We start from the raw sequence: 144,179 nt of genomic DNA, 5'->3' as shown, positions 1-144,179 counted from the left end.
GAGTTTCATAAATCATTCTATGAGTTAAATACATTATTTTATTTAAAATTTAAGGTTATAGGGTTTTCAGTTGTTCTTAAATGGCTTAGATCATATCTGTCAGATAGACGGCAATGTGTTCAGATTGATGACTGGGGGATTGTATCTTGTGGTGTGCCTCAGGGGTCAATCCTTGGGCCTCTGCTATCACCCATCACCTATCACGTTGGCACAGTTATTAAAGACGTGAATTTAAAGTTAAGTGTATAAAAGAACGTATCATGCAGCAGCACACTTCGTAAGTAGCTCAATTGAACTAATATCTTTTATAACTGAACTAATTATAATTATAGAATAGTCCAGCCACAAAAACTATAAGTGTGTCTATAGTCCAAAGCATTTTACTCTTTTAGATTCCCTCTAGGGTCCAATTTCATCAAATAATTTCACTGAACACAAAGCGTTTTCTCCAAGCCGCTCAAAGTTCTAATAACACATTACAGTGGTATTTTACTTCTCATCGAAAGCCGATAACTCGTGTTTACAGTAGTGTGTAACAACGGTTGTAAGCTGTTGGCAGAGTGTGTTATTATTGAAGCGTTGTGGTTTACAGCGGTCAGCTGATCACCATAATCACGTGATCAGACTATCAGCTGACCAGCAGCCCTGATTGTATCAGCTGATTCACAGTGGCAGCATTGTCCGAACACTGAAGGATAATTTTCACGCGTAGACAATTGGTAATAAATCTTACTTATGTTGGCTACAACATGTTTTGTTGTAGGTTTAGTGAAACATTTAAATTATGATCAATTGTATTAAAGTATGTTGATTAATAAATCACTGAAATATATCCAAGGAAGACAAGTATGCTTTACGGTCAATGCCGTTTCATTTAATGATTACATTGGATGTCAATGATTTAATTTGACTTTCTTCAGGAACAAGATCTACCAATGTTATATAAATATAGTCCTAATCGACGTCATCTTATTCAAACCACAAAATAATATCGTATTGTTTTGTGTTTTATTGTAAGTTATTTTTTTAGTTTTGCACCGTATGGTATCAAATTATATTTATACACAGTAGTTATTTCAATAGACATATAAAAATTTTTATGCGGCTTACTCTATTACGCACTGGAGAAGTGAATTTCATGTTAAAACAGTCACATTCTTCTACACCTATATAACTATTTTATCACACCAGATTTACTTTTAAATCTGAAAAAGTACCAAACAAGTTTACCATACATGATTGGGGGTCTTGCAAAAAAAATAATTGACTAAGGATATTGACATTAATGTAATATTTTTCCGTACTTTAATTAATATTTATTGATAGTTTTCTCAGCAGAACAAAGCAACTATATCTTTCCGTCAACATTTATCTTCACCCTTAAGAGTTTTAAACCCCATTTTTCATTACTTCATTTATACTTTTAACGTCCTACCTTAATAGAGTGATAGATGAAAGCCGATACCTGTAACGTGTTGTGCTGTGCCTATCTGGTATATAAACTGTATCTAACGCCGACAACGGTTATCTACTTATCTGCGTACATGGCCTCCCAGATATCTTGGCTAATTACCCTATCTGTAGGAGAAATGCCTTCATTATAGCAGCTAACCTAAGGTGATTAAGATTATCGCGAAATATTAGACCAATACTTAACTGCGTTGGTAAACGTACTTACTATTATCTGATTAAGCGAAGTTGTGTGGCAACAACAAACAAACTGTGTGTCAGAGATATTATTTTAATAAACCAAAAACGCTCTACAAGGAAAAGCTGTCTAAACTCTTTTTTACAAGCCCAAGATTAAACCTGTCATTCTAAGAAAAAAACTTGGGATGTCACCCACTATGCTAGCAATACGCCAGAAAGCTCTTAAGAATATTTGTTATTGGATGGATTAGAGGATGGAAATCAAATTAAAAATTTGTATGTAAACGTACTTAAATCAACAATATAAAGTATCAATAACTCACGCTATTTGTCTCTGTATAAACACAATATTATCTTAAAAATTTGTCCTCCTGATCAACATATTTCCCATTTCTAAAAATTAATGTTATAAATTCATATCGTTTGTAATTGAGCTATCAGTAATATGTTCTAATACAGCAACAAGACCAAAGTTATATAGCCTACAAAAAAGTAAAAAAACCAATCACGAAGAAACACGAATACAAAGTAAATTGTGCACAGCTCATGATTATGTCGTGCAAATTCAAACGCTACCAGTAAACGAAATTTCTCGTATGAAGAATGAAGCTCAAAAGTTTACCAACAATTTTGTGTACATGGAGTAATTTTTCCATGAACACTAATTTTTATGTTAAATGAGTTAATTTATGCGTAAGTGTGCAAAACCAAAGCATATATTAAAACAAAACTGATTGACCAATCTTAAAAGTAGTTTTAGAAACACAAAAATTAGATTCCTATCAGTTTTCTGGATGAAGTACTAAAACCCACCATGCGCATTTAACTTGAACTTTTGAACTTATTTTAAATTCCTGGATAAGTCATTCATTGAGCAGGATTTACTACTTAATGAATGTGTTGATGACATTACTATTTTTACAATAGCTTAATGGTGTTTAAAACTTTAAAACACTTTGTAAGTTTTGTAGTTGCACGAGGCTTAACAAATTTTCGTGTTAATTTGCGTATATCGTATCAGTAAGATAGTGATGCAGCATTAACAATAGATTCATCCTAATAAGGCATTTAAACATGTTTGTTTTCATTTCAGTTTTGTATCTTTATTTCAAATTCAATGTTTAAACTTAGACTTTAATTCCAAAGAAATCTATCCAATTTGCACAAATCTGGTTGTTATCGAATTAGGCACAAAATGTAATTCAAATAGTTAAAGCGATACTGTTATAACAATCAAATTTAGCACGGGGTATAGTTGACCGAGGGCTCTAATCTTGCCACACATCATAAACAAGTCATCGCAACCGATAATCGCAATATGTTACGACATGTTTCAACACCCATTTCTCAGGTTTCCAGCGAATTCGTTTCCTATTTAGGCTGTCCCATTATTTACTGGCTGGTGCCGAATCATTGTAAGGTGTTAAGGACCACTAGACCTAGATTTAACTTGACAGATTAACAACTATAGGATAAACGTTCTCCTTATAGAATCATCGTCCTCATCGATAAGCTGGAGTGTCTGTTAAATATATGTAAAGTGTTTATTTAACAACGTGTTCTAGTTACTTTTGTCTGGTGTTCAGTTTGGCTCCCAAGAAAGGCCGGTTGACCATGGAGGCCGTGTTAATGTTTATCCAAGATACTTAATGAATATATAAGATATGGATGCTATGGAGTTGAAACAGAGTGTCTGCTCAAAGTGTTTTGATCTCTCAAGGGGTTTTCGACACGGTGTTACATCAATTGTTGTTTAGTAAATTAAGATTTTTAGGTGTTAGGAATAACGCAATTGCATTTATGGAATCATATCTATGTGGTAGAAGTCAGGCAGTGTTCTTTGACGGTGTGTTGTCAGATTTGGTAGAGACTCGACTTGGTGCTCTACAGGGTTTGATCTTGGCACCTTTGCTTTTTATAACTTATTTTAACGATCTGCCTTATAATATACAGAATGAATTTTTGTCTCGATTTATGTACGCTGATGATGTTTGTCTCAAAGTTAAAAAAAATTACTTTTAAGGACTTGCAGAATTAAATCACTGATGGCTCTGTTAGTTAAATTGTAGATTGGTGTAATGCTAATAAATTATCTCTGAATCCAAACAAAACACAAGCTCTGGCAATATCTTATGTCAAAACAGAATATTGTCATCAAACTGTTAAATCGTTAGGTGTCTTAATTCAGATTAACTTAAAATGGGAATCACATATTGACCTTGTGGCTGTTAAAATATCCAAAGGTATGTTTATATTAGGAAAACTCAAAAATATTGTCTCAATGGAAGTTCTACTTACTGTTTACTATAATAGGTACATACCCTACACTGTCATCTTACTTACGGTACCATTCTTTGTGCTAATTGCGGATATGTAATGCTTATTTATGTTTTAGAAGAGAGCACTTAGATTAATTGCTGGTGTCCCACCAAAAACTCATTGTAAACCCAAATAAGACAGAAAGATTAGTAAAGATATAACTAATTGTTACTGCATGTTAACGCACCTTGATTAGTTGGGTGGGACATAAAACAATTGGCAATTCAAACTAAAAAACAAACAATACATTTTTAATTTATTAAGTTATATACATTACTTAATGTAAAAAGTAAATATTTTAAGCTATTTGCCTTCTTAAATACGTAAATTAAACATAAAAACACAAACATAAATTTAATTAACTAATTACATTTATTTACATTTAATTCACGGCCATTTTTTTGTCTTTCAACAAAACATTGTCTTTTTGTAGATACTTACCTTGATTAATTGGTTGAAGTATAAAACCATAATTGTCAATTTGAACATAAATACTTATAATCAGTTAAGATAACAGCAAGTTCTTGATCAACTGGTTTTACAGGATGCTTTAACAAGGGATGGACATAGAGGCACTGTGTACACCATGAAGTTTACTGGCAATAAATATTTGCGGAGCTGTTAGTGATGAGAGTCGCCAATTGGCCACTTTTCGTATCATAAAGCTAACGTGTATTACCAGTCATTTGTCTACATTTCTGATCGTTAACTAAGGCCGCACTGATAGCTGTTATTTACCAACATTAATCCTGTATAATGCATTACATGTCGTCTAATGAAACATTATATCAAATCAATACAGATTGAATTGTGAGCATTATAAATTGCGTCTTTTGGTTTCCTTAGATGTTTTAGTATGCTAATCAAATCCTTTTAGCGAATTTCCCTATAGGGAAGTAGCTATTACCGTAGGTCTCATGGTAAGACTTAGGCCCAGGACCGATTTACTTTTTCAATTTGATGTCCCCAGAGGCCAAAAACACCATTCGTTCAAATTTTTATTTATGTATATATATATATATATATATATATATATATATATATATATATATATATATATATATATATATATATATATAGATTTATATATATATATGTGTCCGTGAACACGATAACTTGAGTAATTTTCATCCGATTTTGATGAAATTTGGTTTGAAGGTGTAAGGCGGGATAAACTTGAATGAGTTCGCGATCCAGCATGATCGGACCATGGGAACAGGGTTTTATGGGGTAAAAATTGGTTTTTCTCACTTTTGACCCTCAAAACACAAAATTTCCCAATTTTTCTCTAAACCTTCTTAAAGAGCTTAAAAAAACAAACAATTCAGTATATCAAAGTGTTTTTGTACGGTTATTGGTTACGGAGAAAACTAAAAAAATGGTAAATTTAAAATTCCCATGTTATTCTTATGGAGAATGTTGTAAAATGTTGTAGTTTGCTTGTTTATGGATATATTTTGATCAAACTTGGCAAATATATTCATTTTCTACTAAGCAATAATTATTTTACTTAAAACACACACTATTAGTTTCCTTGTAGCAGCAAACCTAGGTACTCGTTGAACCTAATGTTATTTAAATAGATCGATTGAAAATCAATTCAGCCAAATGGAAATTCGCTTAGACGGCAGGTTTGCTGCGGCGGGGGTATTATTATTCAAAAATTAAAATTAGATTTTTTTCGATGCTACTTGAAGAAATTTAAATAACGAAATAGTTGCATTTCGATGTAATATAATGTGCAAATTCATTAATCAACCCCAACAAATGATAAATTTCCTACACTCGTTAAAGAATTGTAAACACCAATTCTTTCCCTTTTTGATATGATAAAAGTACAAATAAATCAATTTTTAAGAGTGCCTTAGAGTCTTAATGAAATTTCTTGATTATAATAAATTACAGCTATAACATATAAAGAATGAGTAACAAATCGTGTTAATCCATTATGTGCTATTAGGCCTACCAGTCATTAATTATACATTTATAAAAATTATAGGGAACAGAGAAAATAATATACCATACGTGTTTATTGGCACTTTAAGTATTCCCCTTCGTCAAAATTATAATCATAACCCACTCAAGAAATGAAAACAATGAGATGGAAGGTTGACACATGTCGCATGGCTGGAGGGAGTTCTACAATGGAATACAGATCAAGTTGTCCTCACCTGGGAGACCTGGCCTAGTTACTTGAACCTAAAACTTGGTCAACAATGACCGTCATAGTACATTTTCGCATATTTAAATATTTGTCAATATTTCTTTCTAACGAGAGTTTAAATATATCGAAGAGGCTATGAGACGTTGTGTTAATTCGTTTGTGACTTTTACCTCATCAGTTTCGACACCTAGAGGTATCATTCATTCCATTCGTTAATGTATTTGGAAAGTAGTGCAAACTCGTAAACAGCCCAGAGAGATATTTAAAGTAAATTTTAGAGGTTCATGCACACACAAATTAACGTATGCTAATTAGTGGTTCACGAAAGATGTTCAAATCAGTAAGGCTCTGTAAAAGGATACGCTATCGTATGTACCGTACCGTGAGTTGACCGATGACCGGTATCGCAATACCCGGTGATTAAAGACGACTAGAAGCGGGTCAGACACTTGCAGCAAGCAGTTAGAGTGAAAATTCCCATCAGCGGATAAATTAATCGCACAAACCGGTGTGTGTTGTCCGAGCGTGGGAAGACGCGGTGTCGTCTTCGTCACCGCGAGCCTCGGGCACCGATAAATCTACCGAGGTCGAGAGGTCGAACACTACAATCGATACTGCGCATTCAATTACTCTACTTGTCTTGGAGTAGGAAAGTAGTCGGTTAAATATGTATGACTATCGATGGGTCACCTTGTATGAATCGACTGTTATTTTCGTCGAATTGATTGTTATTTTTAAGAAAGCGGAGTGTGGTACAAGGGCCTGTTCTGGTTAAAGATGCAGGGAAAGTTCTTAAAGCATAAATCCGTTAGTATTTAGGTAATGGAATTAGTCATATCATATGATTACTTTTTAAATTATTTGTTTTGAAAAGATACTATGGAATGAATTCAGTTATGATTAAGTAAAAAGGCTAAATCAAATTGAGAATCAATGCAGAGGGATTTTAATTATAATTATTTTGTTTATTTGATGGTTACAGCATTTTTTGGTTGTGGCAAAGATAAGCTGTCCATCCCATTGACTATCCAGTATAAAGAGTTCTCATTGAATTTTTGTCCTCCTTGTCCGTTTATGTTATGACACCCTCTAAATACTCACACTCAGGTACTCAGTCTGGTGGTTGAATATAGATTTAAAACCGTCTGCTCTTACACTGCAATATTAGCCGGTCCTTCATTATTGTTTTACTGCAAATCAATGTATTTAATAAAAATTGTACAGGTTGAAGATAAATAGTTCTCAAGAATGAAGCAGACCGTATGTTCCTAAATTTCCTACTCCTTTGAATCTATAATTTCTAATGGTTGTTTGACATTTAATCAAGAGAGTTGAATATATTAACCATAATCTCCAAATATATTTCAGTCATATATTGTTTTAATGAAAACTTGAACTATAACTTGAAATTTGTTCCAAACATGTCCTTTGCTTAAAAATTGTGCTTAAATGTCACACAGATTGACACATATCAAACTTATTTAGATTAGTGAAAGCGTGAATTACGAATAAGTTGAAGCACAAATTACAAGATAGCTTCTTTATTGGCAAGCTAATTTTGTTATATTTCATATCGTAAGCTTCTATAACGATATGTCTGTGAAAGAGACATACAAATGTATGTTCCTAAAGTATCACAGAAGCAGGAAATTATTGTATTAGAGTTAACCTAGGGGAAAGTAATTTAAAACAAGCAAGACATACAGAGTCCCATATATTTATTACTAGAACCACCTCAATTGAGTTGGTCGTTTTGCACCAAAGCCCAGACAAGCCTATGTAGTTGTGTCCATGTAGCTGTTCACCATTGTAGACATGTAGCCGCACCTTGGTTCAACAACTCACAGATAAGGTGGACAAGGGAAAAACCAAGGAACACATCTGACATTGGTGGAACAGTACTTAAAACAAAACAATACGTCATGCCATTGGGTAAGTGAACTTTTCATGCATGTGTAATCATCATATCATGTCACGAATCAAGTCATCACATCATATCTTGTGATCTGAAATTTAGAGACCACAAAGACTGGTCTATGGTAGAACTGCTAAATGGAATACTGTATACGCATGAATGGATGTATTAAACTCCAACGATACTTTAACGTCCAACTTAGGTTGAGAGCTAAATAAACTTGTACTACAACATTATGAACATATGTATTAACATTTTTGTTTACTCAATTCATTTTGTGTATTTCAGATACTCAGCACAACGATCAGTTTCCGTAAAATCACTTTGGTGAAACTCAATCTGATGTGTTGCAAAGTAAAATTTACAACTTAACATGCATTCTTACTAATACATATTCAATTCCCAAAGCTCCGTCCAAAAGCATAGGGCAACGTCAAAAGTGAAAGTGAAAAATATTAAACTGGGATTAACATAAAATAATAGTGGGTACGTCGTTTATTATTGTCGATAAAAACATTTAGCTAATTGTAATTGGCCAAGATAGCCGAAAATTAATTTTGTGCAGGGGAATGTCAAACGGATACCGAGGAACTTTTGAATATGGATATACTGCATCTCAAAATCCTCAACAAAATTCCTACTCCCAATTCCTGCTTTGACACGGTCCAGTGGTTTTCCTACAAACCCACCCTACTTGTAGACCTACTAGCACTAGTTTCCCAGAAGGTCTGCAGTCCTGGTGCAGTCGCTCCGGACACTTCAGGATGAATTACGACTGTACCGTTTTACTCGCTTATCAGATCTACGGGTTATAATTAAAACTAGCGTGTAAATTATTCAGGAGCTAATGGTGCGCGGGGCTTTCAGCGATTTTGTGCCGATACCAAGTATTATTATTAAATCTCTTAAAAGACAAGTTAATTACATTCCAATGTCTGACTGAGGGAATGTTGCTCTGCGACTGGTCTAGAAGTTCCTTCATCGGTGACTGAGGTTCATTCATTATTGTTGGCAATGATGATGATAGTCTGTGACATCGTTTGATGACTGAATGTCGTCTGTGATCCTATCCAAACAGTTTGATCGGATGCGTATGTTATACTCGTGAATTAAACATAATATGAAGTATTTTTAATTGAAAGCACATATTTCGTTTTTCTTTTTCATAGAGAAACGTATTCTGAGTGCGATCAGATATTTTCCTTACAATATGGACTAGAAAAATCTGCTTCTTAATAATTCCTTCTGGCTAAAATCTTGTGCGCGCAGGAAATGCCTATTATAGGATAGGAAGGCATAAGTAATTTCTCCTTTTTGTCTAAAAAAGCAGGAAAATAAGAAAAAGATATAAAACTGTTAAACCATGAATTAGACACAAAATAATATAAACTATTCCAATATGTTTAACCAAGTGTTTTTATACCAAAAGGGGTTACTGAAGTCTAAGCAGATATATACAGGGCGTATATTTAAACAATCGATTCAAATAACCGTAATATTGCAGAGTGAAAGGGAGTATCTACTTCAGTAAATGTCTACTGCAGACTGTAGCATTAGTGAACTGGCCACATTTACATTGGAGCACTGATTGTGTCGACCCATTTAAACTTAAATCACTGACCTTTGAGTGCTTGTAAATGAAGAAATAAAATGCCTTTATAAATTCAGTGTTCTCAGTATATGGGCAGAACAACTTTGCCCTTTCACAAAAAGGAAGGAAATTAATAGAAAAACAACTGATAGTAAAACAATTGTTAAGACCTGCCAATATTCTGAACAACCAAAATAAAACCATAGCCAAACAACTACCTAAGTATCGAGTTATTTTCCAACTTTCTCCAAGTAAATACTTTATCTGAAATACGAGAACCTCCTCCTCGCCTCCAAACCTCCGAATGAACCAAGAAAGTGCGACAGGAGACTCCCAAGGCGGGTTCCGTGTTGCCAGAGGCAGACCCGAGAGACAAATCTGAGTTCGAACCAACATTATAACTAAGCGCCTTGTTACTATCGATTTAGGGAGACACTCGGTCCGAATCTGGACCAATCGAGCTCGCCATTATATATATTTCAATTACTCGGCTCGGTCGCGATATCGTCAGCCGCGGGGTGTCGTGCCCGCCGTCCCGATATTATCACACGAGCCACCAATAAATAACCGCTGAACTAGAAATAAGACACAAATTAGGTGCTACACAAATCATTCAAACGCTAACATTACGCTGTGATTTTCGCCCGGTTCTCATTTGAATTTAGACCGGCAATTTCTTTAAGCGTGCCTCCGAGCCGTATATTAGTCCGCCATTGTCAGTGTCGATGCCGTCCTCCTAGAGACACCAGATCGTAATCGCTACGATTTGAGTTTTTTGGTCCGGAAGGTTTCGATTTATGAGCAGTGGTTCGTTTGATTCGAGTTTAGAGTAGGCGCTTAAACTAAACGTTAAGTTTCCAATGTGGTTTCTGGTTATTTATTAAAGTGTGTGGTTATTAAAAGAGAAGTTTGCACAATATATACTTTTAGTCGAGTTTTCGACAATGGGCAAATTCTAGTTGTCTCGTAAACTAATCAAGAAATTTATTGTCTTGGCTATTTTTGTGCGTGATTGACAGTGTCTTGAGGATTTACGATTGGACCAGGACCACTGTGTTGAAACTATGAGTTTGTTTTATATTTCAATCAGGGATCGGCAGACGGTGTGGTGTTCCATAAAGTACTAACATAAATGCAAAAATGTGTTATGTACAATAAAATACGAATTTCGTCCTAAATTTTGCAAAATCAGAACTAATGGACTCCATCTTAACAAGGAAATACAACTGTTTGTTTTATATGAAATATTGTTATAAGTCATCTTAGTTTCAATCTTTCACACTTCCCCAAGTATTTTGCTGTCCAATTTCTTCCAACATATACTTCTTTCCACTCAAACGCAACACAAGACTTGCTGAAATTTTGAAATTAACGTTTCTCCTAGAACCGACCTGTTTCGCAAGTAGCAAGCGACGAATGCTGAGCTCCGCACATAACAATATAGATGTCAGAAAATGTTTATAGACAACAGTGTAAAGTCCAGGCCCACACACAGTCGATGACGCAGTACCAACCACAACACTATGACAACTCAATGAAACCCTTTCCCTTCCGGTGATTGGTCAAGGCTCGATGGATGGCTTCGTTCAGCTTTACGATGACAACTGGAAATATCTCTTTGCTAATGTCTCATTTCAATCTTGACCGTTTTCTGACATGCAAATCTCAAACAAAGACTCAGTTGGGACAATGAACTCGGAAGTTCCCACGGTAAATTGTTCAGCCGCAGATGGATTTTAGCTAAGTATAGAAATAATGCTAAGTAAAGAAATTTGTTTCTACTTACATATATATTCATAAAAACCTTTACAATCGGTATGGTTAGGGAATAGTATTTAGGCTTTTGTTCAGAATGGTATATATTGAATAGTTGATATTCTATGAGATATTATTACTTACATACTAAAAATGTATAAAAGAGTCAATCTAAATCATTCTTTCATTATCTAAAGTACCTGGGGACCGAGCCTTGCTCGGGTAAAATCATTAGTTTACTATGAAAGCAGTCTTAGTATTGCAGATCATTTATCCATTCCTAAACTCCACACTGCTCGCCTTTACTACTTCCTTTACCACTTCCTACATCGTGGGCCTGTTTCCATCCCTTCCCATAGCATATTAAGATTGTAGATACCTCAATTTAATCGTCATAAACAGTTCCCGCACTAAGGACTGCTCGCATTTACTACTTCCTTCACCACTTCCTACATCGTGGGCCTGTTTCCTTCCCTCCCCATAGCATTTTCAGATTGTAGATACCTTAATTTAATCGTCGTAACAGTTCCCACACTCTGGACTACTCGCCTTGACTACGTCCTTCACCACTTCATACGTCGCGGACCTGTTTCCCACCCTTCCCATAACATTTTAAGATTGTAGATACCTTAATCTATTCGTCATAAACAGTTCCCACACTCCGGACTACTCGCCTTTACTACTTCCTTCACCACTTCATACGTCGCGGAATTGTTTCCCTCCCTTCCCATAGCATTTCAAGATTGCAGATACCTTAATTTAATCGTTATATACAGTTCCCACACTCCGGACTACTCGCCTTTACTACTTCCTTCACTACTTCCTACATCGTGGGCCTGTTTCCTTCCCTTCCCATAGCTTTTTAAGATTGTAGATACCTAAATTTAATCGTCATAAACAGTTCCCACACTCCGGACTACTCGCCTTGACTACTTCCTTCGCCACTTTCAACGTCGCAGACCTGTTTCCCTCCCTTCCCATAGCATTTTAAGATTGCAGATACCTTAATCTAATCTTCAAAAACAGTTCCTACACCCCAGACTACTCGCCTTGACTACTTCCTTCACCACTTCCTACGTCACGGACCTGTTTCCCTCCCTTCCCTTGGCATTTTAAGATTGCAGATACCTTAATTTAATCGTTATAAACAGTTCCCACACTCCGGACTACTCGCCTTTACTACTTCCTTCACTACTTCCTACATCGTGGGCCTGTTTCCTTCCCTTCCCATAGCTTTTTAAGATTGTAGATACCTTAATTTAATCGTCATAAACAGTTCCCACACTCCGGACTACTCGCCTTGACTACTTCCTTCGCCACTTTCAACGTCGCAGACCTGTTTCCCTCCCTTCCCATAGCATTTTAAGATTGCAGATACCTTAATCTAATCTTCAAAAACAGTTCCTACACCCCAGACTACTCGCCTTGACTACTTCCTTCACCACTTCCTACGTCACGGACCTGTTTCCCTCCCTTCCCTTGGCATTTTAAGATTGTAGATACCTTAATTTAATCGTCATAAATAGTTCCCACACTCCGGACAGCTTGCCTTGACTATTTCTTTGCCACTTCCTACGTCGCGGACCTGTTTCCCTCCCTTCCCATAGCATTTACGGATTGCAGATTCCGTCATCTAATCGTCATTAACAGATCCCACACTCCATACTGCTACCCTTGACTACAATGTATCAGTAATCTTCAGTATTATCTTTGCTCAATAGTAACAACTGATGTTTTTCCTTTTGTACTGTATTTTGTTTTGCTAGTACTGTATACTGTGGATAGACAACTTACAAGTCTTTTGTTTACTTTGTACTTGTTATTTAATTCACTCAAGATGGTTACTTAGCAACCCATAAGACTAATGTTAAAAAAATGTGACTTTCAGTTTCATTTTTCTAGGTAATTAGATTTTTGTTGGCAGTTCTAACTGCAGTAAACTCGTTTTTAGGCCAGAAATAAACTATTTACAAGATTTAAAGAAAATCGTCGGAGCCGTTTTCGAGATCTTTCTGCAAGCAAGCAAGCATACATACATACAAGCAAACATTGCTCGTATTAGAGTATAGGATTTGGATAATTATTATTTACATCAGATATTTAGTAGTGGGGTAATCATGTCATTTTTATTCAAAGATAACTAGTCAGTTCAGGGATACACTTATAGGAATACACTAACTTTAGATGGACATGGCTACCCATCATGAAACTAACTTTAGGAAAACACTTACTACACTCATAAAAGGGTGAGTAAATGGTAAATATTATTATGTAAAGAATGTTGAACCTTTATTTGAATAGGTCCTAAAAGTGTTGTTAGATCTTTTAAAAACGTATACAAAACACGAATCGTAAGTTTGGACTTTCATCTATTGATAGATTATTATGGTAAAATAACTTCGCTTAGCAATCAGATGATCCTCGATTCCAGATCTCAGGAAATGTTGATAGATTTTTTATAGGTCGACACCTTGATCGTCGGGGCTTGTAATCCTAAACAAGAAGCTAATCATATTCAGTAACTAAATACACAAGGCATTTAACCCTCCACACACTCATATATCATTATCATTTAAGTTGGTACGCCCAGTTGCGTGTTCATCTTAAATTGTGATATAGTGATACACGAATGGAGTTTCTGAACCAAACACATTTTATATCTGTGCTTCTAGCCAGTTCGAAATGACCACACTCCTGGCTGCAGCGTAAGCAATTGCAAAATTATATTACTTCTTACTAATCCGCATGTCAAGTCAAGTAGGAAAACAAAATACCTGTCTCGAAGTATGAATAGTTGATAGCGCCCTCGTAGCATTAGCTGTGCAGTTTTGCATCGCAATTGCCTTCTGACTCCGTGACCGCTGCATGGTGTAACCCGAGGGCAAACAGAGCCGTGATATGCAGGACATCATAGCTGCATAGTAGACGATGGACCTGCGGCCCCGCGAGATTACTGGTGCAGTCCAGGCAAACGTGAGGGTCCTTCAGGGATCCTTCGATGCTGAAAACATTAGCTTCCAAAGTGTCTCATATGGATATTTAATGTTTTCTGTCCATCCATCACTCTCACATTAGTCCGAGGGAGGCGTCAACAGTTCAACACAAGGAACAGTTCAAAGAATAGTTCAGACCAGTGTGGGAGTCGCCAAGAGCGGGGTCGCGGCCCTGTCAGCTAGTAAGTGGTGAACGATGAGTCCAACCCTCACTCTCACATTAGTCCGAGGGAGACGTCAACAGTTCAACACAAGGAACAGTTCAAAGAATAGTTCAGACCAGTGTGGGAGTCGCCAGGAGCGGGGTCGCGGCCCTGTCAGCTAGTGAGTGGTGAACGATGAGTCCATCCCTCACTCTCACATTAGTCCGAGGGAGACGTCAACAGTTCATCACAAGGAACAGTTCAAAGAATAGTTCAGACCAGTGTGGGAGTCGCCAGGAGCGGGGTCGCGGCCCTGTCAGCTAGTGAGTGGTGAACGATGAGTCCATCCCTCACTCTCACATTAGTCCGAGGGAGACGTCAACAGTTCAACACAAGGAACAGTTCAAAGAATAGTTCAGACCAGTGTGGGAGTCGCCAGGAGCGGGGTCGCGGCCCTGTCAGCTAGTGAGTGGTGAACGATGAGTCCAACCCTCACTCTCACATTAGTCCGAGGGAGGCGTCAACAGTTCAACACAAGGATCAGTTCAAAGAATAGTTCAGACCAGTGTGGGAGTCGCCAGGAGCGGGGTCGCGGCCCTGTCAGCTAGTGAGTGGTGAACGATGAGTCCAACCCTCACTCTCACATTAGTCCGAGGGAGGCGTCAACAGTTCAACACAAGGATCAGTTCAAAGAATAGTTCAGACCAGTGTGGGAGTCGCCAGGAGCGGGGTCGCGGCCCTGTCAGCTAGTGAGTGGTGAACGATGAGTCCATCCCTCACTCTCACATTAGTCCGAGGGAGGCGTCAACAGTCGTTCATCATCGGCTCGCGTTGTGTTCTCACAATCATCTCTTGTTGTGGAAAGTCTGATTTATGAGCCACGGCCTGTTAAACGGTCAAAACATTTGTAAATGCCTGATGGATGTAAATATCTGACAGTCTTTTGCAACAAAGATTATCTTTCGGTTCTTCTTTATATGAGTATCTCTCTAGTTTCTCTTAATAGTGGCATTTAGTATTTGTTATACTAAATTTTATTTAATTATTGTTGTTTGATTATTGTTATACATTGCACTTAGTAGCCATGAAACTGTGCAAACAATGTTTTATTTCTCGAGTTGTTTCTCACAGGCCATAAATTATTAAATACACTTTTTTGTGAAAATAATAATCGCTCATATATGAAAATAAATTACTCTTTAATGAGCACATTGCTCTGGTTTCAGGTAAGTATATGAAATATACTTGCACTATGTGATGACACAGTTACTTGTTGGTTGAAACTCGTTGAGAAAGTTCAAACATACGTAACTCATTATATTATAGTGTATATTTGTTAGCTAATGATTACTGAGCAACTGTACACCCTCGTCTATGAAAAGGCATGTCCATTTTAATTCAAGTAAGCCATGGATACATTTTTGTTAAATAGTAATAACCTTATCAATTAACTATCAATATGAATCATTTTGTGAAGGAGTGTTTTGTAACTTCCATTCAGTTACGAAATTGCGCTAAGGTTCATCGCAAAGAATATCCTATTATGATTTGACAGATTTCAGTCTTCGTATTTTAGGTCACTAACTCTCGTGGACGTGTGAGGTTAATACTGTACAACCAATAACAACCGTTTGTAACAAACAAAATAGCAGTTACTAAAGTATATTTAAAAAATTATATATATCTTTGAAAGTTTAATAAAAAAACTATAAAGTTTCCTCTGATTGAATGGGAATTCGTAATCCAGGTAGATGGGAATTAATCCATTGAAAATTATTTCAGTTATTGGAGTAGTTTGATGGAGGAACTTTAAAATAATTTGCCGGAATAAATACCCGAACAGGGTATGGATAGAGAGGGAAGAACTGAAAAGAATACCTGAGGAATTGAATACAATATAAGTGAAATTATTGAGTTGAAGGAATCACAGTTTTAGCTTACCTAAGGCAAGCTTTCAAAAAGGGGGAGAGGTTTTTGTAAATATCAATTCGAAATCAGACTGCAATAATAGGCCGCACTGCTACATTAAAAAATCATAACACTGAAACACACTCTTTAAAATCGTGTATATCCTTGCCTCCTGGTTCCTTTTTGGGAGTGGTTATATGAACACAAATTGAAATTGGAATTAGCAGTACATTGAGATAAATAATATATTGGAAACTGAAAGTAATCGGCTTCAGTTCAACCGGCCGTCAAAGTCTCCAGACTTACACTTTCCACGAGCCAAACTCACGTTTACAAACCGCAGTTCACACCGCTAATATCTTAGACTCAAACCATCTTAAGTCAATTGAGCAATCAACCAAGCAGCAGGCCCGGACGTATAATTGTCGCTGCTTAAGCAAACAGCGGCGTCAAGCAGCGGCCGTATCATTTGGCCGTAATAGCTAAACCGCTGCCCATTAACACGTTTAATCCGTGCGTGTCTCATTACTGAATGCTATTATCATCCCGGTCTAAGTCGCTGTCAGTGGGACTATTATCCCGGCAACGCCTCCCAGAGGGTTGAATGAGTCTGGGATGATTCGATAACACTCGGAGTAATGAGCGGTTGTGGCGGCAACTCGGTTGTCAGCTGATAATTAGCGCGGGAATATCTCCATCAGCTGATGTGATTGTCAGGTGATTGAATCCTCGTCACGCTGATCGCTCGACCGTGCAGTTCATGGTAGTTGAGGTGATTATCGGTCTACAGGTCGTTGCTTTTCCCCGTGTTATAAATCCAGTGAGTAAGTGAGTACGATGTGATCTATCTTAAACAAAACATTACACGCTAAGAAGAGTTTCCTGCAAATATAAATTATTAATTCAAATGTCTCTGTTTGGTCTTTTTAATTAGAATTACCCGTACATTCGTACATTCACAACTCCTATCCTCAAGATGTGACAAATTTAATTATATATTACAATAAAATGTTCTTTTGGGGTTCCCTTAGTTGGAGTTCAAATTTCAGGTTTAGTGTAGCTGAGTTACTTATCTTACAAAATAGTTTACGTGCGTTCAATAGTATAAAAATATGGTTGAACATTTCAATGAAATAAATAAATAAGATACACTGAACGTGAGGTGATTTACCAATAGTAGATTTACTGTTACCTTTTTTAAATTCTGACCAATACATTTTCTTCAACATTCTTCAAACAGTTGTAGAATCAGGTATTTCTTGTTCCTATAACACATAAAATTGCTTGTTATTTATCATACGAATTCCCTTAGTACACAATTTTCAACAAAAAGTTCAAATACATGTTTATAAATTTCACTTTTTTCATTGCAATCAGCAGTGTCACCAACACGTCTGTAATGAAGTTTCCAGATAACTTAAATGCACGATTCATTTAATATCAAAGAACGTAAGTGTCCACCTCAATTCATCTGAGTGTCCAGACCCTGATAACACGAGTCCATTACTCACTACCCAGCAGCATTACCCACCCATTACTCAGCACTGTAGGTGGAACAGACATTACAAGGTGTTCCATGTTCTGGTAAGTGGAAGCGAGACCTCCATTTGTAAATGACATCAACTTCCGATGGCAACTGACTCGAATTTTTCACAATGAAAGATTGTCCGAACCGAAATATTTAAGTAAAACCAAATCTAGTTAATGGTTCAGCATTTTATCGGGATGAATGTAGCTAGCATTATATTTTTGACGTTTAAGAAGCAGTGGTGTTAATAATAATTATACCTCGTGTCAATACATTTTCGAAAAATAAACTATCTTGCATGCAAAATCAACTATACATTTGTTATTACGAATAGTTTATTTCGTGCATATTCAATTATTGATTTATTTAACTGGCAAGAAGCCAATTTACAAAAAGACAACTTATTTGTATAGAATGGCAAGTTCGTTAACACAAGAGTTTAAAAACATAAATATTGTATATATTTTTGTGGGCATTATAAATTAAAATCTAGAGGTTACAGCTTGCAAACATAATTCTTCACTTAAGTTAAGTAAAAAGAAAAAAAGCTACGAGAATAACTGGAAGAAATTTATCTACGAAAGTCTGTATTTTTGTTTACTGAAAAGTAAAAATATTTACCATTATTGTCAAAAGTGGTAAAATAAAATTTAAACAAACTTAAATTAACTTTTAGAACTTAATAATCTTCATCTTGATAAATTTAGGGTTAATTTAACTGTCACTAAACTTAAATATATGAACTAAAATATATTCTATAAGTTACCATTTTATCTAATATGGCCATTATCAAAACGAGTTCCTTTCCCCTAACAAATTTTCCCTGGGCCAACTTCAGTCACAAACCTACCGAAGATGAAATATCTGCCCATTAGATTGGTATGTATCCCGGGACCAGGGATGCTGGATGCTGGTCCCGATGTATTTACATACTTGCACTGTGGCTTGTAGCGAGCCGTGTACTACAAGTGATCAATAAAGTGACCGCCAGGACCGAGCATTCCCCCTCTCCCCCCCCCTTAACTGTTAACACGGTACTTGCCCAATATTTCAACGATTTGTTGGTTGATTTCTACAGTTTTGTTTACAGTAATAAAAAAGGAGTATGTGTAATGCATTGTATTAGGTTCGTTATTCCTGTAGTTGTTATACCTATCAATACTATTGAGACAGCAACACACCTAAAGGTTTGTTGTCCCACCTACACATCTAGGACAAATTATAGTGGATTTATATCACTGTGATATGTGCAGCTTAGCTATGTCCTGTGTTCAGTTGTGATACCATTTAAGTGTACCTCCAAATAGGACCAACTTATTTCTCTAACATTTTATGTACATTGGGCGTAAATTTAGTGTGAATCTTCCCGGATCTTAATGTGAACTATGGTCGTGTTTAAATAAAAATTGTATTCATCGACTGGAAATTTACTTATATTTTTTGTTTACTGTGACTAGGGTAGTTACGTTTAAATTGTGAGGCCTAGATACATCTGTGTTTAATTTAAGTAAAAAAATATTCTTAAGATATTATAAGTTTATACAGTAATTAAATGTTGACTTAAGAAGAACATTGTTATAAATCATGACACTTTCACCACCCATATAGCACACCAAGTTTCAGAGATGTATCAAACACATATCAATGAGATCCGTTTGATAAACATCACGAGTTACATACATGAGAGCTCTCAGAGACGTTAAACATAAAGCTAATTGAGAGCTCCTACCCCAGATTAGCTTTAGTTATAATAGATTAGCTTTACATATAACTATTATTTTCGTTGAGAGATTTTTTTTACTTGTTAAAACATATTCACACCATTTTTTGGAAATGCCTTTTTTTAAACTTGTCCTAGAGCAATTATTTAAAATACCCAAACCACCAACATAGTTAATTCAACTTATTGACAAATTATGAATATTTTTTCCGTCGAATTCGAGTGGAGGCTAGCGGCATCGATTACTCTTTTGCCGACCCTTGGTCGCTGGTCAGCAGCGCATTAGTTCTCGATTTAAGAGAAAGGAAACCGGCAATATTAGTTATTGTGTCATAATGACTCGCTGCTTGCCCAACTAGAAGTCATCCGGAAATTCTACCACTGACAAATGACCGACGGCCGACTCAACGAGACAGGCGACACTGGCTATCAGCAGCTGATGAATGGGGACCTGTTATCAGCACCACGCTGATCTGGGTCAGGAAATTGGTCGTTGGGAAATACCTGCTTATCGTATCTGCAGAGTTTGGCCAACGGGTCCCACTAATGTACCACAGCCTGGCCTTGATATGGAGCATGGAAAATACAATATGTCTCAATCACTTAAATTTTATTTTAAGTCTTTAAGTCCTTAAAATGGCGATGGATGATTTAGATTTGATTAAAATTTAAGTATAAACTTCTTCAAGATTGCCAGATTATTTTGCAATCTCGTATTACATACTTTTCAATCTTACCTAAATGTTTTGGTTTTGTATATTTTCTCCTCACATAAATCATACCAAACGATGGTCATGATAGGTGTAAAAAATGTATCATCAACCGGAATTGGGAAGTAACTAAGCGTATTTTGACCCAGATATAAGTAAGGAATGAGTTTAGAATAAAGCGAGAGGCCTTGCGTTGTCTTATTTATTTAGGATGACTATTTACTAAAAGCTCAACAACAAATTAAAGCTGTGTACGATTTTGAACCACCAAACAAGTTGGTTATTCGAAGGATGAAACTGACGATTTTAACATTATTCACTTACTTTCACTTACCTTAAATTAATACAAATTAATGTTTATTACCAATTGTTTAAAAGTGTTCACTGTAAGCTATGGTGGTGTTAGCGACAAAGATGAGTTTATTATGTTCATATTTAGGTCACTTAGCGATTGACCTTTATAAAAGTTAACTAATCTAATAGCATTTTTGTTCGCACGCCGGCACACCCTACGTCTGTAACAATTGTGGGTTTCCTTCAGGATTTTTTTTATTTCACTATCACCCAGTTCTTAGCGGGTTTTGTTTTTCTTTTTTTAATTCCCAGCTTTTACTGGAGTTTTGTCTCTTTTTAGGTTTGGATCAGATCCACATCGTGAAACATGTGTTTTTTTATTCGTTACGGAAATATCCTCAATAATCCATCTAGAACATTATCTAGTCTTGACATAAAAATCAATTATTACTATTATTATTGTAGTATTTATGCAAATCAGCGACTAAAAACACTTAAACCCATATCAAATCAGATGGAAAATAAAACCAATTAAAGTTGAAACAAGAAATCTATCTCTGAAAGCAGATTTAATGGCAGCCTCGTCCAGCAGTTGGTGACAAATGGGTCCAGTCGTTCCGCTGACATACGCTTTATTACCCTCCATTTGGGCTACAACTGTTCCACTGTTCCGGTGTCAACAAGATAACATCCGCGGTGGCTTGTCCGAGTCCACCGTTCCTCCCGTTTAGGTAGTGCGGACACTGTGTCTTGTAACGAAACACGGTTTACATTGTGTGACTGTTAGTGATGACCAATAGTTATAGCTACAACCTAGAGCTGTAGAATTAGAATGCAACAATGTTCATGTAAAAGATTTTCAAAATTAAGAAGCATTGAGTCAAACAACAATTAGACACTAAACATAGGCTAGCCTACCTAAGTAGTTCCATAAGGTTATGTTCGATTTTGAGGAATTATATTCAAACCGTGTTTTTTAAAAGTCAAAGACAACTCTTCGGTGATTATTTATGTAGATCGTATCACAGTTATTAAAGTTAATGTTATATCGTTAACATACCTTCTTGCGGCAACCCTGTAGGTTTATTTAACCTTTGGCACAGTTTCAAGAGTTTGAACGTCGATGCAATGTGCTAATCATGCGTTATTCACTCAAAATAAATGCAAACTCACCTGTAACACATAAGACCTGACAATACCAGAATCGTATGATTATAGGCAGGTTTCATGCTTAAAAATAATATAGATTATATCGCTAATCATGCATCATCAGCACAAAGTACGTACATCAAAGTTGCTAATTGATGATGGACGAATCTCTATTAACACATTATGTGCCATTACAGGCCACGGGGAGGTCTGCTCGTATTCGCCATTATCGGGCTTGTGTCGTAATGTCGTAATGATAATGCCTTCCCTGGCCCCACACAGCCACCCTGCTGGATGATAAAGTCATCAAGGGGCCCGGGGCATCCGCAACGGGTTTTGGGTTAGTTAGGCCGAAAATCAAATCCATTAGCAAAATGAACTCGCTAGTTGCGCGAATTACTTGTTTAAAATCTAAATTTGAAAGGTGATTAATAACATGTGAAAATTTGTAAACGGGTTGGAGTGAATTTTTTGTATTCTGTTTAATACAAGTTTAATTGACTTAAGAACGGCTGTCGTGAAATAGAACAACCATAGCAATTTCAATGTTAAAGCTGTGACAAGTTTTATAATTAAAACCTTGTAATGGAGTCACCGAAAATGTAGGTGCTGTGAAAAAAACGTATTATTTCTTTTACAACAAAGTTTAGTCTGGCGAAGAGACGACTATCAAAAGTGGGATATTTATTTTCAACAAGCTACCATAGCAAAGTCTAAGAGACATAATATATATTCAACATCAGCACACTTATGAGTGCAACATCAAAGTTGCACAAAGTGATGTTTGACAAAAGGCTGTATTAACTGCATCTGCCCCATATAGAGGATATGCTTTTATGTAACAAAGCCATAAGGAACCTGAATTCTTGATAATTTCGTTAATTTTGGTTACGATACTTTTATGTTGCTTAAAGTATTTTTCGGTTTTCATTACCTTTCGGGATCTGTAATCTGCCTCTGTCTTTACGTATGAAGGTCCTACACAAACCGTGTTTCACCGGCTAGCAAACTAACTGCACAACAATTCTTTATCGAAATAAACAAAACATACGAGTACTTAAAATTATTATACCTAAATTTCAAAATACATTATGAACTGAAGTAACTACAAGAAAACATAATGGACAGAACAAACCCACAAGTACTTTACGTCAAAAGAATTTTTGAATCATATAATTAATAGTTTTCGGCGCGTGGACAGTCAGTTTCAATCCATCAGACAACCTTCCTGATAAAACTTCGCCATCAATCCTGTAGAAGGCGCGCGTGCGCTGCACATTAGTCCCTTGTAGAGTTAAGTGGAAGATGGACACTTCATTTGTTGTGGATAGTGGAGAATCCGAATAAAGGAGGAGACTAATGCAGTCGGTTGTTGGAAATTCGGCAGAGTTCCTCACTTTTAGATTGGCGAGCTTCGCTTATTTAACCAACAAATACGTAATGGAACAAAAACATCTAATATCCAGATTGTCTCGAGATATTTCTCAGAGAACTTTGTCAATAGTCGGTCAGTTTTAGCGAATTTCCCTATAGGGAAGTAGCTATTACCGTAGGTGGCATGGTAAGACCTAGGCCCGGGACCGATTTACTTTTTCATTTTGATGCCCCCAGAGGCCAAAAACACCATTCGTTCAAATTTTTATATATGTATATATATATATATATATATATATATATATATATATGTGTGTGTGTGTCCGTGAACGCGATAACTTGAGTAAATTTTGTCCGATTTTGATGAAATTTGGTTTAAAGGTGTAAAGCGGGATAAACTTGATTGAGTTCGCAAACCAGCATGATCGGACCATGGGAACGCGGTTTTACGGGGGGTTTTATGGGGTAAAAATTGGTTTTTCTCCCTTTTGACCCTCAAAACACAAAATTTCCCAATTTCTCTTTAGACCTTTTTAAAGAGCTAAAAAAAACAAATAATTTAGTATATCAAAGTATTTTTGTTCGGTTATTGGTAACGGAGAAATTTTAAAAATTGTAAATTTAAAATTCCCATGTTAATCTTATGGAGAATATATTGTAAAATGTTGTAGTTTGCTTGTTTATGGGTATATTTTGATTAAACTTGGCAAATTAATTTATTTTACACTAATCTATTAATATTTGACTAAAAAACACACTTTATTAGTTTCCTTGTAGCAGCAAACCTAGGTACTCGTTAAACCTTATGTTATTTAAATATATTTAATGATATCTATTCAGACAAATGGAAATTCGCTTAGTCGGCAGGTTTGCTGCGGCGGGGGTATTTTAGGACTACTGCCTACATTTATTTTGATGACTACCGGTACAGCACGTATGGGTGATGAACACTTACGATTTTAGCGTCATGTAATCTATTTTGTTCCAACTGCAATCTTCGAATCAATTTTTCTCTTGCCCTAAATATTCTTAATTGTTGTCCGCGGTATGAGGTAGCGCTCAGAAATGGTTCTTCAAGCGTATGTGCACTGTTGGCTGATGTGTCTTAGGGTGGACAATTTTCATTCATGAACTCTATAATATTTTCATCAGGTGATCACGGCTGTATAAAACAGTCAGCTAGACACATGATCACTTAGGACATCCAACTACACTCCATTCACATAATTAAGGTGTTTTAGGGGAAGAAATCTATTCCCTTCACTTGATCCTATCTTTAAAACGATAGGTCAACAGCTGAAGTTTGCCAAAACGTAAATCAGCTGCAACTAAGCAAAAATAAGTGATGGTGGAACTTCCCCTCACTAAATTTTATGAACGCAGTAGAGTTGTACCTATTAAAATCAAGAATCAGCTGATGATGTAACAGCTTTATCAATTGTATACAAATATATTACAAAAAAAAAAAGATTTGTGCAACAATTTTACTTCCCAACCGCATCCGAAACCACTAGTGAGGAAATTACCTCAGAATCTGCGGAGAAGAATGGTCTGACAAACTTGACATGAACCTAGAAGCACTTATGTATGTAACATAGATTTACATATATTTATCTACTCATAATTTCCAACTATTTTTCAGACACGAATTTCCTTTGACTCCAGTCAACGCAAAAACTGTACAATACTTGTTGTGATCACCAGTCACCACTCTATAAAGCAGTCAGCTATAACATTATGACTTAATCAATCACTCCAGTCATCCGACTAGAACCACTAACCAGTTATTGCTACAACCAGTGGCCAACAGAAGCAAGAGGGTAGATAATTATCCAATATGGCGGACAGGCGCTGACGTCGCTGTCAGCTGATAATTACCTCGGTTATCCGGATTGTGACACTTCCCCCGGTTATCCGTCCTGTGGGAACCGGAGCTAGGACTAATCGTAGGCTAATATTGCCGGTATGTCGGAAAAAGTGTGGACTAGTTTATGTGATATTACTGTAATTATCTATAAGTGCTGCGATTACTACAGTGTCTATTAATAAGATAATATTGACACAGTGGTACGCCGTGCGTTTAAGATAAACTGTAATTTCAAGAGGTTAGTATACATAATTCGGTATTTAAGTAAAATTGATCTGTTTTGGTTAAATGTGCTTAAATGGTTGAACTCTGGTTAGGTTTCAGTTGCGACGGTAATTCTCATTTAAGAGTAGCCAGTTGAGCAGGTTTTAATAAGTTTAAATGGTAAGATTTGTCCTAATAGTTGCAGTGTAGACTGTCGTAGACTGATTACTGGCTAAACCGAGGAAAAACTCCTCAATATTTCGTTAATTGAGTAGCGACATCACCATGGATGTTGGAATATCTCAGTAAACAATACAAACTGTAAATGCAGCATTGCATTTTTCCATACAGGCAATCGAACTTGAATAACAGAATGAATGCAAGAATAGTCTTTTGGTGGATGACACGTCACTGAATTGGCGAAAATACTCCGAAAATACACTGGCCAACAGAAATCCATTCAACAGTACTAGGTTAAACTATATATTGTATCGAAAATGGATCGCTGCTGCTTTTAATCCGAAATGTTGTTAATTATTTGTTCAACAAAGTGTCGGTCATATCCACAAAGCGACATGACATCCCATGAAGAATAAGAATTTCGTGTACATTCCATATTATTTACAGATTAATACTTATTTAAATGACAACAACCAAACACTATTGTAGAACCGGTATATAAGACTTTACGGTAAGAAGGAGGGAAAAGCTACAATGCAGGGACCATAAATCAACTCGATTTAAAAATCGTCCGGCATATCGTACTATATGCAAAATCAATGACCGCACGTAATAAATAAGCATTAACTGAGCACCGGCCATACATCAAGCAGCAGATACTGATGGACGATAGTTGGATGTATGGGTTTTCTATACCATTTACATAACAAAACTGCGATATTACCCTGTAGTGGGGGGGAGGGGAGTTCTGGGAAGGGTGGCGATGTGTTAACGAGAGCCTCTGATTGGCTGTGATTGGTGGACTCTGTACACGACATGGCCGCAAGTACGTCACAAGCGGGTCCTGGGGTCCACTCTCTACTTCGGTCTCTTGGACTGGTTTACAAGTTATGTAATTGACTAAATAAAAAAATATATAATGGTTTATAGTACAGGGATTTCTCTAGTATAGAGAAAGTTCTCACCCGAGAGACCGTACGAAGGTGGGTCTACTTGGGTAGGACTACAATTGCGGGACTACATCGATGGACCTCGAATCAAGGAGTCATGAAGCTATTGCACTGTTCAAATCATTGTTGATTGGCGGAATTGAATTCCTGTTCTATGGACAGTAGTCCCACACTACTACACCACCTGAAATAACATTTTCAAAATTTAGCTTAAAATTACATTTTAATATTATGAATTGGAATTTAAAAATGCTGTAATCACAAGAGAGATGTGAAAAAGAAGTGTTCGTTAATTACCTATTTTATTTGTCAATTTACACAAAAACATTTGTTGAATCCACCAATAAGTTTAAAAAAGGTAAAATAATTTTCAGTTTGTTTAACTTCATGGGTTTAGGTCCATTAATAATGGACGTTAAAACCTAAACCCATGAAGTTAACGAGTATTACATTTCAAAAACTAAATTACTCTGCAATTTATCATTTAACTTTTATCAGGTTAGAAAATTATTTATATAAGCTATTAAAATGTACAGGAAATTATAAGAACATCCCCGTGTTATGTTTCTTGAAAGAATATTTGCATAATTAAAAGGCTATATGACGTACGTATTTCACATTATAATTTATACATTTAAAAATGGCAATAGTCACCAAACATTTTTTCTTTTTTCTTTTTCTTTTTCTTTTTTTTTTTTTCCTTACTGACTGATCCTCAGTTAAAAGAAAAAGAGTGAAAGGGTTGCAATTATACACATCAATTTCTAACAAGGTGCTCTGAATAACTAACATTAAATATATTTAAATAAACAAAATTTAAAAGATCATTGGCATTTTTCATGTATATCTGTGGTACTATTTAGAGTTGTTACTCGCTTCAACTTGTCCATGCAGTCATATAACATTTGCTAGTTTTGAGATATTGAGGCATGTAAGTTCAGTGAGTTACAATGATTAAAATATAAGTCAGCATCGGATAATCAAATCGTCAAAGCATGTCAGTGACAGTAGAGAACTGAACTAACTTGTAATATAAAAATACATTACCATTAAAAATGTTAAATAGTGCAAAATATAACATCGCAGGCATTTTCATTGTTAAGATTCAGTTATTATAAGTTCCATCGTAGCATTGAAAATATTCCCGCGCTGATTCTTTTTCAATTAAAACTCTAACCGGTTGATTTGGAAAACAAACCACCCAACAATTACTACTTGTCACCGTTCACCAAATTTATCGAAGTTAATTAAACCGATTTTCAACAAGGAGCTGTTAATTTAATTTAACGACAGAATTTTACAGCCAGCACCCGAGAATTCGACTAATTCTCCGTACAAGCGATAATGAACAATTTATTTCCTCTCTCATTAAGCCGCGTGTCCGGTAGCGTTCGTTACACCTGTATAAATATTCAGAAGCCCTCCATCACAGTTGTGGTAACAGGTACCAGTGCAGTAACAGTTACAGTAACAGGTATCAAGTAGCAGGTCCCTTGGCGCCGCGCTCTCCCCACCGCGGGCGGTTTCGTAACCTATTGATTTCGATGTTCCTATTTGCATACACGCCTTGCCATCATCCATTCTCCATACTTTGTCAGCTCTGCTTCGATGCGAGCTTACGAAACGTGAATAACAGGTGAAATGTGGAAAAGTTGGCGAATTACGACGCTCCAAGACCAGGGTAAAGGGCACTTACTTGAAGTTTTGCTGGTATTTATTCCGCAAGTCATGTTTTTTTAGTCTAGAACTCCTCAAAGTGTTTCATCAATTAGGGATAAATAATTGTAATTAATTGAGATTAACATAAAATTGATTTCACTTTGATAAATTTGCTTTTGATCTGACATACTAACAGTGAACTTTTAACAAAATTGCTGACTTTCTTCGATACATCCTTGCCATTACAAATCTCGTATTTAAGTTCAAACCTGGTCTTAGAGACAATGATAATGAATTTACAGATTAGCATTCCACCAAAGAACGACACCTTTAACTTTGATACTGTAAGAAAGCTTGATTTCAGTGTAAAACCTTAAGTTTTCTCGGCTGCATGTTTGATCTCCAGTAAGCATAGGAAGCTTTGGTGGCGATTGACTATAATAATTTCTAGCCGAACAAAAATCCTTACCTAAAAAAGTACTGTTTAGCGTAGGCTCAAATAACATCTCCTCCTCGAAAACTCCCAATCACGTAATGCGCCCGCTCTGGCTGACAGTGGAAGCCATCAAAAAACTACACACTGAGACTGAATTCTACATTACCTCAATTCCGTATCGTGAAGACTGCAATGAAAGATTTATTGAAGAGACAAACAAGGCATTAGCCTTCATGTGCACCAACTTAAAGGTAGAATTTGTGGACAACAGAGATATATTGGGAAAACAACATCTAAACTGGGATGGTATTCATCTGAATTCAGAAGGCACCAGCATAGTGACAAAACGGATCCTGGAGGCATTGAAACTCAATGAAGACATCTGTGAGAATAGTTCAGCCCCCCTCCTAATCACTACTGCCCCCCAAACTCCAACACAGCCTCTCCCCCCAAGAAAACATAGCAACACCATCAGACTCCCCGAAACACCCCAGCACAGCCCCCCAGACAACAATTAAACCCGGACAAGACAAAAACTTATTAATACTTCACCTCAACACCCAACGTGGCCTTCAAAACAAAGTTGACCGTCTCCTTATTGAAATCAACAAATACAACCCAGACATTTTAATCCTATCGGAACATGGCCATAAAGAAGATGAACTACAACTCATAAATATTGAAGGATTTAGCCTGGTGTCATATTTCTGCCGAACCACCCGTATGTGGGGAGGCATTGCAATTTTTATTAAAAACAGCATAACCCTAAGCGTTGAAGAGATAAAATTGGAAGAAGATCAGGAACCAGCAGAAATGAGCTTTGAAACAACAGTCCTAAGGATACCATTCTCAACATTTATAACAGAATTTGGACCTCCAACATAAACCTACTCCATCTGTAGTACTATGAGTTTGTTTGTCTGTTGAAAAACATAAGACCTGCAATTTTATACTTATTGGAACATACCGTACCCCTGACCATCAAACAGAATCCGAATTCTTAAATAAACTAGAGACATGCCTGCAAAGATTCTCGTCAAATTCGACTAAAATACTAATACTTGGTGATGCAAACTTTAACATTTTAAAACCTGAAGAACAGAGTACCATAAATTTACATAACACTCTCAGAAAACATGGCTGCCACGCTTATTTTATCCCAATAACAAGACAAACCCCAACTAGCACTACAAGCATAGATGGATGTTACACCAACTTCCTGGATGAAGAATTAGAAGTTACCGCACACAAAAACACAATCTCAGATCACCATCTTCTTTTATGCACAATATTCATCAGGACTAAAGACCAAAAGGCAACCTATAAATATCTTAGAAATTTTTCCAAATCAAATTTAGACCAACTAAAGTCCCAACTTCACCATGCCGACTGGACATCAGTTTACGAGCCTCTGGACATCGATGACAAATACAACAATTTCTTGAGTATAATGAAACTAAACATTGAACAGGCTATGCCCAGAGTATCAACTAGAATAATAAACACCAAAACTCCAATTTTCTGGGACAACACAACACTTTCGCTAAAGGCTTCGCTCAATGAAGCACAAAACAAATATTACCTAACGAACTCTGAAGATGACAAAAATAACTATCTGAGAATCAAACAAACTTACGACCAAGATGTCAAGAATAAAAGAAAATTTCACACCACAGCTAAAATTCAGCAAGCTGACAATAAAAATAAAGAGCTCTGGAATACAGTCAATAGAGAAAGAAATAAAAAAGCAAGAAAACAAAGCAACATTAGCCTAATTCACAACAATGAACCAGTCACAGATGCCTATCATGTTAGCAATATTTTCAACAAATTTTTTGCAACACCCATTGGAACCCCCCCCCCCCCCCCCACCCCAAAACCACACTGCGGATTCTGACCTACAAAATTCATACGCCAATAAAACATCACTCAATATCTTCAACCCTATCACTGTGGATGATCTCAAAAAGCTTTTTAGCAACATAAAAAACAATAACTCATCAGGATTTGACGAAATAACTGGAAAAATTATTAAACACTGCAAAGAACAAGTAATACCCCCTCTTCATCATCTTATCAACACATCTTTAGAGCAGTCCAAAATTCACAAAAACCTAAACATTTCAAAAATCCACCCAGTACATAAGAAAGGAAGCAAACAAGATCCAAGTAACTATAGACCAATCTCCAACCTACCAACAATATCAAAACTCCTGGAACGAACTGTCTACAACCAGTTAATAAACCACCTAGAAACAAATAAACTTCTTTCTACTAGTCAACATGGCTTCAGAAAGGGGCTCAGTACAAATACGGCCATAGCTAAACTATGTGAACACATAACAACACTCTGGGAAAGTAAAAACCATGTTTCAGGAGTGTTTTTGGACTTACAGAAAGCTTTCGATAATCTAAATTGGGAAATCCTCTTCAAAAAATTAAAAACCATTGGAATTAAAGACAAAGTTCTAGAATGGATACACAGCTACTTTACAGACAGATACCAATATGTTGAAATAGATCACCAACGCTTCAGTTCGATAGTTTGTGTACAATCTTCCCTCAGAAGAAGTACAATAGGCATCCCACAGGGCTCGATACTCGGTCCACTATTCTTCATAATATATATCAACAGTTTTCCAGACTCCTTAAACCCTTAACAGAAATGTATTCTATTCGCCGATGACACTACCATACTCACCTCCATCCAACCCAAAACTGACAATAGTAACACAATAAATTCAACCTTGGACAAAGCCACCGAAATCTGTGACACATTGAGCCTAACCATCAACAAAACAAAGACAGTACATATAACCTTCATGCCCAGCAATAGACATGGCACAGGAATTGATACAGATCCAGTCTCGGCCATAACAAACTCGAACTCGACAAAATTCCTCGGTGTATTCATTGATAAAAACCTAAACTGGAGTGACCACATTGATTATCTCTGTAAAAAACTGTCGTCTGCGCAGTTTGTAATTAGGCGAATCAGAAATATTACAAATGAAGAAACAGCGTGGTGGCCTATCACTCCCTGTTCTCATCACACCTGAGATATGGAATAGCGGCGTGGGGATCAGCACCTATTAACAAGATTGACAAAGTCCTTATCCTTCAAAAGGAAACCATCAGAACTATACTGCGGCTGGATTATCAGGAACACTGCAAACCCTTCTTTGTCCAAAATAAAATCCTCACCGTTATTTCACTTCATATTCTGGAAACCATCATCCTGGCCATAAATTCCTCGCCCAGTCTCAGACAGGATAAACACAACTACAACACACGAAATAGGGCAAACATTGATCTTCCACAACACACACTCACAAAATTCAGCAACACCCCACTGTACACTGGTTCATATTTCTATAATTTACTGCCGGACTCTATAAAAGCCATTGACAAACACAACACATTTATTTACAAGCTTATAGGCCCTACTACACCACAGCAGAGTATATCGAGGAACACACTTTTCAACACCTTAGATAACGGGGCTCACTTCGAGAACCAAACAGATGAATCTTGACGATTCCCCAATCACCCGATTGCGGAGAAGACTTCAGAAAAAAAAGAAAAAAAAGAAAAAAAATTATTTAAAGGCAAACTTTACATTTTTTTCTCTTAACAATGTACCAGATGAATAGTGTTTATTTACAAATGTATATACAACTGTAGTAAATCAATGTTAAATAGTAAAAACTAGCAGAGTACCCGTCCTTCGTACGGGGTTGGCATATAAGTATCAAATGCTTATAGCAGTTATGAGTGAGGACATGGTTTAAGAAATTTCGGTTCTTTTTGAAGTTCGTTCGCTACGCTCACTCACCTTTAGGTTGGAGCGCGTTCGCTGCGCTCACTTTCCTTCAGGTTAGCTCGTTCGCTACGCTCACTTGCCTTCAGGTTAGCTCGTTCGCTACGCTCACTCGCCTCCAGGTTGAAGTTCGTTCGCTACGCTCACTCACCTTTTGCTGTTGTCATAAATGTAAAAGAAATAATAGTGCTAGTGCTGCACCCTGTTGGTAATCCTTGTAACTTTAATGCTATTCAACATCACAGAACAGAACCAACTTGTTTAATTGAAACAGCTGTTAAGATTCAATAATTTCATTTCTCATAAGGTTAACATGGGAAACTCCAGAGCCACTGGGGCGGAGCCCGAAAGGATTTTTGGGATAAAAATATGCCTATATGTTAATCGGGAATGTGAGCTATCATCATGCCAAATTTCAGCCCGATCCGTCCAGTAGTTTTCGCATTTACTTTTCCCATACACACACACAGACACCACCTCTTTTTTATAATAGTATAGATAGATAGATCACAAATCCTTTCATCTTCAGTTTTTTCACTCACAATAAATCATTAGCAAAACTAAGTCAGCTGTTATAAACTTTAGAAATATTGCTGTGCCTTATCAATATAGTCTTTTGAAATATTAAAGAAAATATATCTATAGGTACTATAAAAAAATTCAAACAAATAATTTAGCATTAAAGACAGCAGACAAAACTAATATGATTATCAAAGCATCAAGGACTAAAAAATTTAATAGCAAATACAGTATATGTTTCATTGCATCTCTAAATCTACTATACAAAAATATCAACAAACAACTTAATATACAAACCAGTTCTTTTAATCAGTTCCATCGTCCATTGCCTTTGCATTTTCACACTTACCATTGAGTAAACATAGTAACAGATATTTCATTGATTTTAGAAACAAAAGAACACTGTGTACTGCGGTACTGCTTAGTTTTATGATATTTTCCTTGGTTTAATTTAATCAGTGTTGTGGCAAAACACAAATAATAAATGTTTCAAATAAAGTAAATGTGATCTGAAAGCTATTACCATTTGATAACTAAATATATTTGCGCATATACAATATATTTTAGAAAACAAAAATCAACGACAATTTAGTTAATTGAAGATATTCTTTAGTTTAATTTAAACATAGGTTTAGCAAAACACAATAACTTAATTTACCTAAATATACATATAAAAAACAATGTGATGTGCAAGTTATGTTAAGTTAATCAAACACATGTGAAGCAGTTAGAATTTATCTAAAGTAGCCTCCAAATTCATACAAAATATCTATACATTGTAATTTTCATACTGTTTCCATGAAAACATATCAATAACATTATTTTCACTTAAGATTATTAACTTAAGACGCTTTAAAAAATCCAAAGCAGAGCCGGAGTTGATACAGCAACGGTTATAAAATATTTTTTTCTATAATCATTGACATAGTTTTAGAATAAATAATCCATGATAAAAGGTTAGATTAAAATAAACCTACCTCATGTTTATGGAAAATATTACATTTAATTTCTTTGTATCAGCTGTCTGAAATTGTGAAATATGCAGTTTAGCAGTTCTTTTTGTTTATTTTTAAATGTCAAAGCAAATGTAAACAAACATTGTTAGTGTTCGCATCACAGCCATGGAGACCAATCAATATTTACTTTTAAAATGTTTACCTCAGAACTTTTAAAGCCAAAGGGGCAAAGCCTACGGTCAGTATCGAAATGTGAATAGTCCTATAATGGTCCTTGGTATGGTAGTTATATTTTTGTAAAATTTAACCCCAGTTGGTTAAGTAGTTTTTGCACCTATTAGTAATACACATACAGACAGACACCATTAGATTTTTATATAATAGTATAGATATAGATAATGAAAAAGCAAACTCTGTGCGTATTGGAGCTGAATATACAACAGAGTTTCCCTCACCTGGTCCATAAGGATGGGAAATCTACGAGGGAGTTTGTTTGTTTAATCTTTGACTACATGTAGAACTGGACAATTCATAGCAATGTAAAAGTTGCAGCCAGTTTTTGAAATTAAAAAAGTATAAAAATAAACATAGAGGGATTCCGCCACCGGCAGTCTCGGGTATGTCATATACCAGTCAAAAACAGAATGACAAAATGCCACACCTAATTAGGGTTCAGCAAATAAAATATTACTTTGCGAGTAAGGAACAAAGTTGTACGAAGATAACAAGAGCATAAATAACAAGAGGACACTATGGTGTACAATCTCCTTAGAAGTTGAGTGTATGTGCTAGTTGAGTCTTTAGTAGTCAAAACTACATCCATACAAGGTACCTGGGTTAGTCTCATAACGTTTACAAGGAAACTTGTAATATTATCTGCATCAGCAGACTTTAAGCTATAGCATATTTTATGCCACATTAACCGACACAGTAATGAAATCCAAGTAGAATGGTGGAATTTAACATTTTAGCACATTCTGTGAGTGGCTTATTCAACTACTCTCTTTAATTCAAAAATTGGCTTCAAATGGTCCATTTAGATGGGATGTTTGCTTCAGTATTCAAAGTCAATGGTTTAATCTATGGTGATACTTCGTCCTCGACCTAGAGAAGCAACTCGTCCCAGTGACCCGACCTTCCCGCGGGCGCGACTCAACCTGGCTCAACTCGTGTGAAAAAACCGCGCGGTGGCTCGGAGCTGCGCAATTTGTCAAAACAAAGCCGCGAATGCGAGAATAGCGATCGTGGGAAACATCGGATGTCCTGGGGCGCTAACTGCATCTACACTTCGATAACTGCATCGCAACTTCGATAACTGCATCGCATCATGAGCCGATCTTTCATCAGGGAAATGCGGCGGTAATCTGCGAGGAAGGTGTGAACTCCACCGAGGGTCAGAGCGTGCTCTCCCGCGGCTGCGGTCCCCACGGAGTCTAGGTCAGGGATCTGGAGTAGAGTTGGGGTTGAGGAAGTTGGCCTATCTCTGGTATGAAGTAGTGCTAAGTTAGAGGGATTTCAACAAGTACACCTACCAAAATTAAACAGGTTATCTTATGTTACCGATTGCCATCACCAAGAGAAAATGCAAAGCGATAACAAGATGGCAACTTCGGGTAAAGTGAGGGAAAGATGGGGCTGAAACTTGAGTCAATGGAGTTCTTGTGTCTCTTTGTTACTATGATTGAGATAAACTCTTTCTTTAGTCAGGTCCATTTATTAAAATCCCAACGACCAAGGACAGCTGGTAACAGTTTGGACCCTTATAAAGTTTTTAAATTACTCAGGATCGGATCGGCAACTTGTAATCGTCGGGCGAGCATTATAAACTCGTAGCGATCATGGAGGTTCCCTTAACATTTCTCTAATTTATTGTTTCAAAATGGATATTGTATTGGTTCGTTTCAATGTTGATTTTTTATTTCTCAGGAATAAATAATTTATTAGTAATTCTTCTGATAGCATCTACTGTGTTAGTGTGAATATGAAGATTATCCATACCTCACACATCAACTTTGAAATTATAGTTTTATAAGTAACAATTCATTGATTATTTATTTTTCTATTGGTATATTTATGATCGAACAAATTATTTCCTAAAACCATAAAAAGTGTGTGAAGAACTAAATGAAAATGTGAATAATTTAAACGTGTTACGATTCTACCAACAAAAGAAATAACATACTTTAGCAAAGTTCTCTAGGGCTTAACAATATTATTCACCCTCTATCATATTCACTTGAAAGACAAAAATGTTAAAAATTGAATAACGATTAGGTTATACAACCAACTATTAGGGATATAATAAATAAGAACCTTTAAACGTTCTTTTCTAGGTGAATTAAATAAAACAATGCAGGTAATACACATTCAAGAGGATAAAAGCGCTCCTGTTCTCATGATCAAATGGGGTCTTGATCAAAACTGGTGGTTATGATCAAAACTTTACCGTTCTTAACACACAAAAATACAGAATATTTTTGAAAATTTATAATTTGCTATCAAGCACGTCCTTGGAGTGAGTAAAAAGGAATATCGTAGACGCAATGGATATCTTTACACAGAATGGCAACACTGCTCCAGCTGATCGTTGACTATACCACCTGCACGAGGATCAGCTGTTAGCGTATTGTTGTGGGCCAAGGCGACGCACCGCTCAAGGCTGTTGTCACGATTATAATTGGCGCCATCACTGTATTATTTATAAATGATATTTGTTGTATGCGATTAAATGTCAAGCTCTCGTCCACTAAATGTCAGCCCTCGGAACATAACATTACATACATTACTCTCACGATTCCACATGTGTAAATTACAATCTAATTGGTGGTTTGTATTAAGGATGAGTTTGAAGGAATGTGTTTTGACGTGTTGACGGCCAGATTTTGTGTCCAGTTTTTTAGTTTGATAAAGATTGTTAAATTGCCACAATGTATTTATGGTAAAGGTTAGGCGACAAAAGTACGTGCAAGTTTAGAATTCATATTTATTTTAAATCGTCTATTCTTTTGTTCTGGAACCCCTCGTAATTTTATGTAATCAATTTAAGTTATTTGAGTGTATTGCAGTATAGTTTGACATACATCTTTCCCCACTACTGTATATTCGTTGCGAAGTCTTACATAAATTTGCTGAGAAACGTTGTATCAAACTCAATAACTTTCACTAAATTCAAAAAGAATTCTGTCATAGAAAATTCAGACGTGCATATGTCGTGTCTTTATTACAATTGTTTTATACAAATGTTTTGCTTGTATTATAGAACACTAGTTTTAATTAATTGATGATTTCAATGTTTTATGCGTGCATTCGTGTGTAGGCTACGTCTTTAAATCTTCTTCTATTTCATGTATCTTTATTACAAATTAATTAAAGAATGATTGTTATACTGCAATAGTTAACACATAATTAATTACCTAGTAATATATTAAGTTAGTTTCGTCCTGAAGATTTCAGCAATTTCTAGATATTATTATTCAAAATGTGATGGCTTATATAATTACCTATAAATAATAGATTAGGTAGCTTACTTCTTTTGAGGTTGATTAATTTACTTGTCATTGAGTTAAAAACATTGGATAATACAATAATTGGCTTTGTTAAATTTACTAAACAACTTACAAAAATTATAATTTATATTGTTGAAATTTACGCATAAATTTGAATACCTCTTCACTAGCCGTCAAACAAATTTAAGAAATGTATAAGTGTAAAAATGTTTTAAAAAATTTACATGGTTAACCTCACACATTACAATTATTTAACTATTTATTTAACCTCGAATTATAAACAAAAATTAGATGTTCAGCAACCAACCCACTAGCTCAACAAACCAACACGCAATTCTACTTCCGATCACTACAAAAGCGTATAGCCTCATTATCCCACTCGGTCGCGTCGAGGTGAGATAGAACGCGTTAGGTAATGACATCTGACTATAAATAGAGTGATCACTGACGGGGTGATGTGGTGACGTTATGTGGCTATGTGGCTGTGTAGCTATGCGGCTGTGTGGAGCAATGTGGCAGGCAATTCCCACGTTGTGACCCGCATGTTAACTTCGGCGGGAATGGTAACAATACCCGCCATAATTGCTTCGCAGAACCGGCGGGAAACGTTCTTGTTCTGCCTTTTTATCGGCTCTCTACTCAGATTTATTTGCTGATCCACTAATCTGCCTTGAATAGCGCTTATTCAATTAGGTTAGCAAGTTCAAGTGGCGGTTGTGGGTTGGGAATTGCGAGTTCTGTTGTTTCTAGGGAATTTGTAGTTGTGGCAATCTCGAGAGGATACTCGACATAGCGTGTTTGTAAGTTAAAAGTCATTTTTATATGTGGCTATAGAAATAGTAGTAAAGTAGAAAGTGTAAATTAAAATAAACACGAACTAATTAATTAATAAGCACATGTTTTACATTAGACTTACTCGTACATTCAAAACTAGAATTTGTGCGTCTGATTTACAACATTTGATAACATACCCAAACAACAACTAGCAGAACGGTGATAGCAGTTCACAGTATATGAATCTAAAAAAATGCTTGCAATTTAAAAAAGTTTGGATTTTTCTTTTATCCATAAAGATAAAAAATATAGCTTGAGCCCCAGTATCTTATAAGGTAACTTTGAAAGCCCGCGGGTAGAGCTAGAACGGGTTCTAAGAACGGAAACCAAAGTAGAATCGTCACCTTGCATCTATATGGAACGATTTCCTGGAGTATCGGCGATCGGATGGACTCGCATCATTCTGTCAGGTCTGTGATTTTAGTTGCATGCGCTTTTGCATATTTTTCCAACCACGTTACGTAAATTGGGTGGTTCAATTTCATTCTTATTGTTAAATTCCCTCTGTCGTCGTATCATACAGATTGCAGATAAGGTAACCACAGACAATCCGTTATGCAGTTGTAGTGCGGACCACAGACTATGAATAGCAAAGTCAATCAATGGCTTCCTTTTAAAGGCTCCTATAGTGGATTACCCAGTCATGTCATGAGCGAGGCTAGAATTCATTTGTATTAAGCTTTGTGAAATAGAGATATTTATTTTTTGAGCGGAGCGAGCGAAGCGAGCGAAGCTCTTTGGGATCAACTTCAATGCAAACAATATAACACCATCACTCAATAACGGCTGAACACATTTCAGCCAAACTTAACAAGACTACTTAGACTAATAATGAGATGGTTTGTAAACAAACAAATTTCAATTAGATAATGCTAATGCAATTTAAAACGAACTTAAAATTTAAAATTTTTAACATTGGGCTTATGGGACTAAAGTAGCTATGACAGTTTTTTTTGTTTACAAGAAAAATGTAAACAAGAGAATCATAAGGTATTTCTGAACTTTCTATACTTTTCTTTTAAACGATTTTAAACCATTCCTATGATTTTAATAAACAAGAAAATGCCGTTAAAACATTTTTTAAGGCACGGAATTCACTGAAAATCGAGAAAATATACTGAACTACTTTCTCAATGCGCGGAGCATAAACAAGGAGCGGAGGGATACGGACCGGTGACTACTTTCTTGGGAACCTATTTGTGTTGCCAGCTGATTAGAAACAGCCAATGTTAGAAATCAGGATTTAATAAGCGATATATCGAACCGCATCGAAATCGGTATTTAATCCGATAATACCTCATAGGTTATATTATGTTTAATTACATCGACGGTACAGTAAGTTATTACACTTATTGATAAAACGCAGATTGAACACTGATTTAGGCATGTGGGGAGGTAGGTCGGGGTTTATGAGTATTCGTGACTACATTAAGTGTTTTGAAGTAAGGTTAGATTAGGAAGGTATAGTGTAGGTTATAGGTAGGCGATCGGGTTGTTTATTTGTGTTGCACCATATAATTTTATAACTTTTGGAATGGAATAGTTGGTTAAGGTTAAACGGGGAAACGATTTCAAAAATGCTTGCATATGGTCTTAACTTAACAAACCATCTACAGTATTCTAGCTTTGACTTTATATAAAGTCAATGATTCTAGCAAATTATTACATACTGACCAAAAGAAAAGAGAACATTTGGATTTGTACCTTTGACCATAGCAAAACTAACATATAATTATGGAATGTGAAAAGTTGTATATCATTATATACTATTCTGTAATATTAATAATTGTTCGGCAAATCCTCATTTTAATGGCTCGGCTGAAAATGGAATCTGCATTTTGTGAAACAGTAATTTGGTAACAATTCAGTTATTTCAAATGTTGATAACAGTAGCCCATCCTATACAAATACTGTTATTTGACTGCCAAGCCACGGACTATACATACGTCCAGTTACAACCGTTGATAAGTAAACCTGGGCTTATAGAAGTACACTTTTAACCACGGTATGGATAATTGTCTAGGCCTGTCCAGAAGTAGGCTACTAATTTCTAATTATATTATCTACATTGTATATTTAAGGCATGTCTTCCCTACTTATTATATTATTCTGTTTTCACTTAAATCAGCTGAATGCGATGTTTACTTATTACTTATGTTTAGGCCTACATTTCAGCCATTTTATGTTGCACGGTTGAATTTAAATGTCAAATTTCCCCTCCTGTTGTTATACTTTAATACTCGTTTTTTTATAGTTACTGTTTTTTTTATACTTAAATACTTTAACCGATTGTAAGGGTGAAAAATGTAGCCCAATGTTTTTTTGTTGTAGGCTACAGTTGCATTTGAATGTTAAATTACCTTTCTCATTTTTATACTTTACTTTTTGGATGTTAATATCAGATTCCAACTACTGTAATATTTTCCTGATCAAAACTACCATAATGCACTTCTCGAAGAGGTAAATTTGAGTTATTATAATTTTAATCTTTAAAACCAGCATTAGTAAATAAACCTATTGACCTTTTTACATTTAGTTACTTATACAAATATCAAATCACGTTTGTTCCGCTCAACTGGCTTTCACCTCTCTGAAAGCAACCCTAGTTATTAGTTACTAGCTGTGTGCCCGTTCTACGCACGGGGATCTTATAGTAGTCAGTTGAATGTGACAAAAATCACACAATTTTGGGTTTTTGGACATTTGTAACTTTATTTCTTAAGTCGGTAGGCCATGTATTCCATAGAAAATTACCGGTATCAAGGATTGTCATCGAAAAGGTTGTTATGAATAAATAAATAGGTAGGCTTACGTACCCGGCCTTAGTCACTAACAAGACTACAAGATCGCGCCACTCCACACTCATCTCCATTCATACTTGGCTTAAAATACCTACTTTGTATGGTCACCTTTCATAGAACAGTATTAACAGTAAGATATGGACTATGGGCCTATTGGCTGTATGGTCCAGCGATTGCATCACACTGTGAGTAGAATCAGAAAGTGACACATTGGAAAAGCGAGTTTAGCATAATCCGTCTACCTCTATTACAATCACCCACTGCAGTTGTGATTTTTTTGCTGCACTTTACACCATCGCCATTGAAGCGCCGTCAATGAGTGGAAACCTTGTTTGTAAGCTATTGGCGACGACCGTTAAGTGTTCCAGCCCTATACAACACTGATTCAAGGTCTTCTTTCTGGTTATTAAAACGAACAATATTATACACAAAGAATCTCTGGTTCCTGACCTGGATGATGCCTCTAGTTATTTAATTTCATTTACAGTTACACTATAATATTGCACTTGTGATTAATTAAATCCGTTATGTAAAAAAAACGTTTTTAATCTCACTTTGTTTGGGATTTGCTTTCAAGACGTGATCAGAAATCATTGCGGTATTTGTGAACAACATTTGTAAACATGTCAGTGACAGATAGAAAAAATAATCTTGATCCGAACAGCTGTTCGTTATTTCATAGATGATTATGTGATAAAAATTGGACGAAAACTTGACAAACATCGGATAAAACTGCATTTTTGAACGTCCGTAATTTTATTTACAAAGTAGTGAGGCCATGTTTTAATGGCTAAAGACACTCTCGCCAATCCAGTGAATACATTAAAATGACTTGGATCTTGATAGGTAATCTCGTTTTCATTGAGAAGATTGCGTAAAATGCCATCTTGAGTGTTACAGACAGACAGAAAGACAGACAGACAGAAAGACAGACAGACAGAAATAGAGATAAGACTTGTTTCTGCTTCTTTAATGTATAAAACGTAAAAATAACCTAAAAATATATATTACTGAGCAATGTACAGACAAAACTCTAATTTTATTATTTATATAGATATATTTTACGAAACATCGCCGCAATTACAATTTACTGGACTTCTCATTCCCAAGTTATCGCCTTAGCAGCTAAAAAAGATATTACGTTGTTATTTAAGCCACTATGTGATGATTTGAATGGTAATTCCTGATTTCTTACGAACACAGCAACTTTCTTACGAGTACGACCGTTGTGAACTGTATCTTTTATATCACACCAATTATCAAAATTGTAATAGCAGTAATCATCTAATACTCACAAAATAGCTCTAGCTAGTCCATACAGAAAGGATAGGCACTTCCAAACAAAATTCAATATTAAAGGATTTTTAACAATTTCCTTAATTAACTTCCTCTGGCTGATCATTTTACCTGGGATGTTGACCATTCTCGACCCCACATGAAGTTGATTGGTTGAATTTCAAAATGATCGACTTTGCCACCCGACCGAGCCATGAGGCCACACGCGCTTTATTTACGATGGATTGAGCCATCTATGTCAAAAAACTATTTACTGTATGTAATAACCGTAAAGCATTATATTTATATCTGCAGCACGACGCTATAACCGCCGGACAGTGTCCCCGTGATATTTCATAGACCTTAGATAGACCTGGATGCCTCCGGCGACTGTACAACGGCGACTAGAGATAAAACTGCAACCCCGAGTGGATTTCACAATAGATATCAGACAGACAGATCTTGCAACTGTCAAATGAAACTATATCTGGAACAAGAGGAGAATAATTGTGTGCATATTATTAATTGTTTAAAAACTTGAAAACAGTCTTTATAAACTGAACTGAAACAAACATAAACGATTTTCTTTAGCCGATTCGTAGGAACAACTAAAATTAGGCTACAACCTAAAATTAGGGTTAGAAAGTAAAATTAGATTATTTTGTAGTGGATATACGTGATTGTGGTAGCACGGCCTATTTACTGTCGCCTTCAACTTACACTTATTGTTTGCCCGTGCTTCGCAATAGGGTGAGAATAAAAAGGGTGACAGGGTGGCAGAAGTGAAAAATGTACAAATATGGTTCTTTAAATATACTTTAAAGCAGTTATACACTTGCCATGGATTGTAGGGGCAAAGCTCAATCAGGTTCTGGTATGCACTACGTGTATTATCATAATGTAAACATAGACAATCTATAAGAATCAAACATTTTAACCCAAGAAACAAAAATAATAAACAGCTATAAATAACAAATTAAAAAACTAACAGGTCGGAGATGGCTTTTCAATATTTTGAATTTGATTAAAAACATTACTTTAATTGTGGTTCGAGCCTTTAGGGGAGAGTTAATCGAAAATTGATATCTTCCCGGGAAGTTTCACATCAAGACCTTTCATTTAAATAAGTACGTGGCCTACGGTTTCTCGGTCGTTTTCCTTATTAGCTTTGTACATAGAAAGATACTATACAGAAATATTAAATTTAACCGTACCAAACAAAATATTTCTCATATATCTTACCCCCACGTAACGACATAATTAACCTTTCGCAATTCACTCGCAACGTTTCGTCGTGACGAAGAGAAGGGGGCGTGTGCGTACAACGTATATCTGATATACGTATAGCGTATATCTGCTCTGATATACGCACCTGCTACTGCCGCTACCGCTGCCTCAGACCAAATTTGTTATAATTACCACTCGGCGAGTAGATTTACGGGCTTGTGAAACGTTCGGGAGCCGCCTCGCCCGTGATAAATACAGCCCAGGTGGAGTGGTCGGCAAGGTTTATTAAAATCCTCACTTTTCAACAAAACTTGTAATTTTTCTCTTTTCCAAAGGAATTTTAGGTATTCAGTTGATAAACCACTCAATAATTTAGTGTTGTTTTAGATTAATATCTGCATTATATTTTAGAACTTGAGTCCCTCTTAACAAACATTATTTAATGAAGGGTACCCGTGTAAAATATATATTAGTCTTACGATAATTCCTTATTGGGTTTAAACAGGTGATGTAAATGTGTACAAGAGTTTGTCAGAATAATTAGAAGCTTGTTTTAATTTTTGACTAGTCTCTCTCCCCGTGCATCGCCACAGGGTGAGAATGCAGAAAATAATAATTCGGTTTTTAAATCTACTATAAGAAACGTTACAGCAAATTACCAGGAAACGTATAGGCAAAGATCAATCGTCCTAATTTATTATTTAAATGAAGATTTCGGATTTCGGCCGGTTTCGGAGCTCGGGACTAACGCTATTCCTGGACTAAAATCCAGTTCAAACCAGTTTTTATTCTAGGACTAAAAAATCGGGTTTCGGAGCTCGAGGATTACGCTAGTCAACGACAAGTCTATTCCGAGAGTTAACTAGTCCCTGACTTACTCTCATGGGTTTCGGAGTCACGGGTTACTTAATCCTCGAATTAAATGTTATTCGATCGGGTTTCGGAGCCAAATATTTAATCCACAACTGGGCAACAAAGACTAACTCGAGGAATAAATATGGGCAATTTTTAGTCCAGGCGAAGGGCAGGATTAAGGGGCGGACTAACTTAACTTTTTGTGTAAATACTCAATTTGTGAAGTTGTATCTATATAAATGCCAAATTCTTAATCGGCATAAAATTTACTTGCAATTTCATACCTTTTGATATTTTTTCGTAAAATTGTATTTTTCTCTTAAGTATAAGCAACCCCATCTTTGAATGAAACCCGTTTATCTACAATTTATGCGTAAGACTATAATAGGCCAAACGGTCCCTAAAATTAATATTATAAGGTACTAAACGTAGAATTTAAAATAACAATATAACGATGAAAGAAAGAAAAACTTAACTGTATGAAAAAATTAATGTAGGGCCTATCAAATCTAAATACGTATTTAATACGCTTGGTACATAATGTTACATAGGGTAACATGCATTTAAATGGTCCATTTAACGAGTTTATGGGGACGTCGGTTTTACCGAAAAACCCATTATCCGGACTGGCCTCGGTCCAGAGGAGTCCGGATAGTCTACTGTAATGTAATATTTTACTAAAGAATACTTTAAACCAAAACTAACAGTATGCATAACAAAACAAGACTTATGTATTAGTATTATTTTCAATTGAAACTCATACCTAGTATAATAATTTGGAATTTGGGTAAAAAAAAAAAATATTTCAGCCGTGAGCTAACTTGGACAACCTGGATTCTCAGATAACCGGAGCTCAGATGATTGGAAGTTAACTGAAGTTGCTTGGACACCTACTTATTCTCTACTCACATTGTACTTCCAGAGGAATTGTTAAAATACAAAATAATCAGAGAACACAAATACATTCTAAGCAGATAAATTATAACTAGGCATACTCTTAAATTGTTGTAATAATAATAATTTTTTACGGTTGATTTTCATACAAAGAATAATAAAATATTTCCCTTTATTTGTTATCATCCTACAGTATTCATTTTAAAATAATTGTAAGATCTTAAATAGACAATTATTGGGGTTTGCATTAGGATTACAAAAGTCACAACCAATCTCTAATATCTCAAATGCCTACAGTTTTTAGATTCTCATAAAAAATAACTTGGACAAAGTAAAGGCATATACTATAGGTCGGCCGCTTAGAAAACGACCTCCTCCAGCATTGGTTTAGCATTAGCGCGCAGGTCGTTTTCTAAGCGGCCGAACTATAATACATTTGACACCTTTTTTTATCAAACTTAACAGCAATAAATAAACCTTCAGTTTTTTATTTATTTTTTTTATGATGGTTCCCATAACAGGGTTTTTATTTCGGCATTCGTTTTTGAACACAATCTCTTCTTTTAGTTACCATCTTCAGTGAAACTCAAGGAGTCATTATCCCAACTGATAAGTGATTAGAACCAGACTAGACAGTAGACGCTAGTGTCGGTATGAGCGCTGTCCGTGAACAACTTTGGCAGGTATCGTCTCAAATTCTTCTGTCCGCTGCCACTACCAATAATCAAAAACTAAAATTCCCCGTGATTCCTACCTTAGTCCTAGAATAAGTAGTCCAGAAGTTGACGAATAAAGTTAGTCTACGAATAGACTAGTCCGCGGACTAGGGAGTTAGTTCGCGAGCTCTGAAACCCGATTTTTTATTCGATGACTAACCTTATTCACTGATTAAGTAACTCCAGGATTACGTATTCCCGAGCTCGGAAACCCGCCCTTAATGTATTACCAGCATTCGTGTTATCGGTGTTATTGGTGTTATCAAACATGGTTTCGTGATCGGTCCAGCGGTGTCTGAGTTTATCACTGCCAAATATGTATGCACATAAATATATAAACCAACATCCTCTTTTATACTTAAAGATACTTTTATCATGTGAATTATAGCATATATAATACTCATTCAAAATCTTAGAAAAAATAGATACAACAAAATTGATAAATCATTGGCACTTCAAGCAGTTTTCTTACTCTGTTATGAAAAAAATACTGTAAATACATGTACTACGCTAATTAGGAAGCTATTTTTTATAACAATTCAAAGCCTGATTTGTATACGATTATTACTCGATTAATAAATGTTCAATTGAATGCTTTTATATTTCAAGGTAAATTTGACAGAATTGTCATACCCGGTCTTGCGTTATTTATTAATTTGCTTTGGATAAATTAGGTTGAGTCGGATTATTAAAATTCTTAAAACCTAAAACTTGACTTAATTTTCCTGCCTCCATTTGCTATAAATAGCTTCACACAACGGTTCTGCATGACTGGGCGGTCTATTTACGACCGTCGGTTTTGTCGCGTCACCAAACCACTAGACTAATCTGTGTTTAAGTGGCACCACACCACTCCATTACAGTTACTGGCTATTTAATAAATCTGGTGATAAATCAGGTATGGGTAATTAGAAGGCTCACTGCCGGACCCTCATTATCTTCGCGCCGAACCCATCATGCCACTCTCTAGTCTAGTCCGGTCGGGTTTTTTCACTTGCTACACAACTTTTGACCATATCTTGGTCTTTGGATGTATAATATAAACCGACGTGCTTCATCCGGTTTTGGTTTAGGGTATGTTTATTGCAATTTGATGTTAATTTTGTTAAACTGTTGGGGATTAAATTCGTATTTAATAACATCGAAATCCAGAGGTTGGAAGATAAATATTGCTATACCAAATAATGAAAAATTACTTCGCTCTGTAAATATATGGCTGGTATATCATGTTTGCAGTGAAAGCTGACATGTGAAAATAATTGATCGATGGTCATAACATTTTATCCCATATCTTAGTACAAATTAAAATAACTTCAAAACAAATTTAGTTTGTTCAATCGTCTTTGAACTTCTTTAGACAAAAGAAAAGTAAGTAAAACACCCCTAAAATTATGTATAGGAACTATGGTTTTACAGTACTTGTTTTAGTGTGTACATTGTTCTATGTTGTATGAAAATGAATAATTTTACAATACTTTTTTATCTACTACAGTTAGCGGTAGAACAAAATAGCGGTAGTTGTATTACTAATGAACACTATGGGATAAATATAATCCTTCCACTCCACTGTTGAAGTCTCCTAGATATCAACGAGTCTTTATAAAATCTGATTAACATTTTACGTGTTGGCTCCGAGCTTTCGATTGGGTCTAATGAATACCAGTGTGTTTAGTCGTTAATAATCGTCATTGTAACATTTTTGTGTTTATACTCTCTGCGTTGTTTACAGTACTTGTCCACGATCTTTACAGTATAATGGTGGATAAATTGAATGTTGTTGGAAAACGTATTTTATCATATATTTGTAACCACAAAATAGTGAAATGCTTCGTTGTTTTTGTTAAAGTACCTTACTCTTATTTACTCATCATAAATTACTGGCTATATCACAAGCAAAAAATTCCCCTTGTCATTGTTCATTGGACAGATTATTGTAAGAAACAACTTAATCTCATTTAGGCTGTAGGCTTATGAAGTGGGAACATTCCAAAATAGTTTTCTACCTTGATACACGATTCTCTTCAACCACATACAGTTCGTCATATATCAAGCGGATTTACAAGACACATATACATATTTTACACACTCCACACCATCAACCACTCCCATCCACCACTCACCGCGAAGCTGACCTATCCACTCCGTACGTGTCGGCGTCCCCAGCGGCAATTACGGTTTCGGAGAAGTATTTTACGATCCTAGTGACTTCGGTAGCTCGGGTCCAAATCAATGATTTGTCGTCGTAAACCGATAATCGTTCTGTGAACTGCGGTGTTCGTTACGACGCTGCGATTACGATTACGATGAGTTACGACGGACGGACGTGCGGCTTCACCAATTATCCTATGAGTTGCTGTTTCGCCGCTCTCGAACGACGCTCTTTGCGTGTTAGCGGCGACCGCTCAGATAACCGCTGCTAATTATCCAGGCGAAAGCTAATGAGTTGTACGCGTTATGTTTAAGTGTTTAAAGAAACGTTGTATTCTAAATAATCTGAATGTGTGGTATTATGTCGATATGTTTAATGGTTTCTTGGGTTGATTTATATTTTGGTAATTGGGACAATTTGTAGTTCAAGTTGTTGTTTTTCAAGTTTATTTATTGTTTTCATCACTATACATTTTGATTATCCATATGATTCTTTGTGTTTGAATTTTTTCAGCTTTGACTGAAGTGGGTTCTAGTATTCTTATGCTTTAGGTCTTAGGTACTGTACTTTCTCGACTGAAAACAAGATGAGATATCTCGATCCCGAAAAGGTACGAGATATTGTTTTAACGATATTGTTACATATAAGGTAATATTATATGTAAATTTTCTCATTTTGCAACTAAGGCCATTCGAACCTTTCATGCATTTCCTCACAGATAATAAAACCCTACTAGTAGGGGTTGTATTATCTGTGATTTCGTGCACTACCATGGGAGCCACTTCATGTCGACGATGTTTCACAAATAACATAGCCATAGACAATTGTGTCAAACAAACTATTTCGCAACATAATTTCCAACACTTGGTAATATGTTTACACATCTTGCATTATCGGTTATACACACATAACGTATTTAAATAATGAATAAAAATTTACCATTTATATTTTAGTACGGTAATATTATGTGCATAAATTTGGTTTAAAGTGGGATGTTAAAACTCGTACAACTGAAAATATATTGACTCTCGTTAACAGTTTCATCTTTAGATGTTATATTGTCCTTAAATAAATATTATTGCAAACCTAAATAAGAAGTGTACCTTGATAACAAGTCTTAATTGATAATCCCCGACAGAGACTGGTGTTCAAGGTTTCACTGTGTATCTATGTGTATTAAAGCTTATGATATTGTGTGAATAATTAATCATTTCCAAATTCTTCAAGATGTTTAAAATTAGAAAGACTACTACCATAACACATTTTATAAAACATATGAAACTGAAAACCACTCACCGTGTGGTTTCTGAACCACCGGACTACTGTGCGTGTATCTTGCCACTATGTTATACCTATAGTAGTAAATATAATGAGTGAGTATACCAGTCACTGGCATCACTGGTCCCCTGCCCCTCAAAATGTAACCATCTGAGTAACTACAACCACACAACACTTACAAACTGCCATATACTTCGTTAGTTATGAAAATATGTTTGCGTTACATTTTGGAACTGTAAGAACACTTTTTAATCGTTTTGTAAAACCTTAAGCCTGTTTCAATATTTATCTTGTCTAGTTCCTATTGTAAGTATTCGCATCGTTGTTTTTAAGTCTGGTAATCTTAGAAAAATGTTTCTTTAATATTATAAAATGAATTGTTATATCCCCAACAGCAATAGCAATGTTCACATAGATATACTTACAATATAATGTCAGGAGTTCCAACCCTGGCTGTCAGGGAGTTGGGGTTTTAGATGAAATGGAATTTAAAACACCTCATTATGAATGTAAAATGTGCTTAAGTTGCTTGGGTAATGAGTTACATATTCAACATATAAACTTAACACACAACAATGTAACAACAATTTAATACTGTGTAACGTATCAGAAAACATTTCAGCATCCTGAGCAGGGACATACACATACATATTGAAGCGTGTGCCTAATTCTTTATTCACAATGTCAGAGAATAAACAGTTATTGACAAACATCGTTATATTCCGATGTGGTTTAGTACTGAATTTGGTAAAATAAAGAAACATAAACTGTGAATATCGAAACCCACTCAACATACAGTACAGAAATATACATTATTTGTCATCAGATGAATGACAGATCGTCGCCAAAACGAGTGCATTTAATCTATGCCTCAGAACCACACTAACGTGTTACCAAAAAATTAATCACACCCGTTTGATCGCTTTCAAACAAGTGCAATTACATCATGTAATTCACAAATGTTCAAGCTTTAATTTCGCGAAGTTTGTCCACTTTTCACCACAAACTGTCACTGATCTCTCGAACCTCATTATAAAACTTGTTTACGGTTTTATTGCTTCCACCAATTAAATAAGCTGGTCGGGAATGCATTAAAAACTGGTTACCGTGACATTTCGCTCATAACTTCAACAAGTTAAAATGCTGTTTGTTTTTATACCGGTGTATAATTACTTAGTTGGTAGTCCGAGGAGGTGCGTCGCAAATTATGGGTAAGTGAGATGTTTTGTAAAATACTTAACTTACCTCCTGAAAATCCGTTTGAAAGGTTCCGTTTGCTGCACTTATCATCATGTTCACGTGCGACCAAATCTTTATTGTATGGATCTAATTAAAGTTTTTTTACTGCAGTAGATTGTGTAGACATTAGATATTTTAATATTTATCAAGTGAACATAGACGATTCAACCTGGCAAGCATAAAGTCTATGTTTAAATGATTTTAATTTAATTTTGCAAATTAGCTTTGATCACTTAAGTTTTATAGTTATGTGTATTTATACTACTACGGGCTGTAATAAAAACATGTCTTTCATATTTATTTTTTCGTTTTCATTTTGACTACTAAATTTAATATTCATGTTTTTATATCAAGTTAAGTGTAAACTAAGACTGTCTCTCTAATGCACTTATTATTTAGGAACAGGAATGGGGGATTTAGATTAGATAGATAAACCCCATAATTACTTAAATAAGGAGGAAATGGACTTCCCGTAAATATTGTTTATAGTAATAGTAGGCCAAGCATTTATTTGGTTCTTGAAAAAGATTTTGAAGTAACTAACCAAAATTACGTATGCATTGTAGATTTAATTTGCTGATAAACTTAGCCAACCACGTACAGCGGCATTTTCATAGCGACGCGGTTTAGTCCTACTTCAGCTAATAGGCTAGGCGTGTACTTGATAAGGACCAAACTTTTATCCATCACAAATAAGCACTGAAACGAAGACTGACGCATCTGTAAAATTCGAAATACGTGAATGTATATTGGAGCAATTCTTATTGAGTTATTATTTTCCATTTGTAAAACACATTTCGTCCAACCCCGAATTTATCCACATTCCGTATTTTGAAAACACCAGTTATTTCGCAGTAAGTATTAATAATATAGCCGCTGCGAATACTTAGGCAACTCTAGCGAGGAGGTTTTTGTCATAATTCTCATTCCGAAACCGGAATGTTTAGTAGATTTGTTCGTAAATGTCATCGCCTCCCAGAAGCTGTGGCTAATGACTAGATCAATCACCTACTATGACTCGAGCTGATCCTTAACCGGGCAAAAACTTCTGAGTGCTTCTGCTGTGACACCTTTCACTACATGTTTGCAAGCGAGCGCCATGTTGCAAGCTTGCAATGCTTGTTGACATTAATTTTCTTTTTATCACACCATTTCATGTTTATGAAGGTCACGTATTAACAAAGGGTGGTCCAATGGTCAACTGAAGAATACAAATGAATTTTATCTGACTGTCTTAGTCTGTTAGCTATTTGTTTTTCTCCTAAATAGTAGATTTTTGAAAGCAGGAGTGGATTGATTGGTCCGGATATTCTTTAGGCTAAAAAGTAAAAAATTGTAATAATCTAGTTTGCATTTCGGTGATGTATCCGTCTTCATTTTAGGCAAATGCAAAATACACCACAATTAGAGCACGTATTCTAAACTTGGCAGATTGAAAAAAAAACATAAAACAAAAAATTTAAAATATTATAATTGTATATATATATTATATTAAATATTATAAATAGTACATATTATAATTGTTAGAAAATTTGAATAAACTGCATTAAGGTGGAATTAAATAATAAGTAAGGTTTGTAGAACACCTGGAAACATCATAAAACCAATTTTTTATATGCTAATATTCATTAATGAGCCAGTTATTATATATCATTATAATAAAATCATCATTATAATCATCATCATATTAGCGAATTTCCCATATAGGGAATAAGCTATTACCGTAGGTCTCATGGTAAGACCTAGACCCGGGACCGAATTACTTTTTCGTTTTGAGGTCCCCAGAGGCCAAAAACACCATCCGTTCAAATTCATATATATATATATATATATATTTATATATGTGTCCGTTAGCGCGATAACTCGAGCAAAATTGATCCGATTTTGATGAAATTTGGTACAAACGTGTAAACCTACATTTATTCGAACGAGTTCGCGAACCAGCATAATCGAACCATAGGATCAGGGGTTTATGGGGGGTTTTATGGGGTAAAAATGGGGTTTTCTCATTTTGACCCTAAAAACTTTAAATTTCTAAATTTCTCTCTAAACCATTTTGAAGAGCTTAAAAAAACAAATAATTTAGTATATTGAAGTTTTTTTTAAATGTTCATTGACTACGGAGAAAATTAAAGAAATTGTAAATTTAAAATTTCCATGTTATTCTTATGGAGAATAAATAAACTGTTCTAGTTTGCTTGTTTATGGATATATTTCAATCAAATTTGGCAATTTGGCTTATTTCATACGAAGCTATCAATATTTCAATTAAAAAGACACGCCTCAACATCTTTACCGTAGCATGTTATTTAAATAGGAAATAAATCTGAAAATTTTTAGGGAATATTTTAGTAGAAATCGAGCCGGGTGAATGGAAATTCGTTTAGTATGCAGGTTTGCTGCGACGGGGGTATCATTGTAAATATTATATATCAGATCAAACAAAGGAACTGCATGATTTTTTCTGGGGTAAGTTGTAATGTAGGATGCTGATGTTTCAGATATGTAGCAGTCTTCAATCTTCGGGGCAACGACCAAATAATATAACTTTTTGAATATATTTGTCCACTTTTACTAACGATGATCTGTAAATCATCTGCCTTTTGAGAAAAAAAAACGAACCGCCAAAGTGGTATAATAAGTAATGTAATTGATTAAATGTACAATTGACATCTCCACTATAGTTTATTGCTTTATATATAGAATTTCATCCAGCATTTCCCTCTAACTCCTGATGCGATGAGACACCCTAATGGAATTGTGATTTCTATTTACTCGGCCTCACACTGAATGTATAAGTAAGAGCGATGATGGCTGAGATAAAACAATTATACCGGATTCTATTTGAACATCTCCATGACTGACGAGACACTGGACGAGGGATTATGAAATATTCATGTTTCTTCTTGTCCTTAGTCCTTCCGTCGCTTTGTCCTGGGTGAGTCAGCAGAAGGACAGCTACGCCCTCTGGAGGTGCCCAGGAAGGGTTCATAACTCGGGGCTTAGTTAGAACAAACTACGCAGCACGAGCAAGAGTATTGCATTGAATATGTCACCAGCACACGGATGTTAGCATAGGTAACCTACAGCAAGTTGGCAGAAACTGTCCAAATAGAGATTAAACTTGCCGTGAACATGATCATCTAATAACGGGCTACAAAATTGTTGATTCTGTAATCAATGTGTCCCCAGCACCTAAAATCTATAAAGCAAGAAAGGTACTGAAAAATATATGAAGATAGAGAACCCGTCTAGACATTTTTGTAAGTTACATATTTTTATGGATATGGACTCTTTGTAATGATCTAATGATATGGAAAATTGTGTAGTGATGGATAGAATAAGTCCAAAAAGAGAGTACATTTTAGATAAATCTAATATAATAGAGGACCCATGCTGCTTAAAAAATTTATTATTTTTGATGAAGTAATACAGTATTTTTAACTGAACGGATTTAACCGATCAATAACTCAAATTGAAGCCCATAATTTACTCATTATATTGAGTCTACAAAATATTTTTTTTAAACAATCCTGGAGCTATTGATTTTAATTGTAGAAAACCTTATAAAAATGATTATGTTGGTTGTTCACCTAGCGTTTGCTTGAAACTCGTCCGATTTGAATAACCAATAGCTTAAATGAGAGCCGGTATTTTACCGAAGGTTCATAGATAAAAGTCTATAGGATTATATCAGCAAATTATGATTTAATTTGAGCTATTGATCGTTTAAATAAGTTAATGTCAAGATAAGTTATTACTCGATCAAAAATCATAAATTTGGTTATTTCTTGGATATATTTATTTTAACGCTGCGGTGCAACATGGGTCCTCTAGTTCTAATGATTTAACTGTATAGCACTTTATCTAAGTGAGAGTGAGTGTTAAATAAATTTGATTTTTTTATGGATCTAACTAAATTTTCTGCAGCAAGGGTAGATAGTATGTACTGTATGGTGAATCCGTCAACAGTAACTAGATGTTAGCATAAGGCTATCCATCGCAAATTGGCAGGAACTGTACAAAAATAGAGTAAAATCCTAAATTTATAAAGATGGTCAAGAGTATAATAAAGCTTGTCCAAGTAGATAATGGTCAACAGGAATGCTTGACGTAAATTAATGAGATAACGGTTGTAAATGAATAGTGGGGTCAAAGAGGAATCAACCCCTGAAGGATTCTTGTAATTGATGACACTCAAAAAGGCTATGATCTTTGATCTAAATTAGCATATATCGCCAATGCTGCAATATTGCCTAATTGTGGTGGGTTGTGACTAGAATATTGGGCAGAGAGCATTATATAGGTTAAGACCTTATCTAGAAAAAATCACTAGTCCGTCAGGCTAGGAAAGTTTATGTTTCGAGTAAGGCACTGGACTAAAATTTATTCAACCAATTTTTTAATTGACGGTATTTAATAAACTAACCAACAATCTACCCAAGACACCATAGTCTCACCACACCCCCTCAGTTGACCTACAAACAGTCCAAAGCAAACCTGGCCACCAAGTCCTGCGCGTGACCGGTTTCGAGATTCCGCGCAATTCTTGAGAGCAGTTAGCGTATTCATCAGGTGCTAGTATGTGGAAACTCACAGTAAGTACCCGAGGCTCTGCCAAGTGTGAGAGGTCATTGGTTGTACCAGTGGCTAATTGTTTACTGCATGAATGGAGCGTTGGAAAGTTAAGTCGTAAGTCACATTACTGGTTGAAGTAAACACATGACGCTTCAAGGATTCAGGTAAACATTGCATAATTGTTACCTAAATCATTTGAATTTCCAATTACCTTGAATGTATGACTGCAGTCAGTTCATATGAAATTACTTGAAGGCATTATTAGTATACTGGGTTTAGGTTGTAGCTTCGTTTTGAAGCTTGGATGTTTAATGTAGATTTGTAATGGTCAGCAACCATTTTATTTTGTATATTTTATTTTAACCCTTGAAGATAGGGTGAACATATAAAAAGAGAATTCCTAAAGAGATTCAAGTACAAACAATTGAGGGTTTCTCAAAAACACTGATCGTGTAGTGATTTGTCTTACCAGTAGCAAAATCTGCTTACTTATATACATCAACCAAAAAATAAATAAATTGCATAAGTCGTGTATATTGCTGTATTTTAAATCATGTACTCGGATTGGGCAAACCATCCCTAGGCTGAGCAGCGACGGTCTCGCCTATCTGCTACAAACTCCAACACATTCTCTCTCCCATTCTCCTCCCTCATGAGGGTGATTACTGCAAACAAGTCCCATAATTATACAACCTAACTATGTTCGGTTGTCTTTCGGTCTTTCGGTCTTCGGTCTTTCGGTTGTCTAAAAGAGAGGTGATTTTGCCACCAGAAACAAATCTAAATGGCATTATCTGCGCTTTTCACCGTGTTTTTTTTCACCTTTTGCGTTCATTTTATTTAGACTTTTGACCACCTTATGTAATCTCCAAATCAAATACTCTTACCTTCGTATGGTTAAAATAAGTTAAAATTTTAGTTGAGAGGCAGTGCTTGTGAACCTTTTGCATGCCATCCACTCTATCTTGTTACAAATGCCCAGTAGGTGCTTGGGAACTGCCCTTTTCTCGTCCTTTGCTGACAATTAGGAAAGTTGTAATCCAACAATTAAACATAACTAGTGCCCTTGATGACATCTTCTACCCAGTCAGACAGTATTACAGTGAAGACCTTTGAGTGGTCAGTTTCCAAATCAATCCCCTCCCATCCCCCATCAACACCGGGAGTGCTAAGTGATTGTAGATGCTCGAGCTAGAATGACTAATACAGTGTTTGTAGAAGGAGGCATTGTCATTGAGATGACGTCGTGTGCGATGCGCGTGCGCTGAAGCACTTGTGTACACAGACGACACTATACACTACACACTCTGCACTATACATTCTACACTATACAACTGTGATGCTAATGTTGTCCAGTGGAATCCACTCTACAAACTCCGCGAGTCCACGTTTGTGCAACGGCAACACGACAACTCGAGAGGGAGTTGTGAAAATGCCGGGAGTTGGGACACTTTGGAATGCCGAAAGAGGAGGAGAAAAGTTAGGGATGAAAATAAAAGGAAGTCACAGTTAAACGGTGATATTTTGGTTTATTTTTTAGTTAACTGTTTTGATATTGATTTCGTTATAAATTTGTTGAGTTGCGTCTTTAACTTACTCTCCATGCTTTTGCCATCACCTATTAAGTTTTTAAAAGTTAGAATCCGAGATTTAATTTCATTACTGATGAGGTTCAAGCAAACATTAAGCAAATAGGCATACTCAAATGCCCCTTAGTATTGAATCAAATACTGTTTTTTTTTTTTTTTTTTATAAACACATGAAGAATGTGTAAAAGATTCAAAATTTTAATAAGCAGAATTACAGTAGACTATTGCAAGAATCATAAGAGTTGAATCATTGCATATATAACAATCCTTAACACGTGAACTAGCAACTCCTGTAAGGTAGCAAAATGATACAACAGAGACATTCACTAGGTCAAACATCCTGAGGAGTATTTGTCTCGACTTTCCCCAGTCCCAGGTTCACTATGATTATTGCAGAGCCTTTCCACCGCCGTCACCTCCAACCATGTCCACGTCTGCAACCGCTTATTAAATCCCACAAATTCTGTGATATTGAAAACACAACACTGCTTGCATTATTCATCAGTGGGAGTGGGAAGGGGGAGGGGGCGGCGCGGGTAAAAAATAATCCCCCTTGACCCCTGTAATTATCCCGTCAAATATTGATTTCCACACTATAAAACGCGGACCGAGCAATAATTTTATTGTAAACTCGCGTATTAATTCATGAGGACATTAATTTACATGATCGGCGGCACATAAGTCACGCACGAGTCGCCGTTTAGAGTCGAATACGCGTCGCCAAACCGCAACGATTCAATTATAATCAGAGATTTAAAATAGGTCGTAAATTCGCTGGGTTTGTATGAAATTGAATATAGAGATTAGCATAATGTTTAGCAATGGACGCCGATTGTGTAATAATTAACTTCTAACAGCCGCTGGGCGTTAGAGAGAATTTATTCCCTTATTAGTTGGAAGAACTAAAATGTATTCATAATTTTCCTAATTGCAAATTCATCTTCTGAAGATATTTATTAGAGTGCAAATGATATATAAGTTATACTATTAAACACTTAAGTACATTTCCAGTAACTCTTTGCAAATTAGTTCATGCCAAAAGGTCATTTAACAGTTTGAAAAGCCTGCAACACTATAACGCGTTTGAGTGTTTATATATTTAAACATACAATGGACGATCCATTCGGTATGAAACTAACATTCACAAGTTATAGTAAACCTATTTTGTAAGAAACTTGTATTTTCAGAATCATTCTTATTTCTAGAGACTTTAACGGCGGACAACGCTGAAGTTGTTATCGCTCAGACATTAAGTAAACATGTGTTTCCTAACTTAGATTTCACAATCGTTTAAAAATGCTGATAAAATCGCTATGTGGGTTCGTTTCTTTCATGAATCAGTGAATACAGATAAAACTATTAACTTCACTTCTAATGTCATTATATGGATGCCACATCTCGGTCAATATCCGTAGTTACAATTCTGTTGCTTCAAGTGAAGTACACTACATCCCTTTGACGTAGTATAAAATGATATTTGTAGTAACGTTTAGTGTATTAACGTTCAAAGGATATTAACATTCTTCTGGTTTCTTAACTAACTAGGGTTGCTTTCAGAGAGGTGAAAGCCAGTTGAGCGGAACAAACGTGATTTGATATTTGTATAAGTAACTAAATGTAAAAAAGTCAATAGATGTACTGTAAATCTTGCCTCTATGGTGTTGTGCAATGCTGGTTTTATTGATTAAAATTATAATAATTCAGATTTGTTTTTACTACATCTTGTTGTTTTTACCAACTATTCAAAAAGATAAAAATTATATGGTGCAACACAAATAAACAACTCGATCACCTACCTATAACCTACACTTTACCTCCCTAATCTAACCTTACTTCAAAAAACACTGAATGTATAACGAATACTCATAAACCCCGACCTACCTTCCCCACATGCCTAAATTAGATCAGTGTTCAATATGCGTTTTATTAATAAGTGTAATAACTTTCTGCACCGTCGATGTAAGTAATTCAACATAATATAACCAGTGATGTATTATCGGATTAAATATCGATTTCGATGCAGTTTGATATATCGCTTATTAAATTCTGATTTCTAACATTGGCTGTTTCTAATCAGCTGGAAACACAAATAGGTTCCCAAGAAAGTAGTCACTGGTCCGTATCCCTCCGCTCCTTGTTTATGCTCCGCGCATTGAGAAAGTATTTCCGTATATTTTATCGATTTTCAGTGAATTCCGCGCCTTAAAAAAATGTTTTAACGGCATTTTCTTGTTTATTAAAATCATAGGAATGGTTTAAAAACGTTTAAAAGAAAAGTCTAGAAAGTTCAGAAATACCTTATGGGTCTCTTGTTTACATTTTTCTTGTAAACAAAAAACTGTCATATGGCTACTTTAGTCCCATAAGCCTAATGTTAAAATTTGGAGATTTTAAGTTCGTTTTAAATTGCATTAGCATTATCTAATTGAAATTTGTTTGTTTATTAACCATCTCACTATTAGTCTAAGTAATCTTGTTAAGTTTAGCTGAAATGTGTTCAGCCGTTATTGAGTGATGTTGCTTTATTTGTTGCATTGAAGTTGATCCCAAAGAGCTACGCTCGCTTCGCTCGCTCCGCTCAATTAATGAGTGTGCAAATACTTGACTGTTTGATTGCCTCGAAAAGAAGCCACCGGAGTCCTCAAGACTTTTCCATCTCCCGCCAAAAGCCACAGCGAGATGCGAGAGTGAAAGTCTCAGCCTTCTCGTTGGATTTATGGCCACCGGTAGTCGGATTGGCGGAACCAATTTCGATAAGGCTCACTCATATAAATAACAATTCAATCCAATTAGACTGACCAGTGATTAATCGTCGTGCGAGTATCTGAGAACGGGACGGGAAGCGTCTTCATTAATTGTGTCGTACCGGCATTTGACCGGCTATTCACCGTCCTGGGTCGTGATGTTAGCAGTAAGTGGCCGGCAAATATATGCAACGAATTAATTTAAAATTATAAAAGTAATTCTTGGGAGCTACTGGCTCCATTTCATTGCCTATATATTATTGAGCCCACACTAGAGTGTTTTCCGCCAAGGATGACAGTTTTCCAGAAAGAAAAACATGTCTTCGTTAGTATTTATGTTGAGTTCATTTTACTAGAGTTACATTTTAGACTATTGACATCAACGACTTTAACACAATCGGTTAATTACCAACGATCGCTATTGACCTTGTGCGGAAAGTGAATTCCTCCGTGACGAGTGATTTTATTTCGGCCAGCATGTTTCTGTCGAGCCGACTCATTAGCCAGCCAATCAGAGAGCCCCATTTACGTCGTCGCTGATTGCTCTGATTTCGTCGACACCTTATACTACACAAATTGGATCAGTGAGGAAAAAGCGGTCGTCATTGGGACTTCGTGGAGACATACCCATGGATGTGGACGTAATCATTCGCGAAGAGTATGACACTGTAGGTTTAACATACTCCATTATACCGTTATGTATACCATTATGTGTACCGTTCGTACGGTCCTTTTTGCCCAGTTTAATTAGACACGTTTTCTTTTCCCTATGTGTTAGGTAATTTTTATTTAACTAACATAAACAAAACTATTTCAACTGAAGGTTTAAATATATTTGCAGCTCATTGCTTAACCTTCTCGTATCATATTGAAAAGTAAAGCACAGACAGTAAATGTTGCTCTGAAATAAGAAAAAAGACTCAAACCCCTTATGGCTTTATTGTGGCTTTATTGTGAATTGCAATGCGGAGCTGTGCATCTGGGGGGTGTTTAAGTTGACATCAGTGCACCTAAACGACACCAATTTAAAACACACCAAAACGGACGTGGTGTTTTACATAGAGTTTTACCCATACCCATAACTGTTCTTTGGACAACAGTTGTTATACAATTTTTGTTTCGGTCATTACGAGACTAAACGATCCTCGCACAAGTTGTAGTACGTACTATATGAAACTTTCTCATTTTGGACACGGGACCTTTCTAAAATATTGATGTTTAGCACTTTATTTAATAAATCTTTTAAATATAAGATATATGTAAGTCAAATCGGTACTCTTCGAACAAATCGATTTTCTAAAGATAGATTACGAAACATTTAGTAAATGCGTATTCTGAGGATTGTTCTCAGGTAAAACTTTGAGAACTGATTGTTTCATAGTCCTAATAACATTTTTTAAATTCAATAAAGTAAATTAGAAATTCTTTAGTTGCAAAAATGTAATCCTATGATACACAAACTACAGCACTAGACAATGACACCTCCAAAACAAACTGGTGGAGATTGTGTAGACAATCAGTGACTGAGTGCTCCGCTCCATACTCGGAGGATTGTTACGATTGTTTTTACACGGATTGTTCTTTCGCCCAGAATGACCGGTATCCAGGTTAACTTGCGCAATGCAAGGTCGTGCGAGGTGGTTAAATCAAGTTGTCTTTGTGCAAAAATTCACCTGAACTTTGAAAGGTGTCCCTGGTTGTTAAGTGTCTGTGGGAGAAGGGTTGGTCTGTGTAACACTTTGTGAAGTAGTAAACTCGAAGGCTACATAATGAAGTTTGTGACTTTCTTGCTTATGTGAATGACTCCGTGTTCATGGGTGGTTAAAATAGTTTTGAATATAGGTTGGGATAAAAATGTAAGTATATTTATGTTTTGTACATTTGACAAGGAGCTCTGCGTCCTTTGTGGTTAAAGCAGTCTATCTAGATCGTATTTATTCAAATCTCACAGATAAAAACTTTATTTTTGCTATTTAATAAACTTTTAACCCGATAGTTTGAAGTATACCTGTAGATCTACCTATCTATAATACACCACAATAGGTCTGACAGGCTAAGATAACTTGTATGAAACATGTTGTGAACTTAAGTGTTTGAGTACTTTTCCTCCAACAAAAACAAAAAAATATGTAAATATTGAAACACTGTTGAAAATATTTTTTACAAAATCAGAGTTTTTTTGTATACTTGTAAACTTTGATTTAAAAAACAATTATGTAAACTCCGAAACGCGGCTTTAGTTCCTTAGTGTTTGTGTAAAGCGCGTTGGTATATTATTATGATAAGACACCTACTTGTTATTAAACTAGGGGTACTATGCAACTACTAACAGAGTACAACAATTTATTTGTAGACTTTTGCTTGTTTTCCAGTATTTTATCAAAGAGATAATTAAACCCCGTTATAAATACTCTAAAATAGGAGTAAACATTGATTAAACACTATGTTGACTTTAATGCAACCAAACCAACACACCTAACACGCTTCAAATTTTGCAAAAAGGTGAAAACTATATTTATACCATCATAAGTCAATTATACTGTATAACAACGGTATCACATATAACTACTCCAGCATAAACTACCTTAACATTACCCCCTCACAATTAATTATATCAATCAATCAATTATTTGTGATGCGGACGCCACTATGTGCGTATTTTAACCCAAATATGAGTGAAGGATGAGTGTAAGATGAGTGACCCGATCTTGTAGTCTTGTTAGTGACTAAGGCCGACATGGTCCTTAGACACAGCTGAATAGGCCATACAGCCAATGGCAACTAGAGAACCCACAGTTAATTTTAAGTGGAATCCGAACCACATGTTTTCCTTGTAAATAACGAATTGGTCTAATCATCAGGATAGTACTGCGGATAGTCGTAGTACTCTCTAGTGCGGACGTTAATCCACGCCAGGGAGCATCGCATCCACAGTGCATCAATTCGTGACCTCCTTGTAGCTGGATTACAGGACGACGCCACTGTCCCAGTCAGTCTAGAGTGTAGAATTTTGACAGGTAGCTTTTTCCTTACGCAAGCAAAGAGTATTTAATTTCTCAACTCTTTCACACGTTAACATGGCCGATCCTTACTGCATGTAAGAAAGTGTGAACAGGTCTTATAATTACAACAACTTTTTGTTGCTTACAGGATGGAAAATCGTGCAAAAAGCAGTATTCAAAAAGTAGCCCCTTCGCAGCTGGCGGACGCGGATCTCGGTAGCTTTGGTTCTTGCAAAACCACGCAATTATACCAGCCTAGCCTGTTGCTTCAGACTGTTCAGGCAGCAGATAAGCAAGGTAGGAGAGTAAGTTATTAAACTGAGTGGCGGAACTGGGGGAGCTTATCTTGCCGCGTCAAAATTGGCGGATCATGGAATCAATTATGTTAAAACTAATCCCTGGATACGAAACCGTGGCTAATTTCTTGACTGGAGGAGTTGTATGACCAGAATCCTCAGATTTGCTACGTTTATTCGAACGCGCCAATAATCAATGCTTTACTAGTTTACTAGTTGTTAGTAGTTCTTGCTAGTTTAATAGATATACTGTATTTGTTAACACGATTTCACATGTACTGTTAAATGGACGGAGATTAAAATTTAGATTTAGATCTTTTGTTGTTAGTGTTCACTAAGAAATACATTTAAGAAATACAATAAAATTAGGGCCTAAACTATTCATAGAAATAAACATTCTATTACCTTGTTATAGAGATGTTGCCAATTTTAGAATAGAGATGAGCGTAATGGAATTGAGCCAACCACAGGATTGCGGTAAACTAAAGCAAACTAAAAATACAAATTACATCTATGTAAACCATGCCATTTGTTAGTTAATTTTATAGTGCGTGCTTTACTTTTCAATCATATTAACAAGAGGCAATAAGTTAAATACGCTATTTGGGTTGTACAGTAAACAGGTATTAGTTAACGTGGTATAAAATAAGTTACAGTTTCAAATAAGTTGTTGTAATAGTAAATAAACTCAATTGTTAGCAAATACTTTAAACCTATTCTATTGGCATGAAATTATTAAGGTAGATAAGACTATGAAATTACTATTTAAGTAATTTGTGTAATTTCATGATTTCATTCTGATAAGAGGAGTTGATACTTTTCTCCAACACATATTTCCCTAGGTCATGTAGTGCTTGAAAACTATCCATTGAAGATTTGAAATAGGATTTTTGGAAAATACATTAGAGTATGATTTTGTATACTTGGCCTATGAGTGTTTTAATGTTGTAAAGTTTACGAATTCGGTATATGATAACGTAAAAGATTAGATGAAAGATATCGGATTGGCTTGACATTTTCTTTCGCCATTTGCTATGAAAAACTGTAGCGAAAAATATGTTTTTGCTTGTAACGACCATACAAAGTAGTTATTAAAAATTTAAACAAAGAATAATTTGATACTTTAAACTTTACTGTAAAACCTTGAAAAACTATGCTTCAATTTAGTTAACAATGCTCTCTAAGGGAACCTAAACACAAGATCAGTTTCTATTTTACATAGTTTTATCGCGTGTTGCAAAAAGTGCAACAGCTCGGGGCATTGTCACGTTTGGCGATTGTAATAGAGAAATAAAAGGTCAGTTACAGATCTGGGCCTTGTAGCGCCCCTCCCTGCCATCAATCAATCTACATTGTCTACAGTTTACAGCTAGAGATACACTTCTGATACAGCAAATGTACTTGTCGAGCTCATGGTGAGATACAAGTATGTCAAAGATTTGGTTCTCGTGTACAAACTTCTTGAAAATGACTTAGGCTACAATTCTAGAGTAGGGCCTATTTGACAGTTTATTTATTGCAAACACTTCAACCTTATGCAAGGATTGTATAAAGTAAGTAGCTATAACTTACAGGAACAATTGAGTCAAAATAAGTACTTATCACGAGAAAGCTGTGTTATCGTCATTAGGTAGAAAATATTTTATTCTATTTATTCGCAAAGCTCAGTTAGTATAATGGAGACAGTGGGAGACTACCACCCTGGAGGTATACCTTTAAATTCCCGGCCTATGTAATTAAATGTGATGTTTTCCCAGATAAAAAATCCGTGTCCAATATTTACAAATATTATTGTATCGATTACAGCCCGATTTAAACCATCATAACTAACTAGAAATCCAAAATAAATTATAGGTCTCGAAAGCAAAAGAACTTTGTTCGTACCAGAGAGATTGCTTTCTAAAAGCCAAACAATAATTTTACCACGGTTTTATTCGTTTCAGCTACAGCTAGTTGGAACTCGAGTAGGGATTGTCTTACTACAGTTTGTCGCGTGATTTGTATCCAAAGATTTTTATCTATTTAACTTGTTTTTGCACTTTCCCAAAAGGGTTGTAACTTTCGATGAAGTAGGCGTCGTAAAGTAACTCCAATGAGGATTTCCTTCATTGGGCTGAAGTACTTTACTATAGAGGCCAAAGTCTACTAAGATAAAAATACCATCGATTCCATGAATCAAGCTCGAAATTTTCAAGATAAGGGAATTCTCACATACTGTTTAGCTCACTGATCGTCACTAATCTCTCTAATCAAGAAGGTATTGTGCCAAGCAACAGTTTTGGAGTTATAACCAGTTAGTTTAATGGAAGTAATTTGATTTAACACTCTTGGGTTTTAAAACATTTCAACACTTATTGAAAAATTTCTGACAATGTAATTTTCTTCAAGCATAGTATAACAAACACTCACTTTAGGATAGCTACGTCAAAGTATTGTATGACAGTGCTGTTGTAAAGTTTACTAGATGAAGCCATAAACCAAATATTTTTATTGTAATGAATTGCAGTTTCATTCTGATGCACAAGACACCAACATATAGTTAACAACTATAGTAATATTATACTCCCATGTACTACTCTCTACTCCCACGACTTCTAATCACAAAGAATGTAAAAAGTGTATAAATCTCCTAAAGCAGTTCATCAATCTCAGCCAGTGCTAACCCCTCGACGTGGACCACTAACCAAAACGTGAGTGGAATATTCGATTTTAAATTATGGAACAAATATTTGCGTAGCAGTAAATCTCGGCCAAGACCCGCGGGCCACCCGGTGCTAATCAAGTGGCTGATAAATATCCTATTGTGTACAGAGTTATGCACGAACGCTTGCCTCTCAGATCTGGGAACATGATCTGGATCTCTCACAGACAACATAGAGTACAGAGTGCAGAGTAAATATCATAGAGTACAGAGTTGTGCACAAACACTAACCTCTCAGATCTGTGAACATTATCGGGGTGCCCCTCTCTCTTACAGACAACATAGAGTACAGAGTGTGGAGAAAATATCACAGAGTGCAGAGTTGTGCACAAACGCTTCGCTCTCAGATCTAGGAACATGATCTGGATCTCTCACAGACAACATAGAGTACAGAGTGCAGAGTAAATATCATAGAGTACAGAGTTGTGCACAAACACTAACCTCTCAGATCTGTGAACATTATCGGGGTGCCCCTCTCTCTTACAGACAACATAGAGTACAGAGTGTGGAGAAAATATCACAGAGTGCAGAGTTGTGCACAAACGCTTCGCTCTCAGATCTAGGAACATGATCTGGATCTCTCACAGACAACATAGAGTACAGAATACAGAGGAAATATCATAGAGTACAGAGCTATACAGGAGCACTTGCCTCTCAGATCTGGGAACATTGTCTGGAGCCCTGTATCTCTTACAGACAACATAGAGTACAGAGTGTGGAGAAAATATCACAGAGTGCAAAGTTATGCACGAACGCTTCGCTCTCAGATCTGGGAACCTGTATCTCTTAAAGATAACATAGAGTACAGAGAAAATAGCACAGAGTACAGAGTGCTAAACCTAGAACAATGAGTACAGAGTATAGAGAAAAGAGTATAGATAACGGAGTTCTACATGAACTTTCGCTTCGCAGATCTGGCAACATGATTTCTATCATATCTGGATACAAAATTGGTGATTATCATACTTCTGAATGACGAAGAGCGATGGGAAAATTAGGGGTGCGTAGAGTTTTGTGACAGAACACATTATCACCAAAACCTTGGACATGTTAAATGAATCCGATCCTAACAAACAGCAGCGCAGGGATGCGGGGGAGATATGGCATTGAAAGACTAAGTCGCCAGTGAACTTGATGAAGATTGTCCAAAAGAGGAATGTTTGGTTGTTGAAGACAAAATCACACTAGAGTATTCTCTTGTTTTTCTTTTAGCTTTAATTGGCTAAAAGTAACACGGTTGACAATTTGCTGAAACATTTCCCTCACAAAAGGAACTCTCTCGCCAGAGCCCGGTTTCCTCCTTCACCACACAAACACCCTCCACGATATCCACACCCTGTTATGAAGGACAGGGGAGTTCCACACTCGCAAGCACCAGGTCAGGTTGTAGTATACGGGGCTACATTTCATGGCACAATGAGTCGACCGATTGCGTTGCTGATTAATATTTATCGATTTAATGTTCCACAACTGGATATTAAATGAACGCCGTGTCACGGCGGAAGGCGGCGTATGACTTACACGGCCAGAAATCATTCTCAATTAAATACTGAAAGGGTGTGAAAAATACGAACAATCGTAGCACGAGTCGGTGCTGCACGCAGCTAGTGCGAGAGTAATGTCCTCATTATATTGTATCGCTGCGATTTGGTCACCGGCGACTAATTTATGTCTTTGCGACCTTTGAAACTCTACTCTATTTACTGCGAGTGGACCGTAGATGTTGCTCCAAGATTTGTCAGCGGTAATTGTTCGGAAGGAACGTGGTTGTTGTTTTTTTCAATTGAGATATGGCTTACTATTAATTAAACCGGATTCCTTAATGTCATTAACATAGCATACAATATGTCAATATCATTATTACAGAAAACTCTCAGGTCCCGTGGAAGTTGAAAGAGTCAGGTCACAAAAACACACAAATAACCTACTTTCCCAATAAAAAAATGTATAGAGTTATACATCACGGTTATGTTTTCTAAACCATAAGTACATTTTGTTGTGATTTTCTATGAAAAACTTAAGAGTGTTAAAAACATAAAAGCAGCGATATTAGACGCTTGGATGATGAGTGTTTCAAGTGATCAAAAACAAGTTTCACAATAATTTGTTTAAACTTTTTTAACGAATAGTTGTGTAACGAAATATGTAGTCCTAAGTAAGGTTCAATAGAGGTCAAAGAAATATTCTACGACTTTGTCCACAACATTAAAATCTCCATTCACCATTTATTGTTGAAAAATATTGATTCGGCATTCAGAGGACCATCATTTGCTCGACATTCATTTCCAATTAAATGAATGCTAGAACCAACAAGTAGGGGGTGCCATTTGAGGAGATAATTTCACTAGCTATGGTTTAACCACCGCTGAGTATGAACCTAGCAAAAGAAGCTCTGCACACTTAACTCTCCAAGCGTCGGTGGACCTTGCAAGAAATCGGTTAAAAAAAGTTTCCCATTCAAGTTTATAGCTGCTAAAGCGCCCAATATTACAGCTCGGTAACTTACAGTGAACAGACGCCTGTCGCCCGGTCAGTCGTATATTTTCACTTATTGGGTTAACACTGTAAACTTCTGATTTACACCGCGATCGTCTTTTTAGGAAGCGTTCCCTTGTATTTACATATCGACGTAAATTATGGGCGAGCTCAATCGACTAGCCATCGACAAAAACTTGACGAGCCAGCCGCCTCGTCTGGGATGCATAAAATCACTGAAGTATACAAAGTTCTTTACCCTAAACAAACAACATTTGCTATAATGTGTTGCATTTTACTACCTTGCATAACTTCGCTAAGCATAAATATTGTGGGTAAACTATGAAGCTCACTTCAGATTTTTAGTGTTTAAGCTGTGGTATTCCAATGAAACTCAAACATTTGACTTTTGGCCCATGAACTTTAAGTGTTTTATTTTATACGGGAACCTTGTTCTGATCAGTTAATTTTTAACCTAGTACTCCACAAGCAGGTGGCGATTCATGTTCTTAAAATACAATTAAAAGGTAAATTAATAAATAAATGGGCTCTTTACGGGCTTATCCCAACTCCGCGCAGTGGTCAGAAATCTGTCAAAACCGACTGTCCAACTCCGCGCAGTGGTCACTTCGGATCCCTCGCGGCACATGTCCAACTCCGCTCAGTGGTCAATTTTGGCTCCCACAGAACTGACGGCTGAGAGTTTGTGTTTTAACTTTGAAATTATGTTATACTTTAGGTTATGTTTATAATTTATAGGAAAGAGATAAGATATACCTAAAACAGGATTCGAAGCTTAAATACCACTAAGTTAGTATAAGAAGTTTTAAAAAGTCCGCGAGAACGAGTGACGATGAATTTATACGTTCCAAATTCTACAATACTCACTCATTCATATTACTGGGCTTATGGGCTCTCTGAACTTTAGTACCAAGCTCAAAAATATTTGTTTTGTATACAACCGCAGATTGTTATAACAAATTAGCTGTGATCTCTGTTTCATACAACAGTTAGCTACACACCTCAAATGGCCGACAAACTTTGATGTTTTTTATGACTTGCAATACAAAACTATATCAATACTTAAAACAGTATAGGAATTTTAATAAAACTTCAGACTTCAAAATTGACTTTATATTTAATACTCTAAATACAAAATGTTCAAAATTCCAGGGCAAGTGAGCCAAAATTGGTCAAATTAATCATCGTTATTATAAACATCGTGTATATTATTTACAAAACAAAAAAAAAGAACAATTCATTTAAATATCTGGACTAAAAATAAAATACAAATTATTAGCCTACTAAAATTTTATAAGGTAAATATTTACAAATTTATCGTCAATAAAATGTATTAGCATATTAAATAATTGTGAACTGTGAATTTCAGAAACTTTCATACGTATCCACTCTTCGCACGGACTTTTTGAACTTCTTACATAGTGGTTTTTAAGTTCCACCTCCAGTTGTGAATCTATAATTTTGCTTGTATAATAAGCTAAAATATTTCTTTTACGTCTTATTAAATGGCGAATTTGACGTCTATGAAGAGGATTTTCATTGAAGCCAGACGCAGACCAACGTTTTAGCGAATTTCCCATATAGGGAATAAGTTATTACCGTAGGTATTATGGTAAGACCTAGACCCACTGATTTAATTTTTCAATTTTATGTCCCAAAGGCCGAAAACACCATCCCGTTTGAATTCATATAAATATATATGTCCGTTAGCACGATAATTCGAGCAAAAATGATCCAATTTTGATTAAATTTGATATGAACGTTTAACCTAAATTTATTCGAACGAGTTCACGAACCAGCACGATCGGACCATGGAAACTGGGGTTTATGGGGAAAAAATCTAGTTTTCCCAATTTTGACCCTAAAAGCATATTTTTGCAATTTCTTTTCAAAGCAATTTGTAGAGCTTAAAGACAAATAATTTAGTATACCGAAGTGTTATTATGCGCCATAATGGTTACAGAAAAAATGCCAACAAATTTTAATTTTATAATTCCCATGTAATTCTTATGGAGAATAAAATTGTTGTAATTTCCTGTAAAAGGAGCCTATTATGATTAAATTTGGAAATGCATTTATTTTACACTTAACTATTGACATTTAACAAAAACACTTATTACCCTGCCTATTGCAGCAAACCTATGTGCACTCATTAAACTAATGCTATTTAAATAGGGAATAAATAGTATATTTTGAAAGATATATTTTACTGGTAATGCAATCAGGCAAATGGAAGTTCGCTTAGTCTGCAGTTTTGCTGCGGCGGGGGTATTATTGTAATAACAGCAGCAAACTTTTTGGAAACTTCAACTCACGTCCATGCAAATGTGCTGTAGCCTTTGTTTTGGTACCAAAACAACTACCGTAGATATTAGGAGTGGCCACTGCGCGGAGTTAGACTTGACACTAAAAGTGACCACCGCGCGGAGTTGGGCTGAACCCTTCGGGGGCCATAAAACCTTTCCTCGGATTAAATTTGACCACTGCGCGGAGTTGGGCAATCCCCCTCTTTACATCTGAGAATAAAATACCACCCCTACCCCCGTCTTTATAGAACACCTGAAATCCAGTTGATATATTAAGCTCAACATCATGATATTAAACCAACTAGGCCCACGTTTAGTAAAAGAAATTGGCCGAATGAGAATGCCTACTAAAGATGTGTATTTTAAGTATTTTATGTATTTTATCTAAATAAAGTTTTCTGTTCAATGACCAGAACAACGCTGTTGTTAAATCTAAAACCTAAAAAAGTGTCTATCAAATAGCAATCTACATTATTTGGTTTTCCATTAGAATTAATTTTACAGGCGTTGGCAATCAATTACCTTAGAATAATTGTAATGCAAAAGTAGCTACCTATATTAAATTAACTATACAGTGATAGAACTGGAAAACGTTTCGTAAATTTGGATAAGAAAATATATGTCTTTTCAAAAGGTATGGAGGAATAATATTAAAAAGAAGAAGATGATGTTGAGTATGAGGATAAGAACGTGGAAGCGTGAACATGCTAGTAAGAATTGAGAATACTGGAGAAAAGAACACATAAAACGATATGAAATCTTCCCAGCCTAGTCTTGGAAATCATTCCGACTGGACTCTCACATAACACATAACGATACAGTCCCATTTCAGTACACGTTGAGTATCCCACACGATCTTATCTGCTATCACTATACAGTTGTAGCCGCAGCAGTAACGTGTTTTACAAATGGCCACTTGACCTTTCACTGATAACAAATCGGCTACCGACATTCCTCCTGAAATTACGCGGGATCAAACCGAGGTCCGTAATCGACTGAAATTGCCGATTTTACCTATTGAGAGAAATTGGGCAACAGTCCGGGTCAAGGTCAAAACTTGATTTAAGACTTCGGCGGACTCTGGTGTGTATGATGGAGTGTTGATGAGATTTCCGTGAGGTAAATGCTGTCCGAATCTTGTCCGGACCAATCGAGGGTTAATTCAATTTGAACTGGTTTTTGCGATTTGAACGGCTCGGAATGATTTGCGTGCGTTAAACGTTGTGGTTTGAGTAGGTACTACTTATGAGTTCTTAGGTATTAGCATATGATTGTCAATCCGCAGGATATCTTTGGATTTTGCAACAATGAAAGTGAAAACGCAATTTCGTAATTCCAGTGAATAAGCACGTTTTAAGGATATATGAAGTACACAAGATAGTTTTTGTTGATCTAGGCAAACACTAAAAATAAACCCTCTGATTTCATTACATAATGCATAGGTAATATTATAATATTTATCTTTACAAGTTAGGAGAGTTTACTAATGATACAAGTATTCTTGTGCAGAGATTTACTTTCTTATATTATGAGTAAAACATATTGACCAATTCAAAATTACTATACTACAAACAGAAATAGGTACCGGTACGCATTTTGGACGAGAAAGACAAACTAATCTTATACTGGATAAAACGCAGTATGAATGTCTAAACTATATATGTCCTACTTTAACATACCATTTTGGACTAATTTTGAAATCAATTTAAACAAAATGTAAAAACATATCATTGAGAGCAAACAAATTTTTCAGCTTCGAGAAACCAAATGTATTCATAAATTGACCATCAGATAAGCTCATAAGCTCAGTGAGGTTATGCGGGGACTGCAGGGTGTGCTATAAACGGAGCAGATGATAATTGCTGATAACACGAGACACCTTGGTCGCCTGCGGTAGTCTGATCTGTATATGTCACCGTGGTAAAGTGTCATAGAGTATGGTGTACAGTATGATTCAGTTGGTTCAGTACAGTATGGTGCAGTTCAGAACGGTTCTATAAGTATGGTACGGTATGGTGCAGTACAGTACACGGTGCAGTACAGTACGGTGCAGCACGGTTGTTTTAGCCTGAAATTGTTTTTCACATTTCTTCATGTTATACCTAGGGGTTTTGACATTATCACTTAGATCAAATCCATTAGTGATTTGGCTGGATTTGAACACGGGACCCCAGGGACCGATGTCCCGCGCTCTGACCTCTAGACCACCTCGCTGCAGTCCCTACGGTGCTGTACAGTACATATCAGTACAGTATGGTAGAGTATGATGCAGTACAGTACGGCACTGTACAGTATATAACGGTATGGTGCGATTGGATTAGGTATGGTGCAGTATAGTACAGATCAGTACAGTATTGTAGAGTCTGAGTATGATGCAGTACAGTACGGTTCAGTACAGTATGGTACAGTACAGTATGATTGGGTTTGGTGCAGTATGGTACAGATCAGTACAGTACATATCAGTACAGTATGGTAGAGTATGATGCAGTACAGTATGGCATTGTACAGTATATAACGGTATGGTGCGATTGGATTAGGTATGGTGCAGTATAGTACAGATCAGTACAGTACAGTCTACTGGTCGTATTAAGTACGATGCGACACTTAACAGTTTAAAAAATTCAACCTTAACACATTTCTCACACTGTACAGTCTACACAAAACAATACACACTATCCACAATATACACTGTAAACACATGATACACTATATGCTCACCATACTACCAAGACAATGTATGTGTTGTGCAGTGCAATACTGTATACACGTACACAATACCTTACGAACCAGTTAGTACAATGTATTAACGTCCACTATACACCACACCGTTATACTAATACTGCACTACAACTCAGCACATTACAAGAACAGTAAAGTCTACAGTCAACAGGCAAACTTGTACTAGTCATTAGAGTAATTGCTATGTCGCTTATTTTTTAACAATCCGCCTTCAATTGATGAGGTAATAATTAGATTGGATGTGTATTCTATGCACACGCTTATACATTTTTTAAGCTTTACGCAACAACAAATAATTTGCTGTTATTACAACGTAGACAAGAGCGTAGTAAAAAAATCCTAACGTGTCTTCGACATTGTTCAATCCAACAAAGTTCCCCCAAACCTCTGTCGGAGTTTCAGGTACATCGCACAAGACGATCGCCACAAGATCGGTGAGAATGTTTCCACCACAACACAGCGCATATCGCCCAGCCACTAGTCTAGTTATGTACATTGTTTCCCATTAGCCCAGTTAAGCACATAATCAGTGCTAGCTGTCCCACTATATACGGAGAGTCCAGTCAGTATCGGCTGATCTCTTCAGCTTAGCCTTCAACTTCTCGCTTTTTACGTCCTACCTGTAGGTGAACTTGTTGACTATTATGTGTTGTGAATTTTGCAATGAATTACTTCCATATATTATGAACGCTACGTTTATCCTTCGATTCCCGGGGATTTCTCTACTTTTACTATCAGACATCGTGTATATCTACCTGTTTTACATGTAGGATGTAAAACAGTGACCTGTTTTGCATGTGGTTTTGATAGGACGATTTAAGTGGTAAGCAGACATTGTAAATCACTCTATTAGACACACAACGAGACCTTGTAATTCAGGATGTTCAAAGTATTTTTATGAAATACTTCTTTATACATTTGGCCTCCCTATAGATCAATAGAAGACAATTATAATGTGAGAATCCATCTAGTACATCTATGATAAGCCTACGTTATGATTATGTAATATACTTTTTAACTTTACTTTTTTATTTAAAACGCGGACTATTATATTCATCCTAAATGAAAGAAAAACATTTAGTCCACATCAGTTTAATCAAACGTAACTAACATGAAATACATGTCAAAAACAGTCTTCAGATTTTTACAATAACAAATAAGTTAAGTCTTCTAACAGCAAGAATGGAAACAATGTTTTTAGTTTTCTACAAGATAAGTCTATTATAAATAACAAAGTAAAGCAAAACACTGGGAGTACAATGCAGTTTTCTGCTTGCAATATTGAGCGGAGCTAGCATATTAATCCTGCAATAAGCTTAACTGTCTACTTGCAGTATCCAAAGTAAATGGTACGTCTGGTTCACGTCAATGGAATGTCTACTTGCAGTATCAAAACTCAATGAATTCCTATTTGCAGTACCTAGTTAAAGCCTGCGTAGTACGTCTGGTTCACTTAAATGGAAAGTCTACTTGCAGTATCCCAGTATCCAAACTCATTGGTAGGCATTTATTTGGTTCACATAAATGGAATTGCTATTTGGAGTATTTAAAGTCAAAAAATGGTGCAACAGCCTAATACCGGAGATTCTAATCCATTGGTTATTCATTTTGTAGTAAATTATGCTCAATGATATACAGGGTGACCGTTAAGTCTTAGGACGACTTTATAACTTTTAAACGACAAACGATATCACAACCACATTTGGTATACCGTTACTGGAAATTGTATGCTACTTTTCTGTGTACATGGTGGTCGGATATCACCTTTGGGGGACGGCCCGTCGGGGGTCAGAAGAAAATCTTTAATGGCAGCCTATGTTGAGTTGTACATCATTTTAAAGGTCTACTTCAACTGAAAACAATGCCGCAAACCGCACTTCAAAAGGTTGATCCTACGCAAAATGGCAGATGTTCAAAGATTTTCAAAATTAGCCAATTTCTTTAAATTAAAACACTTTTTTAAATCTTTAAACAACTGTCATTTTTTAACGGATGGTCCTTTTGAAGTACGGTTTGCGGCATTGTATTCTACTAATAAATACCTTTAATTTGATGTGCATATCAACCTATGCTTCTATTCAAGATTTACTTCCGACTCCTTGTGGGCCGTCGCCCTGAAGAGTTATTTGGTTCACTGAATGTGAAGTTATGGGGATCATTTTAAAGGGAATTTTAAGCAAAGAAGAATGCCGAAACCGTACTTCAAAAGGACCATCCGTTAAAAAATGACAGTTGTTTAAAGATTTAAAAAAGTGTTTTAATTTAAAGAAATTGGCTAATTTTGAAAATCTTTGAACATCTGCCATTTTGCGTAGGATCAAACTTTTGAAGTGCGGTTTGCGGCATTGTTTTCAGTTGAAGTAGACCTTTAAAATGATGTACAACTCAACATAGGCTGCCATTAAAGATTTTCTTCTGACCCCCGACGGGCCGTCCCCCAAAGGTGATATGCGACCACCATGTACACGGAAAAGTAGCATACAATTTCCAGTAACGGTATACCAAATGTGGTTGTGATATCGTTTGTCGTTTAAAAGTTATAAAGTCGTCCTAAGACGGTCACCCTGTATATTAATCTGATTGTTCAACCTTTTTCTCTGTACGTTATTTGTAATGTACCATGTATTTGTAATGTGCTATTTTAGATGATTCGTTGACTAAAACGTTCATCCTTTTTCTCTGTACGGTATTTGTAATGTGCTATTTTAGATGATTCGTTGACTAAAACATATGTTGCGACTCTTGTTTACCTTTTTATTGTCTCGCAAATAATGTCATGGCAACCAATTAACTTATAAGGCCCATGTTAAATTTCTAAAGTTTAAATTCGCGTAGGGAAAACCCCTGTGATCTGATTGGTACAATTTCATATTCATACCTTCCCATGGTTGGTTAGCTAACTATGACTGTGCTAAATTTCGTGTAATATCGCTTCAGCCGTTCAGTGGTATTTGTAAAACAAAAGCAGGAGTGTAGTATAAGAGCTTCGCTTCACTCCGCTCTATGAGGGCAAATTTGGACGATAAACAGTGTTTCATGAACGTCTGATAACAAAGACCCTGTTAGTGGCGGGTTTGGAGACATTTGGCAAGACCAATTTAGACATATCTGTTTCAGGTTTGAAACGATTTGTGATTTTTATTGAACGCAGATTTTAATAAGTCTAATTGCATAAATAGTGCTATGACTCTGCAGTTTCCAGAAGTGAAATTAAGGAAATTGTTTTATTTTAAGAGTGGCCTTAGTGGTTATACATAATACGCTCTAACCACTACTTGGATAGCCTACTGCAAATAGACTTCTCATCTTATTATCTGACGCATGTTAGGTACCTATGATTTTCATAACCGATTACGCTTGGGTACACGAATAGGCCTACGTAAAAAATGAAAAAATGGAATTCTTATATTTTATATAAGATTTTACCAATATGTATATACTAGCTTTTGTACCCGTGCTTTGCAACGGGAAGAGGACCTGAAATAGAAACATTTTGATCTTAAAATCTGTTGTATAAAATATACACATCCGCCAACGCTTTTACAAACAAAATTCAACCCTAATGGCCTTTGTGCTCAATGTGGAAAGGGACCAGGTTTCTGCACTGTACATAACAACAGACCTAATTAGAGTTTTGAATACCTTCATCTTTGTCTTGGGGGTCATCAGATTGGATTTGAGGTTAGCGTAATATGCTCTGTTACCAGCCATGATTCAGTTTGTGATTTTTTGTGCAACAGTGTTTTTGCTATTCGCTCTGCCCCAAAGTAAACAAACCCATCCACATTCTTAACACATTTGTTTTATATCTTTAGTACATATTATTTAATTTACAAATGAAATTGAGCGTTTAAGATGGCAGACAAAACTAATTATTATCAAAACATCAGAGGACAAAAACATTAATAGTAATAGGCATTAGGTATATGTTTCATTGCATCTATTATTTTTCTCTAAAAAAAATTCAACGAACAACATAATATAGAAGCCAGTTCTTTTATTTAGTTCCATAGTCTACTGCCTTTACATTTTCACACTTACCATTAAGTAAACATAATAACAAATATTTTATTGATTTTAGAAACAAAAGAACACTGTGTACAGCTAAGTTTTATGATATTTTCCTTAGTTTGATTTAATCAGTGGTGTAGTGAAACACAACTACTAAATTTACCTAAATATAAAAAAATCTATGTGAAGTTCAAGTTGTTTATCCAACACATTTTAAGCAGTTGGAATTCATAAAAAAAATCCTCCAAATTAATACAAACCATCTATACACTGTAATTTTCATACTGTGTCCATGAAAACATACCAATAACATTATTTTCATAACTTAAGACGCTTTAAAAAATCCAAAGCAGAGCCGGAGTTGATACAGCAACGGTTATAGAATCTTTTTTTATAATCATTGACATAGTTTTAGAATAAATAATCCATGATAAAACTTAAGATTAAAATATACATCATATATAGTTATGGAAAATATTATAATCAATTTCTTTGTATCAGCTGTCTGAAATTGTGAAATATGCAATTTAGCAGTTCTTCTTGTTTAAATTGAAATGTCAAAGCAAATGTAAACAAACATTATTAGTGTTCTCATCGCAGCCATGGAGACAAATCAATATTTACTTTTAAAATCCTCACCTCAGAAGTTTTAAAGCCAAAGGGGCAAAGCCCATGGTCAGTATCAAAGTGTGAATAGTCCTATAATGGTCCTTAGTATGGTAGCTATATTATTGTAAAATTTAAGCCCAGTCGGTTCAGTAGTTTTTGAGCCTTTTAGTAATACACATACAGACAGACACCATTAGATTTTTATATAATAGTATAGATTTATTGGGTAAACTAGAAGTTGAAACAGTTTCAAATAACATATACAAAATTGCCAATATCACAACAAAGTCCGCATACATCCGCAGACAGGAAAATATATTTTAAAATTTAGTTTCAGATGATCCTTGGATAAGGAATGTGTACGGGGTGTTTTATCTATGGTATAACTGATTCAGGTCTAACTATAATAGTACCAGATATACCCAACACTAAATAATTAACACAGAATTTCGTCACGCTAAACTAATGAGGCTCAGGTCCATCTACCGTGCAGTCAAGCGGTGGCCAGCTCGCCCGCTCTATATGTAAATCGACCCGGAGCTTCTTGTACTAATAAACATTGTATTTTATTATGAAACCATAAAACCGGGCCGGTCGATTAATGACTCTATCAGTTTTAATTTATTCAGCATATAGTATATTGTCCGAGGAATTACTCGCTATCTATCGATTGTAATCTACCGGCGATTATTGAATACATGCGTGTGGCCTTCGTAATATCGATATCGAGCAAGATCGATTTACAGTGCCCATTACTATACCTAGTTTTTGCGATAGGTAATGTTATGCGTTCGCTAAGTGCATTAAATTTGTGCAGGCAGAGTTAAGTTTGGTTTAGTTTATACGAATATTCCCCGCTGGGGAACATTATGTTAATACGAGTAGTCTGTTTGGTTAGCGTCGATTTACATTTAATTTTTTGCTCGATTAATATTATGGAGTTTAGTACTAGATTCTCTTTGGCACTAGGCTGAGATATTCACAGTTTTACTGTTTTTAGAATATGTGAATGGAATTCTAGTTATAATTAATTGTTGTAGCCCCGGAACTGTAATTAATTTGCCCACATTCAAAGTCATATGTCTTATAGTATTGTTGTGTGGGGTCATTCTGGTAGTATTAGTGCAATTGTTGCAAAAGAAAGCTGTTAAAGCAATATTCAATGTTGACAGTGAAACACAAGCCATTATTCAAGAAACTTGGAATTTTAACTGTCACTTCTCTGTACATTTTAGATTGTTTATTGTATATTAAAAATAATATTAGAGAGTTCCCTACAAATGATTCGGTTCATAACCATTTTACCAGACAAAACTCTTTTCTCCGTCCAAACCAATGTAATTTTATGACCACAATCATTTTTTTAGTGAATTTGGCAAAAGGTTGTATAATATGTTACCTGCTCACATTAAATGACTTGAAATAACACAATTTAAATTTACTATTAGAAAGATTTTGAGTGATTTATCTGTATATAAGGTCAAAGAATTTGTAGAACATATTAAGTAGGTAAATGGATAGTCTAGGCCTATATTGTGATGAAAACTGTATGACGTTGCTATACATGTATTTATAATGTTGATGGCAATAAATGGATTGTATTGGAATATATTTGGTTTTACATTACCTTTTATTAGTTTCAAATGTTGTCAAACCTTGTTAAACGGCAAAGAGCTGTTAACCATTGTAAAACACTTCATCCCAGGAATATACATTTTTTCCGCTTAAATAGCTTTGTTTTCACACAACAGCACTCAACACATATAAGATCACGAACACAGAACATTAATTAAAAACAACAATATGTCAACAAAAGCCCATGTTAATATTCTGAAATCCCTAAACATGAGTTGGAGGCAGACCTTTTTTTATATGAGAATTTAATTTTACAACCTGGGGCCCATTTCATAATAAACTACAAGTTACAAGTTACAACTTGTAACTTGTAATTTCCATTAGATTTGCATTGGGCGATCAGCTGATTTACTAATAATATTAGTTTGTACTTTATTATGAAATGGGCCCCTGTTCAAACGAATATGAGAACAATAATTGGTTTGATCATAAATTTATATACTAAAATTTTTTTAGCCAATGATAGTTTTGAATGCGTACCTAATAGCCATTTTTTTTTATTTTCTTTTAAATTGTATCATAATCTAAATCTTCTTATGTATTGGCGTCATCCGTTGGAAAATAAATAAATAATAGCCAATTGAGTTTACGAGTTTTTCATTCCATTTGCTGTCTCTTGCACCAGATATGAGATTTTCATTTTATTTTTTGGTCAAGAGTTATACCTAAATATTTTACACTGAGACAGACTAATGACATAAATATTTTAATGTAAAAACTTAGATTTAATTCTTGGAGACAGACTAAAGGCAAAATAAATCAAAAGAATACTTAACAGAATATTTCATTATAGCTGTCACTATTTTCACCCAAAGGAGGTTGGAGAAGGTAAGAGATCTTTAGGTCCAATTGTCACAGATAGCATTTTCATCTAGGGAAGGGTAGTCTTTGGAAGATAGGGATCTTGTAAAAGGAATATATATTTTTTTTATTTCGTGAGTCAGAGATCACTTTTACTAACTTACATAAGCCTGCTATCCTAAAAGAAATCCTTATTAGTTAGCAACAAGTTACCCCCTTCTTGGATTAATATTAAAGTTTGTTTATAACCTAAACCAGCAATCGTCAGCAGCACATTCTGTTGGAGACTCTATAGAGAGTCAAAATATATAAATATATAAAACAAAATAGGTATTTGAATAGTCAAATACCTACTTTGTTTTAGCGAATTTCCCATGTAGGGAATAAGCTATTACCGTAGGTCTCATGGTAAGAGCTGGACCTGGGACCGATTTACTTTTTAATTTTGAGGTCCCCCCAGAGGCCAAAAACACCATCCGTTCAAATTCATATATATGTCCGTTAGCACAATAACTCGAGCAAAAATGTTCCGACTTTGATGAAATTCGGTATAAACGTGTAAACTTACATTTATTCGAATGAGTTCGCGAACCAGCATGATTGGACTACAGGAGGGGGGGTTTATGGGGTGAAAATGGGTTTTCCCCATTTTTTACTCTAAAAACAAAAATTTTGCAATTTATTTCTAAGCCATTTAATTGAGCTTAAAAAAATAATTTAGTATATTGAAGCGCTGTTGCATGCCTAATGGTTACGGAAAAAATACAAAAGTGTAATTTAAAATTCCCATGTTATTCTTATAGAAAAATGAAAACTATTTAAAAAAACAGTTTTTACCTTCCCCGTAGCAGCAAACCTAAGCACTCGTTAAATCTATTGATCTTATTTAAAATGGGAATAAATATGTCTTAAGGAAATATTTGAGTAAAAATGTAATCAGACAAGTTTGAACTAGTAGTAGTGTATGTAGTCTCCAGGTTTGCTGCGGCGGGTGCATTTTTATTTTAATTTGGCTTTGACATTGCATTGTAAGGAAATAAAGGTCTCTAACTACTATGTCTGTAGTACAAGGTCCAAGCGTCTTGAATTGTAGCATGTTGACAATTATTGACAGTACTGTGATTAAATATTTCCATAGAAACCATCAATTTTATTCATTCATCAGCTCAATAATGAATGAAAGACAACAATATTTCCCCTCATGTAAAAATTATGTAGAGGAGGAGTACAGACTGAAGAAAGTTAAGTGTCTTGGCTCAACTCCAGAGCCAACAAGTAGAGCAGTTCTGGAAGATCAGTGAAAACTTGGCATGTTCGTCTATTCTTGTCACACTACTGCTACATAAGAACCTACTTGCATAAGATCACTATAAGAAGCGAACAAATAGAAACTTCTAAGGAAAATTGAGAGGTTATAAAGCTACAAGGCAACCTGGTGTATATTGCTTCGGTGAAGCAAAAAGGATCAGCATAGTTGAAAGGATTGCTCAGAGTGCCAAAGGATCTCCTATAGGAAAATTATTGAGGAACATGGTGAAATGTGGGAGATGAATGCACATAGGATGAAGGGCTGGAATATCTGGGAAACTTCAAGAGGAAGCAATTTAAAAGTTCTGCAGCAACACTGTAAGCCGATTGAAGACAAGTTGCGATAGAAAAGAAGAGAAGTCCTGAAGAAGATGAAACTGTACGAGTTAGAACAAACATTTTAGTTTTAAGTATACCATGTATCTATAGTATTAAGTATCTTTTGTACTTAGTGTTAGTATTTTATGTATCTTGTAATAAAGTATCCGTGCGCTTTCCTACTTCAGCGTATACGGAGCGTCCCCAGGTGGCGGATAGGAGGAAGGTCGGTGGATCTGCTTGTCAGATCTCCCGGCTAGGTCCGATGGACTCGCTGACCAGAAGTATGGTCCTCCATTCATATTGGGGGTTGAGGCAATAGGCTAACAATCCACCCTTGTAAAACAACCCTTAAACATGATATGTGTCTAAGGTTAAGTATGTTATGTAGTTAGTAGAAAGTTATTTGTACTTAGCGTTAAGTTAAGTACCTTATGGATGTAGTAATTAGTAATAAGGTATTTCATGTACTAATACCAATCTAACTGATAATAATGCTGCTTCACATTCGGGAGGTCTTGTTACTATCAGACCAACCATTCTGAAGAAGTTTGTAGTCTTCTTATCATTTAGGCGAATCCTGGAATGGTTCTCTCAAGGCGGTAACCCCCCCTGACAAAATATAAGACAAGACTTGGTCCTAATTTTCTTAGTTTAAAACCCCCCAAATATTAAAAATTATGTTCTTTTATTACATAATTTCAATCACAACAATAAATCAATTTTTCACTACTCTAGGTTTTTATTCGTGTATAAATGTAGATGTTACAAGTTATTCTATAATTAGAATTTGGGTGGAACCTCAACTTTTTCTTATATACATAAATAAGGATTTACTGATAGCATACACAAAATGTTAAGCAAATAAAAAAAATTTAGACAGTCAATCGATTGATCGACACAATCTAGGCAGATGTTATCACATTTAAGAATAGACAAGTCCACTCTGTATTGTCTACTATCACGTCACGATGGCTGTATTAAAGCGTGCCTTCAAATAGAAAATGCTGCAATCGTATTGTCGTGTAATGTTACAGCATTGTGTTCGAAGGCACTACTGTTCAAAAAGTTGCATTATCGTCAAATAATTATTGTCAACTCCATTGGACTTGAAAGGAGTCTAAACTGCTGTTACCATCTTGTATTTTATAATCAAATATTGATTTCAGGATGGGGCTAAGATTATTTTTATAATCAAACTAGCTGGCCCGACAGACATCGTCCTGTCCTAATGTGGTTTTATGTCAAATGCTCGTTCATTTTCAAGATGAACTCGTTCGCATGGCTCAATCACGTCCTGGTTGAAGTTCGTTTGCTATGCTCACTCACCTTTAGGTTGGAGCTCGTTCGCTACGCTCACTTGCCTTCAGGTTAGTTAGTTCACTACGCTAACTCACCTCCAGGTTGATGTTCGTTCGCTACGCTCACTCACCTTTCATAAATTAAAAAAAATTACAGTGCTGCACCCTGTTGGTAAACCTATTAACTTTTTAATGCTATTTAACATCACAGAATCAAATTGTTTGGTTGAACCAGCTGTTAAGATTCTTTAATTCCATTTAAATATGACTACTCATAAGGTTAACATGGGAAACTCCAGAGCCACTGGGGCGGAGCCCTTTTGACGGATCTGCACCAAACTTCACACAAACCATCCTTGAATAATGATAAATAATGCCTGAAAGTTTTATTACAATCTGTCGAGCGGTTTCGGAGTCCATAAAGGACAAACATACAAACATACATTTTATTTTATATATATAGATATGTAAAACTTAAAATGAAATCTGTGTTTACAGTGAATGTTTCATTGTACAGTAAAACCCTACTAACTCGACAATTTGTGGACCCAGTGGTGTTGAGCAGATTTTTGATGGATTTTATTAACAAATAAATACAATGGACTAATAATGTTTATCTCTAGATTTATTATTTCATGAATATTTTTACGTATTGAGTAAACAATTTCCAAAGAAATGTCTAAAGGCGGATTTAACAAAAATAATATTGCTTCTTACCGCTGGGATATCTCTCTTAGTTTTATAATTCTCAGTCTTCTAGACATTAAAAATCTTTTTTAACCTTCTTATTTACATCTTTTATTGTTTTTTCTCGGGGCCTTTCACGTCATTAAAATAAGTGTTTGTTCCTGGTAGTACCACAGGAACAAACATATATGGCTGATTCTTTATCTCACAAAGTTACTCAACTCCGTCACAATGTGTTTATATATTTTGAATTTCCTTGCAAACCCCACCTCTTCATAGTGACTCAGCACCAATAAATTAAGAAAACTACTAGGTAAAACCTATCAGCCAGATTAAAGTGGAATGTTAAATACAGTCAATTACAGACCCCAACCTTCAGTCATAACCATATAACAACCAAAAACGATAGCTCATAAATAAAATGGTAAATTCTGGATGTCAAGGGTAAAGCACACTATTTAATAGCATACAAAAACAACAATTAACAGTAAAAAAATGTATTTAATCCACTATACAACAGTGGTTTAATCACAGTAATTCTTCAAGGTAAGTCTCGGCACGATGTTCATGGACTGCAGTTCTTGGAACAACAGTTTGCATGCATAGGGGATGCGGATGGTTGACACTGATGCACTACTGTGACAACCATGACACCTGCAACAAACATTGTCATAAAATACAGTCTAGATATGTGAGCATATAGCCTACATTTAAAACACAAAGACTCATAGTGTTGCCATTAAAAATATATGAACATTATATCCTTTTATCACAAATACTAGAGTCACCTAACATCACCTAATATAGTATCTTAGTGGTAACATCTTAGGCACCCAAGCAGACATGCAACTACAGTCTCCACTAGCTTGCTCATGTGACATAAAGTGTAACAGTATTTTACTGTCTTCATCTATTTTGGTTTATCATTCAAGAACTAAATATTCGCTTACCAGCCTGAGTAGCCAAGTCGTCCACACTGGTTGCACACATCAACATCAAAAGCATCACTAGATATCATCAGTCTTTCAATTAGCAGCATACTGAAAAAATCACATAGATAAGTTAAGAGTAAGACAATATTCCTTGCGGTTTGTAAATATATCATTTAAGTTTTAAATCACCAAATATAATTTTAATACGTCCATTTCATACGTGTAAAATACACACTAAATTGATTACGGAGATAAATATAAAATATGTAATGAGAAAGTCACCTGGCACCGTAGCTGATGAGACAGTCACGTTCCATCTCGCCGAGCCTCAGTCCACCCTCTCTACTACGACCCTCTGTAGGTTGTCTAGTCAACACAGCTCTCGGGCCTCGAGACCTGGCGTGCATCTTGTCTTGTACCATGTGCTTCAGCTTCTGGTAGTACACCTGTCACAAACATTGTCATCTGACAGTTGCTACATCTCTCTACGACCCTCTGAGATACATATAAATTTGCTGCCCTTCAGAACATAGTCGAACTATATGAATTAATTTATTGTCAGTCAAGTCTATGTTTTATGTTTGAAAACATGTTTAAGTAAAATATCAAGAGGATAAAAAGGTCTACTTGGTTAAATAATTCACGAGTTGATTTGCTTGAATTTGTCATCGAAATGGTAAAACTGAGAGAACAACTTGTTATAAACTATTAAGAGTTCTTGGAGCCTAGATGTTCTAACTCATAAAACAATTAAAAAACTACAGAAAAAATGTATAACCTCACAGTGCACTAGATATTTATTTAATATACAATTTCAACTTTCTAAGATTATTCCATTGTTTAAAAAGGGCTCCAAGTCTGATTATGCCAACTACAGTAGACCCCTCTTAACCAACCTCGTATTAACCGATAATCCGATTATCCGCCTTCGATCGTAAAATAATACAGTGTGTTTTAACCGACCTTGCTTTGAGAGCAGTTCGGTTTAACCGCCGCTTTCTAGGAATCTCGACATTTCCGCTCCCACGCTGGGCAATGAGAACTGAACCATACGCTTATCTCCACAGGATATGACTAAGAACAAGTTATTTTGTATTGATCACAAAACATATAGCATATTGTCAGTTTGTCATCATCGTTCGTAGCCTTGTTTATTTTTTTTGTAAAATGTTGGCCTATATGTCTATCTCAATGCTAGAGGAGTTTACCGGTCCGGAGTAGATGTAAGCCTGCAGTGGCTCCCCAGTGATGCCGGAGTAGAAGATGTCTTTGCCCTGGTAGTTGAACCCATTTCTGGCCAACTCTTCACACACATCTGACACTTTGGAACCCCCAAATGCTGTAACGACAAAATTATGTGACAGAATCATGTTTATCATATTTTAAGGGATTTAAAAACCTGAGGGTTTCAAAAATAGAGGGAAGAAGATGAAATTGTATAAAAATGTGGATAAATAAACATGAAGAGAGAGGATGAGAAAGAAGAATGAATTGGAAGATTGTAAAGGAAGAACACTGTTCTGATAGATAGGACAAGATAGAGAAGCCTAGTTGACACAAAGATCCGAGAACAACCAGAGCTGGAGAGGATATGAATGCATGTATATATCACAAAATTAATACAAATACAACTAGTATACCAAGGAACTCTGGTTTTTCCAAAACAATTTTGTAAAGACTTGTGGGTAAGTTACAAGACTGTGAGCAAAGGATTTAATTCTCTTCTTTATAACCCACAGTTTCATCAAATGGTTGGAAACCTACCTAACTTACAGTGTAATAAATAAATGTTTGTTATTATGTAAGTCATTAAAGTAATTTGTAAGTGAGCCGTGACTTGTACGCCAATCGTCCCACCAATGTCACGCCTCAGTGTTTTGTATAGTGCGAGTACTGGCTTTGCGCCGGAACTCAGTCGGTTTGGGGCTGGCAGCAGTCCTGCAGACCCCGGGGCATTTTCCGCTGTGTCGGACACATTTTCGGCAGAAGAACAGCGACTGTCATCGTTTCATGTCAAGTTTTGTGTTTGTAATGTTATTTTTATATCAGTTAACATCTAGTCACGTTTTTACTGTGCTTCATACTAACCAATTTCTTGTAACATGTAATTAAACGGATTGCCAGTCGTCAGTTGAGGTCCCGGATGGGAGGTTTTGTTCCGCCGCTTCCGGAGAGGGTCGCCCGGGGAGACCTTACACCTTCTCCCTCTTCGGGCTGCCAGTCACCCTGCTCCTGGGACCAGTGGGACACACTATACCTTCAAGCCACCATCCGCCTTCTACCACCACCGCCACCCACCACTAGTTGAAGCGACCAGAGTGACCAGTGACCATTACCGCAAGTTATATTTTGTAATTAATGAAAGTTTTTTGAAAAGGACTGATCATCAATGGGGCCCCCAAATTATTTACCATTGTTATTTATTTTTTAGTCACTTGTTATTCATTTAATTGTTGATTTTTAAAGGTTTAATATTAACTGTTACCGTCTTTAATCTATTCGTTGTTAGGCCTATTTTTCCGTTACTGGTACCAGTATTTGTAAGTTTAGAAGGGTAAACCTAAAATCATCTTTTTAATTAAATTTTTGAGAAAGATTATTTAAAGAAATTCTTTGGATGGATTTTTTGTTATTTGTTGATTTTTTTTAATTATATAGGCTTTGTTGACAACTGTTTGTTTTGTTTTTGATATTCACCCACGGCCTTTCACTTTTGTTAGGGATGTGGGGCGGCCACTCGCACTGTCACTATGGGGGGCATGCTTCCAATAGTTGTTCGTCTGGGGGTGGTGCGAGGGGTCGGCTCAGATGGTAGCAGAGCGTGGTTTTTTGGTTGCGTCCTGGGTGCCTTGTCGTGAAACTTCGGTTTCACGACTTGGATACTTAGAGATCCGATCACTGTCCACGTTCTGATTTGTTTTGAAGGGCCGTGGATGGATTGATTTTTGGGTGATTCTGGTCTACATTACATTACATTATTTGTCATGAGAGCCGAAGCCCCCTGACTGCATACCCGGTACCTATCCTTTAGGACATACCCGGGCCCCATGATGTAGGCCGAAGCTTATGCATCAACCTTTAGCACATCATGGGCGGATGACTTAAGGTCATCAGGCTCGCCGGCTGCCGGAGCAGACCCTTCGGAAGGAGGGTTGCCCCTCAATCCTAACCAGGGATTCCGGCTGCTTGTTTAAGCGTCACTCCACCTGGGTTCCACTAGGTCAGGACCTAGAGGTCCATGGTAGAGCGCCCCGACGCATTTAGTGCAAGCAACACTCGGGACCTATCTAATCCCTGACAGGCAGAACCCGCCATCAATAGCCAGGAGGAAGGGGACCGTCAGCAACCTCCCATTTACACCACTACCCGATCGAGGCCTTACCCATTGCTGGGAAACCAGAGATAACCAGAGCGATAGATCCCCAGATACCCCTGGCGGGCTCGGACCCAGCACCCGATCTACTTCGTTTGCCCGTCAGACCCAACATCACTGCCAGGCCATCAGGGTTTTCCAAAAGGAGGCAGGTATAGAAGTGGGACCCACCCGGATGAACCTATCCACCAGAGGTGGCGACACCCTTGACTCAATTGAGGTTCCGGGAAGAACCCCCCACACTCAAGATAACCATACCGTCCGTACTCAGAGACAGGGATTGGTTTGCATAAGTGCCTACAAACCGTTGCCCTCACACTGCGGAAAGTTACGTTGCCCTTGAGTGTCCCCGTGAGCTACGGGTACTTGCCCGTTTTCACCTCCAGGAAAGGTTACTTCCAAAGTCGAGGATTTGCCCACTGAATGCTGGTCGCACACAACAAGCAGGCCGAAGCCCAAAGAACCACAGACACAGGTAGGTTAGAGATTATGATGCACTTCCATCTCTCCTAGAGCTAAACACCCCTCCATCCTGGATAAAGGAATGTCACTGGGACCCAATGCCCAGTCGTCCATGTCTGTGGCCTACTTGAAAATGCCGATACCAACACGGAGCATTTACCTCCCCTCTGGGGGCTAGGTATTTCACCTCCCAGGACGAGGCTACTTCCAAAGTCGAGGATATGCCTCACAAAATGTCAGTCGTACACAACAGGTAGGACTCAGTCACAACCACAAGCTACAGGCAGGTGAAAGATCTATGAACTTAATCAACACTAGCAGAGCTGAACACCCCACCACCCTGAATGGAGGGAATGTCACTGGGTACTCTCACTTTGGGTACAACCCAAAGAGGCTGGCTTGTCCAGTCGTCCATAGCTTGTGGTCTACCTGAAGTGCCGGTTCCAACACCGGGCAATTACCTCCCCTCTGGGAGAGCTAGGGTCCGCGTGGTCGCCCAGGCCACGAACCCACGCAAGCGTGGGCCCCCTGCGGTGATTCTGGTCTGGCAGTTTTGGGAATTTTTTGAAGAAATGTTGTTGTGGTGGGGTAAGCACACTGTTGTAGTTATTTTATTAGGAGCTCGCCCTTGGCCGAGTCACCGGGTGGAATCTGGTTAATGACTTGCATCCTTTGGGAGCAAGAGTGTCAAAAGCATGGCCAAACCCAAAATTGAAACTGTGTGTGTGTGTTTACCTCATCACACAAATGTTAGGTGTTGTTGTTTAGTGTATGTATGTATGTGTGTATGTGTGTATGTGGTGAGTGTAAGTCCGTGTTTTTTGTTTTGGTGGCTAAGGCGGTGTGTATGGGCAGGTTCTTCTGTTTGGGACCTCATCTGACTGTAGGCATTTCAGTCCAGAGCCTTTAGTTAGTTAAGTTTGTGAATTGTTTGTTGTAAAATTTTTTTTGTGTGTGTTTTGAAAGTAGACCGACTGACTGAAAGCAAAATGGGTCTGTTTGCTCCACTGCCCAATCCCATTGCTGGGGTTTTGAGCGACATTCGCAAAGTTGATGGTTTAAAGGTGGAACCTTTGTTAGAGTTTTTGGGAAAGGTGTTGCACCTGAAGGAGTTCCCAGGCATGGAGGACTCAGTAGTGTTGGAACTGCTGGTTCCACTCTGCCTGAGACCTCTTGGTGACAAATTGTTAGATTTTTTGAAACGGGGAGTTAATTTTGACAATTTTCACAGTGAAGTACTTGAGCTCTTTGTCCCCTTCAGGGTCATGGAGAGATTGAAGGTTGAGAGAGTGTTTCGACCTCAAAAGTTTGATGAAACTCTCAGTCAGTATGTGGGTGACATTTGTGGCGTGTGGCGTGTCCTACGGCTGGGCATCCCTGAAAACCAACTGGTGGACATTCTCTTGCAGGGGTTGAAGCCTGAGGAGCGGTCCAGACTGATTTTTGCTCCAAAGCCTTCTTCTTTTGCAGACCTGGATAGGCTGGTCATCCTTTCACGGAGCGTTCAAGGCGCTGATTGTCAGAGGGAGCATGTTTCGGGGCATCTTCCCCAGACTGTTCTCCATCCCGCTGTAGCTTCCGTGGGTCAAGGTCCTGAAACACCGCAGAGACAGAGGCATCCTATTGTTTGCTTTGGTTGTGGTCAACCAGGTCACATGAGACGAGAGTGTCGTCAGAGGGTTAATCTTGCGACTTTGTCCAAAAACCTGAGTAGCTCACAAGGGGAAAGTTTGCCTAAACCACCCTGTGAGAAAGCTATTTTGGAGAAAGTCAGTAAGAATTTGGTTTCTGTGAGTACTGCCCCTTCTGGGAGTGCTGGTTTTGGGGAGCCTCTGTCGCGGGGAATGAGGGAGCTTGCATGCATGGGAGTGAAAGCGGCGCGCTCAACTTGCCCCCGACTCAACATCTTCTTAGGTAAAACGGTGCAGAAGGCCCTTGTGGATTCTGGGTCAGCCCGTTGTCTCATTTCCCTTTCCCTGTTTGAAAATCTAAAATCTTCTGGGCTAATCAAGCAAGTTGAGCGAAGTACCCACATCTGCTGGACTGCATCAAAATCCCCACTTCCTATCATCTATGAAGCCCGTTTGAAATTCAAGATTGAACATTTTTCTTGGGTGTGGAGTTTTTGGGTAGCCAAGGACCTTTGCATTCCTGTCATTTTGGGAGCGGATTTCATCAAGCATTGTGGCCTGATTTTGGATTTAGGCAGAGGCCAGTGCTTCTTTCGTTTCGCAAGACGGGTGCTCATTCCTTTTGCGGATGAAATTGTGAATGGTGCAGCTGTGGTGGAGCCTGAGACACCCAGCAAACCAAAAGTTGATCCTTTAGGGCATCTGACTCCTGGTGAGGCTGAAGCAATCAGAACATTGTGTTCTCGTTTTCCTGAGGTGCTGACGCCAAAGCTTGGAGTCACCAATCTTTTGGAGTACGAAATCCGTTTGACTGACACCCGTCCAGTTCGTTCTCATCCTTACAAGCTTGCTCCACCCAAAATGGAAACACTCCGTGGAATCATCAATGAGCTTCTTGAAAATGGGGTAATTGAGCCTTCTCGCTCAAGTTACGCAAGTCCAGCTTTTCTAGTTCCAAAGCCAAATGGCAAGTCTCGAATGGTTCTAGATTATCGCAAGTTGAATGCTCAGATTGAAATTGACTCTGTCCCTCTCCCTGATTTGCACTCTGCGTTCGATTGGTTCGGTAAGGCCAAGTATTTTTCCGTCTTTGATTTGAACCAGGCTTACCATCAGATTCCCTTGAAACCTGAATCTCGACCTCTCACTGCCTTCTGCGTTCCGTGGAACTTGTACCAGTTCACACGTGTTCCCATGGGTCTAGCTGTGGGGGCCCAAACCCTCACCAGACTTCTTGACTCCATCTTTCATGACGTCAAATTCAAATTTGTGTTCAACTATCTTGACGATCTTTTGGTGTACAGTGAGAGCTTTGAAGACCATCTGGTTCATCTTGAGGAAGTCATGAATAGGTTGCTTAGGGCTGGCCTTACCGTAAATCCCGAGAAAGTTAGTTTTGCTCAGGCTGAGATTTCTTTCCTATGTCATCTAGTATCTTCACGAGGTGTCTGTATCGATCCGGCTAGAACCCAGGCTATCAGGGATTTTCCTCCTCCCAGAGATGTCAAAGGCATTGCCCGTTTCATTGGCATGGTGGGTTTCTACCGGCGCTTCATCCCCAATGTGGCTGAGTTGGCGGCTCCTCTCAATGAGCTTCGGAAGAAGGGCGCCAAGTTTGTTTGGGGTGAAGCACAACAGATGTCTTTTGATCTTCTGAAAGAAGCTATCATGCAACCCCCGGTTTTGGCGATGCCAGATTTCAGTCAAAAGTTTGTTTTGCAAACCGATGCTTCCTCCGTTGCCATTGCGGCTGTGTTGTCTCAAGAGGTAGATAGTGTTAGGCAGCCAATTGCGTATGCCTCACGCACTTTGAACCCATGCGAAAAGAAAAGCTCTTCTGTGTATGAGTTAGAGTGTTTGGCTGTTGTGTTTGGAGTGAATAAGTTCCGACGTTTTTTGGAACACAAAGAGTTTTTGCTGGAAACCGACAACCAAGCACTCTCATGGCTCCTTGCACATCCTCGCCAGCTTGGGAAAATTGGTCGTTGGGTTGTCCAGATTTCTTCCCTCAAATTCCAAGTGCAACATGTTCGAGGCACGCAGAATGTGATTGCTGACACTTTATCCAGGATGTATCATTCACCTGACGACCAACCTTCTGATCAGGAGGAGCACACAGGGTGTGCTGTGCTCCTGGAGTTTCCCCTTGCCTTCTCTGAGTTCATCCCACATCAGCTAAAAGATCCCGAGCTGGCTAAGATCATTGGTGAGCTTCAAAATGGGGGAGCCCACCCCCCGTATTTTCTGTCCCAGGGTGCCCTTTGTTGTCGAGACCGACAGCAGGGTAAACCCAAGGTTGTCCTGCCTAGTCTTCTTGTACCCATGGTCTTTGCGTACTTTCACTCTTCCCCTGTGGGTGGGCACTTAGGGATTCACAAGACCATTGCGAAGGTTAGGGACATGTTCATCTGGAAGGGTATGGACAGGGACATTGCGGCACGAGTACGTTCTTGTCAAACATGCTCGCTAAGCAAGCCTGCTCAGAATACCAAGTATGGGTTGTTGTCATCTGAGGTGGCTGAGAGACCTTTGGAGAAGGTTTTCATAGACTATGTAGGGCCTCTCCCACGTAGCAAGTCAGGAAACAAATTCTTGCTTGTTTGTGTGGATGCCTTCTCCAAGTTTTGTTGGCTTTTTCCTTTGAGGAACGCCACTGCACAGCTCACCGTGCAGGCACTTCGTACCCATTTGTTCCAACACTTTGGAATACCCGCCACCATTGTTTCCGACAACGGAACTCAGTTTGTGTCTCACCTTTTCAAAAGAATGTGCTTTGGGCACGGTATCCGCCATGTGACCACTTCTCCTTACTATCCACAGCCTTCCCATGCTGAGAGGTTCAACAGAAATCTTCGTTCCGCTCTCATAGCTTTTCATGCTGACAAGCAGACCACCTGGGATCAGGAACTTCCTTGGATTCAATTTGCTTTCAATACTGCACACCATGAGTGTCACAAGGCGGTCCCTTTCGAGCTGCTGTTGGGCTATCCACCCAATAATCCCTTGGCAAATGTGTGGAAAATTGGCGACCTTCTGCCACCCCCTGGTGCAGCCAATGTCAAGGCAACTTGACAGGCGGCTAGGAGGAACTTGATCCGAGCTAGGGAATTGGTACAGAGGAAGCACAATCGAGGTCGGTTGGACAATCCTTTCCAGGTGGGGGATTTGGTTTTCTGCAAGGCTCATCCGGTCAGTTCGGCCGTGGACAAGAGAGCCGCTAAGTTGTCTCATCGGTGGTCAGGTCCCCACTGCATCTTGAAGTTCTTGACTCCTGTCTCCGTGCGGCTTGGAAATCCGCAGACTGGAGAAGTTTTCCGGAGGGCTCACATTTCTCATCTGAAGCCTTTCCGGGGAACAATTCCGTAGGTCATCTTTCTTTACTCTTGTGTCTGAGCGGGAAGTACACTGGGCCAGAGAGCTTGATCACCTCTTCTGTCCCTTGTGCGCTGCTGAAGATTTTTCCCTAGTAAATTTTCCAGCACTGGCCAGTGCAAACCCTGGGGGTGAGTAGTCCCTCCAGTTGAAAGACTTTTGGCGTTCCCCACTTCAGACACTTGAGTTGATCTGTGGTGTTGAGATCTTCTAGAATTGGGAGAGGTTGTTTTTTTTTTTTTTTTGGAGAGGAAGTCCTCCTTTAGGGGGGGAGGTTGAGCCGTGACTTGTACGCCAATCGTCCCACCAATGTCACGCCTCAGTGTTTTGTATAGTGCGAGTACTGGCTTTGCGCCGGAACTCAGTCGGTTTGGGGCTGGCAGCAGTCCTGCAGACCCCGGGGCATTTTCCGCTGTGTCGGACACATTTTCGGCAGAAGAACAGCGACTGTCATCGTTTCATGTCAAGTTTTGTGTTTGTAATGTTATTTTTATATCAGTTAACATCTAGTCACGTTTTTACTGTGCTTCATACTAACCAATTTCTTGTAACATGTAATTAAACGGATTGCCAGTCGTCAGATGAGGTCCCGGATGGGAGGTTTTGTTCCGCCGCTTCCGGAGAGGGTCGCCCGGGGAGACCTTACACCTTCTCCCTCTTCGGGCTGCCAGTCACCCTGCTCCTGGGACCAGTGGGACACACTATACCTTCAAGCCACCATCCGCCTTCTACCACCACCGCCACCCACCACTAGTTGAAGCGACCAGAGTGACCAGTGACCATTACCGCAAGTTATATTTTGTAATTAATGAAAGTTTTTTGAAAAGGACTGATCATCAATGGGGCCCCCAAATTATTTACCATTGTTATTTATTTTTTAGTCACTTGTTATTCATTTAATTGTTGATTTTTAAAGGTTTAATATTAACTGTTACCGTCTTTAATCTATTCGTTGTTAGGCCTATTTTTCCGTTACTGGTACCAGTATTTGTAAGTTTAGAAGGGTAAACCTAAAATCATCTTTTTAATTAAATTTTTGAGAAAGATTATTTAAAGAAATTCTTTGGATGGATGTTTTGTCATTTGTTGATTTTTTGTAATTATATAGGCTTTGTTGACAACTGTTTGTTTTGTTTTTGATATTCACCCGCGGCCTTTCACTTTTGTTAGGGATGTGGGGCGGCCACTCGCACTGTCACTATGGGGGGCATGCTTCCAATAGTTGTTCGTCTGGGGGTGGTGCGAGGGGTCGGCTCATAAGTCACAAGAACTAATTTTTTTACTATAGACCTGATAAGATTTAGCAGTTTGTATACAGAATATGAACTAGAAGCTGCCCTCTGTATCAACAATAAGAAATGCCCGTATAAAATCAAATCATCAAAGACATGAAAAAGATAGCTTCACTTTCTCAAATTAATTTAATACAGTATGATAGAGTACCTTACACAAAAACTGAACTTGATAATCTTCTCAACACACTTGGTTTTTTGAAAAAAAAAATAACAAAATTGTTATAAGAAGTCCATTGACAAAGGCATAATTTATTTACCTGTACCGTAGTGGAACTTTCCCTCCATTAGGCCAGCCTTGCCTGCCAGTAATTCTATCAGTTTACCTACTGTCATACGGGATGGAAAGCCATGAGGGTTCATGATCATATCAGGTACAATCCCGTAGTCGTTGAATGGGAGGTCCTCCTGGTCTACGATCAGACCTGCAAATAATATAATGTTTGTTATGGGCGAAATAAGTAGTACCATTGACTATACACAGAATAGACTTCGCATTCAATGAAAAAGTTTGAAGCCAAAAAAACGTGGTGCAATCTGTTGAGATGGTCACCAACTACTGACAATATTCTGTGTTAAGTGATAAAAGTACACAGTAACCTCTCTTTCATTTAAATCTGGTTTTGTTTCAGAGGATCTCCAGCATGACGCTTTATACAAAGCTTGTAATCAAAAAAGTTACAATCTCTTTGTCTAGCGCTGTTTGGTAGATTACATACCGTTTATACTGCTGTGTTTCATTGCTTAAGTGATTAACTCATAGCTGTGTAAGTCTAAAAGTATTTATTCAATTGTATGTTATCTTCTGATGGTTTGGACCTTTTTTTGGTTTGGACAAAGGTATGATTTTGAGGTGTCTCAACATAAAGAACAGTACGTTGTAAATATTACTCTTGCTAAAGAGAACAAAGGTACAAGAGTCTCTCCTCACCTGTGACGCCTTTCTGACCGTGTCGACTGCTGAACTTATCACCAATTTCAGGCCGTCGAGTCTGACGCAGCAACAATTTTATGAGGAAAGCGTCTTCGTTGTTAGATGAAACCATCACTTTCTCTATGTAGCTAGGCACCGAGCCCTTATAAGTAATCGGCACCTCCTAAAACATTTGTGGGGATAAAGGTTCTCAATTCTTAAAGAACTGTATTGTTTTAAAATTCAAACAGGTATATGGGTAGTAACATTTATCCATTCCAAGTACATTTTATTATTTGGAGATATAGCCTCTGGTATAATTTGATATGATTTGGTATAATTTGTAAAAACATTGAACACATATAAATATTTACAAAGACATAAATGAGAACAACTTAGATACATGGCCATGATCTGCTTAATCAATCCTAACCTCCCAAGTTGCCATCCTGCTAACCTGCCAAATCGACAATATCTCAAGTAAGAGAGGGCAAACCAGAAGTAGCCTATGAGACAAAGGACTCATAATAACCTTTCGACGTAGAAACCTAGGTCTCCACTATAAAAATAAATTGGATCGTAAGGTAAGCCTTAGATTTAATTACATTTTATTAGTTAATATAACCTAAGTATCGTGAATATAACCTACCTTGTATTCAGGAGGAGGTTGTGGAGTGGACATTGCACCCTGGGGGGTCGTTGAGCTGACAACAGGCATAGACTTGTTCACAAGAATCTGACAAAACATAAAATGAATGTTGCCAAAAAAATTAGTGAAAAAATTAAAAACAATATACTTCAATTTACTGTCAACTACTATTAACTATTAACACATCTATTGAATTATCTACCAAAATTCTACTTGACTCTTACAACCTAGTCAATGTGAAATGATAAGTACAAATCTGGGCCAAAGATAATTTAATTAAGATTTTTGTTATTCCATTGATTAAATAAGCAAATAAACAAGAGGACGATTTATAAATCTCTGACAACTTACAAGTCAATAATGCAAAAATATTAAATACTAATTTTCTTGGCTTTCCTATAAAATATCACCTAGTTGTGAATGTTTGTCTTACTTGTCTCTCCCGCACCATTTCCCCAGGACAGGCGATGCCATCAGCGTCTAGCGGCTCACACTTGTAGATCGGCTTCTTGGTCTCCGCGTCAACTAGGGGTCCGAGAATCCTGTCATAAGTCTGGTTGGCGTACTGCTTCAGTGTACACTTAGCATTCCTGTACACTAGGCATCTGCCGTAACCTAGCGGACGAGATAAACACTCTTAGAACATAATGTGTCAAATTATTAAATCTGAAACTGATATTGTAACATAGAACACAATGCACTAGGATTTACAAGTTATTATGTTCCTGATTTTTTACTCCAGATTTTTCTAGAGCACCAACTCAAATCCCAGTATATTGTACCAACAAGCATACTGCATGCATTTGCTGTACACTCCCAATTCCTAGTTAGTATCCAAGCCCAAGACTTGATCCACTCTGTCAATGGATGAGTAGTTTGTTTCCACCTGATTGAGTAATGTTCAGTAGGAGTTTCTTTATACAGTGGATCCTCGATAGCAATACTCGCTTTGATAAGTGTAATTTTCAAATTCCCTAGAATTCATTTTACCCCTTATCACATATTATGACAATCTTGATAAGAAGTCAACCTTCATAAACAAGTCTTATTTTTAATAATCCCCATGAGAGTCTTGTTATCAAGGTTCTACTGTACCACACCCTGGTTGCAATCTAACGGGTGAAGAAAATTCTGATATCTTTTGTGGCGGTGTAGTCATCGTTATCGTCTCCCGCGGTCATGTAGTAATCATCATTATCTAACGGGGTTGTGTAGACATTTTGGTCGTCTTCCACGATTGCGGTAAAATTCTGATAACTTACAGTTTACTGATCCTTGCAGTAGTCATTAATGTTTTCTTTTGTATACACCAACATTGTTTACAGTATAACCTACTGCAAACTATAGAATCTGGATAATAGAAATCGTCCTGTCAAATCTGTGTTCAGCTCATCTAACTACGTTCTATCTGAATACAAAAATTATCTACCTGGTCCATGTGTAATGTCCACCCTAATATCCAAAAGTCAATTCATAACTCCTCCACCACCCCGTCTGTTTGTCCCCGTCTTGTTTGTCTGTATGTGGTACGTCAGTTAAGATTAATGCTTTGACAACTTTTTACAAAACCAGCCTAAACAGACTTTTGTGAAAGTTAAAACAAGTTCTGATACTGAAGTGTTTTTTTTCAGATTTCAACCGTTGCGTAAACATTATCTAAGGCCCCCGCGATCACAGAATCGTCAAGCACTATTGCCACAAAAGCAGTAATTTTACGAGGATGTGATCTTTGCAGATGAGTCGGTTATCAGTATCAGCAATGATATTTGACGATTAATTCTCTATACCGATACCAATGTCCAAGTATCTGTGTTATCAAGAATCGACACATCCCTATTACAATTCAAATAAAGTAACAGTAAAGCAAGAATTAAAGCCAGCCTGCAATACCATCTTACTGTGACGGACATACCTCTATCAAGAGATGCCTTGTTGAGTATGAGCGCATCCTCTATGTCATATCCCGAGTAGCTCATAACAGCAATGGTCGCATTCTGTCCCGCTGGCAGCTTGTCAAAGTTGATCAGTTCTATTGTCTTTGACTTGACCATGGGAGCCTGCGGGTACACCAGGTTGTACATCAGAGTGTCGATTCGGTTACGCTGGTTATAACCAATCGTACCTGGAAATCACATGGAAATTAAAGATATCACAGAGGATACAAATATTTTCACATCCTTAACTAGTAATAAGTATAGGTAAAATAAAAAAATTGTTGGATTTAAGAAATATTCAGACACCTTATTATCATACTTGGCTTAAAATACCTACTTTTGTATGGTCGCCATTTCAGATAAAAGTATTATTGAATTAAAGTATAGTATTTTTTCAAGTAAATTATGTTGGAGTATGGTATACCAGAGAAAATAAGATATTTTCCAAACTCTAGTCTATAACAAAGATCTGACATCGTTGAATTAATAACAACCAAGTAGGAAGGCCAGGTAGTTACATACTGCGACAGGAGGAAGGCACAAATCTTAAGGAGGTATGTATTGCAAGACTGTTCATATTGGAAGACCTCCCTTAAGCAGACAAAACAATTGTATAGTGTGAAAGAAGTGTATTGCTGTATTTTTCGGTAAAGTCAAAAGTACTTGGAAAAATAATTGTCCCACAATATAAAATTGAGTATGTAGAATGAAGCATAATCAACTGATGGATCTGTTTCAAGAACTAGATGTGGTTGATGAAGCAAGATCTAGGGATGAAATTTGCTGATAATAAAGGAGAAAAGCTAGTAAAATAAATATGGATGATCTCTTTTTTGGACGCCCTTCGAAGAATTCGTAAGATAAAGTAGTTGGGGATATGCCTTGGAAACATAGGCATGAAATCAGAGGAAGTGGAGGCAGTTAGCTGAGATTAACTTTACCTTCTATAATATAAATGGTCATGGGAGTGACAGTAAGCAAGTTTTCTAAGTAAGTGTTTCTGATGTGTCCTGGTAGATGATAGGAGAGCTAACTGTATTGTAAGAGGGGGTTTTTTTAGAAGGTGAATTAAAGGATTTTTTTATTTAATTTCATTGAACTGGAAGGCATCTTCATTGAACTAGAGTCGAAAACTGACATTGTCTATTGTGTATCTTCAACAATTCAAAGATGATTTCTGGGACATATTTAAGGACTTACCCATAGCCTGTTTTCCCATGGCACACTGGTAGGTGTTCCTAGGACTCTGGTTGTGGTGGGGGTAAGGCACCAGTCCAGCACATACTCCCAACAACGTGAAAGCTGCTATCTCCAGGTGTGTCGTCTGCTCTGGTACTATATTCTCTTCATCCAGAGCAATCATCGAGTCGTTCTCCTCGTTCACATCTAGGTACTCTATCAATCCTGTGCAGACAAATCATAGATAAATCGCTTGAAATCGTTCTGGTTTAACCGATCTTAGTCAGTAAACACCTCATCCTACAATCTTTATTGCCTTAAACTACACGGTCAGGTGTGTAAGCAAGATCTTAAAACAAATACAAGAATGTTAAAACAAACAAATACAAGCCCGTTGCAATACATGCAGTAAACCACAACATAGATTTTGATACATGTTTCACCACAAAAGCCATCAAATCCCTCCCCAAAGACTAGTGCAAGGTGGGAACTAGCCTACCAATACATTACTGAAACACTCATAACCTTAACATCAGATAATTCACCCAACCTTTCCCTCAGTTAGCTTCACATTTTTTTAATAATCAACCTACCATGTGTATATATGAGTGTATGTGTTTAAAGATGTACATAACAACAGAAATGTTCATCTCATTTTAAACAACAGTTGGCAACACTTGTGGAACTTTTGAATTTGAACTTTAACTGCCAGTTTTCTTTCTTCTCCCTTCTGATGAAGTCCCTAACTGGGACGAAATATTAAGTTTTTCTGTGTTGTCTCATGTGTTTAATGTGTAATCAAGGCTAATCTGGACTCTGTCTACCAGGTAAGCTAGCTGATTCCTATCCTTGTACATAATAATCCTAAGCAAGAATAAAGCTCTTTTAAGTACATTCTTTTCTTTAATTAAATAACTTCTTGATCAGCATTGTACGTGTTATTAAATTTACAGAAAGTAAATAAAAGAAACGTCTTATAACACTTAAAACATATATTTACGCTTATACTGTTACTCACAAGACGGTAAATATACAAAAAAGGTGGTAAGTGGTGATCGATTTCGATTGGACACTCCAATCATCATCAGACCCAATAGGCGAATGACAAGAATCTTGAATGGCGTCCCTACTTATACCCTATTGGCTACCGGAAGCACCGGCCAATACATTTTTATAAGTGCAACTGGAATCAAAATGTATTTGTTCATTAATCAACTTATTTCTATCTTTACATTTTTCCTTATAAATATACAATTCTTCCCAAGCATTCATTACATATCCTTTCTTACAATTCTTTAAAATATCTAGACTATCCTCCATTTTTCCTAGTGAGTGCCCATTTTGTAACAGGTGTTGTGCGACATTTGATCTTTCTGGTTTGTTGTTCCTCCATGCAGATATGTGGTTTTTGAAGCGGTTAACAAAGTTCACAGTCTGTCCAATGTAGAAGCTATCACAATCGTCACAATTGATTTTATATATGCCTGAAGTGTCGAATTTGTTACAATCTTCTATTTTTGGATGCAGTATTTTACTCATGGTGTTCTGAGTCCTGTAGGCTATTGAAACTCCGTATTTCTTAAATCTGTTAGCAGTCCTTTGTGTTGTAGTCCCCGTGTAGCTAAATGTGATATATCTAGTGTTTTCCTCTTTTATCTCTTCTAATGTTGTTCTGCTGTGTAGTGTATTCTGTCTATCGATTTTCCTCCTCGTCTTCCTTGCGATGTCCTCTATCGTCTTGGTCCGAAATCCATTCACTTGAGCGATCTTCTTAATGGTGTCCAGTTCTTTTTTCCTATTGGTTTGGCTAAGTGGGATCTTATAGGCTCGGTACAGCATAGATCTAAAGGCTGCGGTCTTGTGGATTGTCGGATGGATAGACTTGTTGTTGATTGTAGTGTCCGTTTGCGTAGGTTTCCTGTAGATGTCAAACTCTATCTTGCTGTCTTTTCTCTCTAATGTGAGGTCCAGGAATTTGATCTTTTTGTTTTCTTCAAACTCGTTAGTAAAGGTGAGGTTCGGGTGGTGGTTGTTTAGTGTCTGCATCATCGTTTCGTGCTCCTGCTCCTGGGCTTGTCTGAAGATAACAAGAATGTCGTCTACATATCTAACATACAGTTTTACATCATGATTTTTTCTTAAATTCGTTAACATTTCTTTTTCCTGATGCTGTAAAAATATTTCTGACAAAATTGCCGAAAGTGGACTTCCCATAGCTAAACCATCTGTTTGTTCGTAAAATCTATTGTTAAATCTAAAATAATTTTGCTTCAAAACAGTCACAAGTAATTTTACAATCTGATTGACATATTCATCGTCTAAACTATTCTGTAAAAGCCTACATTTAACAAGATCTACAGTTTCGGATACAGGTATGTTTGTGTACAGATTTGCGATATCAAATGAGACTAGCCTACTATTCGAATCTATATCTATGTTCTTGACACGGAATCACTCTGGTGCATCTCTTCACGACGTCGGACAGCTCTCTTTGGTACTTCTGCGTTGGATCCTTTTTCAGCTCTTTGAAGTTATTTTCTTTGAACACTGAATATATAAAGAAGACGGAAGATTTCATCAAAGAAAATAACTTCAAAGAGCTGAAAAAGGATCCAACGCAGAAGTACCAAAGAGAGCTGTCCGACGTCGTGAAGAGATGCACCAGAGTGATTCCCGAAGAATGTCGACAGAAGATGAACATCCTAAATTCTAAAGCGCCCGTGATGAAAGGGATCCCAAAAATACACAAGAAGAATGTACCCATCAGACCATTAGTTAACTTTAAATGTGCTCCTACCTACAATGTTTCAAAATTGTTAGCAAGTAAGCTCAGCAATGATTTAGAATTAGAATATGTATACAATGTAAAGAATAGTTATGAATTTGTTGAACGTGTCAAGAACATAGATATAGATTCGAATAGTAGGCTAGTCTCATTTGATATCGCAAATCTGTACACAAACATACCTGTATCCGAAACTGTAGATCTTGTTAAATGTAGGCTTTTACAGAATAGTTTAGACGATGAATATGTCAATCAGATTGTAAAATTACTTGTGACTGTTTTGAAGCAAAATTATTTTAGATTTAACAATAGATTTTACGAACAAACAGATGGTTTAGCTATGGGAAGTCCACTTTCGGCAATTTTGTCAGAAATATTTTTACAGCATCAGGAAAAAGAAATGTTAACGAATTTAAGAAAAAATCATGATGTAAAACTGTATGTTAGATATGTAGACGACATTCTTGTTATCTTCAGACAAGCCCAGGAGCAGGAGCACGAAACGATGATGCAGACACTAAACAACCACCACCCAAACCTCACCTTTACTAACGAGTTTGAAGAAAACAAAAAGATCAAATTCCTGGACCTCACATTAGAGAGAAAAGACAGCAAGATAGAGTTTGACATCTACAGGAAACCTACGCAAACGGACACTACAATCAACAACAAGTCTATCCATCCGACAATCCACAAGACCGCACCCTTTAGATCTATGCTGTACCGAGCCTATAAGATCCCACTTAGCCAAACCAATAGGAAAAAAGAACTGGACACCATTAAGAAGATCGCTCAAGTGAATGGATTTCGGACCAAGACGATAGAGGACATCGCAAGGAAGACGAGGAGGAAAATCGATAGACAGAATACACTACACAGCAGAACAACATTAGAAGAGATAAAAGAGGAAAACACTAGATATATCACATTTAGCTACACGGGGACTACAACACAAAGGACTGCTAACAGATTCAAGAAATACGGAGTTTCAATAGCCTACAGGACTCAGAACACCATGAGTAAAATACTGCATCCAAAAATAGAAGATTGTAACAAATTCGACACTTCAGGCATATATAAAATCAATTGTGACGATTGTGATAGCTTCTACATTGGACAGACTGTGAACTTCGTTAACCGCTTCAAAAACCACATATCTGCATGGAGGAACAACAAACCGGAAAGATCAAATGTCGCACAACACCTGTTACAAAATGGGCACTCACTAGGAAAAATGGAGGATAGTCTAGATATTTTAAAGAATTGTAAGAAAGGATATGTAATGAATGCTTGGGAAGAATTGTATATTTATAAGGAAAAATGTAAAGATAGAAATAAGTTGATTAATGAACAAATACATTTTGATTCCAGTTGCACTTATAAAAATGTATTGGCCGGTGCTTCCGGTAGCCAATAGGGTATAAGTAGGGACGCCATTCAAGATTCTTGTCATTCGCCTATTGGGTCTGATGATGATTGGAGTGTCCAATCGAAATCGATCACCACTTACCACCTTTTTTGTATATTTACCGTCTTGTGAGTAACAGTATAAGCGTAAATATATGTTTTAAGTGTTATAAGACGTTTCTTTTATTTACTTTCCGTTTCTTTAATTGTCATATTTTTTACACTCAACGATTTCATTAATTAAAACTGTGTAAATTTATGAAAGATTAAGAATTTGAAAATTAAAAAGTATTGAATATTTTAAATCAAAGCTTTTATAGAGAGCTTTATAAAAACAGTGGTTAAGAAGATTGTTTTGTGCTATGTCTACAAACAGTTTTGGTCATGTTATGTCAAGTAATAGAAATCATACCATCGAAAATGAAGTCTTGAAATATTCTAACTCCTTGGTTTAGCTCATCTAAATGATGCTGCTTGACTAGGGATTCTCCTTTCTCCACTATAATATACGGCCTGAAAATAAATCAAATATATAACCGATGAAAATAAATATCTTCCTTCAGGGTAAAATAATGGGGAAAAATTACTAACTTGAATTTATTTTGGATCCAATGTAATAGAAAATTGAAATTAGAAAAATAATACATAGCATTTGTATGCAAAGAGTTTTGGAAAACTATTCCAGCTAAAAGCTAGTCATATAGCCCATCTACTAAACAATAAAAAAGGTTTTCAAAAACACCATTGATTAACAGTATCGAATCATTAAAACAAAATACTCCTGTTGTTCTCAAAGTCTTCAGTCAGTGCATAATGATCCTACCTACACAGTCGGCCTCCATCACAGGATATGTAGATACATCTGTGCTTGTGTTGCGGATAGATGGAGACAAACCCATTGACTCTTCCACACCTCCGCAACAGACGGAACACCCTCACAACCCTGCGGTAGTTACCAGTCACTCCCAGGATGTTACCATTGAGAATGACTAGGTAGATGCCAGGAGCATACATCTCCTCACCGTTGAGAAGACTGATGTGTTCCACACCGATGTTATACAACACCTTTGCAATTGGGCCCTCCTCAAGCTCTGTCGTGATGTGTGTCATTAGAGCAAGGTTTTTCACAAGTCCACATGCCTAAACATAAAGATAGAGTCATTAGGTATGCCCAGTTTGTAGTGGGTAGTGGGTCATTGAGCTATTTAATGTTCCACAGGGTTTTTGAGCTCCTGGCACACTTTTTGGCCATGCTGAGTCCACAGTCAATATTTGATTCAAATTAGTTTATTGAATTTAATTTTTTTACATAAGATGATTACATTTGCAGACTACTCCTGGGATTGTCAAGTTGAATTTACAAACTCTGACTGAGAGGCCGAACTGTACTTGATAGGGTGAGAAGGAACAAGAAAGGTGAAAACTGTTTAAATTCTATACAGCAGTGCTAAAAGACTGTGGACTAAACATCCAAACCTGAACAAGGAGAATGAATAAAATAATAAAGTAAATACAAACTGCACAATTATAATTTTAAACTTCAGTAAAAACATGGTTGTACAAATTTAAATTAATGTTGGCTTGAGTAAAAAGTAAGGATGGTTTTCAACAATGGAAGGATAAAAATTATACCTTCATGAATCCCTCTTCCCAACTCAAACCTTGTTTGCAGTCAGTCACAGTGAAAAATTATAATTTTAGTGTTCTATAGGTTAATGTGTACTATGGACTCTAGATCAAGTAAAGTCTGCTATCCTAACACAACTTCTTATTGGAAATATTGGAAACGTCAACTTTTTAAAACCGTTGAAAATACTGTTTGTGTTAAAATAAAAATAGCGTGTACAAGACTCATCTGGGAAAGTGTTTGCACTACTCGTACAAAATCCCTTGTTCAGCCTCACACAGGAACATTCATGCTTTTAAACACCAACTTCCCGGTCTTGCAGAGTAGCATACTACTGTAAAGTATTTTTGGTACAAGAGTGGAATCTTTCCTATTTACATAATCCTGCTATCTTAACACAAACCTTTACGTAAAAACTAATAAGTAAGTGAAGTAGTTGTTGAATAGTTGTAATAAATATAAGTTTCTAAAGTCTCAAATATAACAGAATCAACATCACCCACCCTTGATACTGTTTCAGGAAAAACTTCTACTGTACATAAGTACCATTAAAATTAAACTTTTGCTACACTTTGTACACGACTAAGCTTTCTCCTTCCCCAGTACTCACCTCACCCTCAGGGGTGTCTGAAGGGCACAACATTCCCCACTGGGACGGCTGCAGAGACCTCGGCCCCGACACCTTCCTTGTCTTTTCAAACTGAGAGTTGACCCTGGTCATCATCCCCAGGGCGGAGATGTAGGACAGACGAGACAACACCTGTGTCACTCCCTGCCTCTCCATCTTGAATCTCTTTATGGTCCAGTTACCCTAGATATGTTCACAATCAGTACTTTCTACTCTTTACATAATTTTATATGTTATTTGAGGAGTTATTGCCAACATTTTCTATCACGGTGAAAAAATAAGATTCTATAGCGTTGGGATCTGAAATCTGATCTCGCCCTCAGATGAGACAGTACTTAAAAAATAACAAGATTAGCAAACAAACAAAGCTAAGGGTGAGGAATCACAAAAGAAAACCCACACAGGGATCTGCATAGTCAAAACCAGAATTGAAATCCTGAAAGAAAACCATGGTGATGGAGGGTAGAAAAATACAATTCAGTTTATGTTTTGGTATATTGTTTTTTCGTGAATTTCTCATAGGGAATAAGTTATCACCGTAGGTCTCACACCAAGACCTAGACTTAGGACCAATTTTTTTTGTTTTTTTTTTTGAGGCTAAAAACACCATCCGTTTGAATTAATATGTGTGTGTGTGTGTGTGTGTCCGTTAGCACAATAACTCAAGCAAAAATTTTACAAATTTAATTTAATTTAGTACAAAAGTGTCTACATTTATTTAAACGAGTTTGCGAACCAGCATGATCTGATCGGGCTATGGGAACTGGGTTTTAATGAGCCCTCTCATGGGGTAAAAATTGGTTTTCCCATTTTTGACATCCAAAACATAAAAAAATGTTGCAATTTCTTCCCCAACTATTTTGTAGAACATACAAAAATTAATTTAGTTAAGCGTTGTTGTCTTATAACAGTTATGAAGAAAATTCTATAATGTGTAAATTCAAAATTCTTATGTTACTGTTATGGAGAATAAGTAAACTGTGGTGGTTTGCTTGTTTATGGATATATTTTAATCAAATTTGGCACATTTGTTTATTCCATACTTAGCTTTACAGCTCAGCTTATTAATCTCATTTCAATAAATTCACAGCTTATTATCTTTGACTATCCAATAGTCAATGTTATTACCTTCCCTGTAGCAGCAAATCTAAGTACTCATTACATTACAATCTATATATATAATACGCTAAGCCGATTTTTGTGAACAGAACTCCTCCCTCATTTTTGGACCGATTTTGACGATTAAAGTGTCAAAACAATGGCCCTGATCTGTAGTTTTGCAAAGTTTTTTTTGTTTTTTGAAATCTTTATTAGTTTGGACAGGATCTTCCATCAAAGTTGGGTTTTCTCCCATAAGATTAACATGGGGGAATCTTAAATATTTATTGGAAACTTTGTCTCCACTAATTTGAGAGAACGGTTGGGCGGAGAAACTTGGTAGAGGTGTCCAAAGAAAGGTCTTGGTCTGTAGATGATTTATCAAAAGAAAAACTAAGTAAATTCCCTTAGGGCTCTGTCGCAGAAGCCTTTAAAGATCCCTCCACCGATTTGTTTACATTTTGGCCATGTGGATAATACTTTTTAATGAAACAGCTGTTCATTTTTAAATTGTATTTTAAACAACACACATTTATTGAGAGGTATTTGCAATGTTATTTTCTTGAACTCTTAGAGAGCCTTTGAATGTTATTAGGCTAACAAAAAAGTGTTGTGCATTTTTACTAGCGCTACTCAGCAACAAAAATAATTTAATTTATCTCTAAAAACATATTCTTAAAGTGCACTGAGCAGCAGTCTAAAAAATACTATGTCACTTTCTCATATAGTTACAAAATGCTCAAACTCGCATTGTGACATTAATTTATGAATCGGCTTATATTTCTCCATCAGTTATTCATCTGCAGAAGAAGTTCAGTGTACTCTTATCGTGTCTAATAACATCCAAACACAAAAACCTTGCCTAAAATGGTACCTATCTTGACACATTATTTGCAGTGGCCTATATTACGGACCGTGGCCCACTGGGTTGGTAACATCATTGAAAGTAACACGATATTTTGGCTGGAAGAGTAAATAACTATTTAAGCAGCTACTGTCATAACAGAAAGGTCATATTTCTTTTAAACTAAATCACATTATCCTTTATAAGTTGATTAACAATGCATGTAAGTGTCAATATTTACGTAACAGCCAATTTACAGTATCTTTTTCTCTTTGGAAATACCATATTGCTATTTGATTTGCATTATTTGTTGCCAATGAAGCCACACGACCATATAAACGAGGAGGCCCCCAACCGTCGATTTCGACGGGTTTCACCTAGTTTACATAATTTAAATAGGAATTAAATCTGATTATTTTAGGGGAATATTTGAGTGAAAACCCAGCTCGGTAAATGAAAATTCATTTACCCTGCAGGTGGTGGTATTTTTTTAAAACTTGATGAAAAATGTTCAAACACTCCCATTAATAACATAAATGTTCTTTCAACCACAAAAAAATAACTAAAAAAGAATACATTGATGTGTTGTGTGACTTAAGAATCCCTCCTTACCTCTATAACCTTACCTGTAAAACATTGATACTTACAGTTGATATTGCATACACCAGTGCATTAGTGATCAGATCTTGCCTCATATGCTTGACAATATCAAACTGTGCTGCCTTGATCTTGGGAATGTTCTTGTCTGCGATTGCTTTCAACTGTAATTACAATATTTTTTATTTACATTATTAAGTCAAGTTGATAGTTTGATTAAGCTATGTCTATATAGACGACAATAGCCTATCTAATCAAATACTCATTTTGAAAGCACTCATAAAACAGCACCGTAACTTAATGAAAAAATGCATTTATCATGCCTTTTTTGGAACTACTGTATTATAACAATTTATATAACACTTTATTAACATCAGTTTTTAAAAAAAATTATTACCGTTTTACAAAAAATTTTACAACAGTTCGGCTAATGGTAACAACTAACCCTGAAATAAAGTTTTAGAATAGAAAATTTATAATTTTTTGCGGTACGGGTTTTATCTGGCACCTATTTCAGAATAAATAGCATGATCAATAACTCCTAAAATTTAATCAAGTGTGTACTTTAAGCACTTGTACAATATGTTTTTAACCACTTTTTACAAATTTATGTATTTTTATGTTACAAAATAAGCTGCTCTAATGAAATACAGAGTTTGGTAATTGTGGTTTAATGTGAACTGCCTTGTTTTAAGGGGCAAACATGAGGATAAAGTCAATTTTCACAGTTTTGTTTGACTTTAAACTGATTTTATTCTAAAATCGTTGGCAATAGAAAGAACTTTAAATACAAAAGTTGTGGATGATTTAATTCTGCAAAAACAATTTTCCATCATATTTAAGATCCAAGCGTTAATTCAACTTGTACAGACCAAAATATAAAGGTATGATTATGATATACCGGTAAGCATAATCATAGAAAATCATAGAAAAATACAAATTTTTCACAAAAAGTTGATTATTACTTTAATTTATGCTTTGAAAACAAACTTATCGAAATGTGTATTACACAAAGAAATCATGAATAAGTTCAGAAATTAAACAAGAAAAACAGAAGATTAAAAAAAGGACTAGAATAATTTTGAATTTTGACCGATAGGCGAGCCGATAAGCCAATTTAGTTTGTTTGCTTTCAAATTTAAATAACGTCTTTTGTTTCAAATGTGAAAACGCCATGCAAGTCTTCTGTCAAGATGTATAACAAAGTACTTAACTTCGTTGGATTGTGGAAGCATGACATTATTCAACGTTACTGAGGCGCAAGTTCTTGTTGTCATGGTAAAGGTAACTTGAATGGATTTTGTTTTGTTAACTTTAATTTTCCAATTTTGTAGCCACTGAGACAAGTCGTCTAATGCAGCCTGTAAGTTTGACGATGCCAAAATAGGATCCTGATTTGATGACAAAAAAACTGAGTCATCTACAAATGTTGTGACATTGACACTATTTTGTACCCATGTACATGTACGGAAAATAAAGATGTTTTCAATTTGAATTTGTAGGCTTAAACATAGTCCAATTCCACCGGAAATAGCTACCCCCCCTTAACCCCCTGTATGTTTCAAATTTTGTCAAATCCCTTGTCAAATCCCTTCTTATTGAACATCTACACCATACATATAAACAACATATACATACCATACACCATACCATACCATACATGGCAAATATGATAATTCTAGGTTGTATACTATGTGAGATACAGTGGTATTGACAGGTGATTGGTCGTTTCTCACCTCTGAGTTGAACCTCTTGAAGCAGTCTTCAAACATGAGTGACAGCAGTGAGCCAGCTAGCTCGAGGCGTTTGTTGCCGTAGTAGTCTCGGTCATCGACCACTTCCACATCATCTTGCGCTTGAATTACCCTTCGCAGCATCAGAGCCGTGTATATAGCTTTTAGCTTGAAGTTAAAGTTCTCCACCTGTTGATTATATTCATATGAAAACCCTTTGCTTGTTTTAACCAATGAACAGGAAAAACATTTATCAAGGACATTTTTTCTATATGCTTAATGTTTAACTATTGATAGAGGTGGACATGCAATTCCAATGCTAACATGATATAATTTCTTTTTGTAAAAAAATACAACCGACTCCGAACGCTCTAAAAAGAATGAAATAATTTCAATAAAGTAAACTTTTGTATTAGGCAAGCTCACGTATTTTAAGTCGGCGCGGCTCTATGATGATTTTTGATACAAAATTGAAAGAGGGTGTCCATATTGCAGGTGACTATCTATAACTAAAGGTGTTAATCTGCCTGTGTTTTTCATAGTTATGCGTTAAGTGTTATTTTAATACCGTAATCAGATATCGGCATTATAGTGGTATTAACGAGTATCTTTAAAAAGATTATAACGCATTTAAATGTTTCTAACTCTGAAAAGTAACGTTTTAATACTAAACTAGCTTCTTTTCCCTATCATAATATCAAACTAAATTATTTTCCTATTCATATAGAACATTTGTGTGTGTTATTTTTATAATGCATTTATTCTGAAGTAAACATAAAATACAAGAAAATATGTCCTTTAATATATAAACAAAACAGTTCAGTATGTTTTTTATATATTTATGTTATCCAGCTACAATTTATTGATTTTCAAAATACACACACAATATTTAATTTCAATCATATTTGCAGTTTGAGCCGCGCCGACTTGAAATACGTGAGCTTGCCTAATACAAAAGTTTACTTTATTGAAATTATTTGATTCTTTTTAGAGCGTTCGAAGTCGGTTGTATTTTTTTACAAAAAGAAATTATTTCATGATTTTTAGTGACTGTATAATTTTTTATATATCAATCACTTGAGGTTTTTTGATAAGCAAAACTGTTTGAAACAATCAAAAGTTCCACAGAACAATAATTATTTTAAAACTGCTTGAGTCACCTGTTGAGGTTACATAATCATTGGTTATGAAAATAAACATTTTTAGATATTCCTTAAGAAAGAAAGAGTTGTCCATTACATTAGGCCTGATGAAAAACTAATTGTCTTTTCTAGATACATTGAAATGTCAGACATCATCGTTTCCTGCAATCGGTGTACTTCTACATTATAAAAAGAAATACAGTAATGTCTCAAGCCTTTTGGAACAATATGAAAGTTATTCCTCAGCTACCAGCACTAAACAATCTCTCAAAAGTGGAAAATTGGTCGTTAACATGTATAGTACCTTTGGAAAATATTATATGAAAGATTGGTTCAGCTAAAAGTGGTGTAAGTCATGTAGGGGGTTTTGTTTGATCAAGATATAGCCTAGTTGAAATTGCAAATCATCTTCCCCTAGGACTTTCCGAAGCAGGCATAATAGTACTGATATGATAATAGTAACTGGGTAGAGAATATTAATAAACATTCCACATCTGCAAATGCATGTTTAGTAATTAAAATATTTAACACTTTTAAGACAATTGACGATTATTCACTGTCACACTTCTTAGGTCGTGTAAGGAATAATTGCATTTAATTTATATTTAGACCTGTTTTACGAATGCTTTGGTTTTCACAATACACCTTTATTTGTCGATATCATACAGCTATTCACTGAAACATATGTTTTTGTAAGTCAGAATATTCAATACTAAAAACAGAATTACTGTATACACAAATCAGGTCAAACGTTAAAATACATTTTCTATAGTAACTGTTCTATTTCTAATACAAGAATATTAAACACACATCTTGTTTCAACAAACTCTATTTCAAAACTAAACCAATGTTTACAAAAACATGTTTACAAAAATCATCTGTCAACAAAAGATATTTAAACACAAATAAATCATATGACTAGAAGAACAGACTTAATACAACAGTAACCAAAACAAAAAGCATTTTTCTCAATGTAATTAATTTAGGCTCCATGGCAAGAAATAGTTTATTGATCAATATGAAGCAACTGTTTCATGAAGAATTGTCTGTAGCTTCTTTTAATGGTTTCAACTAACAGCTGTAGGAATGTTATTATTATTTATTGCCTTCTCTGCACAAATGTAAACAATCTGCACAAATGTAAACAAAATAAATGTTGAATATTTAAGGTTTTCAGAATTTTTCACCGAAACTAATATTATACTTAAACATAATATATAAGGTACCAAATAGAAACTCTCCTGGTTATTTTGGTGGTGGAACCACACTGATCGGTAAAAGAATCACAGAGAAATTGGTGAACATGAAATGAAATGAAATGAAATGAAAAAAAAAATGAAATGAAAAACGTTTATTTATCCCAAAAATATAAACTAAAACAGAGAGTAGCTATACAACTAACAGTACAATATTTCTAAAATAAAATAAAATTTGCCTTACTTATGGGATAGGCCTACATGGGCAGGTGCCTGTGCGTAGGCCTGGCTGTTATCAGTCTAAGCAAATTGAGGGCACACACTAAAATTGGGAAGGTTTTTAAGCCTTGTTAATTTAACTTGATCGTTTAGCGGATAAGAGAATGTCGGCGACGACAACCAAAGCCAGTGCAATCTAAGACAGGAGACATTGTGAGGGCGAGGGGGTCGAAGGGTCAAGGATTGTTTAGTCAGGGTCAAGTAAGGTTAGGTCTGATCAAAGTTTCGGCCTCTTCATTGGTAATCGTGTGCAGTAAAACAAGCATCTGTTTTTTGAATTTCTGTATTGAGGGTAAACTAAAAATGTGTTGAATATTATATTTTTGAATTAGATTTCGATATAGAATCTGAGCAACATAAAAACAGTTGGTAGTTAGAACTGACTTATGTAGCTGAGGGACAGATATTCCAACATTGTGTGAATATCTTGTGTAGTGTTGATGTGTGACTGCTGTAAGGATTGTGTTTGAGTTTTTGAATGTGTGACTAAGAAGAAACTGAATGAAAATATGTCTGACTGGTAATACTCCCGTCTCACGGAATAGCGCATCAGTGGAGTACCTTTTATTTTTTCTAAAAGCTACTTTCAAAATTGATCTTTGGACCACATTCAAGGGTTCCAAGGTGGTGTGATAGCATGCTCCCCAGCAGATAATACCAAATGAAATCAAGGATTGTACATAAGCGAAATAAGCTCTCTTTACGTCCTCCTCGTCCAAAATGACACTCAGTTGATTAAAAGCATATATGTATTTACGAATCTTTTTCTTTAAGAAATCTACATGCTCTGACCACCTCATTCGGTAGTCAAAATAAACACCTAAATAGTTGTAATAATCTACTTTTTCAATGTATTCACAATTACAAGATATACTGTTATGGTCGCCGCAACAATGAATCTTCAAATTGTCTAGACTATAATCAGTGCTTGTACTGAGTGATATCGGAAGAAATTTAGTCTTGTTCACATTAAGTGAGAGCACATTTTGATCTAGCCATTTTTTTAGAAGTGAGAGGTCACGGAGAGCTTTAGACCTGACATCCTCCCAAGAACGACCCTTTAACAAAACTAATGTGTCGTCAGCAAATAAAAATAGTTCACCATCCAGGTTCAGTTTTGAAATGTTATTTATATATATTAGAAAAAGTATAGGCCCCAGAGTACTTCCCTGAATAACCCCATACTCAATTAAATTTGCATCACTATTCACACCACAAATGGAAACTACTTGATGTCTGTCAGATAAATAGTTTTTGAACCAGGCGAGAGCAGTGCCTCTGACACCGATCTGTTCCAATTTTGCTATCAACAAGTTTCTGTTAATTGAGTCAAATGCTTTTTTTAAATCTAAGAAAATTAACATAGAACGATTGTTATTAGCCATTGAGTTATTTATAGATTTACATACTTCAAAAAGTGCATCAGAGATGTTTTTATCTTTTCTAAACCCAAATTGTGAATTAGATAATATATTGTTATTATGAAGGTACTCCACCAACTGCTCCTTGACAATACGCTCTAAAACCTTGGAAAACACGCTTAACAATGAGATTGGTCTAAAGTTGTTACAGTCTTTTGGATCACCTGTTTTAAATAAAGGAATTACTTTTGCAGTTTTGAATTGAGCCGGGAATATACCAGTCAGTAGAGATAGATTAATTATGTGTAGCAGCGGAATGTAAATTACGAGTGCGTTTTGTTTAAGTAAATCAGCCGAAACTTCGTCCAGACCCGGAGCTGAGCCACCGCGCAGCTCGGAGATGTGTCGTAGTACGTCTTGTGCAGAAACAGTTTGCAATGTGAAAGTAGAGTCCAGTCTGTAGTCAGAGTCAACAACCACTGGGGTCCCACCCGCATCTATCTGCCTCGATAGATTTACTCCAACAGAAGCAAAGAAGTTATTAAAATCATCTGCTATCTCGTGTTTTGCGGCTTGAGTATCATGAGACATGCTGGGAATAAATTTATCAATTGGAAATGAATTTTTATTACGTGGCCTGCCAGCAAGATCATTGATCAGTCCCCAAAACAATTTTGGATTCCTATTGTTCTGGTACAATCTTTCCCTGTAAAAATCTCGTTTGGCTCTTTTTAATAGATTGCATAGGTTTTGTCTGTAATTCCTATAATAAGTTTGTAGATAATCATTAAATGGTTCACGACGAGCGGCTTTACTTAATTTGTCTCTAGTACGTATTGATTTGACCAAACTGTCAGTAATCCATGGTTTAATTCTTTTACGTCTAGATGATCTTGAAGTTATAGGTTTTTTTGCATTTTGTAAAGCAAAATCTAGATTTTTGTAAAACATTTCACAGCACATATTGATATCTATACAGTTTAGGATAGGTCCCCAGTCGGTCTGAGAGAGATTTTGAGTGAGAAGGGTGTGATCAAGGTAAGTTTGAGAAGGTCCGGTAGCAGTGTGAATGTTAAGTGTGTGTGCGTGAGTGTATGCAGTGCCATGTATAGTGAGGGCGGTGGCATAGTGGTCGGTGAGGCTAGTGTGCAGTACAGCAGCGCGCACAGCAGCCATGTCACAGTAACGCACAAATATGTGATCAATGCAGGAGGCAGTGTCCTGTGTAACTCTAGTCGGTCTGTCCACACACTGTACAAGTCCAGAACCAAGTAAACTGTTTAAGTAGAGGTCAATTAGTATATCCTTGTTCAAAAGGTTTAAATTCATGTCACACATAAAAATGCACATTTTGTTTCTATCTATGTTCTGATAATAAGTCTCAAGTTCACTAGTGAATTGTACTGGATTGCTGTCGAATGTTCTGTAGAGTGCAAGTAAATTGAAGTTCTTGTTGCAGTACACAAAGTCCAGTGATAACCCATGAACGTCCCCCAGAGTGATTTGTCGTGCAGTAGCTGATAGTGATTTGTTAGTAAACACAATGATACCATCATTGCGGTTACGTTGAGTGGTAGTCATGGGAGTGTCAAACCCGTCGATGTTCGCCCCCACCCCTCCCCCGCCAAGCCAGCACTCAGAAAAAATTATAACATCTAGACTGGTATTAAAAGAATCTAAGTAAACTAAAAACTCATCAAAATTTTTGGAAAAGCTTCTAATGTTATTGTGAAAAATTTTCAGGCTCTTTAAATGATAATTAAAAAAATTAATGTATTGATCTGTGGAATGTAGCTCAAGACAATGGAAGTCGCCGTCGCCGTCATCATCACAGTTATTAAAAAATTGCATCGGCCAAGCCCCAGTCACCTGCCCAGTCAACCATTGATACAACTATAACACTATACCACTAAAATCTAGCATGAGAATAAATATTAAGTTGCTGTTTCAAAATAAAGTAGCCTTATCAAAAACAAAACAAAACCTTCACTGTAATAAAAATGTACAAGTACAATGATAGATAACTTCAAAATTGAAAATATAGGAGAAAAAACTGATTAAAAGGAGCAAAATTACTTTAGTATAACAACTTCCACAATTTCAAAGATTTCAAAAACTGTACTATGGACTAAATTTATCTTAGAACATTTATCATAATATAATTAATTAATACTGCAAAATGAGTTGTATGATTACAGCGTAATAATTATTAAAAGGAGAAAAAATACTTTTAATGAAATTTTAATATTTTCAATCGGCCTAGTTAGATAGTTTATAAAATTCCAATCAAGAATACAATAGAAGATTATTACAAATAGGTACAAACTTCGTAGGAAAAATATTTAACTTGACTACAAATAACTGGAACTTTAGATGATAACTGCAATTAACATTAGAGGAAGAAAAATAATGAAATAAACTATTTCTCTTGTAATGTAAAAACAATTTTTTTTGTTATTTGGCTATTAAAATATGAAATTATAAATTTCAAATGGATAAGTGTAACCATACCTGCAATGTTGGAACATAACTACGCTATACTACATTACTTAGCTATTAATGTGTATTTTGTATTATAAGCAATATTTGATTCAAGTAATTAGTTTATGCAGAAGCTCTTAAATAAACTTTTGGATAATTTCTATGCAAGAACATTAAGTTATTACAATTTTAAAGCTACAAAAGGTTTACGATTTAAATTTCACCGTTTTAAGTTTTAGTAAAAAATTTAAAGAATAACATAATTAACTAAATTTAAATGATTGTGAATATACGTGTGTTGGCATGAGAGAACGGATCGATTGAAAGATAAAAATGTGTAACATAGAAAGTTCATAATTATACTAATTTAATATATTTAGAACATTTTAAATTTTTGTATTCTGATAACAATGTCACAAAAATATAATGGTTATAGAAAAATGTAATTGAAAAAATTGTAAACTATCTATTGTAGAGGAGAAATAATGTTACAACCTACATATTAGTTGATGGCGGAAACTGTAGAGAACATACATAGAAAAAAAAAAACATCGCCACAGACAAATTGAGAACCTCCTCCTTTTGTTGGTAGTGGGGAAGTCGGTTAAAAATAATATAAATTGAGTTAACAGAGTGTGCTGGGTTAACAATTTTTAACCAAGATTAACTGAAAAGATGACTTTTTATTTTGTAAACATGACAATGTACCTGTCTGTGTATTACATTTGTAATAACTTAAACAGATGTTATGTGCAATAAAGAATTGTCATTTGTCATTGTCATTTGTCATTTGTCATTGTCATTTGTCATTTGTAAACATTAAACAATAACATCTGTTAAGTCAACGTTACATCAGCAGAGCGAGCTGGTTCAGTGACAGAGCGATGGACTTGAAATCCCGCCAATCACCAATGGATTTTATCAAAGTGATAATGCCACGACCCCCTTTAGGCCAAGCCTAAAGTAAGTTAATGTAAAAAACAATTCCAAACTAGAACCTAGAAAAAAAGTCACATCCACTATCATAGTATAAACAAATTATAGAGAAATGGAATTTTGACAGTAGCACACTAAGAGTGGCTCATTCAACTATCCCCTGTTTGGAAGTAACATTTCTGAAGTTGGCTTTGAAGATGGGATGACTACTTCATTCAAAAGTCACTAAATCTTATCAGGATCATATAGGATACTTTGATAGAATTTTGATACATATTAAAATTTCTTTAATTGAGGTTATAGCCCAGCTCGTAAGGTAGAGAACACAATTATACCATTAGTCCTGAAGAAACTCTCTCTCCTTGGTTGAAAATGCTGTCAGTGGCAGTAAAATATTGTTATATTTTGTGTAAAGTGTAACGTTTTGTGTCTAGGTACTAAACATGATCTAGTAGTATTGGTTTTTAAGTTGTCAAATCTCAAGATCAAATTACCGGAACATGAGCCAGGATGACTGAGGCTAGCATATCTCTTGCTTCATCTACTGGTGGTTTTGGTTTTCCACTCGGACCAAAAAACCTCTTCTGTTTTGCCTTTCTTCCAATGTAACTGCAACAAATATATGTTTATAAAATCAAATTCCTTTTTAAGAACACTTTATTGATTAAATCTACATAATTAAATATTAGCTTTGATGACAAATCTTATATATTAAAACGTAACAGGGTATTTTATTTACCCATTCTCAATCAACCACTCGACAGATTTTTATGATTTTTGGGTTGAAAGAAAGATAATTTTGAGAACTAGGGAATGTCGAAGCCATAATTTTAGTTTAGGGTCCCAGTTTTTTACACGTTAAGTTTTAATTTTTGAAAAGTCTAGCAGCCGACGCTAACATTCTAAACTAGCTTTTGGTATAATATAATTTGCTTAGCATAACAGCTGTAAACATTCATTGTTTGTGACACAAAATCAGCATTTGGATAAAAACTAAAAGACATACTTACGGTTGACTTATTTATACTTTGTGTAATGCTAATCATTGATAAGTTCAACTCTTTGGTAAGAGGATGGCAGATTAATTCAATATACAAAGTAAAATGCTAGGATGTTCAAATTATCTTCGGTTTGTTTTTTGCAATATAATTAATTTGTTTTAACTAACAGCTGGTTAAATATAAAAAAACTCAACAGAACTATGAGGTTAATTTATTTTGTCATTGATTATAGGAAATTAAGATTAGTAGAGATAAGTAATACCCATTGATATTTACAAGTCAAGGCTCTGTACACGAGTCTTGGCAAATTATTTTACTGCTCAACTTTTTGAGGAAGGAGTAGGAAAATAACTATTTTTAAATGTTTTAATTAATCTTAGTAGCTCTTTGTTTACAATTAATGTTTCTATCTTTCTACTGTGTGCTACTTATAATCAGTGTGCAAATCAGCCGTAAATCTCTCTTCAACGCTTTTCACGTAGTCATAATTTCTGTTTTATTGTAAAATAATCGGATTTGCATATCGTATAGGCCTATAGGCCTAATGGAATAAAAACATATTTGGTCATGCAACATTTGTTTTCAAGATGATTTTTCACATTAAAACTGCAATAAAATTTGTCTTTATAAGTGTAAACTATTTGTTCTGAATTATACACTACATAACATGGCCTATAAAACATGGAAAAAGGTAATGACTAGGCCTAAATACCTTAGTTTGTATGATCTTGTCTTGTTTTTTAGTCGAGTAAATCCGTACGAGAACCCTAAAAAAATTGCTTTAAATTGTTTTATTGGTTATTTTGACTTAGAATTATGTGTATTTTCCAGAAAAAAAGTCTAATGAAATCGAAGTCTCGGAAGTCCAAAATTCAAGATGGCGTCCAAGATTTTGGTCAAATGTGTCCGTTAGCACAATAACTCAAGCAAAAATGATCCGAATTCGATGAAATTTGGTACAAACATGTAAACCTACATTTATTTGAACGAGTTCGCGAACCAGCATGATCGGACCATGGGAAAAGGGGTTTATGGGCGGTTTTATGGGGTAAAAATTGGTTTTCCCCATTTTTGACCCTAAAAACGTAAAATTTTGCAATTTATTTCGAAACCATTTTAGGGCTCAGAAAAAAAAACAATTTAGTACATTGAAGCGTTGTCATAGGCCTAATACCTAGTTACGGAGAAAATTCAAAAAAAAATAAATTTAAAATTCCTATGTTATTCTTACGGAGAATAAGAAAACTTGTTGTAGTTAGCCTGTATATGAAAATATTTTTATCAAATTTGGAAAATGCATTTGTTTTATACTGAACTATTCAACATTTTACTAAGAACACTTTTTTACCCTCCCTGTTGCAGCAAACCGAAGTACTAGTTAAAGTATTGCTATTTAAATAGGGAATAAATGTGATATTTTTAATGTGATATTTTAGTGTAAATTCAATCAGGCAAATTGAAATTCGCTTAGGGTGCAGGTTTGCTGCGGCGGGGGTATTTTTATTTATGACTAATTTTTGCTTGAAAAATCCAATAATAGGTCTTCAAATAAAGATCACAAGCTTGCTAAAATGCAACATACATATTTTATTTACTTAAATAAATATCTATACATTTTTAACCCGAAAGGATTTTTTAGATAAGAATAGGCTTGTATTAATCGGGAATCTGAGCTATCATAAAGCCACATTTCAACCCAATCCGACCAGTAGTTAATGCGTGATTGAACTTCAAACAAACAAACGGTCACATTTATAACATTAGTAATAGTATAATATAGTCGCACTTTCTTGTGGTTAGTAGTAAAGCATTATACAAATAATAATTCATAATTTTCATCAAGTTGTAAATTGTACACTGTTATGATCACTTTACGAACTGTCATATTGTTCTCCAAGCTGGTAAAGTCCACAAGCTGTGAGCTGATGCATTAATTAAAACAATATGACCAACTTACTTGAGCATGACGTAAAAAATATATAAAAATAGTCAACTAATTTTACTAAGCAAAGCTAAATCAAAATGGCCTACTGACTTAAGTGCTTGAGTTTGAGTAAATACATCCACAGTATAACATTCTTCTATGGAAGGAGCCAATTTCTTAAGGATCTCCTGTTCCGTCCCCACCATCTGAACGATCTGCTGATCAGACTGAAAGCCCATCGCCTTGAATACCACCACTATGGGAATATCCTGCAATGACCCAAACACATCAGAACTTTTCACTTTCTGAATGAAACCAGTAGAAGGTTACAAACATTTATTGCTTTATATCACCAACAACTTAAGTAAAAGTCTTGTACGGTTGGCTTGTACTTTTATTACTAGACAATTTTGTAATTGTAACAAAAAATATAGTTGAAGATCACTGTCTCACTAACCACTGTGCTAATCTATGCTCTTAGCTTTTAACTCCCTGTGATTACTAAAATATTCATTGAATAGAACAAAATGTTTTTATTTGTTGTCATCTTTATCTTTCTTATCTTATTTATATATAGGCCTACACATAATATTATGTGTGGTCTATGTTATACTATTGGTAACAAGTGAAGTTTCAAAACATTTCACTTTTTTCTAGAAGATTTTCAATTTCTTCCATAAAAAATCCCACTGGCTAAGATACTTAAACAAATAACTCATTCTGTTCAAAAGATATTGTTCTTTTCCCTCTTAAACTTAATTAAAAACCTAATCCTAAGAGCCCTTTACCAACAATACTTCCAGTCACCATAGACTTTGATATGTCTAATATGATCAATATTAAATGTCCTTCCTTGCATTGATGAGCAATGCTTTGTCGAAGTCACCTTGCTAAGCGGATAAACACTTGCACTAAAATGGAGATGTCCGTTGGAATAAATAAATACATCTCACAATTTTAGCACCTTCAATTTGAGATTACCTTAATTTGATTACTAAAAACATATAATTTCCATCAGCAAAATCAATTTATGGTTTCTAACACCTAGGCTAAAATGTTTTGATTTTGGTGAGATAATCCATGGAAAATAATAATAAATAAGAATTTTCTTGCCCACTTACATCCTGCAGCAGGTTATGCTTCAAGTAGTATTTGCCTCGCTTCATGATGATGTTAGTTCGTGACTTTTTATCGTGAGTGCTACTGGTCACCTGACATTGGATCCCTCCCTTACGATCTTCCTCTACAATCATTCTGTTCCGAGACAACTGCTCTTGGATCAGAATCACCTGGAAAATTAATAAGCCTAAATAAAACATACTATGGAAAATATGTCTTAAAGTGACTTTTAGTGTTTAAATTAATCCCACAATATTATTTATTATTCACTGTAACATTTAACCAATCGGGTGCACAAACAACGGTGATCTAGTTCCAGCGTTTAACACTTCCATGAATAGTAAATGTCACTGAGTGACCCTAGCTCACACATCCAGTTACCACAACTAAATGGCCAATAACTGGTCTCATCAACTTAACAATAATTTTAAATAAAATCATTGATATTATTCTTTTGTTTCGTTGTTCCTGTTTTTGTTTTTTTATAATACCAGAACCTCACCAAATACCTATTAATCTGCGTACACTACTGATCAGAGGACAGTGAATTACTGTTACGGTAAATTGACAAGGGCAATCTAGTGGTGACTGCAGAGAAAATATAGTGCATGCAGCCAATCTTAAACAGGCTAGGTTTAGCTTACCAGCCTAAGACGCCTACTGGGAGACTGTGTTCGGTTACACTAATAGTAGCCTACATTAAAGAAAATATATTTTAACCGTTCTCTTCAAAATACAATTAAGGAATCATGATACCTTTTCAGTTCCTCGAACTATGAAGTAACCACCAGGATCGTGAGGACATTCATTCAGCTTTGACAATTCGTACTCTGATTTCTTGTATAACGCGCAATTTGAACTTCGTAGCATTATGGGCATCCTAAAACAAAAACAATTATGTACTAAACAATTTTTAAGGTTCATGTATGTCATATGACAATTCTACAATTAATTAAATGAATTTATTACTACTAAATTAATATAGTTTTATATAGCGTATCAAACTTGTGTTTAAGTAATCTTTACTTATACTAGGGGTAAAATGGATGATCAAAGTTCACGATCAAACCAGAAGTCAGGTTGAGTTTAAGAAAAGGCCGTGTGGCTCTAGCTTTGCCAGCAAAAAATCAAGAATTTTAATTTCATTTTATTGAGAAAAAACAAGTAAGTAAGACCACATTAAATTGGCGTTTAATGAAATTTTAAGCAATATTGACAAATCGATATTGAAAAAATGTTATACAAGAGCTATAATTAGTCATTAATATACAATTTCTATTGGACCATTTTTAACAATGTAGGCTACGCTAGTAATGTCATTTGTATACAGAATAATGAGAAAGAGTAAACTTAGTAGTAAATACTACAAGGTGTGCTGAGAAGGTGGCTCAGTTGGTAGAGCGACAGACTTTGAAACTTTAACAGCAAAGTCAATGGTTTTTACCCCGTACTTGTCACTAAATGTTACAGTTCACCATTTTACAGTACTGGCTCACCCCTTGCTTAGGAGGAAATGCTCCACGCACGGGCCTGAGTTCTATGTGAACGGACAAATTATAAATTATAGAGGCCGCTAACTTCTTCTTATTGTAAAAAATGTACTGACCCATTATTTAGCTTTGAAAAAATGCACATGTTCAATATGATAGATTTAACATAGTAACCTCTTAACAAGTCCATTAGGTTATCTTTTCCTAAACACCAGATTACAGACTGGGCCCTATGTTTATCTCCTTAGGCTCTTATAACTAAAAAGACTCACAATCTTAGAAAGGATCTTATTAGACCCATATTATTCAGAGTAGAGTCAAGGACTTTTCCCTTTTAAAATCTTATCAAGCAAAATTTTTCTGCTAAAATAATTGTCTCATTACACTCTTAATAACTTATCTTTTTTTTTTGTTGTCAGTGATGACATTAAAGATGATTTAACTGAATACCTATCTGTAATTGTTTACATTCATACCTGCCAATAAGAAGGTTACTCCTGGCTACCCTAGTACTGCCTCGTGTATACTCTATGTCCACAGTGATAGGCGCTGAGTACGTCAGATCACGCAGACGACACTCATGAGGGGATGTTTTCCGGGTGATGTTGAACCCTTCTTCTACATCAGGTGTGCCAACATATATATTTAAGTACCTATGTAAACATCAAAGGGCATTAAAAATATTAAACTCTGTAAAATGAAATGATTTTTTATCATTGTTTAGTTAGAATTCATATAAAATGACATATAAATAGTCAGCCAAAAGCTAGTATCAGTAGCATTTCAATCAATTAAGAAGCCATCTACCATCTTAATTATTTTATTTTTTTATACCATCTTAAAAGAATAACAACTTTAGATGATGTAAGTTAAACTGCAAGAGATATCACATACTGAAAAGATGACAACCTATATATATGTAGTGTATGTACAATAATGTAGCATTATGTTGTCATTTATACCATATTCATATTTATGTTATGTTATAAAAGAGTTGGCAATATGTTTTGCATTTGTAGCCTGACTGCAATCAGGAGACTGTGACGGCATATCGTGTGTTTTCAATAAAGCTCCCGGATTTGGCTACAACCCATCACGCCACTATTCCCTCCCTGCATCAATCGCCGATCTAAAAGTTTCCTTGCTCTCCAGTCCTCAAGATTCCAGCAAACCGTGGCCTAAACATGTAGTCGGCCAGGATTTATTAATTCCCAAATGTAGTTGTTAGTTTAATTATTACACCCTAAACGTTCCACTAAGGATATTACAAATTTGACAGAAAATACAGCTAAAGAAGATGCCAAGTTACAGAATAAAAACTTTAGGAATAACAAATTAAGGACAACTCATTGCTTACTTGACATAGAAGAGAGGGTCTGCATCACTGAGCACTTTCTCATTTGCTTTTACAATGTTCTTGATTTCTGTATTAATGAAGTAATTGAATGAATCGATATGCTGTTTTACCAATCCTTTTATACTCAGAAAAGCAGGGACCAGCTTCCATTTATCCTACATGTAAATAAAAATCATGAATAAATCACTAAGTAAAATAATAATTTCACTAGGCCTGGAATTTATAATTTGAGAACAGAGAATGAACAATTGTATGATGTCAAACAACACTAAACTTATAAGTTACCTTAACATACGCTCATCAGGTATAGGCCTAAGTTGATCACAAATTATCATTAAAACTTAGGGCTAGTTAAGTTACTCTTCGCTAATTTTAAGATTTAGAGTGGGCGAGTATAAAGTGCCCTGTACGTCCGAGTGATCAATAAACTTTTCCTACAGTTACCTGACTAAAGTAGGCTTCCTTGCACGTATTATAGCACGCAAAGTATTTACAGTAGAACCTTTTTAATCCGAACCCCCGTAATCCGAACTTCCACTAATCCGAACGCCTCATTGAACTGTACTCTATACACAGTACAGTAGTTATTTATTGTATACATACGCACCGTAATTTTTTCTATTGTAATTTACAGTAGGCCTACTGTTTATTTTCTATGTTTACTACTGTATTAATACTGTTTAAACACTGTATTATACTTTGTGAAGCATTTTTTCACTCTTCCAGTGACAATTAAGAGCCATTTTAGCTATTATTATGTAAAAACAACAAAATGTACTGTAATCGGAAATATTCAATAATCCGAACTACCCCTGGTCCCAATTATTAAGGATTAAAGAGGTTCTACTGTACTTACTTTTGCCGCACTAACTTTAGCCTACTTTTGCCACACTCATTTCTTTTAGCACACTCCAGGATTTAAACCAGACAACACCAAAAATCGTGCTTTTATTAGGCATGTAATTTGTGTTCGGTTAAAAATAAGTTGGCAACACTTAACTTAGAGATACTACAACTAGAATCAGCTGGAGCAGTGATTCCCATTTCGTTCAACGGTTGGATTTAACCTAACCTAAAAACGTGTTGTATAGTGTTTGAAAGACTAATTATTTATATGCTTTATAGTAAGTTAACTGAAGGAAAAATATAATGTGTAACGCGAGTGCAAAGTGCCTTTGCTGCACTCAGGAAACTTTCCACACTCGCCTGTGAATTGTGCGTAAGTTAATCATTTCTCTTATGTGCATCAAAGTGCCACTTCGCACACTAGTTACAAAAATAGCTATAAGTTACCAAGCTCCAGCTGAACTTGATCTTTTCTGTACGGTAACTTACAAAACAACTAAGTATCTTATACAAAAAGTCCAGTAACCAGCTGCTTAAGCCGCGTTTACACGAGGCCAGTTTGCGGGCAGGTTACTTGCCTCATGTAACTTGAAGGGAAATAACCTGCCCCGAAACCTGCCTGCTCTAAGTTTACTGGCCTCGTATGAACGCAACTTTACTGTGAAGTGTGTGGAAAATTAAATGATTTAAACTTCATCTCATTCAGTCAGCAACTGACAGATAATCTGCAGGCTGTATGAACAGTTATTTTTGCTTATACTGGGAGGTAACGGCTGTTTGGAATTAAGTTACCCGGTAGTGAGTTATTACCTTATTACCATGTCTTCATCTTTTACCCAATAAGGGATTGATGGCGTCAGAATTTCAATATATACAAAAATACATTTAAAAACAGCTGAATCGAGTAGATACAAACATAAATATTTACAAAAACTTTGGCATGTGGATATGCGGTTTAGTCAGACAATTCAGGAAAACTATCCTCAAAAAAATCCTTTAGTGAGTAACTTAGTACGCTCTTGACTTAAGGAGAGGGACGAGCTTCTTCATGAAAAGTTTACGCCCAAGACGCTTGATCGAGTGAGGCAGCTTATTAAAAATTTGAATTGCCACTGTATTATAGCTCCTTTCCGATCTTGCAAACCTAACCCTAGGCACATCCAGTAGTGTTTAATTAAGTAGTGATAGTTCCCATCACTGAGCTTTTTCTTACGTTATTGCATCTAAAATCAGTTCCTACTTGCAAGTTACAAATAAGTCTTATAAACAGGAAATAAGTGTTCAAAATAGGTGAAGGCCAATACGGTACTTAATTTAACTGAGATATGAATATGAGTCTTAAAGATTAAGATCCACTTTAATTAAACACTAGGCACACAGGACGGTTTATAGGCCTATCAAATTTAATTAGGCCCTAACTTAACAAACGGAAAAAAATCGGGTACACTTCCATATTAACAACGTGATAATATAAACTACTGAAAATAGGCTATAACTGCAAGCTAAAACATCAAAACACACATTAGGCTACCAAAATTAACAGTAGGCTATTTCAATATTTCAAATTTTTTTTATAATATTTCAGTTTATAAATAATTCCCCTCTTGGGGTTGAACTGGCCTATGCCTATGTTTATGCTACCCAAAACTCTTATTTATTCAGGTTAGGCCTACCTCAAGGTTTTTTATTGGTAATCCAATCTGCTTAGAACTTGTATTTGGGGTTCCTAGCCGGATTTGTACCCGTTCTCCAGAGGAACCCATTTTAGTTTTTGCTAGCCAAAAATTGAAACAACACCATTCACATTACTAATAAAACAGCTTAGTGAAAATTTACGACCCACCATACAAGTAGCCAATGTAAACATAACCTAATCCAAACCTAAACAAATCAGCTAAGCTGCTGGCTAAAAGCATTGACTATATATACCTATTTTTTTTATCTTATTTGCTCGAAAGCAGGCTTATATTATATGCAGCCTCGTTGTGCACTAATTTATTTGAGGATTCTGTGGTTTTCATTAGAATTTGGTGAGTTTTTGTTAGTATTGACTTGGAATTGTTGAGGATATTGATTTAGTTTGGTGGCAAATTTAATTTTGGTTTTTTTTTGTGTGTGTCAGATAATAGATGGGATTTAGTAGGATTCTAAGACCATGATGGGATAGGGGTTGGGTTGGAGTCTACTCGCTTGAGGGCTGTCACGGGGCGGGAGTGTCAAGCATTTCTATCCCGAAAAGGAGGCCCATAAATGAAGAACCCAAGGATTGGAATTGGAATGAATCATGTGAGTGTTTGGTTTTGTTTTTTGTCTAAAGTAAAATTTTTATTTGGCGGTGTTTTTTTGCCAGTTTTAAATGCTTGCTACAAACTATACAGCTGCGAGGTGCAATATTGTTAATTATTTTCATTTTGGCTGCTTTTCATCTGTTAATTTAAAACAGGAACAGACTGGGTTGGTCGTGGTTGGTCACTTGGTTACACCTTTCTTGGCCATGGTCTTGGGGTCTGACTTAGGGGAGGTACAAATGAGGCATTTAGTTCAAAATTCCTCCGTGAACAGCGCTGTAGTAGAGAGCACTTTGGCAATGAAGGTTTACTAATCGCAAAAATAGTTCTGTTCATAAAATAAAATTATAAATGCCTAAAATTCAATTGTATTAATTCTTAATTACAAAATTAAACTATCATAACCTAACCGAACTAACCAAACTTGCTGATAAAGATATAATATAACAAAAGTTTATAGTAATCGGAAAAATAATTCTGTTTATAAAATAAAACTAGAAATTGCTCAATTAAAATTGTATAATGACTTAATAATAAAATTAAACTGTAATAACCAAACCAAACCAACCAAACTTGCTGAAAATAAAAAATCTTGGACAATAAGTTAATGCAACCGGCGGGATTCGAACCCGGGATCTGCAGTATATCAGCCCGGCCCGCTAACCATTAGGCCACCGAAGCCGATGGCTACAGACCGTTTTGTTACGGTAATGGCGTTCCCTCAGCTAATAAGAAGCCCTCAGCTGTCATCGTAGCCTCTTCTATACCTCCCCTGAGTAAATACCATGGTCTTGCAACCATATGAACAGTGAACCCACTTTGTCCCGTTATAGAGCATCGAGCATGCCAAAGAAACAAAAAATGTAATATAACTATAACATGTTTCCTATCTCATTCCGTTTTCGGTCTATCTAACTATGTATGTGGTTGCTTGATGTGTAGGTATGTGATAGCTGTATGTACTGTATGTGATTTTTACAAAAATATTCATAACTTATTAACTGTTTGAGCTACGACAGTGAAACTCTATTAAAATGTTTATCTTATAGAGCACTATGTTTGTGCAAAAACTGAATAAAGACTCTTTAACCGTTTATAAACGGATGTTTTTTAAAATAAGTTGTTCAAATTTAATAAAAACCTTTTTATTAAATTGCAAATTGCAAAATATTTTTAAAATCAACCATTTTTAACGGTTTTAACGCGTGTTTATTCATATTTTGCACAATTAACATAGGGGTATAAAAGATTAAGATAAACAAATTTACAGATTTCAACACCGGAGCTCAAAAAAATAATGAGTTATGAATACTAGCTGTTACCCACGGGCTTCACCTCGTTTGACTTCATAATATGTATTAAAAAAAACGGAGCGACTGAAGCAAGGCAATACTAAATAAACTTATTGAACAAGTATTTTTCAAAAGTGTGACTAGCTGGCATGCTTGTTCAATTTTAAAAAACCGTAAAATCGGAGAAATTTTACATATTTTAAAAGTAGAACGATTTTTGAAGGTGGAAGGAGTGCGATTTTCGGAAATCGCTTAAGATTGTTTTGTTGAAAATTTAATTCCTGACCATGAAAATTCTTTCAAATTCTGAAAAATGTAAAGAAAAAAGTGACTTTAAAACATATTTTTCCTACAGTCACCCGACAAAGTTAGCTTCCTTGTACTGTTTATAGTACAGAAAGCTGCTAATTGGTGCATATTTATACTTTCTCGTACGGTTTATACTTTGGCGCACATCCGGATTCCAACAAAACAACACAAAACAGCGTGGTTCTATTATGCACGTAATCCGTGTATGCTTGGAAATAGGTTGGCAACACTTAAAGATGATAATACTATGAGCAGCTGATTGACTATTCAAAATAAAAACAGAAACTTTCACATTTCACATAAATGTAAACTGAGTAACTAACATAACACAACCTTTGTTACAGAAAGTGTCAAATGCCCAAAGACAACCACAGAAGAATTCAGTGAGTAATAGTCATCTAATAGGCTACGTGGAGTAATTATCCAAGCCTCAAGCCTTATAAGGGCTCAGAAAAAAAGAAAAAAAACTAAGATTTAACCTGTCATTTCGAGTTTATCGAAACGATAAACACGAAATGACAGGTTAAATCGTAGTTAAATAGTCAATCAGCTGCTCATAGTATTATTATCTTTAAGTGTTGCCTACCTGTATCGAAGCGCGAAACGGCACACGGAAGATTTCTCAGGTGCCGTTTGATGTCACTAACTGCTGACGTCACTTTGAGGGAACACCAATACCGACGATACGGTTTTGAGCCATCTGCCTCGGTGGTGCAGTGGATAGCGTTGCGGGCTGATAATCCGGAAATGATCCGGGTTCGAATCCCGCCGGTGAGACTAACTTTTTATCAACATTTTTTTCATATCAGCAAGTTTGGTTGGTTTGGTTAGGTTATTACAGTTTAATTTTATAATTAAAAAATTATAAAATTGAATTTTAGGCAATTATAATTTTATTTTATGAACAAAACTATTTTTTCGATTAGTAAACCTTTATTCGATTTTTCCATTATCAGCACGTTTGGTTAGTTTGGTTAGGTTATGACAGTTTAATTTAATAATAGAAAATTATAAAATTGTCTGTTTCTTCGGACGCAGCAGTTAGTGACGTCAGCAGTTAGTGACGTCAGCAGTTAGTGACGTCAAACGGCACCTGAGAAATCTTCCGTGTGCCCCACCGAAGCGCGAAACGGCACACGGATTACGTGCATAATAGGCTAGAACCACACGCTGTTTTGTGTTGTTTCGTTGGAATCCTGATGTGCTGTGCGCCAAAGTATAAACCGTACGACAAAGTATAAATATGCAGCAATTAGCAGCTTTCTGTACTACAAACAGTACAAGGAAGCCAACTTTGTCGGGTGACTGTAGGAAAAATAGTTTTTAGATTAAATTTCATAATTGTGCACAGCTGGTTTTTTTTCTTTTCAGGCGCCTATTGGAAGCAAAGTGTTTTTGCTATTTCCCGCATATTTCTTTTTTAGTGTTTTCCATCACGTTTTACGGCATAACTTTTTTGATTTTTTTGCTAGAGAAGTCAAATTTTGTACGTATATGTTCTTCAATATATTGTACACAAACAGTAGCATGGAAATTTACATATTGTTAACAATACTCCTTACGTATTTTTTTTATAAAGAATTGACGAAATTTTGCCAAAAATTTAAACAAAATGTCTCTAATCTATTTTCAATAGCATATGAAAAGCCATGCTACAGTTTGTAAGGCTATTTTAGCTTTGAAACATACAAAAGGAGTTATGCTGTAAAACGTAAACGTATGTTTTTTTTTAAACCCCCCCCCTTCATGGATAGTTGTAAGCCCAAAAGAGAAGGGGGGGGGGGTTCATACCATATGTTTTTTTTTAATTTTGCACTAGGATACACTTTAATAAATTTAAAAAAAATTAGGCCATTTATAAGGAAAAAGTATTTTTGGGTATATTGCCCCTTAAAAAAATAATTATGTATATTGAAGCGTTGTTGTATGCCCAATGGTTACAGAGATAATTTAAAAATTATAAATTTAAAACTCCCATGTTATTCTTATGGATAATTAATAATCTTGTTGTAGTTTGCTTGTTTATAGATATATTTAAAAACCAAATTTGGAAATTTTGTTTATTTAAAACTAAGCTATCAACATTGCAATAAAAAAAAACACATCTCAATATTTTCCCTGTATAAGCAAACCTAAGTACTCACTAAAATTAATGTTAATTATATAGGAAATAAATCTCACAATTTTTAGGGAATATTTTAGTTGAAATCCAGTCAGGTAATTGGAAATTTGCTTAGTTTGCAGGGTTGCTGTGGCCAGGTAACTTTTTTATTATTTGTTTTTATTAAATATTTAATCAAAATACTCAACTAACATTTTATTTTCATTTATTTTTTTATTTTATTTTTACCTTTCTTTTAGTGATTTTCAGACTAAATCTTTATTTTGCGTTTTTATGTATGATGGGGTATCCCAGGGATCAGGATTTGGGCAGACATAGGGATATCCCAGAGAGTTCCCCAGGAAACTCTGAGGACTTTGCTGAGGGATTTACAGAGGATATCCCCCATATCCCACAGGAATATCCCCAAGATATTCCAAAGATCTTCTTGTGTTGTGTGGGTGATAATTAATGATTATCACTTATAAAATAGATAGTTTTTAACTTAACTCAGAGCATGGAACTTATGTTACGCAAGTGGAAGGGCATGAAAAGATAGCCCCACCAACGTTCATGGTGAGCAACGCACCAATTCAACAGTAATGACACTTGGACGGCGGCCAACCAGTGCGCTGCTCATCACGACCGTTGGTGCGGCCGTCTTTAAATACCCTTAAGCCCCCCACACACTACCAGACCAGACCTCCAGACCAGACCGTCTGGCTGCAACCAGACCGTCTTGGACGGCTCTACACACTCCCAGACCAGACGGTCCTAATTCGTAATTGAGAGACCGTGGTGAGAACTCCAACAAATGGATGAAGATTGTCACGATGGTCGGCCGTCTGACAGACAGCGCTACACACTCACAGATAAGACAAAAATAGTGGTGGGGGGACCTCAGACCGTCTGTGGTCTGAGGGTTCAACCATCAGACACGCAGACAGTCTGGTCCGAGAAAATCGGTCTGCAGACAGCCCCACACACGATAAGACAAGTGCCAGACGCCAGACCAGACGGTCAGGGTCAGGTCTGGAGGTCTGGTCTGGTAGTGTGTGGGGGGCTTTATCCACTTGCGTACCATTCCGTCACTCACAATGTTCTCACCAAACACTTCATTTCTGTCGATGAATTTCAATGGCTTTCACACCTTTGGCGTTTGGCACCTAAAAATCTAATTACAGCGTGCACTTCACAGTCGCCGGCAGTATCAATTAGTGACACCATTTTGAATGCTTGAAACAGTTGAAACCGGATAGAAACAAGTCCGTTTGTAGCCGAATTTCTGGCGAGCCTTTCAAGACCGGAAAATGCCGCGTATCTGCGCATGCGCAAGTAAGCGTTATTCGTAGCACTTGTAACAGCTGCAGCTGTTTCAGAAAATCACACTAGTATCTTCACTGCAACTCTTGCAACAATCTACTTGAAACTGGAACGGTTCTCCCGCACTTAACTCCAAACCATTTAATTACTGTAACTGAATGAAGAATTTTACAGATTATGTTTATGTATGTGTTACTTTACTTACTGTAACCTCTGGCACCTCCTTTATTTTATAAAACAAATTTTAAGTAACTTGGGTGAGCTACGTTACCGTTATCATCTATTCATCTATCTTCATTGTACCCAAACATGTTTTCCAAAAGAGAAGATCCCAATTCTCATTTCATTTTTAATGGTCTAAGCTTTTTGAGAATTATTGGCATCTTGCTTACAATGAAATTTATAACAAAATGTAAATGTTCAACAACGCTAATACATAATAATTTATTTTATTCACTAGCGCTTTCAGAAACTAGGTTTCAATTCAAAAGCGCTAGTGAATAAAACAAATTATTTTATTGGCCTTGCCTTGTTGAACATAGCTGGCTTATTAATTGGAATACTTCTGTACTTCTCGTCCATAAACTAAAAATATACTTTTCCACATAAACTACAAAGTACTCCAGTGTTATTGATGTCTTCCATTCGTATTTCTCAGAATCTTCGCATTGAAGAAGGAGCACATCATCGATAATAAATGACCTCCGCAACACAGCAGCAATCAAAATCTATCAATAACATTAACCCCAACTTCAACTCAGACATAACTCGATCATAACATAAAGAATAACAAACGATATGAATAATAATTATGAGGAACTATAGTTGCAGTTGCAGTGCAGTCAAGATAAATACTACGACAACGACGCTAGTTAGTGGTTAGTGACCGTGACTTTCTGAAATAGCTGCTGCTACGCCACCAGTTACTAGCGCATGCGCAGAAGCGCGGCATTTTCCGGTCTTGAAAGGCTCGCAATTTCTGGCACATGCTTGACAAGGTGCCGTGTTTCCCCCGGACGTGTTTGAGGCGGACAGTGCGTGAGGCGGACAAAACTGGTTCGGGTGGGTAATTGAGCGGACGTCTCCCTGCATCTACCCGGCTCGCGGGGAATATCCCCGTTACCGAATCGTCCGAGGAATTATCGCGTTTTGCCTCCCAGCGCCCAGTTCTTTCAACCACACCTAAACTACCGAAGCAATATAGCTCTGATTTTGGAGGTTAATAGCTAAGAGACTATGTTTTATCTATAATTTCTAACTAGTGTACATGTTGCTCGAATTCGAGCAATTACAAAGTATTACAGGAGTTATTTCAGATTGAATAACAGTCATATTTACAATGAGTTTAAATGAGTCAACTCAAATATTACCGTTGTGTAACTCAGACCCTGTTTATCTTCGTTATTGATAAACCTAAAGCATTCCGGACGGTTCTCTCCTTCTCAAAATGCCTCGCTGTACAGGCAACTTAGGTCATTAATAGAGGGCCAATTGAGAACGAAAAGTCGTTTTAGGGTAGTGTAAGGGCGCATTTGTAACCAAATAGTTGAAGTTGTCCAGGTTCATGTTCAGACTGTTAAGCTGATGAGTTAAGCCTATTACGCGCCACTGTTCTGTAGTTGCGGTCGTTATCACGATTGCGCCTCCTGTCTATGTTTCGTTGTCGTTGCGTCGGAGACATTTAAAAGAAATAAACAACAAATAATAAACAAATTATAGCTACACAAAACAACGATAAATGCACAAATTTAAGTTACAATCATGCTAACACAATCCATCATAGCGACACAAAACAACGATAAATACACAAATTTTAGGATACAACCACGATTACTACAACCATACTAACACGATCCGTCTTGGGGGTTATGTTTACACAATCTCAAATAGTAAATAAATCTACTCAATGTGTTTCATTGAATTGAAAAGTAAATAACAGCAATAAAATTATACAGCTGATCAAAATGTAAACAATTATGTTCTTCATAAGGATAACATGGGAACTTTTAAAGCCACTGGGGCAGAGCCCAAGGGACTTTTTCAAAAATGTAAAATCAGTTTGCAAATCTACGCGACACGCTCTTTCCAATGAGACGTCAATGGATAAAATCGGTTAAGAAATGGCGGAGGAGTTCAACCGACAAACTTTCGTGTAGCGTATTAATTATATAGATAACCCAATTACAGTACCTAACACGTAGGCCTAGTCACCTCTGGTTACTCCCCGTGGACGTCCAAATTTTTAATGTTAACATTTTAGAAGGGTTAGACAAATCTTTAAACTCTAAAATGCTGTGGAATCTTCAATTTAAATTTAAGACGTGAATAGGTCTATGTGTTAATTTAGGATTTGTTGATTTATATGTTCAGGGTTTGGCGTTACCGTACTCATCTAAAATGTCGACACGTTTAACACGTGCCGCGGTCATTGCCACAGACCGAAGTATACATTTGAATCTTTTGGATAACAGTACACACAGACCACGGGCAAAACCCTGTAAAACAGTGATCATTTACATTGTAATACGCTACAATTGTGTTTGTGAATAATTTATTCTTGGCTGTTTCTTTGTTTGTACTTTTTATAACCTTACACCTAAACCTTTTTATACAGAAATTGAGATAGCACGCGTTTTGGCTTTCCTATCGTAATACTCGTTCCATACGATGAAACTAACCGAAACATTTATGATTCTAAGCAGTGTACAGACAAAACTCTAATTTTAGCGAATTTCCTATATAGGGACTAAGCAAAAATTCACCGTAGGTCTCATGGTAAGACACATGTAACACATGGTAAGACTAGACCCGGAACCGATTTGCGTTATCGTTTTGAGGATAACTAGAGCAAAAATGATCCGATTTTGATGACATTTTGGCACAAACGTGTAAACCTACGTTTATTCGAACGAGTTTGCTAACCAGTTTTATGGGGTGAAAATTGATTTTTCCTATTTTTGACCCCAAAACACAATTTTTTTTTCTCTCCAAATTTCTCCAAACCATATTGTAGAGCTTAAAAAATAAATAATTTTGTACTCGTATATTGAAGAGTTGTTGTATGCCCAACGGTTTGGAGATAATTTTAAAAATTGTAAATTTAACATTCCCATGTCATTCTTATGGAGGATAAATAAACTGTTGTAGTTTGGTTGTTTATGGATATATTTTAATCAAATTTGGCAATTTTGTTTATTTCATACTAAGCTATCAACATAGTTATCAACATTTCAATAAAAATCACACCTCAATATCTTTCCCGTAGCAGCAAACCTAAGTACTCACTAAATTTTATGTTATTTAGAAATAGGAAATAAATCTGACAATTTTGTGGGAATATTTTAGTAAAAATCTAACGAACCGGGTAAATGGAAATTCGCTTAGACTGCAGGCTTGCTGCGGCGGGGGTATTATTTACATAGATTTTTTGTTCTTGTGTCACTGAATAGTATTCACAGCATTTGTCAGCAACATCAATTTCTGTGTTTTCAAAATATACTGAACTAATAAGTAAACAATTGAAACATAATTCAAAGATTTGAATATAGTCGAGTAAATCCGTAAGACAACCCTAAGAAAATTGCTTTAAATTGTTTAATTGGTTATTTTGACTAAGAATTGTGTGCATTTACTAGGGAAACGGTATAAAGAAATCGGAGTCTCGGAAGTCCAAAATTAAAGATGGCGTACACGATTTTGGCAAATACTTGTATACTATTCATTCAAAAATTTGTTTTTTATTTATGAGTATTTTTGCTTGAAACAATCATTGTTGGGGAGAGTGTATCTAATTCATCTGTTGTGTGTCTTTATATTTATGTTTTTAGAAGATAGTTACGTTTCTAAATTTCAAATATTGTCAAACATCTAGAGTTGTTTACGATCGCATAAACCACTCATTCGTTCTGCTAGGGCAAGTCGGCTTCTTAACAAAGCAGTTGAGACCGTCCTTCTGCGTAAAGAACTAATATACGGTCACATAAACTCCCTTTCTATTTGTCTTTAGAATTGCTATCTAGGACCGTGGGTTAAGGGTGTTCTGTGGTCAATATGATTAGTAGGGTCTAGCCTAGAGATTGTCGTGTTCGGCCGAGTATCATTGCTTTCTTTCAGCTTCATAATATTCTTAAATTCACATTTAGTTTACAACCAAATCAGTTTCGATATAGAAATTCATTTATTGTAGTTTCACTATACAGTCCACTGATACAATTTGTTCATATTTACATCAATAAAATCATAGTTCAGTTAAAAGTGTTAGTTTTTATTATTACCAAAATATTGGCGCATCACGCGTGCCGCAGCAATTATTAATAGGTGTGAAAATAAAGAACATAAGCTAAAGTTCAACATACCTATTTTATTTACTTAAATAAATATCACTAGTGGCTTGTAAGGACATAAGTCCCTAAAAAGCTGAATAATTGACAAATTATTTTAATATTTAAACAATCTCATAAATATGTTATCAATGTGTCAGAATAGATTTCCCCGTACACCATATCTTTTGTGTAAAAAAAACATTTTGGTGTTTTGCCTTTGTTTGCTTTTGTTGATGTTATACGGTGTTGTGAGTCATGAAAATATATTTATTATCAATAAATAATTTGAATCACTCCATAAGTTTAACTCTGCTAAAGGCAGCAAACATATAATTCATATAATTCATTCAATTCAATTGATTCATTTATTTAGAAAAAATAAACATTACATATACTTTTTACATTAAATAATCTGAAATCAGGTCCCTGCGAAGCAAAGCTTCAGTGCAGGGACCGAGTCGCAAACATCTTCCACCATGCCCATAAACCATATACTTAAAATGTTCGTAATGACGAGAAACCTTGTGCAAAACTATCCATAATTTCATAACTTGCCCTTTAAGGTCGTAATTCTTTTCTAAAGGAAACTTTCCATTTACCTAATGTTAAAATACCTCAGCTGTACTTATTTGTTTGTATTACTTTATTCTGTTTTGTTTATTTCAGCCCAACTTAACCAATCAATAATGCTATTAAACTTATGAACTCAAACGGGGCGAAGCCCGTGGGTAACAGCTAGTTATTATAAAGAACATTTAACGTTACATCTCGTTTTCTTGTAACTTTATGGAAATTCTGCTATTTTTCCTGAGTCCTTGGGGTCAAGACCTTTAATTTAAGACCTCTCCCACGTTTCTGCAACTTACCAGACGTTCACAATTTTAGGGTAAAAATTTTGTCTTACAGAATTATATATAAGGATATTTATGACGGCAACCTTATCCTAACCTACATTAATTTTGTATTTAAAATAACGGCCTTATAGTCTAGTCAAGTGGGTTTTTAAAAGGGCTTGAAGTGGAAAGTTCATAGGTAATTGTTTTTTAAGGCTTACTTTATATTTTTGGAGGTTCTGAACACGAACCTGAAGTTGTCCAACAAAATGTCTTTCGGCAAATAGAAGAAAATTAAAAAATGTGTACAAATCTTTAAATAGTCTAAAGAAACTAAATAAACTGTATCACAAATCTGACACATACTTTCTCCCATAAGCTTGTAAACAACCTTTATCATGGGTAAGTGGTGGGATGAGTAACTATAATAATTTTGTAGAAAAACCCCCAAAAGTTGCAATAACTTTTGAACCGTAATTGTTACAGTAAAGGAAGTTGTATTATTTTGCATTATTAAAAAAAATTAATTGGACCTCTTAGTTTGGAAAAATATCTTTCTTTCAAGTTAGGCTAACTTATAAGGCTTCCTAGTAAAAATTATATGAGGCGCTGATACATGTATGAAAATACTTCAACATACGATTTAATTTTCAAATATTGCGCTTACTTAAAAGTTTACTTAGTTGAAAAACAAATTATAAGTTGATGGGTACATAAGAATTGCACAACGTAGGGTACTGTATTAGCAAAAAAACAATTTATGATTTCACATAAAATCGATAGGCCTATGTTGTACCCTACCTACTGAACTTTTGTCAGGAATCATTACCTGCAGCTCATTATGTAAATATCACACACAGTAAGCAAAAATAAAATGACGGAAAACTTGTATTACATTTTGTATGAAAGTCATATCCTATTATCGTAAATCAGGGCACAAATTTTATCAATTTCTGTAATACTACATCAATTATAATAATAAGAATATTAAGTAATGAAAAATGTAATGAAAGTAATAAAAAAGAAGCCTTTATATTATAATCAACCACAAGACCAAAGCTACCTTAGTAAAACAGTATCCATCCACAAATCTATTCTATATATAACTAGCTGTAACCCGCGGGCTTTGCCCCGTTTAACTTCTTAATTTTCAAGATGATCTCGTTCGCATGGCTCAATCACGTCCTGGTTGAAGTTCGTTCGCTACGCTCACTCACCTTGTAATGACTCAAAATTCAATGTTTATAATTATAGTCCTTATTTTAATTTCAAACTCAATCTTGTTATATTTTCAATATTTATCCATGTCCATTGTTAATATTATTAAAACCATATTGTCTCAACATATATATAATTTAAAATCAAAAAAATGTATTCATTGGCTTATTCAAAAATTATTATTCAAAAACAAATCCTCCAATCAGAACACCATCCATCTGGGTTCAAGATTATTAATAAAATTCAACCATGTTTTTATTTATGTGAACCCCATAACTTGATATGATTTACAACAATGAAAAGGAGTGTGCAGTTTAAAAGCATCCAAGAAGAACATAAAAGTTTAAACTCTTAATTGTGAAAATAATTGTCATATTATAAAAGAAAGTAGTGTCAAAATTTCCAAATTTTACTGAAGAAAGAAGAATTTAAGCCTTTAAACTAAGAAGAAAATTATTATTACAGAAGATTGGTGAGAACATTCCATTTTTATTAAGTTATTGACTCAGACTAGACTCTTCAAGCATCCATTTGGACCCAATTTACCTCTCTTAATTAAAATCAAAATCCTTCCTATTTAACTCATTGTTTCTAAAAGATTATTTAATTCATAACTTACCATAACTTACTTATTGAAAATTTAAATTTGAAATCTTTTGATTCGGCCAGCACGAATCCCCACCCCTGAACAATTTTTTGTAACCCCATTTTAATCATTTAACTTATGTACCATTAAACCTCATGCTTTAAAACCTCTGTCCTCAAATTATTATTGTTTAAGATAAGATTAGAATACAAACCATATTTAGGGTTTATTTCAACCTTTAGGTTGGAGCTCGTTCGTTGCGCTCACTTGCCTTCAGGTTAGCTCGTTCGCTACGCTTACTTGCCTTCAGGTTAGCTCGTTCGCTACGCTAACTCGCCTCCAGGTTGAAGTTCGTTCGCTACGCTCACTCACCTTTTGGTTGTAAATTAGCTGTTGTCCTAAATGTAAAAGAAATAATAGTGCTGCACCCTGTTGGTAATCCTTGTAACTTTAACGCTATTGAACATCATAGAACAGAACCAACTTGTTTAATTGAAGATTCATTAATTCCATTTCTCATAAGGTTAACATGGGAAACTCCAGAGCCACTGGGGCGGAGCCGATTGGACGGATCGCGAAATTGATGGCGTATAAACCTATTCCATGACATTCTACGCGTATGTACCAAGTTTCGTGGCAATCGGTTCAGCGGTGTCTGAGTTTATCACTGCCAAACAAATATACAAACATCCTCTTTTATAGATTCAGTTTTAAAAATCTTTGTACAACTAAATCTAGAGTTCTACTGGCCCGATTTTATTAATTAATGGGTCGTTGGAAAGCTTAAGTCGTGTAGATTTGCAAATAATTATGAAAGTTTGTTTTTGTTATGATTTATGGTGATAAATTAAAGAAAACGTGTTTTCCATAAGAAATACATTGAAAACGGTGTTTTTCACACTTTTTATTTGGGCGCGGCTTTTAGCTGCCATTTTTGAATATTTCCAAGAAGTGCATGGTATCAATTTGTAGGAAATTTTATTCTCTTTCAGAATATTACCTTTCACTTATTTTTCCTCACCATTTAAAAGTTATTTGCAAAAAAGCTAAGCAACCTCCGAATTTATAGTAATGAGAAAATATTGAGTTTGGGATATTTTTGTTAAACTTTGTACAACTAAATCTAGACTTCTACTGGAACGATTTTGTTAATTAATGGGTCATTAGAAAGCCTAAGCCATGTAGATTTGCAAATAATTATAAAATTGTGATTTTATTAAATATTTGATATACTGCAATATTCTGCAGATGTTTCAGAGAGGTTACTTCGATGTATTCATTCAGCTTAGTGAAAACATAATAGGTCTATCTCAAAATAGATAAGTATACAAATAAGAACTTGAACTCTTAGAGAGCCTTTGGATGTTATTAGACTAACGAAAAGGGTCTATGCAGAAAACATTATTTCTGGTTTTATACAGTATACAGTACATTGCCGAATATACTGGCAAATAAGAGTATATTTGAATTATATATGCAATCCTCTAAATTATAATATTGCGTACTGGATTAGTGATAAATCACGATCAGCAGTATTGAAGTAAACAAAAATCAGCTGTAAAATGGCTGCTAATGCTATTCTTATGGAGAACACATTACTTTAATTTACTTTACTTTTGTGTAGAAACAGTTTGTTGTTTGTTTTTGTTTGCTTTTGATGATGTTATTTTCAATAGATTATTTGAATCACTCCATAAGTAAATCACTCTGCTAAAGGCAGCAAACATATACTTGTTTGTGAATAAATACGGTACTGTCATACTAAGGTAGATTTAGTTTCGTGATTAACTTGCATAAAAAAGGATTCCCTGATTTGAATGTTAGACATTGCCTTCGTGAAATATAAAAAGGCAAAGAAGGTGTTTTGAGGTATGCTTAGTTCTTGGCCAAAACAGCTAAATCAAAATAATAGTTTATACTCCTTTTGTAAAAGGTTTAACAAAATTAGTGTGAAGTAAATGTATCCCATTGGCCAAACCTAACCTGATCAACATAAAAAAACTACAATAATTAGCCTAGTGTAAGATTATTAGGTGGTATTCAACGTAAAGGTGCGATTGACTTGACACCACCAAATAAAGTTTGACACCACCATAAAATAAGTCTAATCATCAGCTGATTCCTAACTCATTTGCGATTGGACTGGTTCCATTACCCAGTTATCGAAACCAATTACGAAAATACTTTTCATCAGCATTTACATGCATATTTTTGGTTTGTTTAAAAAACGTAAAGAAACAGAAACTACATCTAGGTTTTACTGTTATATATGGATGCTCCATTTACTACTATACCATACTTGCTAGGCTATATTATTTTAACCTTTTTCGCTTGGAACGTAAAGACAGTACCTGTTTCAAATCTCCTCCAAACAATATTGTTTTTCCGCCCATTGGAACTTGTCATAGTACTCACTTAGTTGAGAAATTTATTTCCTGATCAAACCTATTTCATCTTTACTCCCAGGTTATTTTGTAAGAGTAGCCGTTGAGGTTATTTAACTTCATACCAAATATTGATTATATACAATAAATAAAAATTATAGGCCCTATTATATACAATTATATACAAAAATTGATATATACAATAAATCTCAAAATTTAAAATGTTAGTTAATTTACAAAGAAGGTGTAGAATAAATCTAGAACATGTGTTTTGAAATATAAACAAAGCAGAAGTTTTCCATCTTAAATCGTTAATTATTTAGTCAACGTGGTTATTTCATGTTAAACGTTAAAAATACACAAATTTGAAAAGTTTCACAGTAAAATAATTTACTTCAACATTCTATAACCCTAAAAAGTCTTAATTAATATATGTAACCTTAACCCTGGTTTTATATAGTATACAGTATGTTGCAGAATTGACTAGCAAATGGAGTAATCCAAATGTAATTTTGCATACTGGCTTAAAGATAAATCACGATCAAAACAGTTTTGGAATTTCACTGCCGGTATTTTTCCCGCCGTTACGGGATCGAGACCTTTTAATTTGAGCCCTCTCCGGTCGTTCTACAACTTCCCAGTTGCCCACAATTTTGACGCAAAGAATCGGCTTACGTCATTAATATATATATAGTTGTGTCATAATTTAAAAAATCCGGTACAGCAGTAAAGCAGTATATAAAATTCAGGCTAAGAATCATGAAACAGTCTTGTTCCCCATCCGTGGGGCAGGACTAAAATTGAAGTTTAAATTTTGATTTTAAAATAGCCACCTAAGTAATCATTCTCTAATTGTTATGGAATATGCTCAGGTTCATTGTTAATAAGTATGTGCAATATTTGATATAATACTAAAATTTGAAGGCTTTACTTTTACTTTCAATATTTGTAATTGTAATTTATAACATTATAGATTCCGTGCTTGCAATTATACAGGTAGTAATAGCGTTTAGTTTTTGAAATCCGAATAGAATTAATAATAAATAAAAAAACAGTATTTTCTACCACTTGTAGCTACGGGCCACCAGTTCTGGTTACGATAGTAATAATTCCCTGTGTTGGGAGGGAAACGCCACCGAGCGTCCTTACTCGATATAATGGGGGCGAAAAGCGACGAATTACCCACCCAGCCGTGGCGCGGGGATTTCTGAAGCGTCCGTCCGGGTGAAACACCATTTTGAGGGTGTCCGCGTCAAACACGTCCGGGCTAAACACGGAGCCGCTTGACAATAGATGCTAATACTTAGCACAAATGTCAAAAATGTCAATCGCAGCGCTGGAAAGGAATAATTTTAAACGGTGCCTACTTAAAAAAAAACATGCTTCGTATATTATAGAAGGTTGGCACTAAGCATCTGCCTTTTCTCTATATATAAAATCCAATGTATGTTTGTATGTTTGTATATTTGTATGTTTGTCCTTTATGGACTCCAAAACCGCTCGACAGATTGTAATGAAACTTTCAGGCATTATTAAGCATTATTCAAGGATGGTTTGTGTGAAGTTTGGTGCAGATCCGTCAATAGGGCTCCGCCCCAGTGGCTCTGGAGTTTCCCATGTTAACCTTATGAGTACTCATATTTAAATGGAATTAAAGAATCTTAACAGCTGGTGCAACTAAACAATTTGATTCTGTGATGTTCAATAGCATTAAAAAGTTAATAGGTTTACCAACAGGGTGCAGCACTATATTTATTTTTAATTTATGAGAACAGTTAATTTGCAACCAAAAGGTGAGTGAGCATAGCGAACGAACTTCAACCTGGAGGCGAGTTAGCGTAGCGAACGAGCTAACCTGAAGGCAAGTGAGCGCAGCGAACGAGCTCCAACCTAAAGGTGAGTGAGCGTAGCGAACGAACTTCAACCAGGTCGTGATTGAGCCATGCGAACGAGCTCATCTTGAAAATGAACGAGCATGTGACATAAAACCACAATATAGGACAGGACGTAGTCTGTCGGGCCAGCTAGTGTTTCATAGTTGTTAAAATAGTGATTCCATATGAAATAAATAAATAAATGAATTCTTGTTTTGATGTCAGGGGCCCATTTCATAATAAACTACAAGTTACAAGTTACAACTTGTAACTTGTTATTTCCATTAGATTTGCATTGGGCAATCAGCTGATTTACTAATAATATTAGTTTGTACTTTATTATGAAATGGGCCCCTGGTAAC

General features: G+C 36.0%; 1 protein-coding gene across 1 annotated transcript; it reads right to left on the bottom strand.

Moving 5' to 3' along the window:
- Positions 1-84,180: 84,180 nt before the first annotated feature.
- LOC128985638 (DNA-directed RNA polymerase III subunit RPC2-like) lies at positions 84,181-127,124 on the bottom strand. Its single transcript, XM_054405368.1, has 22 exons — positions 126,961-127,124; positions 124,442-124,596; positions 123,561-123,737; positions 122,351-122,474; positions 121,597-121,764; positions 120,587-120,744; positions 118,045-118,159; positions 110,159-110,344; positions 108,473-108,586; positions 105,866-106,066; positions 104,452-104,768; positions 104,041-104,141; positions 99,458-99,661; positions 98,236-98,445; positions 96,757-96,938; positions 96,324-96,410; positions 95,693-95,858; positions 95,022-95,186; positions 85,840-85,970; positions 84,914-85,077; positions 84,650-84,739; positions 84,181-84,353 (listed from the first exon to the last, which is right to left on the bottom strand). Exons 1-22 carry the CDS (start codon positions 127,048-127,050, stop codon positions 84,224-84,226), a joined length of 3,435 nt encoding a protein of 1,144 aa, XP_054261343.1. The 5' UTR covers positions 127,051-127,124; the 3' UTR covers positions 84,181-84,223.
- Between the last annotated feature and the right edge of the window lie 17,055 nt (positions 127,125-144,179).

This window comes from Macrosteles quadrilineatus, unplaced genomic scaffold, assembly GCF_028750875.1.
Source record: "Macrosteles quadrilineatus isolate MER2022 unplaced genomic scaffold, UCM_ALF_1.0 Scaffold_2__2_contigs__length_208266976, whole genome shotgun sequence".
NCBI classification, from domain to species: Eukaryota; Metazoa; Arthropoda; class Insecta; order Hemiptera; family Cicadellidae; genus Macrosteles; species Macrosteles quadrilineatus.
This window is presented reverse-complemented; position numbering and strand designations above follow the sequence as displayed.

Excerpts from the sequence above, each read along its gene's own strand:
- LOC128985638 (XM_054405368.1), bottom strand. The coding sequence starts at position 127,050 with ATGGGTTCCTCTGGAGAACGGGTACAAATCCGGCTAGGAACCCCAAAT. Across the intron at positions 124,597-126,960 it reads TACCAATAAAAAACCTTGAG|GATAAATGGAAGCTGGTCCC; the intron begins GTAGGCCTAACC and ends ATTTACATGTAG. Across the intron at positions 104,769-105,865 it reads CAGACACCCCTGAGGGTGAG|GCATGTGGACTTGTGAAAAA; the intron begins GTGAGTACTGGG and ends CTTTATGTTTAG.